The sequence below is a fragment of the Ictalurus furcatus genome, chromosome 6 (assembly GCF_023375685.1).
Source record: "Ictalurus furcatus strain D&B chromosome 6, Billie_1.0, whole genome shotgun sequence".
NCBI lineage: Eukaryota > Metazoa > Chordata > Actinopteri > Siluriformes > Ictaluridae > Ictalurus > Ictalurus furcatus.
Genome location: NC_071260.1, coordinates 15,326,288 through 15,434,438, shown reverse-complemented (window position 1 = coordinate 15,434,438; position 108,151 = coordinate 15,326,288). Strand labels below are relative to the sequence as shown.

The 108,151-nt window shown below is 40.9% G+C and overlaps 5 protein-coding genes across 7 annotated transcripts in view; 2 read left to right on the top strand and 3 right to left on the bottom strand.

The window, feature by feature from the left end:
* The first annotated feature begins 16,048 nt into the window (after positions 1-16,048).
* creb1b (cAMP responsive element binding protein 1b) lies at positions 16,049-28,133 on the top strand. The gene is made up of 8 exons (XM_053626696.1): positions 16,049-16,366; positions 22,907-23,023; positions 23,162-23,308; positions 23,792-23,892; positions 23,987-24,126; positions 25,416-25,598; positions 25,699-25,852; positions 26,436-28,133. The coding sequence occupies exons 2-8, from the start codon at positions 22,919-22,921 to the stop codon at positions 26,578-26,580; spliced, it is 975 nt and encodes a 324-aa protein (XP_053482671.1). The 5' UTR covers positions 16,049-16,366; positions 22,907-22,918; the 3' UTR covers positions 26,581-28,133.
* Positions 28,134-31,785: 3,652 nt separating this feature from the next.
* ccnyl1 (cyclin Y-like 1) lies at positions 31,786-46,789 on the top strand. Its single transcript, XM_053626693.1, has 10 exons — positions 31,786-32,891; positions 37,596-37,670; positions 38,769-38,803; positions 40,429-40,529; positions 41,610-41,645; positions 41,761-41,812; positions 42,248-42,367; positions 43,650-43,816; positions 46,080-46,242; positions 46,396-46,789. Exons 1-10 carry the CDS (start codon positions 32,738-32,740, stop codon positions 46,510-46,512), a joined length of 1,020 nt encoding a protein of 339 aa, XP_053482668.1. The 5' UTR covers positions 31,786-32,737; the 3' UTR covers positions 46,513-46,789.
* Positions 46,790-47,250: 461 nt separating this feature from the next.
* fzd5 (frizzled class receptor 5) lies at positions 47,251-52,768 on the bottom strand. Its single transcript, XM_053626690.1, has 2 exons — positions 50,899-52,768; positions 47,251-50,759 (listed from the first exon to the last, which is right to left on the bottom strand). The coding sequence occupies exon 2, from the start codon at positions 50,482-50,484 to the stop codon at positions 48,739-48,741; it is 1,746 nt and encodes a 581-aa protein (XP_053482665.1). The 5' UTR covers positions 50,485-50,759; positions 50,899-52,768; the 3' UTR covers positions 47,251-48,738.
* Positions 52,769-62,678: 9,910 nt separating this feature from the next.
* On the bottom strand, positions 62,679-103,502 carry plekhm3 (pleckstrin homology domain containing, family M, member 3). Of its 2 annotated transcripts, none has more exons than XM_053626689.1 (9): positions 102,607-103,502; positions 98,606-98,853; positions 97,540-98,379; positions 93,642-94,592; positions 85,860-86,005; positions 83,284-83,477; positions 74,704-74,767; positions 66,343-66,497; positions 62,679-64,861 (listed from the first exon to the last, which is right to left on the bottom strand). In XM_053626689.1, exons 3-9 carry the CDS (start codon positions 97,988-97,990, stop codon positions 64,696-64,698), a joined length of 2,127 nt encoding a protein of 708 aa, XP_053482664.1. In that variant the 5' UTR covers positions 97,991-98,379; positions 98,606-98,853; positions 102,607-103,502; the 3' UTR covers positions 62,679-64,695. The 2 variants fall into 2 exon arrangements, with proteins under 2 accessions (XP_053482664.1, XP_053482662.1); XM_053626687.1 differs by having other exon boundaries at positions 102,768-102,815.
* A 4,497-nt stretch (positions 103,503-107,999) lies between these two features.
* Positions 108,000-108,151, bottom strand: part of idh1 (isocitrate dehydrogenase (NADP(+)) 1) — a 14,545-nt gene continuing 14,393 nt past the window's right edge. For both annotated transcript variants that reach the window (XM_053626692.1, XM_053626691.1), the window contains exon 9: positions 108,000-108,151. This exon is cut by the window's right edge and continues 515 nt beyond it. The gene's annotated coding sequence lies outside the window, so the exon portion shown is untranslated.

Genomic DNA, 108,151 nt, shown 5'->3' with positions numbered 1-108,151 from the left:
CACATACCATGATAATGGTTGTTTACCTGCATCCATTTCATCCAGCGGTGACACAGGAGGAACTGCCTGCATCCATCCTGTCAATTCAACCAGGAGAACACTTCATTGGTTATCATACAGGAGATAAGTTCTTGACTGCAGAATTAGTGTGTGAACTAAATTGACACACTACCAAATATTAGAGAAGATTACCTTACCATAACCCAAGCAAATCAAATGTAAACACAACAGTTTCAAAGCAGCATGGCAGGAAATTGGAAGCACTGAGGCACTCTGGAGTCTGTAGAGATAGTGCTTTATTATTGTTTAGATGAAGTATCTCAGGCCAGGAACGAAAAGAGAGGGAGGTCAGTAGGCAGGGTGTAGTAATTCAGCTCAACCACCTCTCAGGCAGCTCCTATCTATTGGCTTTTACGTAAGAGAAAAATCAGTACGCGCTGTCAGATCTGTGGCAGGCTGTCGGGGGCAGATTAAGGACAACACTGCCACTGGAAACAGATTACTACCACCTTCCTGCCAATGACTCCCCAAGCTAAGAGTCACAGCCACTGGTGGAGGATGATTTGTGAACAGATAGTTTTTGGGGGTTTTTTTTGTTGTTGTTGTTGCTTGTTTTGTTTTGTTTTTAAATACTGTTCCTAGTCAAAAGCAAGTCTACATACAAAAAACAAACCATCTTAATAAGCAAAAACCTTGAAATTTTACTTACGCTATGTGTATCTCAACATTCGCCTTGACTAGAGACAGTTTGAGTAGAGACAGATCACTGTTTAAAATATGAATGAAGCAATGTGGTATAGCTCAACATGGTGGCTGTATTAAGAAAGTACTGTCCCACAGAAAAAAAGATAATCATCATCTTGATAAAAAAAAAAAAAATTTAAAACATGCACAGAAGCTGGAGCAACCTGAAAAATGTTTTGGTTTTTATTGTATTGGAACCGAAGAGCACACATTATCTTGATATTTTTGTCCAACTGTATCAGCTATTTCAACTCCATGTTTGAAACGTCATTTTACCAATATGTTTCTGGTATATGAGTTTCTCCCCATTCAGGTACATAGGAGCCTGGTCCTGTATGACTGAAAATAGCTGCCCAGGAGCGCTACCAAGATGGCCGCTGAGTGGACAGACTTTACTTTAAGGACTTTGGCAGCACTCACCCGATTCACAGTTCTCATGATTTTCATTCATGTATGACTTGCTCATGCAATGTTCAGTAGTAAAAACTTTGAGTTCTATATACATATCGCTGAGTTTCAGATCCAATTCCCAAAACTCAAAAAGTAATTTTGTGAATGGTTCATCAAGACTAAAAGACGTATTCAACGCAATGACTAAATTCACCACGCACAATACCAAAGTAAGCTGCCAGATTTATTTTTAATTACAGTAAAGTCTAGTGATTATATCTATATAATCACTATTATTGCCAGAAACCAAACAAAATAATACAAAATATCAATTAAATAGCTAAACTCTTGCTCTTAGAAGCTAATGAGACTCCAAACGAGTGCTTTATTGAAAGCAGGCACACTTGGAGGGTAATCTCATTAAGAATATAGATAAAAGAGACAGCACTAGTCTTAGCACTAGGCCTTTTCAGATTAGATCTGAATGTACCAATACAAAAGAGTCATTTGTAACATTTCTCAGTTAATTAAACATCCATTCATTTATCCGTCTTCAGTAAGTGTTTGATCCGCCAATCCCAGTAACACTGGCAAGGAGGTAACAAGGATGCCAGTCCACACTTAATAATACATTTCTCAATTCACTTATACAGTACATATTCTTGGTTAAATATTCAAATTTAAGAGTATTTAAATTGAGTTCATTAAAAAAAGCTAATACAGTTGCAATCAAAATTATTCAACCCCCATTGCAAATCAGGTTTATTGTCTAAATGTACAGACTGTCAGCTGTTTGCAATGAACAAATCAAACAAAAGCAATTGAGATAGTTCAACACAACGAATGCTTCAAGTGGTTTCCCCAAATTCAACTGAAACTGCAACTTATAATGACTTCTCCAGTTTCAAAATTATTCAACCCCCTGAATAGAATCCCTCACAACAGCACAAATATGCAAAACAGGTGTTGTCTCAAGCACACCTAATGCAACTAATCAAGGGCTTCATTAGTTGCACCAGGTGTGATTGAGCTGGAACACATGAAATACCTGAACTGGCTAGGGGCAGAAAAAGGAAGCTTTCAATGGCTGAAATCAGATTTCTGAGAAGGCAGGTTGTGAAAAACCCTCGAGTGACTGCAAAAGACCTGCAGCAAGACTTGGTGGCGACAGGCACTGAGGTTTCAGTGAGCACAGTAAGGCGTGTACTAAACGCAGAAGGTTTCCATGCCAGAACTCCAAGACGTACACCCCTACTGATCCAAAAGCACAAGAAAAGTCAGCTCAAAATCATATAAATAAGGCAAAGAAGTTTTGGGATTCTGTTCTGTGGACCGATGGAACTTTTCAGCACAATGGATCAGCGGTATGTCTGGAGGAAGAAGAATGAAGAAAGAACACTCTGTCTACAGTCAAGCATGGTGGTGGCTCAGTGATCCTCTGGGGCTGCTTTGTATCCTCTGGCACTGGAAACCTGCAGTGTGTGGAAGGAAAGATGGATTCATTGAAGTATTAGGAAATCCTAGGAGAAAACGTCATGTCGTCTGTAAGGAAGATGAAGCTTGGGCATCATTGGACCTTCCAACAGGACAGTGATCCCAAGCATACCTCAAATTCCATCAAGGATTCATTGCAGAAGAAGTCCTGGAAGATTCTACAGGGCCATCACAGTAACCTTACTTGAACCCCATAGAAAATCTCTGGTGGGATTTGAAGAAGGCGGTTGCAGCACGCAAACCCAATAATATTATTGAACTGGAGGCCATTGCTCATGAGGAATGGGCTAAGATTCCTCAGGAACACTGCCAGAAGCTATGCATCTCGTTCTCAGCAGGTCATAACGGCAAAAGGGTGCTCTACTGAGTATTAAAGATGCTTGCCATGAAAGGGTTGAATAATTTTGAAACTGGAGAAATCATTATAAGTTGCATTTTCAGTTGAATTTGGGGAACCCATTTGAAGCATTCGTTGTGTTGCTTTTGGTTGATTTGTTCAAATCAAACAGACCTTCAAACAGCTGAAGGTCTGTATATTTTTACAATAAACCTGATTTGCAATGGGAGGTTGAATAATTTTGATTGCAACTGTAAATATGGACCACCACCAGCACTCCTTTAGCATTTGTGTGTTGCATGCAACACCTGGATATCCAGTGACTACCAGTGTGTGTGCCCACACCAACAAGTGGTCCCATAATGGCTGTGGAACACTGATTTTCCCCTCTGCACACACATGACTGTCATATCTCCCAATCAAACCATATAATGGGAGGCTGAATTTAGGATTCTGGCAGGGTTGCGCCAGTCTCTCGTTCAAATGTTTTTATTTTAATATGGATGTACAAAAGAGTGTTTTGCTTTTCTGTTTTTGACCCCGGGCAATAGTGAAATTAAATCATTAAAAGAACAATGCCCATGTGTCTTGTCGTGGGTTACATCTCTTAGCGGCCTGACTGTGCTTGATCGGTAAGGCCGATCGGCAGGGCTCCCTCTCGCCCGTGCCTTCATTCCTCCAATCGCAATCTTATCAGCATAATTTCTTGAATTTTCCCATATCATAATTCCTCTCTGCAGGAGACAGATGGGAAATAAGCACCAGGAGACCTTAATGATTTACAGTATTAAGAGGTTCTGGTATGTTAGTATGAAATGACTGAAAATGGAATAAAGTCCAGGCTGGTTTGTTGTTAACAGATCCTGGAGTGGTGGTGCCTCCAGAATATCACACAGTAAGTAATGTTTTAAATATATGAATATTTTAAACATTTGTCTTCAAATCACTTGATTCTCCAAAAATGTAATGAAATTTAATAAAAAACTGGACAAAGATTTTTCATTTAATGTCTAACAGAGTTGGAGACACCTGTAGAGGTGAAATCTTGGTCCACACCTCTGTGCACAACATTTTAGGATACTTTATATTTTTAGGTTTGGGCATGTGGACACTCTTCAATTCAGCCGATATGTTTGCGATAGGGCTCAAATTCAGACACTGAGGTCCAAAAAAACAATGTTCTTTTTTTTTATGCAACCATTTCTGCGTTGATTTCTATGTATATTTGAGTTTATGATCTTACTGAATCATCCTTCTGTTTTTTTAAATCAAGCTTTATTGAATAATTTCACAAATTCATTATATAAACATTATTTACATATACAAAAGACATTGTGATCCATTGTTTACATTTATGCATTTAACCAATACATTATAAATCATTGTCTACTTTTGCAAGATATAAATATACATATCTCAGCAGTTCGATGCAATTAAATCACATATACATTCACATCAATTTACAACATATTTACACATCACATCTCGTCACAAACTCAATAAAGCCCACGGGTGTTTATTTTTTGTTCTTCTATCGATTCGTCTTTAGTCTTTGTAATTCACTCACTATCTGTTTAAAAACCATCTCAGCAGGGATATGGCACTGATTAATAATCATTTTACACCTTGTTTTCAAGATTTTGTAGTTAACGATCCATATAACAAACTAGTAAAATTCTTTGAATTTTTTTTGCAAGTTTTTGTTCAAAAATTCCGTACATTATCGTTTTCTCACATATATTTATATCCAGTCCTATGTTTTTCATTTGTTTGCCATATCTCCACTGAGCGCGAGCAGTGCATTAAAAGGTGGTCAATGGTTTCATACTCTTTACCGTTATAGACAGGACATTCTTTCGTGAAACAGCTCCATTTAACCATGTACCAAACAGCTAGTCTACCTACACTAATTAACCATGCCACATCACGAATATTTTCTGAAATGTCTTTTGTATTAATATTTTTAATACACTGTTCACTTGCTGTTGGTGTGAGGTGTTTGTATTTAACAATACCTCCTTATTGATCCATCCATCTTCAACCGCTTACTCCTTTTCAGGGTCGTGGGGGAACCTGGAGCCTATCCCAGGAAGCATCGGGCACAAGGCAGGGTACACCCTGGACAGGGTACCAGTCTATCACAGGGCACAATCACATACACACTCATTCATACACTACGGACACTTTAAAAACACCAATCAGCCTACCATGCATGTCTTTGGACTGGGGGAGGAAACCGGAGCACCCGGAGGAAACCCCCGCAGCACGGGGAGAACATGCAAACTCCGCACACACCCCGGCGGGAATCAAACCCCAGACCCTGGAGGTGTGAGGCGAACGTGCTAACCACTAAGCCACCGTGCGCCCCCCTCCTTATTGATATTCAGGGTTTTTTTTGTAAATACTTTTGTTGGATAAGAGAAGAGTCCTGCATCAGGCTCTGCTGGGATTTGAACCCAGGATCTCCTGTTTATGAGATAGGTGCTTTAGCATCATACTTCCACAGCCACATCTTAGTCTTTTGCCAGAAACAACCAGGTTTTGGGCAAAAATAGTAGAATTTACACCAGTGTGGCACAACAACTGCCCAGCGATGGATTGGCACCCTGTCCAGGGTGTACCCCGCCTTGTGCTCGATGCTCCCTGGGATAGGCTCCAGGTTTCCCCGTGACCCTGAGGGAAGGATAAGCGGTATAGAAGATGGATGGATGGATGGATGGATGGCACAACAACAAAAATAGAACATTACTGTAAGAAGATTGTGAGATTGCATCCTGACGAGGCCACAGCTATGCATGGCTAGGAGTCCAAGACACCATAATCAGCCATGCCCTCTGGGTGGGATAGTTTTCTCCACTGTCGAATAGAGTAACACAAACCATTTGCGGGCTTTTTTTTTTTTAACTCTTAGGTATATACTTTATCAAATATCTGACAGCAGGCTGCATCTTTTGTAGTGAAAGCTCTATGATTTCCCTATGTTGATGGATCACAAATGGATTTTACATGTGCAACCTCATCTTTATGCTCAAGGGAAAACAGAAATGGTCAAAAGACTGCTGTTGCCCTTCACTGAGAACTGGCTCTGTGGGTATATGGAGTGTGTTATAAGCAATCACACTAGATTACAAGTTTTTAGGCAGAAAAACAAATTAAATGTAGATCATAGTCAGCATATAGAAAAGTCTAGCCTACAGAAAATTGTTTCTTCCACTCTGACTGGTTAATCACATAAATCAAAGCTTGTTATTGCTACATATAGTGTATGTATACTTTACATACATAACCAGATTGCTGGTTGCTTATTTATAGAACACTAAGGATTTCTAGATATTTTGCTGTCTGCTGAAGATAAAATAGGTCTTTGAGCATAGCTGAATATTTGAGCTGAGTGTAATTATCTTTTACAATTATGTGCATGCACATGCAAGCAATTATGTTTGCATGATTCTACAAAACTGACAAGGCCTGCACTAGCAAGGGACTTCTGAAAGCACTTTATACATAAAAACATAACTGGCTGTTCCAGTTGCAGCAACTTGCTCCCAGGGAGGCATCGGATAACATTTGCTGATGAGATTTGATTAGTCTGCTGCAGGGAGGTGGTGTAACTCATGGGCCAAACTACATCTGGGAATTTAGGAATAAAGATGTCTGCACTGGGCATTAGAAAAAATGGGCCATCTACCTTTGTCATAAATATAAATGGCCAACCTAAAGAAAATGTGATTGAATACATTTGGGAATACTTAACAGCAAATTAAAAAGGGAACGATTTGGAGCATATTGAAAATGTTTTTCATTATCTGCTGGTTTGGAAATGACTCACTAATACTGGTTGAAGAAGACAGTTAAAATGTCAAGGAAAACTCTGAGGATGTGTAGGAAAACAGGACAAGTCCGCACCTGGAGGAGGACCAGTCTGTAAGATCATAAAGGTGGAGGAATTTGGTGCATAGTATTATTGTTCACTCACTCACTTGTATAGATGCATTGCAGTGGTTGAGATGAAGGAAGTTCAGTCATTTCAGGAATCCCTTCAACAAAAAGCAACTACACAAGAACAAACCAACAAATATGAACGATGCTTCACGCCAAAATAAGCTATTTAGAGTATATCCTCAGTATCTCAGTATCTTATGAAATAATTAGGTAATCGGCCATATTCAATCAACTATTCAGTGACAAAATATACTTTAATGAACGTCTGAATATGTTTCTCTCCATGTGGATTTGTAGAAACTTGGACACTTTCATCATATATGTGGTCCTAGCTAGATAAATACAGGCTTCACCAAAGGACCCATTAAAAATAGTTCTTTTTTTTTTGGAGCCCAAAATTGGACCAGGTTATAAAATTCAGGGCTTAAATAATGCAACAAAAAAATAATAAATTGTCTGCCAAGTCTCACCAGATTCTCACCAGATAGTCAAAGCTTCTGCTCTGCTCTGCTCTACTGATCTGCCCCTCTAGAGTTGCACTGATTTATTCATTTGAAATGTTGTGTATTTACAACTCATTGTCCTTAGCCTAAGCCATGTCTGTATTTTTACGTTTGAACCTTTTCATGGTGCAACCCAGTGCTTCACACAAAGGTCTTAGAATATACCACAGACATGTGCTGTGTAGTGGCCTTAAAAAACTAGGAAATCTTAAAAGACTCTATTTGTTTACGTTCTACATAAAGCAGTCTGCCATAGTCCAAATTAATAAATATTCTCCCTTAGCATATAAAACTCAGTTGACTGAACTGTATCCTTATCCTGACATATTGACTTCACTGTCCACTGAAATCATTTCTGTTCGATGGGTAGCAGTTTTTGTTATAAACCGTGAGCTGAACACAGCTCTGGGATAGTGTTAAAGCAGTTTTGATTGAATTTTCTGCAGAGCTAAGTGTGCATTAGTAGAGGCAGAGAAAGGAGAAGGTAATGAATTGGATTAAGGCTTCCATCACTGGGAGGTTTTAGAAGACTGTTATTTGATGTAGCATATCATGTATCAAATCAGCAAAAGGAATACCAACGGGTACACAGTGCTTTAAGCCTGTACCAAAATCAAAGCCTTAAGATGTGAGAAAGGATTCTGCACTGTTTGCTTCCAATTAAAGATGAACAATGATTAACTGGATGTTGCGGGAATATTACCGTGGATATATGCGGCCCATATGGCATTCTGTTTTTGTAATATATTCATAACCCAATACCCATCGCAGTAGTAATAACAGACAAACTGCGCAGTAATGTGCCATATGCTGAACCATTAGTGTCATTCAGAAGATCCCTTCCGTACAAAGCCTTGTGGGTAGCAGTTTGAGGTGCCACAGAAAGAGTGGTGCTTTCTGACCGTGAATAGAAAAATACACAAAGCTATTTGCTGCTTGAAATTTTTCAGAAATGATCTGGCCAGTTTTGAATCTCACCCATGTGGAGCAGATCTCCAAAATTATTATAACAATCCAAGACTCTTAATATATAATCAGCATGCCCAGCTTAGAAATTCAGTCCGTCTCCTCTTTGAAGGTCACTTTCCTCTCCTTTTCATTGTTGATTCTAATGTATTCCTTCATGGGCCCCAAAGCAAGAGAAGGTGCTGAATATTTCCAATTATTGGCAAAGTGTCAGGCAAGGCTGCTGTAATTAAAACCCAATCAGCATGGAGGAGCACTGGCTCACTAATAGGTCACCAGTCCACCTGCTTTAGGCACCATTTTACTTATGCAGTCCTATATCCAATGCAATTACAGCATGTAGTTTGTAATGTGAGTGATACCTGACAGTTTTGTGTGTTCCATTTGCTCTCTGCTGTCACTGAGCATTGTGAAGCTAGTCTTTAATTCACACAGGTTTTTGTATATGTGGAAAATAACTTAGGGTTTTAGCAAGCTCTGTGTGTGGCATGAATGGAGAAATATTTGACAGCTTTTTCAGCAGCATGGAGAAATGATATCAGCTTTTTCCAAGAGAAAGGCTCAATTTTACTATTCATATCCCTCCAGGTTGAAGTGTTCGTGAGGTGAATTAAACATCTGTAACAAGGTCAAAGGCACCAGTGCGTGTGTGTGTGTGTGTGTATATATATATATATATATATATATATATATATATATATATATATATATATATATATATATATATATATATATATATGCTCAGCGTCCAATTTGCCTAATATCAGACCAGATTAATGGCCAACTTTTGGGCACAATGCAGCGATTATCCATTGTGTACATGTGCTCAGGTCTCGGGTTCTGCTGAGCCATAGACCACAGCCTCCCTCCCTCTCTATCCTGTCTGCTGTGGTTTAAAAATAACCATTGACTGCCGATTCCGAGATACTCACTAACACTGCTTTCTGGGTCAATTCTATCACAGACATAGAGCACAATTAAATTGTGCTGCTGGCATCGATACAGATTAACTGCCATGATCCAAATATCTTCGGATAGAGCCAGATGAAGGCAGCAGAGCATAACCTGCTGCATCTCATCACAGAATACTAATGGGCTTGCATTTTCCATTGGCATATGAATGTTTTATTCTGGATCATTCCCATAACTCACTGCTAAACACAGAGCGCACAACCTGTCTCCCTGTGAGCTTACTTTATTTATTCTTCATACTTGTCTCTGTATTTATGCAAAATTTTAAGCTCTTTATTCAAAAGCTCAAAACTCTTGCGGTATTTATTTTTCACAGGAGAAAACAGGTGTCGTGCTCCCTGTCGGATGCATCCACTTAGCTGACCCTGAGTTTTTGTAACCGCCTTACAACCCTTAATTCAGTGCTTCGCCTCCAGTCTGCGCTGGCTGTAGATTCGGTCTTGGCCCCTGCAGTAGCAGTATGTGATGTGATGCGGCTGGTCTTGAGAGAGCACCTGGTTGTGTAACGTCCCGCTGCTGCTCTGCAGGGGCCATGCATTATGCAGTGATCACATTTCCATGCCACTTCCTCCTGTGCTGCGGCAAAAATAGAAACTTTCAGCATTCACTCCGCTGTTTGTGGTTGAGCCACCCCCCTTAGCGAGTTATTGCTCTTGTTATAGCTATCCTTTCCCCAAAAGCATGTATACTGTAGCCTATATAACACACACACACACACACACACACACACATACACACACACACACACACACTGCTAGCACTGCTAAAACCACTGTAGCTGGAGATATTAGGATGCGCAGGGGAGAGCCATACAAGGAGATGGATATGTCAAAGATCCCCAGCTATCAAGCTTTTTATTGCTGGTTTATTAAAACGCCTACCTCTATGTCCTTTTTTTTCCTCCGATACAGACGAGCTAAGAGATTAAATTTGAAAGGGCCTGGGAAACACTGCACAAGTCCGGGATATATTTTAAAATAAGACACATTCTCAATTCTACCTATGTTATCCAACACTTTATCTGTTATTTCCATCATTTCCATTTTCAAAGTGATGGCGGAAAACGAGATTTAGTGTAACTCAGGTGGTTTATCTGCTTTATCCGAAACAAAACAAAACAAAATAAATGAAGAACGAATATAATTCCCTGAGTGAGCACTAAGTCTCAGACTACAGTATCCTCTTCTATTGTTGTTCTACTTGTGATGTCTATTATAAGGAACAACACTGTATGAAAGCTGAGAAGAGCTCGACGGTGCAGTCAGTAAGGCAGCCTTTGAGCCCACGCATCAATAAAGCTGTGGCTTTCACCCTGTCTGCGAGACTAGAGCTATCAGCAGTGCTGAAATGAAAGAGGGGAGAGTGAGACAGAGAGAGACATAGTGTCAGACAAACACACTTTTTTGTTTTGTTTTTTGACACGAGCTACCTGTAGTCATTTTTTTCATTGAGTGATATGAAAACACTTTTTGCCCTTGTCCTTACTCCTTGTCAGAAAGGCAAAGACACTTGAGTCATGCTGTGACCCTGATATGTGATGATCTAACATACAGGGGCTTTTAGCTTCAGGACTATATAATTAAGTCTTTCATGAGCAGCATTAGAAGTAATGCGAAGAGGAAAACAATATGCAGGACAGTTCCTTCCAAAAACTGCTTTTTTTATTATTATCATTATTCAGGTGAATGATATAGCTATCACAGCCCATGTAGAAAAGATATGATTTGATGTTGGTGCCCAAACAATTTTTGGTAGTAATCCATATTTAATTGGGACTGTCACCACTTGTCACACTTTCCTCATCAGGTACTATAATAGTAAAACAGCCTGAGGTTAAAAAAAAAGAAAAAGAAAAAAAAGCTCCTGTGTATGCTTAACTGTCGTCTGTACCTGATGTGATTGTTAATTCTGTGTCGTCTGGAATGTGACTCCAATGGGAAAACTCCCAGACTTCACTATCATTTGGATGCACGATTAGCCAAATAGAAATCAAGAGAGAAATGCTTCTTTTGCACTCTGGAGATTTACTACCATAATGTCCGAGGCATCGTAAAGAAAAATTAATGAGATGCAAATAGGATTTAAGGCTGATCACAGAGGCTACTTGTAAATGCAAAACGCAGACATTAATGATTTATTATAAGCCATCTATTTCCCATTCGCTCTATATCCACTCCTAAACCAAAAAGCAGATTAAAATGGTGTGCTTTAGTTTTAAATTGAAATCAGGAGTACAAATTTGGTCAATTTCAGTCAATAATAAAGTAATAATAATAAATACATTTGGACTGTTTACTTATTTTCCTATCCTTTTCCCCCCACATATATTGAAAGTCAAAAACTTGACTAATGGAAGCAGGAAAAAAGAGCAAATTATCTATTTAATCTGGACCATCAGGTTCAATGGCTATTTAGCCAGCATGCCAATGATTCAGCATAGTGTTACAGACTAGTTTTTAATAGTAACAAATGAATGACCTTACTAAGCCATCCAGTATAATGATGTATAAATCAGATGATGAGGCTGTGTTTTGAAATAATCCATATTCATTACTTATTAATTTTGGACATCGTTTTTATTTTGCAGCTACAACAAACAAACACATCTCTGGCTCCAAGGTTACTCCTATCTCCAGGGTTTCTGGTTTGATCCTGAACTCAGGTTACTGTCTGTGTGGAGTTTCTCACCCTGTTCTCTGGGTTCTCTAGTTTTCTCCCACCTTTCACATAAAATTATCTGTAGGTGGACTGGCTAGATTATTGCCATTTGGTGTGAATGTGTGTGTGTGCATGGTGCCTTGTGATGGACTGACACATCCAAGGTGTGTCCCTGCCTTGTGCCCAGTATTCCCGGATCTAGCATGACACGGACCAGGATAAATCGGTAACTCAAAGTGAATGAGTGAGGGAGAGAGGGAGTGAAAAGCTAAAATTGTTTAATTTAGTAATAATTTAGTAGCAATCTACTGTAAAAAAAAAAAATAATAATAATAATAAATTAATTAATTAATTAAAAAATTAAAAAATAAATAAAACTGTTGACTTTTCCACAACCCATTTTGTAAAAGATGGAATAAGTGAGGTCTATCTTGGGTGAAAGAATGTTCAGAAATCAAGGTAGTACAATGCATCAAGGTTTCTTTTAGAAGAGAGTGAGCAAGCGAGTGTGCGAGGGGGGTGGGGTGGGGGTTAAATGACCAACTATAAATTGTGGTTCTCCTTCTCAAGGTCAAACTCAGAACTGGGCACACAGACAGTCACACATGAAGCATTTGTACAGGAAACATAGCACTATATATATATATATATATATATATATATATATATATATATATATATATATATATATATATATATATATAATGTATACACACCTACACACTGTCTTGGCGCACAGGAGAGACACTCAGTCAGTGTACGGAGAAGATATAGCTGACATCTGTCCCTTCCTTCTAACATCTTTATATTTTCAATAGCTTCATCACTTCTGCCCTCACTACATCAATGTGCACCAGAAGGCTTCTAGCAATTGCAGCATAAATGTTATGTTTTTATGATAATAGACCAAAAGCTGGTATTGATTTTATCATATAGAGTTGCACGTTTCCCTCCAGCTTCCCTCTACGCCAAGACACTGTCGTAAAGATAATTTCACATATTGGACAAATCTGTCACTTTCCCCTGAAGACTTCCGCCAGGCACAAATTCCTGGCTGTTCGTTAACGAGGCGGGGGTCAATTCCCCAAACAATGTGGTTGGTGTCACAATAAAAAGCAAGTTTTATGGGTTGTAGCAGTGAAGCACTATTGAACAGATAAAACACGCCAAACTGGCATCTGGAGGATTATAAAAGGAATTGCCATGAAAAAAAAAAAAAAAAAAAAAAAAAAAAAACCTCACACACCCACAGCCACAGCCAAATCCGTGCAGTGAGAGAGGTGAGTGAGTTCAGAGCTGTAATGCACACTGTGTCTACGGCGCCACCCTTAGGACAGAAATGACACAGCAGGGCTTTTAAACCTGGAGGAACTGTCCAACATCAAAACTCTTCCAGGAGAGGGTTAATGCTGCCCCCCACTGTCGGCAGCAGGAGGACTTGTGTTTATATAACCTTTTTTTTTTTTTTTTTTTTTTTTTTTTTTAAAGAAAGAAAGAATGAAAAAAAAATGTTAATCACTATGCAGTTAAAACAGATCTGTGTTATAAGGGATGTATCATATCTAACTGATTAGAATAATCTCCCTTAAAACCCTTGACAGATCATAAGTAAAGCAATGAAGGACTCAATTTTACATTGAAGGAAGAAAATGCGCCTCACTCATCTTATGATTCATGTTTTATACTGAATATTATTGATAGTTGCATAAAGTATTCATCGTACATTTTGGAGTGTTATAATCTGAACCTCAAATGGACTAATTTGTGATTAATTTCATGGATCTACACAAATAACGCATAATATTCAAGTGTGGGATCAATATAGTTTGCATGTATGATTGCATAACTATTCACCCACATCACATAATTATTTAAATAGAGTTTACCTGCGTGCAATTACAGTGTTACATGACCTCAATATAAATATACCTGTTCCCGGAAGGCCTTATAAAGCGCATACTTAAACAAACAACAAGAACTATCAAAACAAGTCCAGGATGAAGTTCTGGAAAAAGTATCAATCAGGGGTTGGTTATAAATAAAAATAATAATACATAATTTAAAACAAAAAAATAAAAACTGTGAACATCCTACAGATCACCAATAAATCCATTATTTTAAAACTGGAAATAATAATATGGCACTACCATGGATGAAGTTAGCCAGAGAAACAACCAATAGGCCAAGATCAACTCTGAAGAAGCTGGAAAGATCCACAGCTCAGATGGGAGATGCTGTACACAAGAACAAAGCTGGCAAGAAAAATGGCAAAAAAGAAAGCCATTAAGGAGAGTGGGGTTGGTTGGTTTTCACTCCCTGTAATATATACCAGGCACATCAAACACCAAGATCTAACAGTCTAACAGCCCATCTAACAGTAAATTTAAAAAAAAAAAAAAAAAAAAAAAAAACACAAAAATGTTCAATATCAAGAAAATAGTTCCAGAAATTCTAGTGTATTCATGACTAAATTCATGTTGCCAATCAGCTTCAACATGGGGTTGGTTGGCACATATTATGAGGATGGTTGGCACAACATTAAAAGACTATAGTTTAAAAGAATGCAAGCAAACTGAAATAATCAATGCTTTTTAATGAATTGAACCGCAGGTTAAACAACAAGTATACAACATTTAATGGCAAACAAATAACAGATATTTGAATCAATTAAATATTAAGAATGTTTAAATTATCATTGGCATTTACTGAACAAGAAGAAGAGTAATAATAAGAACAAAAGTGTACCCATTTCATTTTTCTCTTACCTTAACCAATATTAAAACATCACAATTCATTATAAACAATCTGTTCTGTTTTATTCTACTTACTGAATTAAATATTGTCTTCTTAAAATTTGAACTCTAACAAACTCTGTCCCTAATTTCTCCTTTGTGTGTGTGTGTGTGTGTGTCTGACATGTATCACAAGTCGCAGTTTTGGCATATGCACAATGGTAGACCAGGAGTCCACAAGTCATGTGACTCTACACACACAAGACAGTACTCATCTTCATGTTCATTGGAATCTGATGGATCTTTCCTTTTCTGAGCCTTTTTAAACTCATGGGTTTTGTATGGAGCTTTGGATTGTGACTTCTTATTGTTCTGAAGAGCAATTTCTTATTTGTACAAGTAATGTGATTAAAATAATAATAATTATTGTTTAAGACATGGCCTCAGTCAAACTCTATTGTGTGGCTGAGAATACACATTTGGAAAACTGTGTTATGGTCCAGAATGCTTGTCTGTGTTCACATGGGCTTCTTGTTAGTCACCGTCCGCTTTATTAGGAACACCTGTACACCTGCACATTCATGCAGTTACCTAATCAGCTAATCATGTGGCAACAGCACAATGCATAAAATCATGCAGCTGCAGGTCAGGAACTTCACATAATGTTCACATGATTGGCTGATTGGATGACTGCATGAATGTGTAGGTGTACAGGTGTTCCTAATAAAATGATGAGTATATGGGTTAGTGTAGCCTCGCACCACTGGGGTTGGGGGTTCGAATCCCACCTCTGCCTTGTGTACGCGTGCTTCAGGGATTTCCTTCGGGTACTCCAGTTTCCTCCCCCAGTCCAAAGAGATGCTCTTTGGCATTCCCAAAGTGTCTGTAGTGTGTGAATATGTGCACATTTGTGCCCTGATGGGTTGGTGTTGACCTTGTACCCCAAGTTCCCTGGGATGGGCTCCAGGCTCCCCTGTGACCCTGTATAGGACGCTTATACTACACAGGTTTGTAAAATGGGTGGATATATACATACACTGTATATCTACACTGTGTGTGTGTGTGTGTGAACGCAGTATTGCGCTTGTCCAAATGGCTGGTTTTACTAAACTAATCAGAAAAGGCTCTCTTGAACATTTTCGCAAATCATTATGAGCCGAATTTGTGATGTATGTTAATTAGTTTCATTCTACAGACCAGTCTCTGGGGGCGGAGCTTTGTTTATATGGGTGTGGTGGGGGGGGCTCAATGAATAAAATAATGATTAAAATATTTTTAACCCAACATTTTTTACCTAAACTTGACTAATTTCAACTAATCTTGCCTAAAATCCATCATTCTCGAGAATCCTTTTTACTTTAATCTTCGTTGATCTTTTGATACAATTTCGCTTCCACTCGAGCCGACTTCGGCAATCTTCGTTCACCGTTCGGCAAGTTCCGTGTGCGCTTCGGTCACGCTCGGCTCAGGCGCTCGCTCTGATCGGCTTTCCGTCTCCCCAGTTCCGAGTGTGTCGTTGTTGTTGTCGGTGACGCGGCGGAGGTGTAGCCTGACGCGGTCTCTTACGTGTCGGCCCGAATAAAAGTGGAGCTCCGAGGGCTCGCGAGTGACGGAAGGAGTGTGTATCGGTAAGAGAAGACAAAGTGTCCCGGCGGGGAGGGAGAGCGCGGGCATGTCCTGGATAAGACAGAGCTCGGGTCGGGTTCGGCCCGTAGGAAACAAAGAGATCATGGCGGCGGGGTTGTTGTACAAGCACGGAGGGAGGGGAGACTGTGGACTCCAGGAACGGAGGAGCGGGTTGTGTTACATAGCAGAGGGGGGAAATGTCGAGTCAATAGCACAGTTTAGGGCGCAGCGGAAACGAGCAAACAATGATGTGCGTGTGCGTTTGATCTCGTTGTGTCATCTCCGGGTGTAAGCGTTTCGTCAGGCTAACCTGACTAGCCACCCTCCGTTAGCAAGGTGCTAGAATTTTACCACGCTTTCTAGGTCACTAGGCAGCCAAACTAGTCGCTTTTAATAGGTGAAATATTTGTTTGTTTGTTGAAATATGAAGCAAGACTCTTTATCTTTTGTTATATTCTAGTCAAGTCCACAACTGAGCACCGCATTTGCATTTTATGTGCTGATTGGATTATAAATAGCAGGCTAGGTGGCTAGTGTCTAAAAGCACTTGGAGTTAAAATATTGGCAGGAGTATAAGTGTAGTGTAGCCAGGCCCAGATTAGTGCGACTTTTTTTTTTTTTTTTTTTTTTTTTTTTTTTTAAATAAATTATTTGGGGGGAAAACGGTGTTTTAGTAATAATAAACCTTAAATGCTTTTTCAAAAGGTAATAAATGAACACTGTACGTAGCAGTGCTGTAGAAAATGGTGCTTTTCCCACAGAAATGAACACTTGAGATGTCGTTTAATTAAAGTACAAGAATCAGTGGACTGTTAGTGTTTGGGGGTTTTTTTTTATATGATGGTCATTAAAGTATTTCATCTTCTGTGGAAATCATTTCTGAGATCGTTCATCGTGTGCAGAAATCTTAGTGGCAGTGATTGGTGAAAATGAAGGAGGTGTGTGAGAGAGAGAACAGATCCATCAGCAGAACCTCAAGCTCTCAGAAATCGCAGTCGTCAAGTCTGAGCATTGGCCATCAACTGTACACCATTTGTATTTTTACTATGTATCTGTTACAAAAGAAAGATGTATGTAGAGTAGCTTTTAAAGCTTTACTCCAAAAAACAAAACTAAACTATTAGGTCCATTTATGAAGTTCTAAAGGTGTACATGGACATTTCCAGGTGAAAGACCGATGTTAAAGATGTCCATGCCGGCAATAAGGAATAGCACCGTTTTTGTCTAAGAGTGCAGATCCGTCCTGCACCCGTTCATGAGCTCGTTTAAAGGATTCGTGCTGAAAGAGTTTGCCCGTAGATTGATGTGCTGTCCGGTCTCAACAAACTCCTGCATGATGTAGCCGTGTCGTATCTACAGATGATCGATAGATAGATAGATGGCTTATAAGTTCCAGTTTCTGTTCTTCCTTTCTGTCACCAAGCATGTAATGACAATATGACACACCTGTTAGATGATGAGATGATTCAGAACAGTACATCTAGTAGCTGTTGAGCCTCAAACTATGTAACCTAACCCTTAACTACAATCTTATCACATTTAATTAAATTACATTTAATAATAAAAAAAGAAGTTATTCTTATAGTCATTTTAAGATACCGTTCCTGTCCGTAGATATCTCCGTGAACCCGTGGCTCATTTAAGGCCATGAAGTTGGCAGAAGCACATAATATTGATCACTTGAATTTATGGCTGCGTTCACAGCGTACCGGGATTACCGTAATTACTAGATGACACCCTGGACGTCCTACTCAGTGCTGTTCACGTCCTCGGACTCGGAATATGATCTGTTTCTCTATGCCAAAGTGAATCCGTGTGAGATGAGGATGTTCACAACTGCAAAATACATCATTACGACATAAAAAAAACAAACATTTTTAAGCACTTGCTAAATGTTGAAAAACACAGAAAGCACATCAGGTAACAATAACATGATTATTAATTGGTATTGGTATACAGGTTGTTTATTAACCTCGGTAATGTGTTGTTGCAAACCTAAACAAACAGCAACGCTAATAAAATAATAACTAACAGCAGTATGAACAATGATATTTTTGTATAAAATTGTTATAATCGTGTCTCTTTTTCCTTTAGTCAATTATATGAATTATTACCCAGAAATATCACGAGTTAACCGCTTAGCTACATTTTACTGCTGAAACCGCGACCATTTCGAGTTTTGTGGCTTTGCAGCAGTCAGGTGGTACACGTCAGGGCTCTCAGAAAATTCTAAAACGAGTTTGCACATTGCAATTATGAGTTCTACGAGGACGTGAACGCTTTTAACGAGTCGGAATCCGGTAAGTACAGCAATTAAGACATGACGTGAACACAGCTTATTGCATTGCTACACAGATAGCTGGTTTGTACTCTGCATTCTGTACTAGATTAAGGATTTCTTTAACTCCTGTTGCATATCTGTTGCCTGCTTGGCTTGCTGACGTTAATCTACAAAGCAATCAGATTAGCCGTTCCGAGACTCTCAATGTCTCAAAATGTGATCTCCCATATAGCACACAGGATCATACCAGATGATTGTAGTCATAAGAACTGTTCTGTTGGGATAAGATTTCTGGGCATATGGCTGTTATGTAGCGTTGCTGGAGGACGGCTGTAGTAATCCTAATCAATTTGTACAGGATTCTGTGCGGTCTCTGTGTAAATCGCTGAGAATGTTTTTTGCAAGGGGAATGATCACAATGTGCAGATTTTATGGTCGTCACATTAAAAATTCCACACGTGCCTCATTTTAATACAAACAGATAGTTTGGACTTTTATTATAAGCGCTTGTTGTAGGGTGCTTGATCATTAGTAGGTCACATGACCGTAACATTTGTGTAGGTGTTTCCTGTATAATAGGAACTTGGTAACAAACCCCGAAACGTTATGTCTCTGACACATCCTTTCAAATGCAGTTTAAATTGTATTCTTTTTTACATTTAAAACGGTTTCGGTAGGAGAAGATAGAGAAGAGTGTGTCCTTTATACAAAGGAAAACATGCAGAAAACCATTTTCCATACATACAGTACAGTCCAGTCGGGTCTAAAAGTCTGAGGCCATCTGTGAAAATCCTTCTATTTTACATTCTTTTCTAATTTAATTCAAACTTTTTCAATACACGTGAGTGAGAAGTAAATTCTCAGAAATATTTTCATGCATTTCAATAATTCTTAGTAATTGGTATGCCCCCCCCCCCCCCCCCCCCCCCATTTAATGACCGCATTCACTCAAGTTGGCACGGATTTCACAAATTTGTGTATATTTTTGACTGTCCGTGTTAGATCAAATCTATCGTGGTGACTTCTGAACATGCGCGTCACTAAAAGGGATAAGACTCAGACTTAACATCTATCACAAATTTGTTTAACTTCAAATAGTGAACTAGAAATCTGTCTGTACAGGAGGGTTTTTTTTTTGTGGTTGTTGCCACCAAAAACACTTGACTTTGCTGCAGATTTTTTTTTTTCCCCAAACTTTGCGATGCAATTTGCGATTTGAGTTTTTTTGTGCCTTTTTTTTTTCTTTTTTTTGCAGAAAACTGCTAGAATTGGCGAAATTGCAATTACCTGAAATTGTCTTTCGTAGTGATGTTTGTTGGTAAATGAGAACTTTTAGCTGTACTCATGTTCAACACACGTGAACCGAAGAGGGTTTTGGCTGAATGCGCGTTGTGACGATGTCACCTGATGTCACTTCTTGGCCCAAATCTGCGGTAATTTTGAAAAATTGCACACTCCTCCAAATTTTGTGGAGTTTGCTTAATTTTGCGTTCATTTCTGCGATCGCGAAATCCTGGAGGTGCTGAGAAAGAGTATCAAGGTTTCTTCCTCATATCATCTTAGGGAGTTTTTCCTCGCCACCATCATCACCGTCTTGCTCAATAGGGATAAATTCACACTTACAATCTGTATCCTGTGTTTATATATTTCTGTAAAGCTGCTTTGAGACAATGTCCATTGTTAAAAGCGCTATACAAATAAAATTTAATTGAATAATGCAGAATCTTGTATATTGAACATTTTCCTTTCTTTGAGTAAAAATCTTTTACATTCTAAAGCTTTATTTTTCAGTAAAATAAATAAATACAAATCCCATATTTTCAATGTGGTCTCAGACTTTTTGACTGATGTGTGTCAGCCCTAAAGGACTGCAGTTAATGGTACTTTCTAACCTTGGCATTTTTTATTTGACAGGCCTATAGGCTTCACCCAGGTCATGGACTACACTAAACTGCTAGCAGCAGTCTTTTAGTCTAAGACCAGATGCAGTGAAGTGTCAGGGAATCCCGGTTCAGGTTATTTTACACCACGTCTCTCTCTCTCACTGATCAGAATGAAACTACACCCTTATTTGGGTTTGAATACTAACCCAGGCCTGCTTTTCCTGTTTTTTTTTTTGTTTTTTTATCACAGAGACAAAAGGTTATGCAAAATCTGCTATGCAGTTTGTTTAACTAAACGTACGCACCACTAACAGGAGCCTGTGACAGCAGCGCAGTCTTCCTGTCTCAGCACACAGGAGCTGCTTTAAAGTTCACCAAGGTTGAAAGCATCGATTCGCTGCTGTGCTTCTTCCCAGTGGAAGGAAGAGGCCGTCAGCAGGCTTGTGCTGGATGTAGGACGAACAGATTGCAGTTCTAAATAAAGACGACGCTTTAGGAAGGTGGACATTTCGGAAATTAGCAAAGATTTATAACCGTTGTCTTGTCTGCTTTTGAGAACACGATCACAAGTGGCTGTAATATTCAGTATGTATTAATGTACCTGACGGTATTTAAACATGCACGAACATACAGTCCCTGATGCACGAACAAAGCAGGAAAACTCCAGAGAACAGTTATGTAGACTAATTTCCTGGATGACTTCCCAGATGGGAATACTTTGCATAACTATCGTGTGATTGAAGGTGTTCATTAAAAAAAAAAAACTTCAGCCTCTGTGAAGGAAAATAGGCTGAATGAGTTGAAATCTAAAACTGTACTTAATCCTTAATCAGTTTCTCACAGAATGCAGAATATATAACCTGAATTTTATCAAATGCATACATAAATAAATAATTAAATGGCCATTGAAAACGATGGCCAGTCTCAGCAGAGGTACCTTTTATAATACATAGAAGCATTAGGGGGGAAATCTGTTCAGTGTACCAGCAGGATGTAACAGTTTAGTCAGGGGTCAGGAAAACTTCATGTCGTCAGAGGAAAGAGATAAGACTCAAGGAAGGGAAATGAAAGCATACCGTTAAATAGAGTACCCGTGCTTGTAAGTGTGCGTTTGTTTTGTTTCTACCAGCTAAAATGTGTTTTGTTGTTTGTTTTTATTCCCGTAAAAAAGAATTCAGAAACATAACCTGGTGAACGTCCTAGTGTAAAGTACACGGTGTGGCCAAAAGTTTGTGGACACCTGACCATCACATGTATTTGTTGAACATCCCATTCCAAATTTAGTCCCCTCTTTGCTGTTATAATAACCTCCACTATTCTGGTAAGGCTTTCTACTAGATTCTGGGGCGTGGCTGTGGGGATTTGTGCTCATTCAGCCACAAGAGCATTAGTGAGATCAGGTAATGATGTCAGGGTGCAGTCGGCGTTCCAGTTCATAACAAAATGTGTTCAGTGAGGTTGAGGTCAGGGCTCTGTGCAGGACACTCGAGTTCTTCCACATCAACCTTAGCAAACCATTTCTTCATGGAGCTCGCTTTGTGCACCGAGGAATTGTCATGGTGGAGCAGGTTTGGACCTCTTAGTTCCAGTGAAGGGATATTGTAATGCTACAGCACACGAAGACATTCTAGACAATTGTGTGCCTCCAAGGTTTGGGGAAGAACCACATATGGGTGTGATGATCAGGTGTCCACAAACTTTTGGCCATACAGTGTATTTCATCAGGAACAATTCGCCCATTGCTGTCAAATTCAAATAACTCCACGTTACTGTTGATTGGTAGTGGAGTCTCCATTGTTGTTTAAAAAGAAGCTCTTTGGTGGAATGTGCGTTTTGGATAAATGTTTTTTGGAAAATAAAGCCTGTTATTATAAAAAAAAATGGTATTTAGTATCATGTTACGTAAAATGAGTGGCATGCAGCACTAATGTTAAAAAACTATTATGAATGTTTAATGAATATGAATAATATTGGGATGGAATATTACTAAATAAATTGTAAAAATGAATGTACTCAATAAAGTGTCAAGGAGTTACTTTTTTTCTAATTCTGTAGTTATTCAGTTTAAGCTTTTCGCTGTACTCCTACAGCATAACCAAAAGCTTACTAATGAGCCTCAAGGCCATGATTCAATCTTGCACCAAAGCACAAACAAGCATACAATGGGCAGACGGAACAATGGAGACACCGTATGAAAGAGGCAGGACTGAACCGTACTGTAGGAATATTGAGAATAGAAATGCATAAGAGACATTACACACGGCAGAGGTGATAGAGTAGTGGTGATTTGCGGCAGTATGTTAAAATCAGTGTTAGCATGATCCTGCAACTGTGTAACGACAAGCTCTGCTACATAATGTGATGTGTCGTGTCTGCAGATAACTAACTCGATGACCATGGAGGCGGGAGCGGAGGCCCAGCAGGGTGCAGACACGGCTGTGGCTGAGACTGAGGCCCAGCAGATCACCCAGGCCCAGATCGCCACGCTCACTCAGGTAACCACGAGCACCGCAAGCCTGCTCATCAATCAGTGTCATCATGTTCACTTGGTGTGTGTGTGTGTGTGTTTGTTTGTGTGTGTGGGTGGGTTTGTGTGTGTGTGTCCTGAATGAGATTTTTATTTCTGTTTGTAGGTGACCGTGGGTGCAGGACATGCCACCGCCACCGCCCCCACCGTCACCCTGGTGCAGTTGCCTAACGGGCAGACAGTGCAAGTGCACGGAGTGATCCAGGCAGCACAGCCCTCCGTCATCCAGTCCCCACAAGTGCAGGCAGTCCAGGTCAGTCTCTGATTTTAATGACCGAAGCACATTGTAAAGAAAGAAGAGCTTTTTGGCACAGAGTGAGACAGTCACATTATCATTTTTGGATGAAGTATTCTTTAAGCTTAATGCTGGAATGACTCATGTGGGATGCTACACAACCTGCTAATATTTTCCAGGTGATAAATACTTGCAAGCTTGTTGAAAAAAAACGTCAATTGGCTTTAATTAAAATATTTTATTGACTAGGTATAATTGATAAAGGCAACATCATTTAGTTTTCTTTGTGTAGACAACGTGTGTATGTAAACCGTCTTTTTTTTTTTTTTAATGTAATTGTGTTTGGTAGAACTTTCTTGAAATATGAAAAACAGCTTTGAACTGATATAGATTTAAATGACCACTTAAATAAAGTTGTAACTACCAAAATCAGCTAATGATTGCATTATGAGTGTATTTGAACGCACATTTTTTGTGACGAACTCTTTACACTGTGGTCAGATTTCTACAGTGGCGGAGAGCGAGGACTCGCAGGAGTCCGTGGACAGCGTGACTGACTCTCAGAAACGCAGAGAGATCCTCTCCAGACGCCCTTCTTACAGGTATGTAGGCACGCAGCAGTATTGCTGTTATCTGCACATGGCGGTGTTGTGCGTTTGAAGGCTAATGTTGCGTTTGCTCCCTTTTGGCCCACAGGAAGATTCTGAACGATTTGTCGTCAGATGCCCCAGGAGTACCAAGAATTGAAGAGGAGAAATCCGAGGAAGACGCTGCACCTGCCATCACTACAGTTACCGTGCCAACCCCAATTTATCAGACCAGCAGTGGCCAGTACAGTATGTTTCAGTCTCATTAGTGACCTGTATTCTACAACCCCAATTCCAAAAAAGTTGTGACAGTATGGAAAATGCAAAAAAACAAAAAAACCAAAGTCATTTGAAAATGACGGTTCAGGACTGCAGGCAGGCCATGCTAGCACCCGCACTCTCTGCTTATGCAATCATGCGCTTGTAATCTGGGCAGAATGTGGTTTGGCGTTGTCCTGCTCTGGATGGCAGCGTATGTTGCTCCAAAATGTGTACATATCTTTCTGCATTAATGGTGCCCTCACAGATGTGCTGGTTACCCATGCCATGGGCACTGACACACCCCATACCATGACACACGCTGGCTTTTGGACCTGATGCTGATAACAGCTTGAATGGTCCTTTTCCTCTTTGGCCCATAGAACACGATGGCTGTTTTGTCCGAAAACTATTTGAAATGGACCACAAAACACAATTCCACTGTGCTACTGTCCATCTCAGATGAGACCGAGCCCAGAGAAGTCGGCGGCGCTTCTGGACAGTGTTGATGTATGCCTTCTGCTTTGCATAGTAAAGCCTTAACTTGCACCTGTGGATGCAGCGGTGAATGGTGTTGACTGACAAAGGTTTACCAAAGTATTCCCGATGTCAGGATAACCATTACAGATTCATGACAGTTTTTAAGACAGTGATGTCTGAGGGATCGGAGATTACGCACATTCAGAAGTGGTTTTCGGCCTTGCCCTTTACTCACTGAGATTTGACCGGATTCTTTGAGTCTTTTAATTATATTGTGCATTGTAGAAGGAGAAATGCACAAAATCCTACCGATTTATCTTTGGGGAATGTTGTTCTCAAAGTGTTGGATTATTTGCTGACGCATCTGTTGGCAGATTGGCGAGCCTCGACCCATCCTTGCTCTTGAAGGACTAGGTCTTTTTTGGAGGATTCTTATATATACTATGATTAGACGATTGCTTCACCTGTTTCACATAACCTTCTTATTTCAACTTGTCACATCGCTATTAGTCCTAAATCGCCACGTCCCAACCTTTTTATAATGTGTTTGGAATGTGCATCAATTTCAAAATAAACCTTTATCTTCAAATAAACTATGCAGTTGATTAGGTAAAACATCAAATACATTGTCTTTATACATTTCTTATTGAAATACAAGTCAAAGTACACTTACAAATCACTCCTCTTTGTTTTCATTAGCATTTTCCATACTGTCCCAACTTTTTCGGAATTGGGGTTGTACACTTTCACAATGACGACTCTGAGAAAACTGTTCACACTTGCATCTCTGTATTTCCTAGTTGCTATCACACAGGGTGGAGCCATCCAGCTGGCCAATAACGGCACAGACGGCGTGCAAGGTCTACAAACTCTGACCATGACGAACGCGGCGGCTGCACAGCCGGGCACCACTATCCTGCAGTATGCCCAGACGAGCGACGGGCAGCAGATCCTGGTGCCCAGCAACCAAGTGGTGGTGCAAGGTGAGCTGCTGTAATAGGAATACACACTTACAAGGTAGCTGAAACACTAGCCTTGTCTGCTAAAATCACTGAATACGCCTTTGCGCCTGTCATTCTACAGCTGCTTCAGGAGACGTTCAGGCGTATCAGATCCGCACAGCAGCAGCGAGTACCATTGGCCCTGGAGTGGTCATGGCCTCGTCGCCTGCTCTGCCCAGCCAAGGAGGTGCTGAGGAGGCCACGCGCAAACGAGAAGTGCGCCTCATGAAGAACCGGTACAGGCATTTATTAATGAAATTCAGGGCCCATTTATAATGAGTCTTTATTGATCACATATACATTACAGCACAGTGAAATTCTTTTTTTTCACATACCCCAGCATGTTAGGAAGTTGGGGTCAGAGCACAGGGTCATACTTCATTCATACTAGCACCTAACATGAGCAAGTCCTCTAGGAGGCGCTGTCCCATGAATAACGCCAGAATTTTCTGAATTACACAGCAAAGAAGGGCCAAAAAACGGTATGAATTTCATATTTCACTGTATGAATAATAAATAGAAGATCGCACAAGCATCATTTTGTTTTGAACCAATCGCGTGATTTAATTATAAACACTCACTTAAAAAAGGATATAAATCAGCCTTGAGTATATAGTATTTTTCTTTTGCATCCAGTATCAGCAGATTACACTTCTCACGTGTGTGTGTGTGTTTTTTTTTAAATGATCATAATGTCTATGTGTGGTGTACTTTGGCTTCAAATCACACTTACAGTAAGGGATATCATTTCCACTAAACTGCATCAGATGGAGAGTTGTCATTAATACACACTGATTAGAGCTCCGTCTGTCTCAACAGGGAGGCAGCCCGAGAGTGCCGCCGGAAGAAGAAGGAATACGTGAAGTGTCTGGAGAACCGCGTGGCTGTTTTGGAGAACCAGAACAAAACTCTCATTGAAGAACTGAAAGCTCTCAAAGACCTGTACTGCCATAAATCCGAGTAACGTCCTCGTCCACGTTTGTCCTTGGTGGACTTCAGTGTACATTTACAGAGACTGTGTGTGAGCTCTCCTTGGAAGGAACGCATGTTTTCTAAATATACTTTCAAAAAAACAAAAAAACAAAAAACTAAACGTTTCAAACTGCCTGGAAATTCCCATGAACACAAGGGGCGTGAACGTGAACCCCCTGGCCAAAATCTCTGCACCAATGGATCATGTCTTTACAAATATATCGGGTAAAGGTGTTCTAGGACTTTAATAATTCCCTGACTCTTTTCTCCTGTTAAGCTCCCCAGGTTTGTTGGAAAAATGTAACAAATCGGAATATAATGCAAGAGGCACAAGCAACTCAGTTATGCTATTTAAGTTTACTTTAAAAATCTCTGGCTGTTGAGGGTCAGTTAGGAATGTAGAAGTTGGAATGAGAAACATTTTCCCTCAAGCATCAGATTTTGAGCTATATTTGTCTGACTGTTACTAATATTTGGTGTCAAATGTTTGAGTTAGTGGTTTTGGAGGGGGGTTGGGGGGGCGGGGGGTTGCCTACCTACACACATTTCTACTGTAAAATATTGTTGAATTTACTTTTGATGCCTTATAAAATAACTGTATGAAAACAGATCAAGAGAATTTAAGGCATTTATAAATGAAAATATTTGTATTGTGTATAGGAAACTATTCTAGTCATGTAAATTCTGAGTTTAGTTGGTAACTGCATTTTGTTAAGAGAGAAGCCTTGCTTCAAACCAATAGTGATCCGCTGCACTGGATCTGGCGTTTCCCCTTCTTTTGGATATTAAACTTGTTCTAAATCAAGTTATTTTGCGTTCCCTTCAGAATAAGCGAACACATTCCTCATTGCTTAAATTCTTTGTAGAATTTAAGCAGCTATTGCGCCTCTGAGTCAAACCATATTTGCTAATATTTCTGCAAGCGCTGGTGCGTCTGAGGGCGGACTGTGACGAGGCGACACAAAAGGGAGAATGTGGATGTGTCTAGTATGTGCAGTTTGGCAATAGCTAGGTTTCTGTGTGTGTGTGAGAGAGAGAGGATCCAAGTGTGTTTGCTGAACTTGGTTGAAATCAAGGCTAACAGGATGTTGATGTACTGATCTGGGCTGCTTCTTTTCCACTCAAGCACAAAGTGTTACAGTGGGCTTAATTCGGGCATTCGGTTTGCGTAAACAGTGAATAGATACGATGAAATATTATAAAGATTTTTAAATGTCACGGACTTGCAATCTTCTGCCATTTTTTTATATACACAGATATGTTAACTTTTGCTTTGTCTTAAGCGGTTGAATACTAATGAATAGCATACTGTATAACGAGTATTATTATCTGTCACTACAGCATGTTTAAACTTGTTTTGTATATCATTTTTTAACTTTGATATCGCTATGGTTATTTTTGCATCGCATCACAATGGATATGGATTTAATGTCTTTGTATTTGATGCATCAACACATAAATAGAGGGTACAAATATATGTTGTTAGTCTACCATGACTGTTGCATTTTTGGCAGCTATTTCATATAAAACAAGTGTGTGGAAACCGATTCTCTCTCATTTGTTTGTTTGTTTGTTTCCTGAAAAGTTCGAAATATTAAGTAGAGGAATAAAACATGACGGGGCATCCTTTTTTATAGAAAAGAATCAGTCATGTGATACTGTCCGTTCCGAAGTGTTACCGTCACAAAGTGTTTTATTCCTCTTAGACCACATCCATTTACCAACTATAACAATTTTTCATTTATTAAAGAACAACAGTACATACTTTTCATCTGATTATAGTCACGTTTACTGTACATCCTCCCAAGAAGTTAGGTCCGTTATCACTTACGTTATGCCATGGTCTGTCTGAATACTCGATTCGTTCCAGTTAGTTTAATCACCGTTCTAAATTAATATGCTGCCTATAAACAGCTGTAACCATAGTAACATACAGTAGTTAAACTCGCAGCTTCATTATTAGTAGAGACGTGGCACAGACGCAGGTAATTCTCGCACGCACAATCTCTCTAATAACTATTTATTATAATTCATTCCAATGAATGTAATCATATCTCAGTACTTTATATCTGCGTATTATTTCGAGCGGGCAGAATTGTAGATCTAACGACCCGTATATCAAATAACTAACGAAAATTAACCGTTATTTTTATCCTTTCAGTGAAATTTTGCTCGTCGATGCTGGAAAGTGACCATGATGTAAACGGGATAATCCAGCTTCACGTCAGGTGGTTCTTTGCCTCCACTTCGTGTATTAAAATCGTGTAATGCACACCTAGCCGTGGATTATCCCTTACTTATAACAGCTATAAACCGTCGTTCCATCACCAGCCTCTCCTTTTTTTCTCTCTTTCTTGTACTTACTAAAGACAAAAAAAACATGCAGCTTGTCATGTTACTGACAAATGTCCTTCATTCTGAAGGCTTTCCAATGTCTGAAAGCTTACAGTGTTTCCTCTAACCGACTCTAAATAAGCATCTCCTCAAAGAAAACTTCAACGCATCAACAGTACACACGTTTTTTTTTTTTTTTTATCCTTTTATGTGGAGCATCTGCCGTGTAAGTCCCCATAATAGTTACTACAAAACAGAGATAAAGTGCATTAATATAAACCTTTGATTTGCCTCCTGTCAGTGCTGCTCTTATATATAATAAATCAACACCTCCGGAATTCAACAATACTGTGGTGTAATATAATAAATCAAAGCTGGTTTCATCTGGCACTTCTCGCTGGTTTGCACCCAGTAATGCCATTTACCACAACATCAATTTGATTTGAAGTAGAAATTCATCACAGAATACAACGACAATGAGAGCACAATGATCCAGTAAGTAAAAAAAAAAAAAAAAAACAAAAAATAAACAAAAACAGAAGACAACCAGAACATTCATATTGTACTTAACCCTTACTGTTTTACCCAAGAAGCATAACTCTGATACTATACCAAAGTTTGTGTTTGATCAAGGAGCTACAAACCCATTAATACGCTGCCCCAGTTGACTTTCTGCCCACAGTGTCATTTGTGTCACCGTATTCAAGTAATCTCTCACCAGCAAGCTTTCTCCATACAGATTTGAACGCTCGCCCAAAAAAAAAAAAAAAAAAAAAAAAAAAAAGCATATGCAATTTGACACAGGACACCTTGAACCTGATCTCCTCCACAAAACCAATTATTTTCTGACAGGTGAACACTCTGAAGCTCCCTGAAGCCTGCAGCTACAGCTTCACCACTCTGCCCGAGAAACTGTTCAGTCCCTGCAGATAAAGATTAAATAACTGAACTTATTCTAGGATGAAGATGTCGCTTCTTATACATTTCACCGAAGGCATTTCTTCACTTCTCTGCGCTGATAATATAACGGGAAGTAGATTATTAATATTGGATTATAACCAGAACTTGTTTTAGGTCTTGATAGTGCGTGTGGGTTTTTTCTTCTTTTTTTCATCCAAATATGCTCCCTTTGCAATTTTTCTACACTTTGTAAAATGTAAACCCTTTGAAAAACCTTCTTATCTTTTAGCTTTAGTGGAAGAGCTGTTAAACCCCTTTTTATTGCCTTTATCGCTATTATAAGTAGGTCTTATTTAAATACGGTAATATCAAGAAGAGTTGAAAACAAATTAGATTACATTAGAATTGTGATCATCATGTGATTTTTTTTTTTTGGGGGGGGGGGTTGGTGTTATTTTAGGGGTTACTCAAACGTTGGTTTTAGTCACTGCTAATGTCATGCGCGTCATGACTTCACTGACTTTAGTGTCCCATTAAAAAAAAAAAACACTGGACACATCACAGATATTAATGGTCCAGCATATTTCTCAGGAAGTCATGGAACTGGCATTTAATTCCAGTCACATGTCTATCCTAGTTTTATTTATTTATATATTTATATATTTATTTATTTATTTATTATCAGATCTGTAGAATTAGATGTGGTTCAAAGCAGCACTAGTTGTCATTAAGCAGCACAGACAGACCTGATGATGGGGCAGCACAGGGACCAAAACGAGAATCAATGAGGTTGATAAGTTTGTCTGCATGACTATAAGATGTGTATATGAGCAATGCAGCAATGTGTGTGACTCAACATGTATCTACTTAATGAAGCCCAGACACAATAACATGGATGAATGGATGCTCATTATATGCACACTCATTATGCTACTTTAAAATTATTGAAAATGATTTTACGAGATGTAATAAAAAAAATTAAGGGCGCATGGTGGCTTAGTGGTTAGCACGTTCACCTCATACCTCCAGGTTCGAGTCCCGCCGGGGCCATGTGTGTGTGGAGTTTGCATGTTCTCCCCGTGCTGCGGGGGTTTCCTCCGGGTACTCCGGTTTCCTCCCCCAGTCCAAAGACATGCATGGTAGGCTGATTGGCATGTCTAAAGTGTCCGTAGTGTATGAATGAGTGTGTATGTGATTGTGCCCTGCGATGGACTGGCACCCTGTCCAGGGTGTACCCCGCCTTGTGCCCGATGCTCCCTGGGATAGGCTCCAGGTTCCCCGTGACCCTCAAAAGGAGTAAGCGGTAGAAGATGGATGGATGAATAAAAAATTAAGTGTTATCTTGTTAATTAAAGAAAACCATCACAGAAATTCTAACAGTTTCCACTACAAACACCATTATAAACCATCAGCTAGTCAATAAAACCATTTCAATTACCATAATTGATCCTTAATGGTATCCACTAGACATAACATGCCACCAATAGAAGGCAACAAATTACCAGTAGAGACCCCCAGGAAACATTACAGTTTCCATTAAAACCAATACAATTCCCATTATAACAATTAACACCATTACAAATTCTATAAGGGTTTCTACTTGGGGGTTTTTCAGCACGATAAGCAAAGGAGAACAATCTCTAATCAAAATATCAAAAACTTGTGTCTGGTTTAGAAAAAAATAGCAATGAGACGTTTTGGAGCCGAAAGAGTCGACTCTTATTAGTGAGCTGAGCCAAATGATGTGAATCAGTGAACAGAGCCGGGATCCCCATCACTACTACACACAGAAGACGGGTTTAACTGGAAAGATCCCTGTCCTGTATGTAGAGTTTCTGGGTATACGGGTGGGTTTCAAGCCAATGACCAGAACTTTTTGTTTTTGAGTGGCAGAGATTTCAGCCAATAACACACCATTCTGCGTTTGTTATGATTAGGCGGCCAATAGAAATTGATGGAATTTTAAAGGAGGCGGGTCCTGGTGGCTTCGGTGGCGGAACAGATGGCGGCGACGGGCAACGGATTGCGATACTGGCCGGTGGAGTGGAGGAGGGCATAACAAGACGGAACCTAAAGAAAAGACCCGGTGCGAGGATTTGAACTTCGAAAAAAAATAAGAAAAGAAAAGATACTGTTGATTTCTCGCAGCTGGAACAGCGGGAGTTTGTCCATTCATTTGTTCCGGAGCGGAAGAGCAGCCCGTGGACGGTGTTAGAGCCGAGGCCTCGGCACTGAGACTCGGGAGGGGCGGGGGGATCCGGAACTGAGCCCCGACTCTCTATCGGACTGTACCGGTTGAAACTGCCTGGTTTAGGAACGTATCGCTATATATCTGCTCTTCGCTAATTTACCTGTCCAAAGCGCTGCGACGCTCAGAACTTTACTGTCGAGTCAGTTAAAGGGACAGACTAGCCAGCTAGCTTGAAGGCTAACTGACCGCCCATTCAGAAATAATGAATAGTTAGCTAGCGGAATTAGCGTATAGGCTAAATGGATAACAATGGACAGATTAGCTAGTGACAGTTCAGAGAGCTGTGTGTGAAACTGATATGTAGCGCGCAGTTTTTATGGATCCTAGGATTAGACGGAAGCGGTAGGCAGTTAGCTGGATTAAGTTAGCCAGCTTTGTTTATCCCGAGTGCCGCGCGCACGCGCTCCCGTAACGTGTCCGAATGAGAGCGCGCACAGTCGCATTCACACGCCGGAGCCCCGCTGCTCGTGCTGGCCGGTTAGCGCAGTAAACTGTGTGTGTGTGTGTGTGTATATGTGTATATGTGTGTTGAGCGAGCACCGAGCCGAGTTTACCCGAAGCCCCGTCTCGCTGTGTTTTCAGATGAAGCACTGATGTGTGGAGTGAGCGCGGTGTGAATTTCACAGGAACTGGGTTTGGGGCTCGGCACTGAGCGCGGTGCATTATGGGGAATACAGTGTCTTGCTGCGTGTCTCCCAACGCAAGTCCGAAACTCCCGCGGCCCACCGAGCGCCTCGAGGACTACCCAATAAACGCGGACCTGAGTGAAGACACCGGGCCGTACCTGCAGCACATAAGCGACCGGGAACTGCCCGATGGTAGGTACTGATTTACCCCACAGGTCTGGTACTGATTTACCCCACAGGTCTGGTACTGATTTACCCCACGGGTCTGATACTGACTTACCCCACAGGCTCGGTACTGACTTACCCCACAGGGTCTGATACTGCCTTACCCCACAGGCTCGGTACTGCCTTACCCCACAGGCTCGGTACTGACTTACCCCACAGGGTCTGATACTGACTTACCCCACAGGCTCGGTACTGCCTTACCCCACAGGCTCGGTACTGCCTTACCCCACAGGGTCTGATACTGACTTACCCCACAGGGTCTGATACTGATTTACCCCACAGGCTCGGTACTGATTTACCCCACAGGCTCCGATACTGATTTACCCCACAGGTGCGGTGTTGATTTACCCCACAGGCCTGGTATTTACCCCAAAGGTCCCTTACTGATTTACCCCACAGGTCTGATACTGATTTACCCCACAGGCGCGGTGCTGATTTACCCCACAGGCTCCGATGCTGATTTACCCCACAGGCTCCGATGCTGACTTACCCCACAGGCTCCGATGCTGATTTACCCCACAGGCTCCGATGCTGATTTACCCCACAGGCTCCGATGCTGATTTACCCCACAGGCTCCGATGCTGATTTACCCCACAGTCTCCGATACTGATTTACCCCATAGGCGCGGTGCTGCTCGGTGCTGATTTACCCCCACAGGCGCGGTGCTGATTTACCCCACAGGCTCGGTGCTGATTTACCCCACAGGCTCCGATACTGACTTACCCGACAGGCTCTGTGCTGACTTACCCAACAGGCTCTGTGCTGACCTACCCGACAGGCTCTGTGCTGATTTACCCGACAGGCTTGGTGCTGCTCGGTGCTGATTTACCCCACAGGCTCCGATACTGATTTACCCCACAGGCTCCGATACTGATTTACCCCACAGGCTCCGATACTGATTTACCCCACAGGCGCAGTGCTGATTTACCCCACCGGTCCCTTCATTTTGGTTCAAATAATCCTGGCCAACATTTAACCTGTGTCGTAATATAAGTAACACATTCATACCATACAGCCTTAGTGTATATATTCTGGAGTCTTGTCAACTGTTCAGTTCTCGTGCTTGGTTCCTCTGACCGTCTCAGGTCATGTTTCGGATTACGGTTGAGGAACACACCGATATATTTTTTCTTCACCTGTGACTCGAAGCTCAAGTGGGTTCTGTTACTTAACAAAACTAACACCCAGCTCCCTGGAAACATCAGAATGTATGCTGTTAAAAATCACCTATAAGAGTGAGTTTTTATATGAAGACACATCTTTAGTTTCCTACCGGAGCTGTTTGCGGAATTTACGGCTGGGCTGTTTATTTGTCCCTACGAGGACATCCTGGACACCCCTGTAGAGGGGGATGCACATTCCTGACTCTGGGTTTCAGCATTGCATCTAAACACACGTTGCCGTGTGTGGGGCATTCACTAGTACAGTTGCTCTAGGTCTGTGTGATAAGGACATTCCAGCATGTTCCCCTGAGATAGCAAGAGAAGAATGGGAACGTACAGTGAGCCAGCCGAGACTCCCAAATATCTGTGCTATTCCCGACATTCCAGTGAAGTGGTGATGGCTACACCCTCATCCTCCATCCCTCCCTCTATTCTGTAGATTTGGCTGGAGTGGATATGTTAGATGGTACTGGACGTGGAAGGCAAACCCAGAGGTGAGCACTCGGCTACTAAGATCGGATACGAATCACAGAGTTTATTTATACGGTCGTCCAGCGTTGCCTTGGTGCAATTGAGAATGCCTGTTAATCAGAGTAGCATGCCCATACCCAGCATACCTTGCATGTTGAACTTGGGCATCTCTTCTTCTGCAAGAGTGCCCTGCTCCACCCCCCTGGGTTTATTTTTGACATGGAAGCATGGCACTCCCAGTTTAGCACGCTCAGCTGTTGGGGGATTGACCCTCTTTGAATGAAGTCAGCTGTGCCGGATACGGCTTAAGCATAAGGTTGTAGTCAGGCATTTGAACCAAAAATGTGAGTCCCATATGTGTTCATTAACAACACTGATAGGCCGTGAACCTTGCAGTATCAGTCATAAGAAACTAGCTTTCCAGATGCTGTGCTTTTGAGTCTTTGCTCTGTTCACATTGGAACAGTGGACACCACTAAATACAGGTGTGGATGGGGGAAGATGCGTCCTGGACTGGTGTGTGTCTTCATTACGTTTGTAACGTGAACTGTAAAGCATCCCAGACAACATCAAAAGACTGCAGAGTCACCAGTGTTTCCAGGTTTGCGGTTACTCCATTAAAATATGTCACTTTTTTTAGATTTGGGGTAACAGCCCTTTGGTCGGGTTTGTTTAAAGGACTGACTTTTTGAATCCCCAAACACTAACAGCATGTGGAAACATTCCTGCTACACATCGACTAAATGCAAACCAGCTTAGATTTTGTTTAGTACTTTTTACTTTCTTTTTGTTTCATCTCTCTTTTTGCTTGTGTGATTGGATAAGCAGAAGCTGCACACTATGCTGCACAATCAGACGACTGTATAAGTATAGCTTTTATTTAGCGATCTAAGCACCTGTCATTATGATTAGAAAATGTCATCCATGGGCTACTTGGGTAGGTTTTGAAGTGGAATCATGTGGCTTTTGACAGATTTGGCAACCCCGCAACTGACCATTTGATCAAAAGTCGTCACCGAAAAAACACCTGAGACAGCCTATTAAGTCTGAACAGTGCTTTAAATCAAACTGGGCTCTCCTTATTCAAGAAATCCAGGCTAAATATTTGAAAATGTCCCAAACCCTTTGCCTTGTTTGCCTTTGCAGAGATCAGAAAGTTAGCAAACAAACACCAAACAAGCACGCTAAGCTTGGATGCAAACTTTTCCAGCTGTGCGTCCCAGAGGAGCAGAGGTCAGCATTCTCCAGCGTTCTTTGACTGACGTGAAAGCCATCAGTGAGTGAATGTCATGCTAATAGACAGAGGAGATCGACCAAATATGCCAATATGCAGACTTTAATCTTCTTTAGGCTTCTTATTGGGTTATACTCTTGCTACTTAATCAGCAAGAGTTTGTATGTAGAAAAGTATTGAGAGGAATAATAATGCACGGATGGAGAAAGTAGTAAGAGTTCTAAAACCAGGGTTATGAGCTGTAATTGAAGCAGCTTCAGGGTCCTCCCTGTCCCTCCTTGTGGGGCAGTGGAGTCTTGCATAAATGATTTCCAAAGTGGTCAAATGACTCAAACTTGGCAAAACCAGCTGCATTGAGATGCTGCTATTTTACAGGTGCAAGGTGAGCTGTGATCATCTCTCTTCACACCACCACACTTGTGCCATGTAGTAGCCGTAACCTTTATAAACCAGGGGCCAGACATTCATTCAAGCACTTTATCCTGGTCAGGATTGGGGTGGATCCAGAGCCTATCCCGGGAATGCTGGATGGGACACCAGTTCATCACAGAATACCATGAACACACATTCACACACTCATTCATGCCTAGAATAGCCCGTCCACCCTCTGGAACAAAGAGAAACCCACATGGACACTGGGAGAGCGTGCAAGGAAACCTTCAACTGCTCAGTTGAATAAATGGACAAGGGCCTCTGCCAAATGCCGTAAATGTAATGTAAATGTCTCAGGTGGATTTGATGTACACTTGTATTTCTTGCTCATTTCCTGGTATGCGTGGTGTAGGAGGGCTGTAGAGAGTGATGGTACTGTGTTCTCCTCTGGTTCCACAATGCACCCGTTGTGTCGCCTTCCTCCCGTTAGTACCACGGCTCCGCTCCGTCCGTGTCTGCTCGGCCTGTATGACACGACATGACTTGGGCTCTGTCTCAAATCGCACTAAATACTTATAAGGCTCCAATTTAATTCTGCAATACATATCCAACTACGTTTTAATAGTCAGTCCATACAGGAGTCCGTGGAGTTTTTTTGTGATTGTTGCGGCCAAAAATGCTTTATTGCTGCGTGGTTTTGTTTTTTTGTTTTTTTAAATTTGTGAAGCAGGTTTTTTTTGTGCTTTTCTTATGGAAAGCTACTTGAATTGGTGAAATTGCAATTGCACAGAATAGTTTTGCATGGTCTCTCGCTGTGATGTTTGTTGGTAAATGAGACCTTTTTTTAGCTGTATCCGTGTGCGATGCTCATGAATCGAAGAGCAATTTTGAACAGTTACGAGCTCCCCAGAATATTGCTGCGTTTGCTTGATTTTTGCATTCATTTCTGCAGTTCGCAAAATCCTGGAGGACCTGTTCTAGTCTATATAGTCTTGGTATGATGGTCATTTCGAAAAATTACAAACCACCACAGCCTCTGAAGGCTTTGTATCTTTTTCTGTGTTGAAAAGTGTTTTAAGTGTCTGCTGTTCCTTATGTTATCTTGTTGCTCTAAAACAATATTCACATAGTAATATTCCAGTCTTGTCTCATTTCCCACATGGTCACACTACCTGCATTGAATGTACACTAGAAACGTATGTGATTTGTGCCATGAAGTGTTTTCTAGTGTATTACATTATGTTTCACAGAGTGTGTAACTTGGTCACCTTGGCATTTAAGTACTTTTGAAACTTTTAGAGAATGATTTATGTTGAATTTGAATGTTAACACTCTTGACTGAGAAATGCTTTCATCACGTTTTATTATGAAAGAATTTTTTACGTCTGTTATTTAACTTTGTCTTCTCCTTTTTTGTTTTTGTCTGTTTAGATCTAGCTTTAGAGTCCAATCCTTCAGACCATGCTCGTGCTAGCACCATCTTCCTCAGCAAGTCACAAACAGATGGTGAGTATCAGCAGTGATTTTGTGGGGTTTTTTTCCCCATTTACTCTCACTCTGATTATTATTTTCCTCTGTCTGTACACTGTATTGGCATATTTTATTGGCAGAAACAACATTTGGCTTGCAGAATTGGATGTTATCGAGTGTACAGGTCACTGAGGCACTTGACATTTATATTTCTTTCTTTCTCACCCAGATCTGGTCATCAAGATAAAAGACCATTTTAAGATATTGTTGCAAAAACATGAATGATATGTACCTTGGTTTACCTTTATATGATTTTGAGATTGCGACAGAGTTTCGCTTTGAAGTAACAGGGGCTTGTTGCTTAGGAAAATCTCACCTCCATTTTAAGCTGTAAATGTTGGTAATGTAATAGCGATATACAGAACATCTGCACGAGCTCACAGAGACCAGTCTGAACTCCATAGCTCAGCAATTTTGTCAGTAAAAAAAAAAAAATAATAAATAGTTTTAAAAAATTCTCCTTACATGCAATTGAATTAACAGACTGGGGTTAAAGTGTGTGTGTGTGCGTGTGTGTGTGTGTGTGTGTGTGTGTGTATATATATATATATATATATATATATATATATATATATATATATATATATATATATATATATATATATATATATATATATATATACAGAATCTCACAAAAGTGAGTACACCCCTCACATTTTTGTAAATATTTGATTATATCTTTTCATGTGACAACACTGAAGAAATGACACTTTGCTACAATGTAAAGTAGTGAGTGTACAGCTTGTGTAACAGTGTATTTGCTGTCCCCTCAAAATAACTCAACACACAGCCATTAATGTCTAAACCGCTGGCAAAAAAAGTTAAACAAGTGCACACAGTTTAGAAATAGAAAGCTCTGTGGCTGGGAGGGAGAATTTATTTAATCACAATTTAAATAATGTTAATGAAATAAATCCATACTGAGGGGATCTGTGTAATTTGTTTTATGGTTAAAGGGGTCCCTTGCTACAAAAAGTTTGTGATCCGCTGCTCTATACTATGTCTGTTTTTATACAAAATATAGTGACATTGGACTAAACACTAGTGACTCTTAACTTTTTTTCTTTCTTTCAGTCCGGGACAAGAGGAAAAGCAATCATATAAACCATGTAAGTCAGCTCAACGTACTGCACTCCCAGTGTACTCACTAGAGTTCGACCGTTTGATCAGTTAATCGACACCAATAACTGATTTGCTGGAATTATCGGTTATCTGCAAAAATCCACACCCATAGTTTTTCCCGGTTGCGTCCATTGCGGGAGCGGCTGACAAGAGTCCGTTGGCACTATACAGTACGACCGTGGCTTCTAGAGGCGAAATAAAAACGATCATTCTCTTGTGTTATTTGAAGTGTTTTTGATGAATTTTGGATGTCTCTATTTGGATTGTTACTTTTTGGTTCAGTTTGGATGCATATGTTTTATTTACTATATATATAATATGAGCAAAGAAGGCTGTGAAAAATTGTCTTTATTGTTTAGCCTTTTGATCTTTTTAAAAAGTTCACAAAAATACTCTGCTCTCATGGATATCAAACAATTGCAAACACAGCACAGGTTTATCCCAAAAAAATCTTTTTTAAATATAGGTTTGCAACAATCATTGGCACCGTTTTAGTCAATACTTTGTGCTAGCTCCCTTTGCCAAGATAACAGCTCTGAGTCTTCTCCTATAATGCCTGATGAGGTTGGAGAATACATGGCAAGGGATCTGAGACTGTTCCTCCATACAGAATCTCTCCAGATCCTTCAAATTTCACGGTCCATGCTGGTGGACTCTCCTCTTCAGTTCACCCCACAGATTTTCTATGGGTTTCAAGTCAGGAGACTGGGATGGCCATGGCAGGACCTTGATTTTGTGGTCAGTAAACCATTTTCGTTGTGATCCTTGGATATTTTTTGGCCACTCGAACCATCCTCTTCAGTGCGCTGAGACAATATAGACACACATCCTCTTCCAGGTTGATTCATAGCATTTCCAGTTGACTGGAACTTCTTAATTATTGCCCTGATGGTGGAAATGGACATTTTCAATGCTTGTGCTATTTTCTTATAGCCACTTCCCATTATGTGAAGCTCAACAACCTTTTGCCGCACATCACACCTATTCCTTGGTCTTACCCAATGTGATGAATGACTAAAGGAATTTGGCCTATGTCTTACCTCATATTTATACCCATGTGAAACAGGAAGTCATGGTTGAACAATTGCTTGTTTCTAGTCACCCAGGTGTACTCAAAAATGTAAAATATCAATGGGAATATACTTCAAATATATTTTTCTCATATGAATTCATAGGGGTACTGATAATTTTGTTGCACACCTATAATTAACAGTTTGGATAAACCTATGTTGTTTGCAATTGTTATCCATGAGAGCAGAGTATTTTTGTGAAATTTATTTATCAAAAGATTAAACAATAAAGACAATTTTTCACAGACCTCTTTTCTCATATTTGCCAAAGGTGCCAATATTAATGAAGGGCTGTGTGTGCATTTCATTTAAAAAAAAAAAAAAAAAAAAAGTACAGCAGATTTTCATGGTACAGTCATTGCTGTTTATTTTTGTAATAAAGTTCAGCGATGTTTTACTTTGAGTGTTGTATTTTCATTCAGTATCAGTTTTAGAAACTATCAGTTGGTTACTCGGTTATCAGTAAAACCCACTATCAGTCAACTTTTAGTACGCTAGTGAAACATCCTATATGTGTACTTAAGGATTGATTTTTGTCTTAGGTCTCTCCTGGTCCCCTCTCCAAAAAATACAGCTCCTGCTCGACAATATTCATCGACGATAGTACAGTCAGCCAGCCCAACCTGAAAAGCACAATAAAATGGTGAGTGTAATACCTGCAGTGTGTAGGCTTCCTTACTGCTAGCTGTCTTTATTGTTGATGTGGTATTTACTAGAGATAGTTTAAAAACATCCGATGATCAGGGCCGATTATATTCTGTCAATCAAAAGAGGGCAGAAAAAAACATGGATTTCGTGCTGTGTGTAAAGATGATGTCTCTTGTGTGGAATGATTTTTGTTTGTAATCTCTACACTGCTAAAATTTAACACCGGACACTGCAACAGTGAAGCGGGAGTTTCGGCGTCAGTCTAATTTAAAATAATAATTTGTCACGCTGAATTAAAGCACCAGTACACCGTTGAAAGATTTAAATGAAGATGAGGTGACAAAAAAAGTATGTATTGCACAGAAGAATATATTTGTAGAGTAGTATATTTCATATCCAGTTAATGTTAATATATAAAAAAGTTGATATTATCAACATATGATATTACGTTCATATTGTGTTTGTGGTGAGTGAACGTGAGACTAACAGGAGGTTTTTTAGAATTCAGTCAGTGTTAATATGAATTAATAACATTCAATAAGTTAATAAATTTTACTTTAATCTTCAGAATTTAGTTCATGTGTTAATGTTAGAGTAATGTGTTTTCTGTTTATGAGACCAGTTACTGTGAAACAACTTGTTGGAACAGAGAGAATAAAGTTTTAATTTGCATTTATTTCAGAATTGTGGAATTAATTATTATTTATTTAAAAGAAGGTTCAAAAGGCGGAACTATCAGTATCGGCTGAGAAATTTAGCATTGGTGTATCTCTAGTATTTATATATCGTGTGTGTGTGTGTGTGTGTGTGTGTGTGTGTGTGTGTGAGAGAGAGATAAAACAATTATGCTAAATTGCTGCTTTTTGTTACATGGTCCAGTCCACACAGTCACAATTCCCACAGATATAAAGCTAAACGCTGACTCTTTATAAACGTCCACGAACGAAAGAATACGATACAACAAGCCACAGTACAATTACTTATAAACCGTGCTGTATGAAAGAGAGTCGAATAATCACCTGCCTTGATGTATTGTGTAATATTTCTCTCTCTCTCTCTCTCTCTCTCTCTCCAGTGTTACTTTAGCAATATATTACCATATTAAAAACAGGTATGTCACTATTTATGCAGGGTTTTTTTTTTAATGAAATTGTGCTGTATTGTAGAAGTCTTGTGTACGGGATATTACAGTATTAATATGCGAATCTTCCCTTGCACATCTACAGGGATTCTGACAGATCACTGGACATATTTGATGAGAAGAAGCATCCTCTGTCTGTAAGTGCGTCCTCCCGTGAGCCGCTCCAGCGGGCTGGAGACTGACACGTGGTTTAGTTAGTTTGCTTGCACTCACTGAAAGTCAGCCTGAGATTACACTTTATCTCAATATGTGATATTTAAAGTAATATATCAGTACACGCGGCCAGGCAAGAAATAATCCGTCACTCAGCTCTTACAGCTCTTTTCACGGCTCATTTTCTCCAAGAGAAATTTTTTTTTTGGGGGGGGGGGGGGGGGGTGTGAGTATATTGGTTTAGTAGCAATGGTCCGTTAAGGTTGCTACACTTGGTTTTGCAGTTTAAAATGCAGCTTCATGATGCCTAGTGGTGTTTTATATAATGCGTCGCACATTTCTATTCCCTCAAACCATTACAAGGTGTTCATGAAATTCTTTATACATTAACATCTCTGTTTAAAATTCGACAACTGCAGAGGGAGCAAGTTCCTGATGACTACTCGCGCACAGACCCTGAACACAAACTGATCTACCGATTCGTCAGGACGCTGTTCAGCGCTGCTCAGCTCACCGCCGAGTGTGCCATCGTCACCCTGGTAAGAGTGGTAACAACATACAGCACACAGTCCAGGTACCAAATCACCAAGTACTAAATCGGCAGCGCAGCGAGTGTAAACAAGGAAGCGACGATAAGCACATAGTTACTGAGTAAACATACTGCGACAGAGTATAAGAGAAACGCAGTGGGTGTGATATGAAGCAGAGAATCGGCTTATCACACGAGTGTGTCATATTAAACCTTTCAAACCCGGTTTAGTCCACTAGTCGGGTTAGTTCCGTCATTATGGAAACGCAGTTGAAATTGTGCTGGACTGCTTGCACAGGCTTGGTATCAGTGCAGTTGTACGGTCATGTGATCTTTCATGGAGAACACAGCCAGTATTCGAGAGAAACTTTCACGCACACATTATCATACAAAGATACCCTGAGGTGTTTTTAGCACCTTGGCATCAAACGTTGTTCTGGAGGCGATATAAATAAACGCAGAATGTATGATTTCAGTACACATTACTGGAGGGAGAATCTGTCTACTGAGTGTAATAGGTTTGTAGTGTTATAGACAGCAGAAATCACACAGCTTGATGATTTCATATGAATTTCAAGTAGACCGAGAACAAACCTGGTTAATTATACACCACTGAAGGGTTTGTTGTTTTTGTTTTTTTAACCTGTGGATGCAACTTTTCATTTCCAGAGAAAGGTAAATATTTACACCTAAAGAAGCTGTCCACAAATCAACTTTCTTTACGAACAAGCAGTTATGGTTTTGTGTTCTGTATTTTAATAGGTGTTCTAGCTATTTCTTTTTAAACGGTTGCTTCTGATGTCCACTAGAGGGCAGCAGATTGTCATTATCAGAGCAGGTCAGCTTGTCTCAAAACAAGAAACTAGACACACAATAATGTTCTTGTCTACACGGTGTCTCCACAGTCGGCAACTAATGGGAATATGCTGAGCATACACGTGGATCTGAATATGTTGACAAAATCCGCATAAAATATGATGCAGCAGCAGAGAAAATGCATAGAGCGTAAGGGATCTTGCTCAAGAACTGCATATGGCAGTGATTAGATAGTCAGATGGGCACGCTTATGGTTAGAGCTCTCCAGGAACAGGGTTGGTGACCCCTGATGTAGAGCATAATTTGTAAAAAAAAAAAAAAAAATACATTACGTACATCGTTTTATTTTACGCTCATTGGTTACCGATTTTTCCGCACGTCCTGTAGTTGTTCGAGTCACACTAATAGCAAGTTAGTAGAGTTAGTCTAGGGGGGGACGAGAGATGCTGTGACGCTGTGTTCACTACGTGCTGCAGGTGTATTTGGAACGGCTGCTGACGTACGCTGAGATGGACATCTGCCCGTGCAACTGGAAGAGAATCGTCCTGGGCGCCATCTTACTAGCCTCCAAAGTCTGGGATGATCAGGCCGTGTGGAATGTAGACTACTGCCAGATCCTCAAAGACATCACTGTTGAAGACATGTGAGTGTGTGTGTGAGAGAGAGAGAGAGAGAGAGCGAAGGAAGAGGAGAGGAAGAGGTGGTACACTGTGAAGTGTGTTATTACATGCACTGTGTAACCCTGCTTAGATTTTCAGATAAAACAATAAAAAAACCATTGATGTGTGTTACCATGACTGTAAGCATAATTACAGTATGATCGAGAGTGGTGCGTGCGTGTGTGTGTGCATGTGTGCGTGGAGCTGAGGGCTTGTACTAAGTCACACAGGCACACCCACCAGCCTCTCATCATTTTGTGCCATGCGGTATAAAGCAGATGTACCAGACATTCCTTATTACTGACTATTATGAATTCTTGGCAGCATTTTACTAAAATGGGCAAAAATTCCATTATTTAAAATTTCCTTTAGCGATGTATTGCACAATATTTCCTTGAAGAAATTATCATAAGCACTTCTGTTTCTAAATGGAGAAATATTTGAAATAAATGATTGGCACCTGTAATATCTTTTTCTTACAATTCTTGCAAACGCTTTTGTCCACTTCCTCTTTTTATAAATATGGGATCAAAATGAATTACAGTTAGTATTTGCTTGCATACCTTGTTCTCGGTTTTGTGTGTATGTGTGCACGCGCGCGAGGCCATGTCCCCGTTCTCCTCTGCACCATAGCCCTGTGCTTTGTCGGCTCTATTTTCATCCTGTCTATTGAAGTTGGCTTTGTGAGTCTCTGTGCCGGTTGGACTCGAGTGCTCTCAGCATCCCTACATAATGGCCCAGGCTCTCGCCCACTCCATTTGTTGCCCCTGGCGACCGGTAGCCCCCTCGCCCTCGCTTTCTTTCCGTACTGCCCCGCGTACCTTTTTCCCTGAAGCATCCGGGCCACTGTCTCCACGGCGACAGGCTCACCACTGTCTCTCAGAAGTGCGGAGATGATGAGAGAGGAAAGAGCACACGTGATGAGGAGTGGGGTGGGGGGGACGCTGCAAAATTTGCTTTATCATCTGTAGAGTTTGTAACGGACAGTGAAGTGAGTGTGAAGGATTTGTTTTCCAGCTCATGGCAACTGGACAAAACATCGCATAGCATAATCTCTCGAGTTCTGACTGGTGCTTTTTAAGTGTCAGAATGAACTCTTCGAGCCACCACCCTTCAGAGAAGTGCTTTTTCCCCACTAACATTTATGCACAAAGGCATATTTAGCTGAGGAGTTGAATCAGGAGTGGTAAATAAAATGTAGTGTGAAACTCCATACAGGACTGGCTCTGACACACTGGAGATTTTGTGTAATCCTACATGCATAATCATGACAGGAGCGGAAAACTGAAGTGGTATAAATGTTACAGAACTAACATTTAAAGGAATCATTTGGTGAGAAAAATCAACTCGACAGTATTTGATCCCTTTAGTCCAGTCGACATGTTTAGTGTATAGTGTCACGTTGCTTCGTTTAGATTTTCACTGGAGCTATATGGATAACGTAGTACTGAAAGTCTCTCTCACCTCAAAACATCTCTGTAAATTTCTGCCTCAAATTCTGCCTTCATTGGTCCAAGTCAGTGTTTCTCAACCGGAGTGCCGCAGCGACCCTGGGGTGCCGTCTGATGAGAGCAGGGGTGCCGTGTAAAAATCCTTCAAACATTTATAAAATGTGTATAAAACGTTTATATATATATATATATATATATATATATATATATATATATATATATATAATATAGAGAAATATCTGATGTCTGAAATAATAACACAGACACAGAAATAATAAGACAGACACACACATAATAATAATAATAATAATAATAATAATAATAATAATTTAAATATAAAAATAATTCCCTCGACCCCCCCTCACTGTCCTGTCAGCATCAGTATGCGTAACGTATGCGTGTGTTTTGTCCTAATAATTAGCATGTGACGATGTGTGTGTAGTGCAAAAGAATATGGACAGATGTCTTAAAAGAAAAGATCCAGATGCTTCTGGACCATCAACTTCATCCTCATGTAGCTAACGCTGTCTAGCATTAGTGTTTGTGTAGGGTGCCACAAAATGTAAAAAAAAAAAAAAAAAATTTAACACTTTAAATTCCAAACACTTACATGTTGGTTACAGTAACCTTGTAGCTCCAGTGCAAAGTTAAAGATTCCGACATGTTCTGGTTGATTGACCGTGCTGTGTGTAAGTGGGAAATTGTGCAAATTGTATATAGTTTTTTTTTTTTTTTTTTTTTTTTTTTTTTACTTTTTTTCTAACTCTCACATCTTCTCTTCAACCCTTTCATCCAGGAATGAGATGGAGAGGCACTTCCTGGAGCTCCTGCAGTTCAATATCAACGTTCCGGCTAGCGTCTATGCCAAGTATTACTTTGATCTGCGCTCGCTGGCAGACGACAACAACCTGAATTTCCCGCTGGAGCCTCTGAGCAACGAGCGCGCTCAGAAACTCGAGGTAAGGAGCAGTCAGTCAATTCAAGCCACCTGTTACACACTCGGCTTGCTGATGAGGGGCGACTAAACTAGTACTAGCTAAGCGGAACGTGTGTGTGTGTGTGTGTGTGTGTGTGTGTGTGTGTCTGTGTGCTTTTGGTCGTTTCTGGTGCAGGCGATCTCCAGACTGTGTGAGGATAAGTACAAAGATCTGAGCAGAGCCGCCATGAGGAGATCCTTCAGCGCTGACAACCTGGTGGGGATCCGCAGATCCAACGCCGTGCTCTCCTAGACCACGTCCGCTCGTGTTCCCTCGGTCACGATCATAACCCACTCGACCAGTCTCCTTCCTGTCCTCCGGTACAGATCTCTCACCGGCGTCGTCCCCTGCGACAACCCCACGACATGTCTACATCGAAACAGAAACTGACTCGAGAGTTTTGTTTTTCTTTCTCTTTTTTTTGTTGCTTTTTGCTTACTATGTAGGCTACTAGCTGTGAAATTTGTCAGTTTTTAATTGAAATCAATTGCAGATGGAGTATTTTAAATAAACACTAATCATGTAAAAATGTTTTCCTGTTTAAACGTGCAGGTTACTGAAGCTGCACGATCGAATGTTACTTCATATATCAGAATATAACGTGACCGGACTGATGGTTTACGTAGTTATAGGGCTGTGTGAATTTCCGATAAAAAGGAAGTTTTTGCGTCTGACCCGTGGTTAACCAGAACGCTCATAAAACGTTCCTACAATACTGGCACGCTGCCGTCGAGCCCTGTGGCAGCAGAGGGACGCGTACGGAAAACCACTTCATGCACGTACGCGTGTTTCTCTGTGAATGAGAGAAATGCACTAAACCTTTTGCAACATCTCTGTGATCTATTAAACACACTGTGGCTCTTGTACCGCAAATCAAGTGGCTGAAGCAGTTCACAGCTCTTACGTCCTTAGAAACGTCAGTACAAGTGACTGGAAGCCAACAAAATATTTAAAAATGGACATTAAAACAGGAAACACAAGGAGTTTGGTTGAAGACGACAATCTGGAAACCACTGCTCACAGATTGCTCCACAGTTTTATTCTCTACAGATAAGAGAAACCAATGAAACACAAAAAAACCACTCCAATTTTTCATAAATATCTAAATCTTCTTTAAAAATCTCAGCAATGAATTGACATTTTGTTTAAGAAAAAGTATTTACACACAGCCAGAGTGTAGGCTGTGAAAAAGAGAGGGAAAAAAAAATGCCCATTACATGATTTACACACAGAGGGCAAAACAAATATGTACACTCTCAGAAACATGAAACGACAGTGCTGTCGGATCAGACTCGTATTATCTGGACAGTCAGAACAAAGTTAAGCAGCAGAATGCAAAAGACTTGAGAAAAGTCTATGGCGTCTGGACCGTTAAATTAACAATTTTGTAGTAAGAGAACCCTAAAATTCTAAGGTTACCACTTTTGAGTGATTTATAAGTACAAATGTTTACTCAGATCTACAACCGCTTCATGAGACATCGCGCGCGCACACACACACAGGGGATAGGCTCTGACAGGAGAAGCGACCAAATCTATCAGAAGTATGTAAACTGTAAAGTGATCTACGTCTGATTTATGATCTTAAAGTCCAGCTTAACTAAATGTATTTTAATGACATGACAGAATATAAAATGACCACTAGGTGGGTGTCAAGTTTAGTGCTGTCAAGTCCATCAGCGAACCGTCTCGAGTTTTCTGCTCAACTTCTGTTTCAGGATTGATATGGTTTGTCTAATCGCACATTTTCTGGGACAAAACTTCTACAGGATGTTTTAGATTTATCTTCGGCGTATACTGAGTTCATCTTGTAGAGCCGACTGATGGCAAACCCTGCACGAAAACACATTATGCTGTGGAATCAGTAAACTTAACTGCTCGTCCTGCCAACGTGTGTGAGCTCGAGATACCCGTAGACACTGTATTACATGACAGACTTAACATTTTCCGCTGTTGTCGTCGTGTCCCCCATTCCCCCACACAATTATATACAGAAGGTTTGGGTGTATTTCCGAACAAACTCACCACAGCACTTATCGTTTACCAGCAAAGCACATTTCATGATTGGGCGTGGAATTTCAAATTCAACAAGGTCTCAATAGAGTGAAAATATTCCACCTCTGGTTTCCATTATAAAAGCACAAACACACACAGCTGGGGCATTCTCTGTGGAACACAATGTGAAAGGAACAAATATCTACATACACAAATAAATAACATGCCCACAACAAGTGTTAGGTAGGACAGAGTGTCTTGTAGTTCCTGTGGGGGATTTTTTCTTCTTCTTCCAGCATTGCTTGAGCCAGGAGTTCATTCTCCAGTTAATTCCTTAATTGTTTTTCTTCCTCTCTTCCATCCAGAATCTAAAATCCGTTTTCGATTTTATCCGCACACGTAGAACCGAAGGTCTTGGCAATTTAAGGGACAAGACAGCAGCTTGTTATGATCCTTCATGTTAAATCCAGGTGGACCCGTTTGCTCAGACATGAGACGGTGGAGCAGATTTGTGGTAGGATCCGGGCGGTGCTGATCCGGCTCGAGCAGTCAGTGCCGTGCTAGCTTCACTGTACATAGAGGAAGCTGATGCAGGTGGCTTTCTGGCCCTGCAGGGGAAGCAGCGTGCAGCAAACCTCCGCCAGGACTCTACTGTCTTTCCTGACCAGATCCACACGCCAGAGGTGATTCCCACCACCAAGCACATGAAGTACTTCAGCATGAAGACTGCGTATTCAGGTCCAAGACCGAGCTGCTGGCGTTCGGAGGGGCAGGTACAGGCCAGTGCCTGCTCCCAGCCGGGCCGGTGGTGCTGCTCATAGACCAAGCACGCCACCACGATAGTGGCTGGCACAGTGTAGAGCACGGTGAACAGGCCAATACGAATCATCAACTTCTCCAATTTGTCCGTCTTGGTGCCACCCTGCTTGATGACACTGCGGATGCGAAAGAGCGACACGAAACCGGCCAGCAGGAAGAGTGACCCAGAGAAGAGGTAGACTACTAGAGGTGCTAGCACAAAGCCTCGCAAGCTCTCCAGACTCTGGTTGCCCACGTAGCAGATTCCAGCAACAGGGTCTCCATCTACGGAGCTGAGCGCCAGAACTGCAATAGACTTGACACTGGGCACCAGCCACGCTGCCAGATGAAAGTACTGCGAGTAGCCAGCGATGGCTTCATTCCCCCACTTCATTCCTGCGGCCAAGAACCAGGTGAACGACAGCACCACCCACCAGATGGAGCTGGCCATGCTGAAGAAGTAGATGAGCAGGAAGACCAGCGTACACAGAGCTGGGCCCGTGGTGTCGTACAGGATGTGCTGCTGGTCGCCAGAGCCACCGCACGCCACGCGTTCATGGCCCGCCAGCAAGCGCACAATGTAGCCCAGTGACACAAAGAGGTAGCAGGCGGCCAGGAAAATGATGGGCCGCTCAGGGTACTTAAAGCGCTCCATGTCTATAAGGAACGTGGCCACGGTAGTGAGGGTGGAGATGAAGCACAGTACGGACCACAAACCGATCCAGAAGGTTGTAAAAGCACGTTCATCCTGTGAGAAATAGGGCTGGTGGCAAGGAAGAGCACAGTTGGGCAGTGAGCCGGTTTGCACGTGGTTATACAACGGATGGGACTCTTTCTTGATCGGTACCAAAGGCTCGCGACAGCGGCACTCGCGATCGCACTTCTGAGGCGTGCTAGATTTGGCCGTGGATCTGTATCGGTTCGGGCCCTTGGGAGTAGGTTTGGGGAACGAGGGCGACAGAGTGGTGGTCTCACTATTGTTCTGATCCATGCACAGCCTGTCCGGGTCACCCAGCATGGGGAGCTGCTCACAGCTCATACGCTCAGGCCAGTCGAAACCATACTGGATCATGAGAGGTGAGCAGCCCTTCTTGGCCCTCTCACAGACGGAACGGCATGGTGGCAGAGGCTTTTTGTAGTCTGGGAGACAGATGGGGGTGTACATGCTGCAAAGGAAAAACAGCAAATCCGGAGAGCAACGTATCCGAACCAGAGGCCAAAACTGATGCACCTCTAACCCCACCTCATCCTGCGTGTCATGATTGAACTGGTTGGGCATGTAGGTGAGGTTGTAGCCAATGCCTTTGCACATGGGCACCGTGATGGGCTCACACACTATGTCCTTGGAGGCAGTGAGTGCCAGACGTGGCAGCTGTGAGACAAGCAAAGCAAGCAGCCGAAACACCACAGCAGAGGCAGGAGGCTTCCCCATGGTCAAATGTCCCTGGACTTTAGTCACAAATATTAGAGGAGACCAAAAATAATCAGGAAAGTTGGAATTTACTCTTTGAGTGTTTTCTCAGCTCGGGACCCTGTTTCTAATTTACGGCAAGCCTTCGGAAAGAAGAAATCCCTGAAGGAAACCGTAATTGTTCCAGCAGCATATCCACAGTCCACAGCGTCGTAAATCAGAGCTCAGTTTCATTCCAGACCCACAGTGCACTTTGCTCCAAGTGCGCGAGGACGTTTCACACACACACCATTCTCCTAAAAAAAAAAAAAAAACCCAATTACATCATTTCATCATTAAATACTCAAAACTTTAAGATTTTAGATTTCTTTGTTTTAAAAAAAAAAAAAAAATCCTTTCTTTTTTAATAATTGTTTGTGGAAGTTATTAACGTACCGGAAAGCAGCACATCCACACACTCCCTCCGCGGAGTAAATCATTCACCGCGCGCGCTGTAAAAAGTTCATTTTTCCCTTAACAGGTTTCAGCTAAGTGCAGTTTTAGGAGACAATTTCCTTTAGGCTTTCTTCCGGGTTCCCAGTAACAAGTGAAATAATCCAATATGGGCACAAACACTGGAGTTAAACCCACTGACCCTCTCCACAGCGCGGTTTATTCCTCACTGACGCCCCGCTTCACGGCAACAGGTTTCAGGTGCTTCTGCGTCTCTCTCTCTCTCTCTCTCTCTCTCTCTCTCTCTCTCTCTCTGTTTCTCTGTCTGTCTCTCTCTCTCTCTCTCTCTCTCTCTACTGGTGTCTAAATCTTTCTTGTTTAGCTCTACAAACCCGCATGACTCCACACGCATCACAAACCACTTTAGTTTCTTAATTTATTTTTAACTCAAAACTCGGTTTGAAACTGAACTCCCTCTCCTGTGCGTTGCCCCCGCGCGCTGCTCTGCGTGCTGCTGAGTCTGTGATTAGACTACTCAACAAAACCACGCCCACCACAAATGTAAACCACGCCCCTTGGCTACATGCCTTATCAGTTGGTTGTATGAGTAGAGCGAGATTGTCCGTTTTCTTTCTTGGCCCCGCCTTCTGACTAAATGCAACCAATCAGAATGAGGGAATCGTACAGGTGCCGTTGCGTTGTGCAGTTACCTTGGGCTTAATAATAATAATAATAATAATAATAATAATAACAACCACAACAACAAGGATACTACTACTACTACTACTAATAATAATAATAATAAAAAGAAGAAGAATATTAATATAATAATAATAATATTAATAATAATAATAATAAACAATAACAACCACAACAACAAGGATACTACTAGGTACTACTACTACTACTACTACTAATAATAATAATGACAATAATATAATAATAATAAGAAGAAAAAGAATATTATTAATAATAATGAGAAGAATCCCAATAACAACCATGACAACAATAAGAAAACTACTACTACTACTAGTAATAATAATAATAATAATTGATGCATTAAAATACATCTCAAATTTGTTACTTACAGAAAAAAAATCACGTGAAAGAATGCCTTAATAATGTGATTAAATAATGTTTGCTATTTATTCACATATTCTTATTTATGGCAATGTATTACATGTGAAATTCTTTAAAAAAAATAAAAATAAAAATAAATCTTTTGGGGCAGGAATTATACAAAGAAAGTAAACCAAGGATTTGATAGTTATTATAATACTAATACAGACAGGATGATGAAAACCAAAACTGTAAATAAAAAATATATTTGCATGTGTAATTCATCATAAACCAAAGAAGGACCACAGTATGTTTTAAACACACAAATATAACATATCATATTTACTGTATGTATCTTCTGATATGCTGAATTCAGAAGCTCCATCTCAGCTGCAGCTGCTGTGTCGAGATAAAGGAGTTTTGAAGCCAGTGCATACACGGCTGTGTGGGTTTGTTGGTCCAGGTCGAGATGTGTGATAAAAAGCTGAAGAGGGCTTCTGCTGCTTGCAGCGTGTCACACTGGTTCTTCTGTATTTACCTTCAAGGCCTGTTTAAGATGGACATGTGCAAACACTCACATAATGATGTCTAATGTAAGCTTAATTACACACACCTTGGAGAAAAAGAGAGACGGAGGAGCAGCCCTCTACACTGTTGCCCTGGAGATAGCGTCACCCTGGTGACCAGTGAGCATCCACTTTGATGCTCCGTTGGTCAAAGCTCTGAAGTTCAGAGGTCGCTTATATACAAACATAAGAGAGAGAAGGAACTGTTTTCAATTACTACCACTGATGTTGTATTCAAAACCTTTTCTCTCAGGTGCAGTCGATGGTCTGTCTGTGTGTGTGTGTGTGTGTGTGTGTGTGTGTGCGTGTGTGTGTATATATATATATATATATATATATATATATATATATATATATATATATATATGTCAAAAGTTTGGAGACACTTCACTGAAATGTTTCTTATGATCTTAAAAATCTTTTGATCTGAAGGTGTATGATTAAATGTTTGAAATTCATGTTGTAGACAGAAATATAATTGTGCCAACATATATTTATTTCATTAGAAAAATAACATTTTATTTACAAAAAAAAAATGTTTAAACTGATGACTCGGAGAGAAATATTCCGAAAAGCAGCCAATAAGTGTCCAGTGTAGGTGTGAACTCCTTTAATACTGTTTAAAAAGCACCTCAGGGAAATTCCTCAAGAAATCGGTTGAGAACATGCCACGAATACATTTCTGAAAATTCTAGGCAAAAAGGGGGTCTACATTTGAAGATGCTAAAATATTCAATTATTTTGATTTTTTTTTTTTTATCACAAAATAATTCCCATAATTCCACTTGTGTTACTCCAGAGGTTTGATGACTTTATTATTATTATTATAAAATGTTTAAAAGAAATAATAAAAATAAAGAATGAGTGTGTCTAAACTTTTGACTGGTAGTGTGTGTGTGTGTGTGTGTGTGTGTGTGTGTGTGTTACACAATGTAAGTTATGTATTTCTTGATTTAATGAGTCACATCATACTGAACTAAGATAGAAAAAAAACCTGGATGCTTTTCTAGATTCTGTGAAGTGTACCCAAGTGACTGAGCACCTTTCATAGTATGGAGTATGCTTAGGTAGGTGATAAATAACAGTGTTATCTGTTTGGTGTTGACCATACACTTTTTACACTACCCCACACACACACACACACACACATTTGATTTCAATGTCGTATCAAATTTCAGGTAGATTTTCAACGACGATTGAATGATTTCCGTTTTTCCTCATTCAGGGTTGTGGAGTTGTTTCTTATGGAGTATATGGAGACAGCTCAGTCACTGGGTAATCATTTACGTTACTGCAGCTAGAAACAGTCTACCTCTCAGCAGCCTCTTGTGTTTCTCTCTCTCTCTTGGAGTTAATAAGAAAGCTTGCTACAGAGAAACTGACCAATGAAAGTTGTGTTCTCCTTGGTTCTAAACTTAAAGGAACAGCTTTACCTCTGCCTATTACAAAGTCCTGACACTGGAGACTCCTTCCAGAATGAGCAAATGAATATAAAGCTGTTCTTTGTCTCCAGGCTGTCATTACTGTCAGAGCTGCTGTTCTAACTAATCAGATTCGAGGATCCAATCGTGCTGTGGTATAAATGTAATTACCAGAAGAGAAGGACAACTGTTATGAATGTCGCTTCAGTGTAGTTAAGCTTCGCAAGATATCTTCAGTGAGCACTTTATCCTGATTAGGGGGGCAGTGGATCCGGAGTCTATCCAGGTAACACTGGGCACATGGTGCGAGAATGTACCCTGAATGGGACAGCAGTCTATTGTAGAGCACTATGCATGCACACACACACACACACACACACACACACACACACACACACACACACACACACTCATTCATACATCAGAGCAATTTAGCTTAGTCATACAACCTACCTACATGTTTTTGGGAGGAGGGAGGAAACCAGAGAACCCAGAGGAAACCCACATAATGATAATGAGTCTTTATTTATCACATATACATTACAGCAGAGTGAAATGCTTTTCTTCGCCTACCCCAGCATGTCAGGAAGCTGGGGTCAGAGCGCAGGGTCAGCCATAATAAAGCGCCAATGGAGCAGAGAGGGTTAAGGGCCTTGCTCAAGGGCCCAACAGTGGCAGCTTTTAAGTGCTGGGGCTTGAACCCCCAACCTTCCGATCAGTGACCCTTGGGGAGAACATGTGAAACTCCACACAGACAGTAAGCCGAGCTCAGGATCAGCCCCCCATCTCTTCCTGTGCCACCATAGTGTTCATTATTGCTATATTTAACTACCACTATAGGGGATGAAATTATACAACATTATTAAACAAAAAAATATCATTAAAATGAAAAATTTCCCTCTTACACTACTACATTTTATTAAAAAGAAATCATTTAGACCTTCAAAGTACTCTGTACAAACTGTATATTTTACATGACCCCCCCATCACCATTTCAACCAATCATGTTTCAGCTTTACTGTTTACATCATATTATTCAAGGTTTTCATCATCTTTGTGTCATTTTTTAAAAAAAAATATCAGTTTAAGTCTGTTTGAGTCGATTTAAAATGAATAAAGCTATAATAAAAGGTGCAAAGTAGCCTATAGTGCTGCTACTAACTCTAATCTTAATCTCTGTTAGGTTTTATTCGTGTGAATATTTATGAACTGTTATGAAGTGTGAGTTCATGCTGAAAAAACAAACAAACAAAACCCTTGACTTTTTACTTTTAAATATTCAGGGATGTTTGAGAGTGGACACTCTGTGTCGTTCGTTCAGGTGTAATTCTGACCCGCTGTTCCACTGTTTAATAGAGTACAGTATGACTCTGTTTAAAAATATTTTTTTCTTTACTTTTTTTCCACTCATGTGTAACAGTTACATTTCTCTGAAGCATATCTTTAGTGTCAGCTACATTTGTTTTTACAGAGTAACTTGCAGCTTAGCTAAATACACACACATCTTACATTGGGTACGAGCACAGTGTGTTGTTTCTGACTCCTGAAATAGTGCTTTATATGACAGTAATGTATTTAACCACAATGAGCAGCTCTGTGTTACATAAAGTCATTGCTTGTACAGTCACTCAGAGAATGAGAGATGTTTTGGAATCATTCTCTCTCTCTCTCTCTCACTCACTCTCTCTCTTTCTCTCTCGTGCTCTCTCTCTCGCTCTCTCTTTCACTCTCTTTCTCTCACTCTCTCTCTCTCTCTGTTGATTCACTATGCTAACAGCTCTCCTCAGGTCCAAAGGTCTCTCAGGGTGTGCGTCATTGTGTGTGTGTGTGTGTGTGTGTGTGTTGTGTTGTGCTGTGTGACCTAACCGCTCAGTCTGGTGTCTCTATTGCCTGTTAACACTCAGATTACTCTGATTAAACAACAACTCCATACTGACAGAGGAGAGCAAATAGAGACAACCACATTCCATAGGCCTGATAGAGCTCACTCGTCTGCGTGTATCCTCCCACCCATACAAAACTAATGGTTCCCAGGAAATTTCTGTTTCAGATGTCAGGTCGAGCCTATGGTAACCTGATCTGTCTGACCTGGCAGTTCTGTCACAATCATAAATCACACTGTTTCAAAAAGAAATTAATAATAATAATAATAATAATAATAATAATAATAATAATAATAATTGAACTTGGAATGAGTAAGTGGCAGGACAGCTCACTGCTGTAGCTCCCACAGGACAGATTGAACATGTTTAGGCTTTTAGTTGGAGGAGTATTCACACCATTCAGCACCAGTAGAGCGTTCTACTTGTGCGCGTGTGTTTAATGGCATGGTGCTGTGAGTCAGATGCTTGCTAAGGTGTGGTGCACATGATTTGTGTTGTGTGATGGGTATGCAGTCGTGCTGACCCGTTTCCAGCTCTGTCTTTCTCTCTCTGGATGCTCTGCATGTCTGTACAGGTGTCCGCACAATAGGCTTTATCTGTTCCCACCCTCTGGTCCTGTGTGTAGAGAAAACACACACACACACACAAACACACAGATGCATGCACACAAAGAGAAATGATGTAACTAAGTTCAGCAGATTTAACCATTTCCTATTTTTCATATATCACCCTGATGTGATCTGATGACTAAGGTCTGTTGACTTTAATTTCAGAATCAGCGTAATAAACACAAATACTCATCTGTTTGATGACGTTCACATCCTGCACTCATTCATTATCTATATTTGCCCAATTAATGCTTATTAATGTTACAACTGTGGAAGATGCAAACGGTCTAATTGCACAGCATTACTGGACTGGAATTTGATCATTTTAAAACAAGACTAGGTAATATTGTATTCCTAATATATTGTCACTGGTCACGTGGGTTTTTGTGCTAATAGATGTGTATAGCAGCACCAAGCACTCTACAAAAGAAGAGTATATAATAGCTTCATGAAAGAATACCTGTGGGAAATTATCCCAGGGTGTGGAACAAAACCCCAACAAAATAATTCTATTGAAATGAAATGATCAGTACTGTGTCAAAATCTCTCGCAATTAAAAAACGCAAGGAGCAGTTTAAATTTAAATGTCAGCGAAATTTTACAAAGGCTGAGGTAAATATATTCAAGTATTTAAAAGAAGAGGAAGAAAAAGAGAAAAACATTCATTTTGTTCTTTTAGATAAGGAGGTTAAAATACAGGGTGGGATTTGCGTTTGTAACTTTTCTTACCAGCTCACTGAATGACATTCAAACCATGTTTGTTGGAATTTGTAAAAACAAGATGATCATTTTAGATTTGATTAGAAGGTTTATATATATATATATATATATATATATATATATATATATATATATATATATATATATATATATATATAAAGAAATATAAATATGATAAAGTTGTTTTAAAAAAAAAAAAAAGTAATTGATATCAGGGCAAAAGAGAAAATATATTTAAGCAATGAATTGTTTTGAATAGTTGGAAGATCTGAATAAAGTTCTGCCATTTTTGAATGGCAGTGTAATTATGTAACGAGTATCAATGATTAAATATACTTAAGTAAAGTATTTCAAGTATAGTTATGAAGTGCAATTACTTAAGAGCGTTCCTCGTCTGTTTTATTTTTGTTGTTGTTTTTTTACTTTACATTCTTAATGTTTGAGCTGGCCTGTGTGAAGGTTACAAGGCAGGCTATTACGCCCTAGTGTTGTTTAAAGACAGACAGCCATCAACATAACATCTGCTGAAATAGATTAGACAGCTAATGTTAATGTGCAGACTAATCACCATGAGCTATCATGTTTCAGTTTGGCTATTAAGAAGATAATTACAATGTGTCTTTTCTTTTCTTTATATACAAATATGTACACTATATTTTACATTGGCACAGTACTGTAATTCTGTTGTCCAAGACTATGACAAGAAACTCTTGAACATTTTCATGGATGAAAGTAGAAATGAAATCAAAATGTGAAATATGACCAAATCATAAACAAGCAGAAAGCACAAACTGGAGGGAATTGACAGTGTATGAGATCTACTCTGACACGGGTGGCTGCTGCTGCGTTACTCAGTGATGATGTAGGTCAACGGTGGTAGCGGTTGGATGTCAGAGGGGACACTCTCCGTGTCTGTGTGTACGAGGTGGGGGTTTTAGCCGACGTTCAGCTGCTTGTTTCCCCAGAGCTCGACCTTCGCATTCTGTCCCACGTCCTCATTGTTTTCCCCTCCACCCCTCAGTCATCTTTTCCTCCTCGAACCGCTCTTTTGTTGCATCTCTCACCCCGCTCTGGCATTTCAGGGCCCCATGTTGTCAGGGCCCTAAATGAGACTTGACTGGCCTGTGGGCCACTGGAGAAGCACAAAGCACAATATTTCCCTCGCTACACTGGAGCCATTGTGGCCGCCGACAATGCACTAATTGGTGATGACAATTAAGCGAGGCCAACACTCAGGTTCAATTTAGCCTCTCGTCAATACAGATCACAGACAAATGAGTCAGACCCAACACACACACACACACACGCACTTATCCTTCACACTATAATAATGAACACTCTCATACGAATACTGCAACTTGGATACACTTCTTTCACCTCCTTGGTGTATTTTTGGAGGTGAAAAGAGACATTGTGGAAGCTTTACTGGAAACAACAGAAAGTATCTAATCTCACTTTATAGTTATTATGTCCAGTTGATGTCACTGGATTACCAAAAACCACTTCAGCAAATTTTTTGAATGTAAATCTGGAGCAAAAACAAATCCATGTAAGAAGGAGCCTATTGTACTTAGACAAAAGGCAACTGTGTCAACCTCTTGGCATGAAGACATCTCACCACAACAGCCAAAAACACACAACAGGTACAGATATGTGTGAAGGGACGCATTTAAGAAGAGATGAGCTGGTGTATCTTCAACCTCAGTCTGTCAAACATTAAGAACTTAATGAAGTCTGGGATCAGCAGAGTGCGTCCTTTCTAAGGAGATGCCGAAAACAGCCGACAGCTTTGCCTTATAGAGACACACACACACACACACACACACACACACACACACACACACACACAGGTGGAGGGCTAGGCATGTTCCGGCCCATCGGCGGAGGCTAGATCCTGGTGGATTACTGTGTCAGAGACAGGGCTTTAGAGCTCAGTAAGTCTGTGACAAATTGCTGCTAGAGGGGAGGAAAAAGGGAGAAGGTGGTGGGGGCAAAGTTAAAATAAATCTGAGAGGAGAAGCATCTGGGTGGTCAGCCATTGGTTTTCTGTCAACAAACAAGGGACGGAGTTTGGAGTTGAGTTTGTGTTGTACCTTGAGGTTACTGAAAATTCAGACATAATAGATTCCACAATTGTTAAATTCTTCAATCTGATTGGCCCAAAAATAATTGGATTCGTTTTCCATAACAACAGTCTTCAAATGACCGGTTTATATTAATGTACTTGTTCTAATACGTTATATAATATATAATATAATATATAATATAGTTTCTATAGTAACAACTCATTTGTACAGGAACTTGTATGTCTGAGCTCCTAAACTTAGAACTAATAATAAGCAGGGTTTTCTTTTAATTGTGGTTTTGTTTTGTTTTTTTAAACAAAAAAAAAAAGGAAAGAAAAACATGTCATATTTGATAGTGAAGCTTTCTGTAAGGAGATGTTTATTTAACATTTATGGAAGCTGTCTCAGGTGTCAGCGCTTTGTAATGGTCAAGAGGTTTTCCACCACAGGAAAGTCTTCAAGGCAGAGGCCTTTGGTTTGTGGCTTTTCTTTAACATGAACAAACTGTTTGTTCTTTTTTTTTGTTTTATTAACTTCAAAAGGAAAGAAACAGAAGCTGGTGAAGAAATGACTGTTTATAGCTGCTATATACACTCATGGACCACTATTGTCCTATTTATTAGGAACACTATACTAATACTGGGTTGGGTTTCCCTTTGCTCTCAAAACAGCCTCAATTTTTAGTGGCATGGATTCCACAAGAAACATTCCTTTGAGATTCTGGTCCATGTTGACACGATTGAACCACACAATTCCTACAGATTTTCCAGGTGCACTTTCATGCTCCAGTTCTACCACATCCCAAAGGTGATCTAATGGATTCAGATCTGGTGACTGTAAAGGCCACTGAAGAACATTGAACTCTGTCATGTTCATAAAACCAGTTTGAGACGACTTGTTTTGTGACATGGTGCATTATCATGCTGGAAGTAGCCATTAGAAGATAGTAAATTGTGGCCATGAAGGGATGCACATGTCAGCAACAATACTCAAATAGGTTGTGGCATTCAAGCGATGATTGATTAGTATTAACAGACCATTACACCACCTCCACCAACCTGGACTGTTGACACAAGGCAGGTTGGATCCATGGATTCATGCTGTTGGTGCTAAATTCTGACCCTACCATCTGTGTGCCTCAGCAGAAATCGAGATTCATCAGACCGGCTACATTACTCCAGTCTTCAACTGTTCAGTTTTGGTGACCCTGTTCCTACTGCAGCCTCAGCTTTCTGTTCTTGACTGACAGAAGTGGAACCCGACATGGTGTTCTGTTGTTGTAGCCCATCCGCCTCAAGGTTCAATATGTTGTGCATTCTGAGATGCTTTTCTGCTCACCACAATTGTACAGAGTGCTTATCTGAGTTACTGTAGCCTTTCTATTCACTTGAACCAGAATGGCCATACTCCATTGACCTCTCTCATGAACAAAGCATATTGCTTTGGTATAAGAGAAAAAAAGAAATCGCTTCAGGATTTGTTGTTATAGGAAAATAATCCACTTCAGGATGTAACAGTAATTCCTTGGCATCCGGCTGTATCACACCACCCCATCATGGGTTGTGGATTATTTTCCAATAACAGCACACCTTGTCATCTATTAATCCTTACAGAGAAAATCCCTCAAATCTAAAAGAACATTCTCAATTGCAAGGAAATATGTGAATTGAAATAGGACTTGGAAGCTGTGCTTATTTCTCAGGATGAATACATCCATGAATTAAAAAATAAATAAATAAATAAATAAATACATGGTGGAACTTACAAAAAAAAAAAAAATTACAAACCTCATGCTGCGGTCTCTGACAAGTCAGAAACCCAATACAAGCTTGTGGTTTTTAATTTGGGATTAGTGAATGAGTCAGTATTTGGACCCTTTTCTTGCCAGGGCAGTTTATAAGCCCCGGACATAGCCAATGATGCATTTGTTCCATCCAGATACCAAACTCACCTTGGACCCAGATCAGGAAAGAAGCTAAAATCAGACCCAGTTGTAGTTATTCCACTGAAGCTGGATTTGAGCCAGGTTCCACTTAAACTCTTCACATTAAAAACAATCTAGACTTGCTAGGTGACTTACTTTATTGGTATCAGTGACAAAAAGCAAACAAAAGGAGCCAATATGGTAACACTAAGATTTTTCCTTTTTTTTTTTTTTTTTTAAGATTTGCATAAAATGTTATCTGTGCTGTAGAGTTTTTGGATGACAGAACAGGAAAAAAAAGCAGGATCAGGCCCAGACACAGTTGAAAATAAATAGAACATAAATACAATAAATACTGTTTAAATCAACTGCTGATATGAATCACTGAATTATATACAACAGAGCACAGCAGAGTGGATTAAACTGTTATAGATGAGACCGTGTTTCACCTGCAATAATGGTGTACAAAAAGAAATGAAAGTACATCCACTAATCTCAGTTCCCTTGTTTTGTTTGTTATTCTCTCTCGGTATAACCATTTTCAGTGTGTTTAAAATCCCTGAAGATAACTTTACAACAGTGTGAATAAGTTCCATTCCAGACTAACCAATAATACTACACGTGGTACGTGTATAGTTAAACACGACATCTCGGGTCAGTCTAGGAAACTTTTTGTGGATCTTCACGTCACTCTAAAATCAAGCATTTATGGTTAGAAATGAAACAAAAACAAAACACTTCTAATGGAATTCAGAAGCTGACATACAGATGGGTGACAAATTAAAGGAAAAACCAGTGGCAAAGTTCTCCTGGCTGATCATCTTTATCCTATCATGAACATTTGTATTCTGATGGTCGGGGTCTCTTCCAGGATGACTCCGCCCACTTTTACAGGTCATGAGGACTCGCTGAACGGTTTGGTGAGGATGTAAATCATATGCTACGGCCCCCCTCTCATCAGATCTCAACTTTATCGAACACCTACGAGAGATTTTGGAGTGATCTGTTAGACGCATCATCATCCTCATCAAAACATTAACTGATGGAATATCTTTAGGACGAATGGTGCTAATCACTCTAGTACAGTTCTAGAGAATCTAAGCCAAGGTGCACTTAAGCTGATCTGGTGGCTCAACAGCTTACCGAGTCACTTCCTGCTGGTTTTTCCTGCAATTTGTTACCTGTCTAGATAATTAAAGAAGCTTTCCTTTGACTATCTAGTGCAACTCTGCTAATCAATATACTCACAATGAACCATCTTTCAATCTAAACACATTAATTGGGATGTAGTAAAAGTGCCAGGACAGGCTTCGTGGTACAGAAGATATTCAAAATGCCAGTGTTTTGTGCAAACTTGCTGAGAAAGTCACCTATTTCAGCAAAAATAGACATGGGGTCTAACATCGAAAGCACTGTACAATAAACAGTTCAGGAAGTTTTTGTCTGAACTAACGATTGGACGATGAGAACCCATTAGTCTCAAACAAACTGCATCAGTGTATTACTAATGTACAATAACAGACGATTATCAACAGGCAGATGTACTGGCTTTTAGTTTAAGGCAGGCAAAGTGTGTACAAGAAAGAGGTTCAATTAATACAGTCAAATTTAGAGCAATTATTAACACGTGGCACGATAATTCTTCAGTCTTTCCGTGTACATTTAGTAACCACACACACACACACACACACACACACACACACACACACACACACACACACGTTCCTTCAACTCTATCAAAATTAAACACAAATGTACTCTTGGTGCAAATGTCAAAGGAAAAAAAAGAAGCTGCTCTCTATGAAACATATGATGTAAACATTTTTACAAAGCAGTAAACAAATAAACATAATTTAATACAATTTTAAAAAATTATAAAAAAACAAACAAACGTGTACATCCAGGTTGACCTAGCCGCTTTTCCATAACAGCGGGGAAAACTAACTCCTGAATCCCTCTAGACTTCATCTATCCCTCATCACTGCACACAAGTCAGAACAATAAATAATTTTATCCTATGACGTTTACAGAATGGGGAAAAAAAAAAAAAAAAAAAAAGAATTATACTGCGAGCTCCTATGTTGCTGGTACGATGTCTGATCCTGACCTCGCCTCCATGTTTGCAAAAGGGAAAAAAAAGTGGTAAATGGTGAGAATAAGAAGTTTGGGGATTTATTATTTTTTTTAGCACAAGAAAAAGGTCACTTAGCCTATCTAATTTGCATAAGCGGGAAAACATTTTAATTCAGGCAAAAGCATGTGTCGTTATGCATTGTCAAAGCATTGTCCCTTTGGAAAACGACGATGAAAACCAAGAGGTCAAATAAGGCAGCAAAAAAGCAAAATAAGTGATCTTATTGCCAGTGCTTAGTTCAAGTAGCCGGAAAATGGAGTGTGAACGCACACCCAGTGAGACGAGCGACTCATATGGATCCAATCCTGCGGTATGGGTGGACGACGTGAGTAACGAGCCCGTCAGCGGGCGGGTTTTCTCTGCGATCCTTGCTGAACTAGGTCTACCAATGCTAAACAAAGCCCCAGCGCTCTGGACTATAATTTGGGACCTTGTGGCCGAGGGTAGTTTGTAATCAAAAAGCCAGCAGTTGGCAAAGGGACCGTGGCTCAGCTGCATATAGGCAGTGGCACTGAGCAGCGATAAACTTCAGTTCCAGCTGTACAGGACGAGATGCCAACCTCTCTGTACATTGCCTTTGACTAGAGTCACTTCACAGGAGTCCAAACCATTGTGCATGAGATTATGTTCCTAAAATTCCTCTTTAAAAAAAAAAAAAACCCAGGTGCTTCCCCAAGGCTTAGTCCTCTGTCCAGTGGTAATTACAGCACTAAGCTTTCTGCACTGTAGTCGACTAAAAAAACCCATGTTAATTTCTTTTCCTTTATTAAATAGATTAATCACAGAGGGTGTGCAGGAATGCAGCGAGGGAGACAGTCAAGTGCAATGTGGATCTTCATGTTGAGTCTATATGTTGAATAATAACTTCTAAGACTTTTCTCATGTGTGTGTGTGTGTGAGATTTTCTACATCTGATTCGAGCGTGACCATTAATGGATTAGATGCTCTGTTGTGCAGAGGAAATGATTTGGCCTTGGATTTCCAGAGACTGCATTATTTTGCGTCAGACTGCTAGAGTGTGTTTACACGCTAGTATGAGAGCGTACTCCACTCAGTTCCGCGTTTGCCGGTTGGCCCGGCTGTCATTTGGTAGATGAAAGGAGAGGGCAAATTGGTATCATTATGAAACCTCTCCTCTTCAGGGACTGAAGTATTGTCTGCATGTACCCTATCCCTCAGGTGAGAGGAGAAGGAAAAAGAGAGAGAGAGTGAAGGAAAGAGAGAGAGAGAGAGAAAAACAATAAGACCCTTTTGTTCCTTATCAACAAACACAGAGCTCTTCTACATGGCCCACAGAGTGTGGACACTCGTGGATACGCACATGCAGAGACTCATGCAGCAGTTAGCTGTTGGTCAGAAAACAGGCCTGCAGGAGCGGCCTAAATGGGAGCGAGGCTCCCTCGCTCTCAACGCTTTGGCTCAGGTGTCGAGCTCGAAGCAGCAGTCGTCGTCGGGGCTCTCACTGTGGTTGTGCTTCTTCCAGAATGAAGAGGGTTTCTTGTGCAGCTCACGACGAACGCAGCGCGGACAAGGCTGCGCACGCATCCGACACTCGGTGTGGAACACCGCTCCACATCCCTCGCACCTGACGAAACAAACATACACACAAGGCAGAGATGAACACCCGACTGCCCACAATACTACTGTACAGCAATTAAAACACTGCTGTCACAGCATGCATAAGGCATGTTAATATATAATATAACAAACTCTTCATTTCAACAATCACAAAGCTCATCCCAGTGCTCCAAAGACACATTCACGTGTGTTTTCCAGTATGAGTGAATTTGAAAAATGCTCCTTGGGGTTGTTTTACAGCCCTATTGGGTCAAAGTCTATTACAAATCTGAACATTGTGATAGTTTACTGTAAAGCCCCTTGACCAGAGACAATAAAGTATTCAAATAGCAGGTGGATGTGTGAGTTCATCAACACGGTGTTTATGGGTTTACGACAGGGTGTGCGGACACCTTCTTCTGCAATCGCATTTAGTGCCTCAACACCATCTCCGCATTATGACAGCCTGTTATCGAGCATATCGAGTTATAAACGCAGCCATAAAGCCAAACTTATTGCACACAACAAACAGAAGCAAACGGGTCTGTAAACAGACACAGTGCATACACTTGGAGACAGTAGTGGTGCTAACGGTTACAGTTGGTCATGAGGTGTAAGTGACATTTAAAAGCTTTACTACAGTAAATGATGTAGATTTGTTCATGGTGTAGAACTAGGACCATGAGCTCAGTCATTGTTGATAATGATGCTGACCTAAATAAAGCATAATGCCATGATAGAAACATATACATACAGAGAATATACTAAATTTTCACCGCTCAAATAAGAGTCCATAATGGTCCCTTTCCTTTGATGGATGGATGAGTGAGTGTGCATTGCATTAGATGTCTACAAATCAGTAATTGTGTATAACTATAAGTGTACCTATATACTATAGTAGATATACTTGGGCGGGGGGTGGGGGTGGACAATAAGTGTAGATACAATGTCGGTGTACCAAATAAACTAACAATTTCTATAACTATTTTTATAGCATTGCACCAAATTCACAGGACATTTACATTCACAAGACATGATACTATACAGCTGTGCCAAATGAGTGAAGAATGTCACACCAATGGTGTGAAGTGCAGCACGTATCTTATCAGCAGTTAGCCATAAAGTGGGCTGAGGGTAAAGGCGCTGTGGGGATTAACTGTGTTTTAGCATTGGGTGTCCCTTCATTGATCTGGAGACTGAGCACACCTTCATACCCATGTCCCCTGGGTGTGACTAACACATGACAGAAGCAACTCAAGAAGAGCTCACTGAAGAGTTCCACTGTGGTGCTGTGGTAGACGTTACAAGTTTACTGCCACAAATAAACTGCTAATAAGAAGATCGTATGAAATGAACTCCTGAGCAGGAATTCTGCATTTGACATTTAGCAAAATGTTACCATGATACAGTAACTATGATATTCCTGTATTATCTAGATGTCATACACAAACCCATTTATTGCTGTTTATGTTGTTGAAACATTTATCGTGAGAGAAGAGATGAGCTGACCTCTTGGCATTCTCCTGGAAAGGGTAGAGGATCTGACCATTGTGGCAGAGCTCACAGATGAAGCCCTTCTCACGACACAGACTGCAACTGTACACATGGGAACTGGCAAACTTAATCACTTTGGAGAGGAAAGGAGCCAGCTTCCCATCTATTACCTGTATGAAGGACGGAGAAAAAAAGGGGGGAGGGTGAGTGCATGGAATAGACAAAGGGAACATGCGACAGAAAAAAACACCAGAAATGGGACCGGAATTCTGTCACAATATGTATATTAAAAAAAAACCAAATAAACAAAAAAACCTACAAGTAGAATTCAACGATGGCGATACATCCACCAGAAACAGAAGACCAATTTTTTGGAAATACCAGTCGTGTGAGATTATATGGATTTTTAAGTGGAAAGACAAACACTTCTTAAAAACAGAGCCCAATGAGAACCAAGACAAAGTAGCCAGAGTTCACATCAGGAATCCAGATCAAAACTAATGAATGCTTGTGAGGTTGGGAGGTGGACGAGGGGGTTAACCAGGGCTCGAGGGTGGGTGGGAGAGTGGGGTAATTCCTTTTGGGAGACCGTTTGCAAAAAATAATATGTGAATGCCATTTACCGGCCAGAGTAGTTAAAAATCTGCAGTGGGCTTTGAAAGCATAGGTCTGAAGAAGGTGTATTGTAGGCTGTTGAATGGGCCAGGGGAAGGGGCCTGGACCTCCAGTGCATATTCACCAAGGGGGAAGAGACAAGTGGCTACACCTGGCAGCGCTGTGGCACACCAATTAAAGGGCCCGCCAGCATTCTTCGGCCCTTACACAAGAAGCTGGCCAAAGAATGGCGGGACAGAGATGAGAACGGAGGAAGGGGGGAGGGGGATGGTTAGAAAGTTGGGGAGGTGGAGAGAGAGGAAGGAAAGAGAATAAAAGGAGGGACCACCGCAGTCTCCCACGAAGCATAAGCATGCGCGCGCACATGCACGCACACTCGTACACACACACCCTGAGTGAAGTGAGCGATGTTAAAAAGGGGTTTGTGTGGGCGAGGGGGAGGTTGGGCATTGCAGTTGTGGGTATGAGACAGGAACCAAAGGAAAGCACAGCAAGTGCTTGGGCAGTTCTTTACTGAACAAAGTGATTCACTGTGTTAGTGCCTTGTTCCTATCCAGGGGGACTAATTAAATGCTGTACATGTCATTTGACTCTTCTGGCCACCAATGGTGTAAAAGAAAGAAAGAAAGAAAGAAAGAAACCAGACAGCTGTACTGTTATTTGAAAAATGCAAAACAGAGATAATCAGAAATGTCTTTCAATCAAAGTAAAAAGCACCACAAATGTAACCACCAACTATCTATAATCGTATCTTCGTATCTGTTTTCAGATCTGCTGCATCTTGGTAGCGGAAAGGCATTACCTGGAATTATTAATATGTCAAAAGTCAAAAAAGTATAGAGGGGTGAAACCACTAGCAACCTGCATCCATACGAGCAACAGGAGTGCACCTAACCAGCCATTTATCAAGCAGCTTTCATCTCAAACCCAGCTCTCACCACTGCCCAGAGGTAGCAAAATCACCACACCCCCCCAAACAGCCTTTCTCCACTGGACATGTGCAGAGAATTACACTGCCGTGTGTCAGGAGACTGCTGCGGCCCAGTAATCAAAGAGGCGAGGGCTAGCACACTCACAGTCACCCAAGTAACAATGATATATGTGGCCCCTAATCAGTGCTGACAGAAGAAGTAATTAAACATCTCAATAATTTAGCAAGGGCTGAGGAGTGGGGTGAGCCCTCTTGGGGAGCTCTGCACCTGGGCCAGCACTAGTGTAGAGAAACAAGAGAGCTGTTAATATGCTCAATATTTAACTTACTGATAGAGTCCTAAGGCCAAGAAAATGTCTCTGAAGCGTTCCTGAATATCAATAGACTGCAAAAAAAGCATGTAACTCAATGACTTATACTTCCAAACACGGCCAAATATTTTAGGCTTGTGACATCCATGCAATGAAAATGAACTGCCACGGGTGCTGGCTGCTGTTCCAGTCTTGCGACCTCCCCTCCACCCTCCACCCCCCACCCTTCAGCTCTGTCCCGCGTGTGCTTTGTTGTCCAGTGCCTAATCCCCTAAAAACTGCTGTTTAACGCGCTCTACTTTATCCCCTCCTCATCCCGGGCCCTAATGTCCTCGCCTGCTCCATTAACTGGCGGAGAAAGGGCCAGGATTAGACAGATAAAGAGAGGGTGAGTTCTGTTTGGATAACACCCTCCCTGCCAGGTCCTGGCAAAACAGGATTATCACCAGCGAACCAGCATGTTAGTGAGTGTGGGCAAGGGAAGGAAGAAGAGAAAAAGAAATGTGGGGGAAAGGAGGAAGTGTACATGTGGATACATAAGACAAGTTCGAGAGTTAATGTATCTGGGGAAAAAAATGAATGAAAGCATGGATGGATGGCTGGATGGCTGCACATATACGTGAAACATTTGTCAACATCACAGTCAACCACGTGAGGCATGTGTCATAATATATCACAATAGAAGACATCCAAGGTCCTACTGCTAACGAGCCTTGTCAAAACTACACAATTTGGCCTTTATGCTAGAGCTGCCAGGGGACCACCAGTTTCTTGATACAATACAGCAGTTTAAGTATATCTACCTTGTACCTAACCCCATTGGCCATAGTGTCGAATACACTCACAATAACTGAGTGATAGCTTAGTTGTTAAGTTGTTGGACTACTGATCAGAAAGTCGTGACCTTCAAATAAGCAAGGCCCATTAACCCTCACCCGCTCAGACGTATAAATGAGACAAACCTAAATTGCTCTGGATAAGGGGCGTCTGCCAACTGCCATAAACGTAAACGTAAAAATAGATCACTTTGTAGGTATACAAATATATTTCAGCTTATAATGTCCTCCATGCAGGTGCAACTCAAAAAAATTGAATATCGTGGAAAAGTTCATTTTTTCCGTAATATAATTTAAAAAGTGGAAATTTTCATATAGTCTACATTCATTGCACATAAAGTGAAATATTTCAGGCCTTTTTTTGGTTTTAATCTTGATGATTATGGATTACAGTTTTATGGAAATCAAAAATCTAATAACTCAAAATATTAGAATAAAGAATTTATAATACAGAACTATCAACCTTCTAAAAAGTATGTTAATTTATGAACTCAATACTTGGTCGTGGCTTTAATCCTTCTGCACGAATTACTGCATGAATGCGGCGTGGCATGGAGGCAATCAGCCTGTGGTACTGCTGAGGTGTTATGGCAGCCCAGGTTGCTGAGGGGTTATGGAAGTCCAGGTTGCTGAGGTGTTATGGGAGTCCAGGTTGCTGAGGTGTTATGGAAATGGAAGCCCAGGTTACTGAGGTGTTATGGAAGTCCAGGTTGTTGAGGTGTTATGGAAGTCCAGGTTGTTGAGGGGTTATGGAAGTCCAGGTTGTTGAGGGGTTATGGAAGTCCAGGTTGCTGAGGTGTTATGGAAGTCCAGGTTGCTGAGGTGTTATGGAAATGGAAGTCCAGGTTGTTGAGGTGTTATGGAAGTCCAGGTTGTTGAGGTGTTATGGAAGTCCAGGTTGCTGAGGTGTTATGGAAGTCCAGGTTGCTGAGGTGTTATGGAAATGGAAGTCCAGGTTGTTGAGGTGTTATGGAAATGGAAGTCCAGGTTGTTGAGGTGTTATGGAAATGGAAGTCCAGGTTACTGAGGTGTTATGGAAGTCCAGGTTGTTGAGGTGTTATGGAAGTCCAGGTTGCTGAGGTGTTATGGAAGCCCAGGTTACTGAGGTGTTATGGAAGTCCAGGTTGTTGAGGTGTTATGGAAATGGAAGTCCAGGTTGCTGAGGTGTTATGTAAGCCCAGGTTGCTTTGATAGCGGCCTTCAGCTGGTCTGTATTGTTGGTCTGGTGTCTATCATAGAGTCTCTATGGGGTTCAGGTCAGGCGAGTTGGCTGGCCAGTCAAGCACAGTAATACCAAGCAAACCAGTTACTAGTAGTTTTGGCACTGTGGGGCAGGTGCCAAGTCCCGCTGGAAAAGGAAATCAGCATCTCCATAAAGCTTGCCAGCACATGGAAGCATGAAGTGCTCTAAAATCTCCTGGTAGACGCTGCATTGACTCTTGACTTGAGAAAACACAGTGGACCAACACCAGCAGATGACATGGCACCAAATCATCACTGACTGTGGAGACTTCACACTGGACTTCAAGGAACTTGGATTTTGTGCTTCTCCACTCTTCCTCCAGAGTCTGGGATATTGATTTCCAAATGAAATACAAAATTTACTTTGATCTGAAAAGAGAACCTTGGACCACTGAGCAAGGCTGAGGAAACCTTTGCAGGTGTTTTGAGTTAATTATCTGATTAGAGCTCTTCTCAGGTCGACATTTCTGTATTATAAATTCTTTATTCTAATATTTTGAGATACTGGATTTTTGATTTCCATGAGCTGTAAGCCGTAATCATCAAGATTAAAACAAAAAAAGGCTTGAAATATTTCACTTCATGTGTAATCAATCTAGAACACATGAAAGTTCCACTTTTTGAATTAAATTGGGAAAAATGAACTTTTCCACGATATTCAATTTTTTTGAGACGCACCTGTATAATAATAGAAAAGGAATACCACTGACCATAATTTTTTTAGTGGTTGCCCATTTGGATGCACAGCAGTGTTAGAAGGGCTGTCTTGTTGTGCATAGCGACAAACAGGCTACTTCAGTAACTGCATTTATGCAGTAAATGAATGAATAATGTAGGTGCAGGATATAAAGTGTCATCTCAATGGATAGTCCCAAGTAAATCCAACTCAAAGAAAAGTAAAATCTTGTAGGATCCGAAGTGCTGAGAGAATGAAAAGTATGCCAGGAGGCACACCCAGAAGTCCACGAGAGACTCAGCAACTTTGTGTGTATGCCAATGATGCCGCAAAGCCACCGAATGCCCCTTTGTGCTTCTCCAGTTGTTTATAGGTCATTGGCAAGGCTAACACTGTTACATCTAGTATAATGCATACAAAACAATTAGCATTTATATGGCACTCTTCATGTGGGCCATCTTTGGCCACTCTTTAATCTCTTTTAGTTGTAAAGCTCAACAAAAGCCAGTGCCTAAACTAGACCTGTATCTGGGCAAGCCTTAGGCAAACAATTATGGCCAATGGACTTGATTTTTTAAAAATAAAGACAGCATTAAACTGGTATTTGTTTGCTGGAACTGAATAGGCAAGTGCATGTGCTTTGGGTCTATAGAGTTTCTGGTGTCTACTTATTCAGCATTCAGTGACCTCGACACGCAGGGAGAACATTCCCGGGCCACGAAGGACCTGGCATGAGGCAGCCATGCTAAAAGAAAATGGCCCCTTAATAAGGTAAGCCAATTAGCATGCTGAAAGAGAGAGCGATGTGACAAGAATGAGAAATGTCCTCAAAGTCTGAAGAAGTCAGTGAGGACAGAAAATAACAGCTTCCAATAAACTCCAAGAATAATAATTAAAAAAAAAATCCCACTGTGAAATAATGTTGGGAAACTTGAACAACGTGCTGTAAGGTGGTAAAACATGACTATACTATACTCCCCATTATACTATCAACAATCATTAAGAAAAACAATACACGCTTTACACCTACTACTTACTCTTATGTGCTTCACTGTAAGAATGTTATAAATCTGATATTAGACCATTTATAAGTGTACTATTTGTTAAAATTCTCTCTTCTTCACATGTTCAAGAGGAACGGGAATGAAAGAAATTCAACAAGGGGGAGAAATAGAGGGTGAAAGAGCTGCAGAGGAGAAAAAAAAAATACTGAGTGTGGTAGTGTCAGGGAGTGGGATGTTTGGGAAGAATGAAGGCTTGTCACACTTTGTTTTTCTGCCTGTTGCTTCTGAATGCCACTAATTAGTTAGCTGGGTGGGAGGGAACATGGGGTGAAGAAGGAGCAGGCAAAGGGACTCGACCCTCCTGCTAGGAGAGAGAGTGAAAAGAAATAGAGGGAATGAACACAGTCAAAGTAACAGTTAAGAGGAGGGGCAGGAGGAGGTTCTAAGAAAGGACGACAAAAATTCATACACGATTCCAGTATCTATACTACTACTCAACGATTTACTATAACCTGTCAAATTTTATAAACGGTCACTAAACTCTTATACAATGTGGTAGGTCTAATAGTATAGTAAAATGGTATTTGAAGTGTTTTGAGGGGGAAAAAGTTATTTGAAATATACTGAAAAATGAATTAAATGAGAAATAATTCAAATTCCTCCATTAAGATTTGATCATTGCTTTAAGAAATATTTTCAAATTAAAATATGAACATAGTCATAATTCTGGACCTAAGCCCATAACATTACAATCATATTACAATCTATTTAAAAAAAAAAATAAAATAAAAAAAATAAAAAAAAGATATATCTTCAACAAAATGGAGTTGATATTACTGAATCTGATTCCAAACTTTTGAAAGACAGCGTATAGAGAGTGACACAGAAAGAGAAGCAGCGCATCTATTCATTTCTTTTAGACAGACAATGCGTGATATAACATGCAAATTGTTACACAACAGATTTCCTTCTTAGAGAATTTCAAGCAGTTATTTTAAATGAATTTAAAGCACAGCAAAACACACTGGTTAACAGAATATCTACCTGCAAAATCTGAAATTTTCTCAGGAGAAGATCGAGAAAAACACAGACACTGGTAATCTATATAGAAATAAAATCACCAAGTCTTAACAGTAACAACTCCCCATGTAAAACCAGGCTTTCGACTATTTTTAACCTTGCTTATAACTTGTGCTACTAACATAACATAAGGTAGAGGATAGTGCTCCTAGAAGGAGTAAAGATGAAGGCCATCAAACCAGTCCACAACACAAGCAGAAACAACCCCCAAGCAACCAGCCTCTCCCACACCCAGTCTGCTAGTTGAACACCCCATTCCTAATATAGTCCCCCTTTTAATACCTTCCACTCTTCTGGGAAGGCTTTCTACTCGATTTTGGAGCATGGCTGTGGGGATTTGTGTTCGTTCAGCCACAAGAGCATTAGTGAGGTCAGACACTGATGTTGGGTGCAATCAGCGTTCCAGTTCATCCCAAAAGGTGTTCAATGGGTTTCGGTCAGGGCTCTGTGCACGACATTCAGGTTCTTCCACACCATTCTTGATAAAGCATGTCTTCATAGAGCTCCTTTGTGCATATGGGAACAGGTTTGAGCAACTTCGTTCCACTGAAGAGAAACTGTAATGCTACAGCATATGAAGCCATTCTAGTTGGAAGAATTGTGTGCTTCTAACTGTGTGGCAACAGTTTGGGGAAGGCACACATATGGGTGTGATGGTCAGGTGTCCACATACTTTTGGCCATATAAGAGCATATTAATCATATAACACAAATTCTGTGCAAGTGCAAGGTATGATGAAGAGTTCTTCTCACAGTCATGTTTATATTTGACAGCAGAGAGTTCTGTGGTTATAATGCTGAATGGTGCACTGGGGAGAATTTGGCCTCTAGCAGATACAAGGTGAACCACAAGAACACAGGAATGATTTGATTCTTCTTCACCCCACCTCCCGTCCACTTCCATTTACAAGAATCACCATTGCCCAGCGGAGTTTATCCCCATTGTTCATCCCCGCTAGCTATCTAACTAACTTCCCGTCTTATGGTTCTACTCGGCCAGCTTAAAATGTAGAAAAAGTATGTCCACCTTCGATTTCCGCTAGTCAGGGTCACAGAGAGCGATCACATCCCTAAACAGCAAAGGGTTTAACCACGATGCCATATTTATCATCTAAACTAATCTGATCAAACAAAAAGAAGTGTGCAAATGCTTATTTAAATAGAGCACAAATATTATACTAGATGGCGAACACTAAATCTAGCTAACAAAACCAGACAATATTCATTGGCAACGTAAACGGCCGCTTTATAAAGTTTCAGATGTGTTTTTACACTAGGAGCTCAAAGCCGTTGCTGTATTTGTAGCTCAGAGCTGGGGAATGCAGCTGCTTCCATCTATGGGGGCATCGACAGTTGAAAGGCCGCCACCTACTGAGGGGCAAAATCCCCCTTCTTTTGTCACAAACTGAGGCAGAGTGGCAATTCAGACTGATCTAATCGTTTGCGTGAATGTGTTTACGGGTCAAAAAAATTATTTGGGGTTGACGTACCTTTTAAACCACTGAAATACTGACACGGTGGTTAACTACTGAAGTGCAGCATTGGAGGCCTGGGTGCACCTTTAGAACAATTCTGCACTATAAGCACTAGAAGGACAGGTGAGCTGACCATATAAACAGAAAAGCTTATGGCAATTAACAGATACCATATGTGTGTGTGAGTGTAATGTAAAACATTCTCACCTGCTGGAGATCGGCCAGAGAGTACAGGTGAATGTTCTGTAGCAGGTATTCCCTTGGAAAAATCCTGCAGAAACAGCACCCGAAATGAATCAGACAAATCTCCACACAATAGATCACTCACTCCAATGTGAATTATACTGTACTATCACTGCACAGCACGATTAAAAAAAGATGGATGGACACATACATACTTCCTGTGTTCCTGTATCCATGACAACACATGAGTCCAAATTACTGGGGAAATAGGGGTTAATTTAATTGAATTGAAAAAAGCCTGTGGCATAGCCATTTAAAAGCACTCTCCTTTATTACAGGTGAAGTGGGGCAGCTCACTCCTCTCTCTCTCTCACTCTCACTCTCTCTCACGATATATCCCTCCATCTCTTTCTCCATCTAGCTGGCTATTATGGCCCTCTTCACCCCTCTCGTCCCTTGAGCGTACTCCGCTCTCCTCGTTCGCTCTCTCTCCCCATCACTTGCCTACGCCTGCTCACATTACAAATCAAGAGCCCACTGTGGCATCTGAAAAAAGAGGGGATGGTAGAGAGCGAGAGATGAATAAAGGCAATCGATAGAGATGACGGGTGAACGAGAGGGAGAAATGAAATGAGACTGACATGGATGGATAGAGAGTAGAGAGTGAGTGACAGGGCCAAGTAAACTGAGTGAGCAGGTTCAACTGAGTGGAAAGAGAGAAAGCAGATGGACACTGTGTGAGAGGGAAGAAAGAAAAAAAAAAACGCTCAATGGCAGCCAACCAATTAGAGCAGCATTTACTACAGAGACGGTGAGTCAGAAACATGTCACATCTCACATCCCTGATAATGCATTTTGAACAAACTGGCATGCATAGTTTTTTTTTTTGTCATGTATTAGACCACATGTGTCAAACTCAAGGCCTGCGGGCCAAATGTGGCCCGCCACGTCATTTTATCTGGCCTGCGAGAACGTGAGAGGTGCATGATTGTCTTAACATACGTTTTTGCTGTTCTCATTCCCAACTCATAAAATACCAACGATTTGTCACGCCCTTAGGTGTCTGATACTGACGCAAAAGGGACAGCTGGAGCGTCTGCTCTTAGTGTCTCTTACTGCCGCGGACGGGTTTACATTGGAGTCAATTGAGAACCCAGAGCGTTTCATACAGATGTGGAAGGGTCCCTTTTCCGTCAGTATCAGACGCCTAGGGGCGTGACAAATCGTTGGTTTAAATAATGAATTCAAACAAGACCAAGCACAGGTCATGCATTACTGATGACAACCTCCACGCTGTTTTGCGGATTGCCTCAGTACAAGACCTAAAACCAGACATTGACACTCTGGCCAGGGAAAAACGGTGTCAGACATCCGGCCAGGAAATATAGGTAAGCATTTTTAAAAACCTGAATTAAAATAGAATGCATTTAAACCAAGACTAAGAACAGTAGAAATGTGTACAATTTAATGATTGTGCTTGCATATTGTTTTGTGTTTGTTATTTCCAGAACATGATCTACGAATGAGGATGTGTGTGAGATGGTGTCTCAGGGTGAGGACGGATCTACTTGATGCGTTCAAGGACAGGCAGCATCACCTCATTGTTGTTGTTCTTTTTGTAAAATGCTACTTCTGTAATACATGTTGGTTGTGCCATAGTTCTGTCCCCCTTGACTGTGTTGAAAAAAGTTCTGAATGAAGTTAAGGGTTAATATCATAACTTGTTTATAATATTTTTCTTAATTTGCTTAAATAGTTTGAATTCAAGTAATGTGGGTTTCAAACTGAACATTTATTTTTACATCTGTGCAAATGCAAATGTAATATTTGTAAGTTGAATACATAATAAATACAGTAACAGTTATTTAACAATATAATAAGGTGTAGTTTAATTTATTTTAAATTACATTGCATTTTGTTACATTCACACTGTTATTGTGGCCCATCGAGGGCAACCATTATGCTGATGTGGCCCTCGGTGAAAATGAGTTTGACACCCCTGTATTAGACTGTATTAATATCAGGAAAACAGATATTAATGCATGAGCATAACAACGTGGAACCTTGTCAATGGGAACCAGTCAGCTGGAAAAAGAAAAAAACATTTGTAATATTTGCAATAAAACAATTTGCAACATTTGAAATTAACTTATGAATGCAAAGACTACTGTAGAGCATGTTTTATGTGAAGCACAAAATACAGTATTGTTGTAAATAGGTCTTCTTGATCTTGTTAAAATACCCTCCCTGTGCTTGAACAGATCACTTCCGATACTTAATTTTTAAAATGATGGTGAGATATATATTTTATATATAATTTCACTGCAGGCCTTTCTTTTTTTTTATCCTGTAGGCTACTAAATAAATAAGGTTATGGAAATCCATACTAACCAATAACTATTACTTTTGATCCCGCTAAGATGACCATTTATTCTACTGGCACGCCAAGTGGAGAAAAAGAAGAAAAAAAAAAGACCTTTATCCGTCCAGGACAATCCCCTCACACCTGTATGATTCTGCACTGGCCACCTTGAAGATTCCTGCTATAGAGCTGTCTACATGAACAGAGTATACTGGTCTGTTCTGCTTCAAGAGGCTGGGTAACTGGACTGATTAAGCATGGGTCCTCTGGGATATGGTAAGGCCTGTCGGTGCATCTTGAGCTTCTCTCAGTTAATAACTCTCTGCTTACACTCTGCGGCTGAGCTCAGTCATTAGCAAGGCTGCTGTACAGATTGGTGGGGGGGGGGGACTCGTGGCACAAACTGTATGTATGTATGTATGTGTGTGTGTGTGTTTGTGTGTGTGGGTGGGCATTGGCTGGCAGCGCGTGAAAGGGCTCCTAATGACACGGATGGGATGAGAGAGGGGACCGGCTGACAAAATGTGAGCAGCAAGGGAGTAATTTAGTGAAAATGGTGGGGAGAGGAAGTTGGAATAGCTGAGGATGCATATACGGAAACAAGAGTGAGCGCATACATGTGGTGAAACGTAGAGAGTGTGCTGAGAAGGGAGATTTACTGGGTTTCTATACACTTTTTTTTCATTTTTTGTTTTTAAACAATTAACCTAAATCTGTTTCTGCTTACTAATTAGGTTAATGTTGAACTTTTAGGTACAATATGTAAATAAATAGTTGATGATTTTCCAATGTTCACACACACTCCACCAGAAAGTTGGTAGTCCAGCAACAGTTGGGTGGTAGGGGCAGTGGTAGCTTGGTGGTTAAGGCTCTGGGTTACTGATCAGTGGGTTGGGGGTTCAAGCCCCAGCACTGCCAAGCTGCCACTGTTGGGCCCTTGAGCAGGGCCCTTAACCCTCTCTGCTCCAGATGCTCTGACCCCAGCTTCCTGACATGCTGGGGTATGCGAAGAAAAGAATTTCACTGTGCTGTAATGTATATGTGATTAATTATCATTATACACTGCCCTCCACTAATATTGGCACCCTTGGTAAATATGAGAGGGCTGTGAAAAATTGTCTTTATTGTTTAACCGTTTGATCTTTTGTCAAAAAAATCACAAGAACACTCTGCTCTCATGGATATAAGACAATTGCAAACAAAACAGGTTTACCCCCCCCCAAAAATCTTTTTAATTAAAAAAAATCTTTTTAATTAATCACAGCTAAATATAGCTGTGCAACAATTATTGGCACCCCTATGAATTCATATGAGAAAAATATATTTGAAGTATATTCCCACTGATATTTTATTTTATTTTTTTTAGTACACCTGGGTGACTAAGAACAGGAAATTGTTCAATCATGACTTCCTGTTTCACAGGGGTATAAATATGAGGTAACACATAGGCCAAATTCCCTTAGTCATTCATCACAATAGGTAAGACCAAGGAATATAGCTGTGATGTGCAGCAAAAGGTCTTTGAGCTTCACAAAATGGAAAGTGGCTATAAGAAAATAGCACAAGCATTGAAAATGTCCATTTCCACCATCAGGGCAATAATTAAGAAGTTCCAGTCAACTGGAAATGTTATGAATCAACCTGGAATTGGACGTGTGTCTATACTATCTCAGTACATTGTGAACAAGATGGTTCAAGTGGCCAAAAAATATCCAAAGATCACAGCTGGAGAATTGCAGAAGTTAGTTGCATCTTGGGGTCAGAAAGTCTCCAAAACTACAATCTGAAGTCACCTACATCACCACAAGTTGTTTGGAAGGGTTTTATGATAAAAGCCTCTACTCTCATCCAAAAACAAACTCAAGCGTCTTCAGTTTGTCAGACACTACTGGAACTTCAAATGGAATCGGGTTCTATGGTCAGATGAAACCAAAATAGAGCTTTTTGGCAATAAACACCAGAGGTGGTTTTGGTGCACACAGAGAGGTAGCCATGTGGAAAAGTACCTCATGTCCACGGTTAAATATGGCGGTGGCTCTTTAATGCTTTGGAGCTGTTTTTCTGCCAGAGGACCTGGACATTTTGTTAGGATACATGGCATCATGGACGCTATCAAATATCAACAGATATTAAATGAAAACCTGACTGCCTCTGCCAGAAAGATTAAAATGTGCTGTGGTTGGATCTTCCAGCAGGACAATGATCCAAATCATACATTAAAATCAACACAAAAATGGTTTACTGACCACAAAATCAAGGTCCTGCCATGGCCATCCCAGTCCCCTGACTTGAAACCCATAGAACGCCTGTGGGGTGAACTGAAGAGGAGAGTCCACCAGCGTGGACCTCAAAATTTGAAGAATCTAGAGAGATTCTGTATGGAGGAATGGTCTCAGATCTCTTGCCATGTATTCTCCAACCTCATCAGGCATTATAGGAGAGGACTCAGAGCTGTTATCTTGGCAAAGGGAGGAAGCACAAAGTATTGACTAAAAGCAAATAATTGTTGCACACTTATATTTAACAAATATTTTTTTGATAAACCTGTGTTCTGTTTGCAATTGTTTGATATCCATGAGAGCAGAGTATTTTTGTGAATTTTTTAAACAAAAGATCAAAAGGTTCAACAATAAAGACAATTTTTCCCAGCATTATTTGCTCATATTTACCAAGGGTAATTAGTGGACCACACTGTTAGTGGATATTAGTGGACCACAATATTAGTGGACCACACTGTACTGTAACAATGCTGATTTCACAAGTTTGTGATATTTTGGTGGTTCTACTTGAGTAGCAGAGCAATAAAGCTCTGGTACTTATTCGATTATTATGATAACATCTGGGAATTTCTCTGAACAGTCTGATCAGACAGTTCAGCTGGCGTTTGAGGGGCATCATATTGTATCATATGTTTTGCTGGGTTTTTGCAACATAACCAGTATCATTGAACCAACCATAAACCATTAGGTAATTACACACATTTCTTACAGTGGGATGCCATCACTGCTCTCCGAGTATACCATTCATCAAAAGAGAGAACTTGTGTTATAATGCTAACATTTACTGTTTAGAACTTTTGAAAATGTATATCATTTAAGTTCTGGTTTTTAGCAGTAAACGAATGGCTAATGGGAATGGAGTAGAGTAGCAGTCCATTTGCTTTCATTCAGAGCTCTGGGCCGTTTCTCATTAGACTCAGCTGCTATTACTGAACTAATCTCAGCCTAAACTGAGGGATGGAGGAAAGGAGTGTTTGTTTAGATGAGGATGAATTTCCTCTTTTATGTTTTGGGGAGGTGCAATGGTCAGAAGAGGGAAAGGCAGCAGTGCGAGCAATCCCACTAAGATAAATGGAGAGGCTGAAAGGTTTGTTACTGTGTGTTAATATGCATTGGAGACATAACTGACACTTGATATGAAGTTCATGAAATTAATCTGGAGTCACAAAAAAAACACACACCGGTGGGGGGGAATGAATGTGCAAGTATGGGATATTTGCACTTTACTTTGCTGAGAAATAAATGATTGTATACATACTCCTAATTCAGTAGCATAACGAGAAAGCGATGAGGATGAGAAGACAAACAACTCAAGATATGTTATTTAAAATAAATAAATAAATGAGACAGAGAATGATATTAGCATTCTGCTTCTAGCTAGGCTAAATAAAATGTACTACACTGAAATATACTACACTGACAGAATGCACGAGCTGCCCCTTTATCCAATGTGAGACAACTTAATCCCCAGACAAGTGCTGTTTTGGCTGAACCAGTTTATTTAAAGGAAGTATGAGGCGTGAAAAAAAACCTGGAGCGTTATAGTGTATTCTTGTTCTCCGCCATCATTCCAGTCCGTCATAGCACCAACTGGTCTCTCATTCTCTCTATCTCTATTTGGGTGTTAATATATATTCTCATGGCTCCAGTCAGTCTCTCTCTCTCTCTCTCTCTCTCTCACCCACAGAGTAAATATATTCTCTGGTCTACAGTGTTTGTTGGTGGTTGGTATCCAGGCGATTCAGGGCTTGTCGACAATCAGAAGGAGTCCAAATGCAGGAGCTGCTATCGGTAGTCAGCAAGCACTAAGCCTGAGGGATTCTGGGTAAGGTATTTGCTCCGTGCTCAGTGTTTGACGAAACATAATGACTCTATATTGAAAAAGCATTTTGATTCAATCTCACCAAGAACACACTGACAACACATCAGTGGTGGAAACATCACTAGCTCGTGCGTGTATCAGTTTTTCATTCAGTTGCTTGTAGTAAGTAGATAGTAACCAACGCTGTTTTTACTTCACTCATCTAACAACCCGGAGAAAGAAAAACTCTACTTCCTACTGATTTCGTCCAAAGAATACATGTCATTTTATACATTTGTTTCGATGTAACATGCGACAAATAAGCCAATGCTGTGTACATGGTACTGTTTTCCAAATATTATAACCTGCAGCACTACACATGCAACATAAAGACGTAGTTCGGCAGTTAGTAGAAACAATCTTTACTAGGCATATTACATAAATAAAGCTAGACAATGCTACCAGAATAAGGAATACGAAATCTAAATTGAGCAAAATGCAGTACGGTAGAGTGCAGCACAAAACCTGCATCTCCAATACGAGTACACGAAGCACGCGCGTATTATTGAAATGCTTCATCGAGAGAAAATTACGACTAATCAAACGCATTTTTCATATTTGATGAGGAACACCAACAGACATGCTTCCTTTTTTTGTTGAGGGCATAAACAGGATACGATTCATCACCGGAGACACGGTCAGAAGAGGATAAAGACTATGGTTTCATAAAAGTTACTCCTCCCAGAGATTATCCCACAGCTTTGACTTGCTCAGTGGGCTAGCTAAAGAATTTAGGATTTGTCCACCCCTGTATATGGAGGAGAGGATAAATAAATAAATAAAGTTTGTGTGCATTTACATTCATTGTATAAAGTAGTAGAGTTAATATGCGAGTTGAAATTGGTGTTCTTATAGTACAGTGTATGCTGCATGCCTGTGCGCTTATGGAGGTGCATTATATATCAGGTTCTCTGGTGGGCGCTCTGACGGCTCTCTCCGCTCTCTCTACTACTCAGTGTAAACACTCTCCATCCTCTTCAGAGCCATGGATGGGTGTCTGGGCTAGGAGATGGATGGCGAGGGTAATATTTTAGTGCCACTGCCCTCATCAATCCTGCACTGTTTAGAAATTCAGAGCATTAGCCGTTAGCGGCACACAGCCTGGCCGTAAACACTGGACCTCGACGCTGCCTCTAGCCGTGGTCATCAACAGCGTGGCCTGTAAACACCCCAGCCAGATAAAGTCATGTCCCGCTGGTACAGCTGGGATAGCTCCAGAACTGAGGGATGATGCAGAGCTGGACCTCCAACAGATGCTTAGCATGACCAAACCGAGCTTCCCCCCCACCTTTGTTGAGCGCCTCGTCTGTACTTCAAACAGGCGCCCACAGCCTAGGTCACCATGGAGTTCAAAAGAGCGAATGGGGAAAAACAGACTGGCTCGTTCAATAATTCAATGATTCAAGCCGATATATTTGCGCAACAAGAAGAAGGGAGAAGCTGTGACTCTCGAGTCGGTTTGGAAGTCCCGACTCTAAAACGGACAATTTTCTTTGAAAAGTGGTAAACATTCCCTCGTTATCGAGTCAACACTTATGCTTCTTTTCCACAACCTTGCTTTAAATGCTTCAAGCACCATTGTTTGTATTCATTCTTCTAGAAGTAAGAGCATTCATTATTCAAACGCGAAGCAGCGGCGCTGCATTGTGAAACATTTTATCAGAGAGCTGTTCCTATGAATACGTAGCATGAATATGTGTATGGATAAGTACAACCATATGCACTCTATACATGAGGATGACCTTGAAGAGGGCAAAGAGTATTTGTCAGAGAGACAAGCCTTTTAGTGAGGAGCCCTTCACATAAACATAGTCCCTTTATATTTCCACTCAACCTAGGCCATAGGAATCCACTTAGGCACAATAATTCCAGCTCTCTTTACCTCACATGTGCCTTCTGTGTTTCACGCCGTGCTGACGTTAATGATCCGGACTTGTATGTGTGTGCATGCTGATTTGAATGGTGTCTCATATAGTTCTGTGTCTGTAGAAACGGATGTAGGTGGTATCCCGCTGGCACTACATTCTATCCTTTCATTCATGACTGGATTCTACCCCATTCCCCTGCCCTTCTGAAATACACACTTTGTACTGTGCACTCACCTGCGGCGCAGGTCCTCCGCTATTGTGGCTCGGCAGCTGAATAAGTAAGCCCTGAGAGACTTGAGTTGCTGCCGCAGCTTGAGCACAGCAGCTAGAGGTTCCGAGTGTTCGTAGAGGCCTGGGTTCAACTGCTGCACGTCCAGCAAGGGCTCCTCGTATATAAACTCCAGGAACTCCTTAGCTTGCTTGGACACCTGATCGAAAAGAGGAAATATTTGACCTACTTTTATTAGACCGGCTGCAAAAAGACATACGGTATAGAGTACTGGTTTGCGTTTACACTAGGGATGCATCGATACCTGATACGGTGCTTATTAGAGAGAGATGCACCGATACTAAATTTCTCAGCCAATACCGATAACCGATTATTCTGACTGATATCGGCCGATACCGATAACCGATAGTTTGCTGGTTCTGTCTTTTATACCATCTTTTAAATGAATAATAATTAATTCCACAATTCTGAAAGAAATGCAAATAAAAACTTTATTCTCTCCGTTTCAACAAGTTGTTTAACAGTAACTGGTCTCATAAACAGAAAACACATTACTCTAATTAACATTAACACATGAACTAAATTCCGAAGATTAAAGTAAGATTATTAACTTATTGAATGTCATTAATTCATATTAACATTGACTGCATTCTAAAAAACCTCCTGTTAGTCTCACATTCACACACCACAAACAAAAGCATTTCTACTTCATCATTGACATCAAACTGGTAATATATAATATCAACTTTTTTTGATGATATTAACTCATATTAACATTAACTGAATATGAAACCTGTGCAATGTATACCTTTTTTGTCAACTCATCTTCATTTAAATCTTTCAATGGTGTACTGGCACTTTAATTCAGCGTGAGCAGCTCGACAAAAAAAAAAAAATAATAATTGATGCCGAAACTCCTGCTTCACTGCTGCAGCGTCCAGTGTGAAAGCACTCGTTCGTTAACATAGACGCCAAAATAAATACGCTCTGCTTCTGCTCTGCTGCAGCGTGTGGTGTCAAATTTTATCAGTGCCGAGCTTACAAACTGCAGTTTTATCGTCATTTCACACAAGACACATCATCTTTACACACAACACGAAATCATGTTTTCCCACCCTCTTTTGATTGACTGGATATAATCGGCCCTGATCATCGGATGTTTTTAAACCGTCAAAAATTGCCTTTAATCTGCCGATATCGATTACTGGCCAACATCAGTGCATCTCCAGTCCTTATTTACTTGTACTTGGTCGTAAAATGCTCAATGTGTGACATAAGCCAAGTGTTCACTGTCATGCTAATGAACAGGTGACACGAAATGACAGCAAACTGGGCGCATGCCACGATTAATGAAACATCACACATTTAAAATCAAACAGAGCTGTCAAACAGGAAGAACTGCAGGGAAAGCATGCAATCTCAATGCGCATGCGCAGTAGTCTATACTGCTACGCTACATCACGCAGTGAATTCATGGACATTCAAGATGTTTGATTTATTTTTGGATTGGTTTTTGCAAAGCGGCCGACATACTTGATGATGTCGGCTCACACATTGTTAAAACAACAATTAAGATATTCTTCTGGACGATACATATCGCACACCCCTATTACCCAGTGTATCGTTCTTGACGATCGGTCTGTATTTGTCATCAACAACGAGGGCTTCGGATGCAATGAAAACAAGCACGAGTGCTTTTCCGTAAAAAGCGAAAGACCGCACATACTACCATGAGTGCATGAACATGCATGTACGCTTCTCATGACCACCAGGGAAACAAACAGAACTAAATAAAATGTGACGTCTCTGACTGATTAATACTAAGCAGATTACTCAATTTGGCATAATTTACATTGACATTTATTCATTTAGCAAACTCTTTTATCCAAAGCGACTTACAAATGTGGAAATACAAGCAAAGCGATATATCAAGTGGAGAACAATGCAAGTAGTGCTACCATACAAGATTTATAATTGAGTTCTAGAGAAGCAAATTGCGCAGACTAGTGATGTAAGAGCCAGAGTATGTTTTTTTTTGTGTTTTTTTAGGATAATGTGGGATTGGCATTTCAGGGGTTAGTCAGGTGCTCAAGGAAGAGGTGGGTCTTTAGCTGTTTTTCGAAGATAGTGGTCTGGATTGAGGTTGGAAGTTCATTCCACCACTGACGGACAGTTAGTGTGAAGGTTCTGGAACGGCATCAGTTTCTGTAGCAGAGTACTCAAGGTCATACGTGTACTCCGTCTGAAAATAATGGTATAGATGCATTCCCAGTGTACACCTACTGCTTTCTGTTTTAATTAATTTTATTTCACTCCCCCCAACCAATTCAGTTGTCTCCAAACCTTGTAACCATACAACAGCTCTGACAACAGTCTAGGATGGTGACGTCTGTATATGCTTCTTCAAAAGGTATGCGGACCTCATCGAGTTCATCTCTCTGAACCTTCCTCTCAGCAGCGCTTGGTGAAAATAGGGATTCTACCTGTATTATTCTGCAAAGAGTCGACTGCAATCATCTCAGCAAACAAAGTATCACAACTGCATTATAGTTCACCCTCGTGTGTAATTTCAGAACTGCACCTTATGTTTGCTTGTGTCCCAGTTATGCAGCAGTCGAGCAGGAATAAGGAAGAGGTTGTCCTGGTGGCAGCTCTGACAATAGTACCATCCACTGTAGCAGCAAACCTTGGCCTTGCCTCGTGACAAACCCACTGGTCTTTGACATCCTGTAGGGAGGGGGAAAAAAAAAACTGAGGGTAAGCCACAACACAAAAGACATAGAGCTATACAAATACAAGAGATAAACTCGCTTATTGCTATTGCAACATTGCGTAGAGGCCAAAGTCATCGAAGGAGATAAAGACCATGAGAATGTCTCCTTCTGATAATCATTAATAAAGGGTGACCATGGTTCATGTTAGACAGATTAAGTGTTTTCCTGTTAATATGTCCAAGTTTATGGTGTGTACCTTGGTCAGACAAAAGGTGAGCAATTGTATTGCATTTCCGAAAATCCAAAGATAAAACAACCTTGGAGACTTTCAAAATCACTTCATCACTGATTTAAAAAGAAAAAAAAAAAAAGAAAAACGCACAACAAAAGCTAACTGAACGCCACACAGCATCAAATACAACCACCATGGAGACTGAAGTCCTATTCAATAAAACTGATATCAGCTAAAGCATGCAATGCTTTGTCTTTCACACTTCTTTCTTGTCCAGGTTTTCTTCAAAACATTTCGGGACCTACAAAGTAAGAGATTCATCCTAAGGAACCAAAACAGGTGATTGTAAGCTTGGGCAGGTGTCTCTTATCCAAGCCATCTGGGAGATACAACTTTGGGACAGCGTGGAAGAAGAAAGGACATGAGAATGAAAAGAATGGAGAGTTAGGTATGCAGACAAACATGGACGAGCACGATTCTCAGCGAAGCATGGTGTCGGGCAGCCTACTTCACAGGCTGAGAAAGATAGAGAGATGGTAGATAAGATATGGAGGAACAAAAACAAGGTGGAAAACACACAGTCTCCAAAGAGGGGAGGTCTACTGAAGCTTTCCAAAGAGGAGCCAGTGAACACAGAGAAAACAATTCACTGATTAGTGTGTTATTGTTATGATTGTCGGATGTAGGTTGGTGTGTAAGGGGAAAAAAGGGTTATGGAGCAGCAGTAAGACACACTTTACTGCAAGAATGGAAAGCTTATTCATTTAACATATCTCAAAAGATTTTTGCATCATACCAGGGCACTGTTCAATTGTGAATGGTCAGAAGGTGTGTGTGCATATATATATATATATATATATATATATATATATATATATATATATATATATATATATATATATATATTTAATTTAATAACAGCCAGGTTCAGACATTAATTCTATCTTCAAGGCAAATTACAGGTTTAGATGTACATAAACTGATTTTAAAACATTTTTATTGTTGATATGGTGCAGCTTTATTTATTGAATGTAGGGAGACATTCAATTATCATTTTTGCAAAGAGTCTTTGCAGCATTCCGAGGTAGTTTTGAGGATGGAGAGTTTTGCTGTTTCTCAGTAAGAGGACAAGCTTCATTTTTGTCTTATTACCTTCAAGGGAGTTTAAAAAAAATAAAAACCCCTGACCGCTGAGGGAACGACTGTTTCTAAGTGTTATAAATGATGACAGGAATGAACTTGTTTTACAGAAGTTCCACAAACGTAACTATAAAGAGATAAAAAAAAAAGAGTACATCATGTTCTATAATTAACAAGAAAATATCTTGTTATAATCTCTAGCAAATTGTTGTGGTATAAACAAATAAAAACCCTTGCCTACTGGAAAATATTCAACTTCAGGACGGTAACGGCATCACACCACCCTGTTGTTAATTATTTAATTATTTTCCAATAAAACCGCATCCTGTCATCCATCCATTTTCTGTACCACTTATCCTACGCATGTCCACGGGGAGCCTGGAGTCTATTCCAGGGGACTTGGGGCACAAGGCAGGGGACACCCTGGATGGGGTGCCAACCATCACAGGACACAATCGCAAACACACATTCACACACTACGGACAATGTAGAAATGCCAATTAGCCTGCAATGCAAGTCTTTGGACTGGGGGAGGAAACCGGAGCACCCGGAGGAAACCCCAAAGCATGGGGCGAACATGCCAACTCCGTGTAAATGCTGACATTCCACTACACTCTACAGTTATGTTCTATATATATACACACACATATTGGACCTTTGGACATTCAATGTGATGGTACTAAAGTATTAACATAGACTGGACAACGGCAATTCTTCATGTTGTCACACTTCAGGGTAAGTTCAGCCCACACAATTTGCTTCTTCATTAAACAATTGTCGAATTAAACACACACCCATGCAAACTCTCTCTCTCACACACACACACACACACACACACACACACACACACACACACCACTCTATAACTACAAACCATTTCCAGTAAGTAGACTGTTATTTGTACATAAACATACACATTTCATCCAAAATAGCCTGAGCTCAAACGGCGCACTTGAAAACGTACTTTCCTCTTCAGTTCTCTGCTGAAAGATCTTCCATTCTTATGTGTCCCTAAACCAATATGTAATGGGTTGTTCTAGCTGAGCTTGAAGTCAGGCATCATGTACGGTCCTTCACTGCCAATGTAAACCTGAGGTTTTCAGGGGCAGGGACCCCAGACTATAAAAAGGCAGAGTTGGTGTCCCCCTCCTTTTGCTCCACCGCTGATGGGAGCCTGATCGTAGCGCTGAGCCACAGACCACGCAGCGGGGTGTCGTGTGTCATGGCTGCCCTGTAATCAGTGTACATGTGCAGCATGAACCCACAAATACCACCCTACTCTGAAAATAGTGCATCACTGTACCACTCACTTCACGTTCACTTGTTGGGAAAACTATTATTAAGAACACTTTTGCTTAAGGCATATGCTTCAAGAATGTTCAGTTTTTCAGCTTTTATGCAACAGGCAAAAACAAATCCAAAACTGACAGTGTGTCACAGAGGAGAGTAAAACAGTAATGACAGGACTGCTCGTCCAAACTCAAATGGACGGCCATAAAAGCAAATCATGGGGCTTCAGGAAGCTTCACAGGCTACAAATCACATGAGTTTGGCTTCTTTGATTAAACATCCTCAATCCAAAACCGTCAGCGAGTATAGTTTATTAAGCCAATATTTTCACCCATATTCCAGAACATACACAGTGCTGTAGATTGTGTTCTCAAATGGTTTTTTCAGCTTTCACAATGTCCATTGTGGACATGAGTCCAAGAAGGGAGATTTGGTGCCCAGAATCTGTGTCACTTCTGGGAAGAAACTGGCCACGGAGGTACCACAACCTCAGCGTCTAGTGTACAGCGCAACGTATACCAAGTACGGTCCTTCATGAGCTTGCATATAAATCACTGAAATGCATAACCACCAATACAGCTTTGTACGTCAAAGCACATCGGTTTCTTTTTAAGGGGGATAATGAGCAAAAATATTCAAACCGCCCAGATGCCACCTTCAAAAAGGTTCCTCAGACAAACAGAGAAAAGACACATGCAAAATGGCCAGGGCAAATCTAGGAGTGTGGGAAAGCGGTGTGTTTGATGTGCTACACAGCACAATCCTGAAAATGGCAGCTGTTTGGGCAAAAAAATATATAATCAAGGGCACTTCTAGGTGCCTCATTCATAATGGTTTCTGGTGGAATGGGCGTGTCTTGTTCTACAGGAGGCGCACGGTCCTTGGTGGAGAGAGGGTCACTCTGTTCCCCTTTTCCACCGAGGTTCCCGCTTTTGACGCTTTCAAGCTAGCTCTATGGGAGCACGCCGAAGAAGCAGTCAGGTGGGGGGTGGTGCTTCTCTGCAACACAAGAGTAAAGACACCCAAGCTGCTGCTTTGATGTCCTTTATTCAAGCTGACACCCACTCCAAAAAAAAAAAAGAAAAAAAAAGATGTGTACGATGGGGTGAGCATGAGGTTGTGTGTGTGTGGTGTGTTTGTGTCTCTGTGAGTGTGTGCGCCTAAGAAAGATGCGCTGACCATCTTTTTGATGTAAACAGTAGTAGCTAAGCCCCCACCTGACCCTGTTCCTCACTCCAGCTCCCAGTCTCCATGCTATTGTCCCATCAACAGCTGTAACCTTCCCATTTGATCTGCCGTCCTTGTATCCCTCTACAGGGTCCTTCTTCAGGGTTGTGTGAAAAGCTCGAACAGAAAGATAGGGTTCAAGCAAAACTGGAGGAAGGGAAATGTGTTGAGGTGAGCGTGTGCTTCAAAGTTCTTTTCTTGCATAATGATTTGAATATAGATTGTCCAACTCCAATTTTATGATTTCTCTTCCCCAACACAGGTACATACACAGCTGGTATTTAGGTGCGGTATTGAATTGGGCTGTTTGGCGACCCGAGATATGCATCACGGCTCCAATCCCACCAACACGCTGGAGACATCTCCAACAGTTATCATAAATAAAGACTCAGGACATCACATAATGGTCACAATGTTTGAGTCAGAATTCATGCCAGCATAACATATTTAAAAACGTCTTGGAGTATCAAGCCTAATGTGTTAGAACCACATGACCACAGTGTTATCCTAATGTGTTAAAGTGAACTTGAAAGGTGTAGTCTTGTTTTTTTTTAAGTTCCTAATGCACCAAACCCACACACATGCCTTGATTACACTACACTAAAGAGACTTCCAGAATTCAAGCCATTTTGGCTGATGGCTGGATGTACAGACTACATTTTACGATGGTCAAAGAAAACGGTTGAGTATAGTGATCATGTGGACAACGACATGGATCTTAAAGCTGCGGGAAAGGTCAGCCTCTCTGGTAGAAACAGCAAGAACAGCATCTGATTCCTGTAAGAGGCAAGGAATACATATTCAATAAGAATTTTGGTCTGCACTCCAGACCACACTCTTTTCACTAAATATGATGCCTAACAATGACACCACTGGTATACTGAGGGTAGCATATGGTTTGGGATGCAGCCCAAACCTGAGGGTGTAATTATCTGCCGATGTTATCATAATCTCTTCAGCATTACGAGAATAAAAACCATTGGGCATGTCAACATATCTGCGATTATCGAGTGTGTGAAAGAGCAAAACAAGAGCTTGTACTGAGCTAGTGGGCGAACACTGGACATCCAACTAAAACAAAATGCGTTGTTGAAAGGGAAAATCTTCTCGGTGTTATGATCAATCAATGTGCTGATTGTGCAGGCATGCTGTCGCTGGTCTCCACGTGTCTCTGAGGCCAATGGCAGAGCTTGATGGCTAAAGTTTGAAGACAGGACCTTTTTGAAGTGGAGAGGTTTGGGTTAGAGTTTGGAGTGTTTGGCTGTGCTTCTTTCAGGCAGGATGATGTAGAATGTAGAAGGTGGGCATTTTAAAAAATTCCACCAATTCGAGCTTGGCAGCTGTCTGTGAATTACTGTGATTTACCAATACAGATTTTCGTATAGTTTTAAATATATTTTCCACTTCCTAGAAATAACAGGCAGGAATAAAAAGCATTAACTTGCTTCTAAAATTATTTTCGATCAACAGAACCAGCTAGCACTTAAGAAGAGGAGGTTTTGTTTTGTTGCATTGTCAATATAATGGAAAAAGACAGCGGCAACAGAGACAGTGAGAGCAACCTTTGGTGGGTGCTAACAAATTGGGAAAAGAAAAAAGAGGAAAAGAGTGGCCAAAGGGGGGGATGGTGCTCAATCAAAGCCCAAGACAGCACATAGAATGCAACAGTAATAAGACGAAACTCAAGACTCTCCTTCTGTTAGAGAAACACCATCACTACTTTTTAGTCCTTCCCCCAACCCCTCACTGGGTCCATTGTCCTGCATGTCCAAGCTGAAACAGCAGCATCCCCTTGCTCTCCCAGCAGCCTCTGTCCTCTCAGCCCTCCAAAGGCAACTCCCCAACTAATCCTTCTGACAGGTCCTGGAAGGTCAAGGATATTTGTTTAGAGAAAAGCGATTAACGTGTAAAACAACTACAGGTCCTTTGACTGCCCTTCCAAAGTGACTGAAAGGGGGGGTCCAAGGAAACTGGCTCCCATTTGAGAGAGAGAGAGAGAGAGAGAGAGAGAGAGAGAGAGAGAGGAGGAGGCAAGATGGAGACAGACAAAGAAAGACAATGGGTGGAGGTGGAAAAAGACAAATGAAAACTACTCAGTTGTGGAAAATGGGCAGTGAAGGTTTGGTTAGATTTTGTAAGAAACCTTGGCACCTTCATCTGCAAAACCTTTTTCAGAGTAGAAGAATGAAAATAGTTATCCTACATTCCACTACAGAGAGCCAACTACGCAATACATCATATATACAAAGCATTTAACATCATCAAAAGAGAAGGGAGAAATCACATGATTTAAAATGACTCCGTATCCATGTGGGTTTCCTCTGATTTCCTCCCAAAATCATGTCAGAAGATGGGTTGGCTACTCTAAATCGCCCCTAGATGTGAATGAGTGTGTGAATGTGTGTATGCATCATGACAAGCGATGGACTGGTGTGCAGCTCTGGGTTTGTTCCCACCTTTGCACCCAGCGTTCCCGGGATAAGCTCCAGACCTTGACTAGGATAAAGAAGTTACTGATGATGAATGAATGATGATGAAACAAAGAAAGATACAAGGAAGTTGAGAAGCAAGAAGAGAGTAAAGTAACTCTGAACAGAAAAAAATAACAATAAGAGAAAATCTCAGTGAAAGAACAGACTTTTATCCAGAACCTCTTATACATCATGAACAGTAAAAATCTATTTGCTTGGCCTGAATGAAACAACTCAACTGTTAACTGATTGGAGCATCCAGAGTGCTTGAAATTCTAAAAGGAGATTTTTTCCTCTTCTTTATCCAGTTATTTCAGGTGTCTGCTACCTGTTTGTTGTAATAATAATAATAATAATAATAATAATGATAATAATAATAATAATAATAATAATACTTTCAATGCTAACGTTTGCACCAATCAAGGAAGAAGGCAACTCATTCACAGCCTTTACTGGACGTGGAATTTTAGCTCAAGACACTAATTTACACAAACTATATGCTGAAAATGTCACCCAATACCAAAACTCTACATTTCAGTCTCAAAATCTAGATATTCCTACTTTGAAACAAAAATCCCAAGTTCAAAAAAACCTGCCTGTAAACCATGTTGTCTACCTAAACTTCTGAAGCTACCACAACAAAGCAAACCACCACCACTACCACCACAAACAGACGGCATATGACTATGAATAATACCACGTTGTCATGAAGCAAAACATAAACAAAAACAAAGAGCACATGGAGTCGGGGGATAGTGCCCATTTCCAAATTACAGACCAGTGCTGAGGATTCACCACTGGCTTTTTGTGAGACGGATGCCTGTTTGTTTGAGTAACAGAAAATGATTTCGTGTGGTCTTGGTTAACCAAAGTTCAGGAACGGGATGCTTGGTGATCTCACTGGATGAAACAATGGAAAATCTCTGGAGCACATTACCGGTTTGAAGTAAAATCATAACAAATCACTTCGGCACTTAAATGGTGCAAATGAACAGATGAGGCCAACCTGAATTTTTATTGCAATTACAAAAATGACAAATGTCCAGGTCATGGTCATTGACATGACACGTAGACACCAATCTATAGTATCTAGGCGACATTTCTATAGTGTAAAATCTCAGGTCAAAATAAAGACTCAAAGAGACAATGATATGCAATAATGACTTACAATATTCACTGACAGCTGGTTGGCAACCAAGACAAACATATTCATTCAAGGATATTTGGGATTTTATTAAATATATAAGAGCAGAGAGAAATTATTAACAGTGGGAAAATATGGTACTTGCCTGCACATCTGAAGCTTTGAGCAGTCAGGCCTTTCTCTACAGCCAAACAAGTCAGAATGCTCAGGAAGCTTGTTGTAACAGACTGGCGCTTGGTTCTCTGGGCCTCCCTTTGGCGACGTTCTCGGGCTGGTCTGCTCCTCATTAGCACTCCAGATGGCGCTATACGGCTGCTCTCCCCTTGAGGTCTCTGGGCAGCCACGGCTGTGCGCAGGGCCTCCACCCAGTCCTGGGCCTGGGGCTCATTCTCAGCCCGCAGACGCAGCACCTCATCCGGGAAGATGGCCTGGAAGTGGGCACAGACTCCTCCATCAGCCTCATCCCGCTGCACAGCCAAGCAGGAGGCAAGAGAATACCGCAGCACGGGCTCGCACACTGGCCCTCGGCCCTCGGTTTGGAAGGCCTGCAGTTGGGTGCGGCTGAGCACGAAGGTGAAGGCGCTCCAGTTGTTGAGGTCGCTGAGTTGGTACAGGAGGCCTACTTTGAGCACATCAGCGCAGTGCTGGGTGAATAGTGGCAGGGCCTTGGGACGGACTAGTGGACAGGAGGTTGGCAAAGAGACTGCATTGGGATCCAGTTCATGGGGATTTGGAGAAGCAGAAGACGACAGTTCGCCCTTACGATTAGTTGGACGGGCAACCAGGACACGTTCCCAAAGGAGCCGGCGCCACTCCAGAGCCTCCCACTGGCAGGGAGTACGGAGCTGCAACCGAGTGCTGTTGAAGAAAAGAGCCTGTAGCACGCGCCCGTCCTGAGGCTGAGGCGCACCCACACTCTGGCAATGAGACAGTGACAGGGCTGTACACAGCTGCCTGTTCCCACTGCTGTCCAGGCTGTAGACCCGCAGCTCGCAGGGCGTGAGCTCCACATGGCAGGTATTCCAGCGGCCCCAAGGTCCCTCCCTGTGCTCCAAAATCCCCTGTTTTACCAGACTAGTGGTGCTCTCCTTATTGCCTGAGAAACCAAAAAAGAGTGTGATAGAACAATTTTTTAAAAACCTATTAAATGCACAAACATAATGCTCAAAGTTGCTTTATTATTCACTACCTAGTGCAGCATTTTCTTGGAAGCATACTGAAACCTCTTGGAACCAATAACTGTTGGAAGTAACTAAGTAACGCACTGCATTATTGTCTCCTATTTCCTTCCCAACAACCACATCTTCCTGGCTGGTCATTTCCATCAATAATACTGGCGTCACATCAACTGTACGATGCTTAAAAGGTTCAGAGCAGCTGATGGCAAACAACAGTCATTTGTACAACTACGCATGGGGCATAATTGTGGAACAAAGACTCTACTCTTGCCCACAGTCAGCTGGTTCAATCAGTTCGTCACTGAAAAGTCTCTGTTAAGAGGGTAGGATGCTCATGTTGGTGAATAACGGATGATATTTCGCTACACGCTATCAGTCCGTCAAGTCGTTGGGCAAGTACTTTCGCAAGCATTCCTTGTGACCTCATCAGGAAGAAATATTGTTTGCAAGGCTACTGTGCAAACAAAACGGCCAGAAAGCGACCCCTAATCTGTGGCACTCCTTTTCAGTCCTTCCTCTCTCAGCCCACCCCCCCCCTCGCTCCCTTTTTTATCTCTATTCACAGCAACCTTCTTCCACACACTTCCTTGGCTGAGGCAGTACCAGGTTTCCTCTCAAGTCTATGAATCTCGTGTAGATGGGGGATTTGGAACCAGTGTGATATGTTTCAGTATGCTGGAACTTAACAGAGGTCAAATGGAAGGTTTAAAAGCAATTTCCCCAAATGTTGTTCTTAGGTCTTATCTTTGGTTTAACATTCTCTAACCCCAATGCACATAATGAACCATCCCTTCCCTCTCTCTGTAGGATACTGTAGGCTGAGCTCAGTTGGGTCAGTTATGGGGCATCATCAGGTGCCGAGGGGCGTGTGGTATGCTCTAGCCTTGTGGAACCTCTTTCTGGAGGCTGAAGTGCTTCCTTCATTTTAAGAGCTTCAAAAAGAGCATTGGAGATCATATTCAGGGAAAGGGTCATTATTAATTTAATGCTGGTGAAAAAGTGGCGCATGCTGACGTGACTCAATTAGGAAGTCAGTGCTGTGTCATGGAGCGATGCAAGAGTGTAAAAGAACTTTATATAAAACCCAGTGCACCCTCTAAATGATCTTATGAATGTACCTGGCTGATACCAGAAGCAATCATTTTAAATAATTTATTATTTCAAGGATGTGGAAATTGACTGGGTGATGACAAGGTTGTTGTGCTGATGTAAATAACTTACGTCATCGTCTGACCAATTAACATGCAAATGTGCAGACATGCTTCACTGTGTTTCTGTTACTTTGTCCTGCCTAAAGGCTGCTAGATCAAAATTAATAGCCTATTCCCCCCCACCCCACTTATTACTAACGCCACAGTGCACCAAACAAGCACGGGGCACAACCAACAATCAAAGCTGACTTTCTGTTAAAACCAGCAACACAGCCGCAGCAGTGCCTAAAGCATTAGAACGTCAATCTCCAAAGGCTGTAATCAGACTAAGACAGCAGGGCTCACGTAATGCAATGGAAAACAGTAGTTTAAAATACGGATTATAATCTTTGCGTTTGGGGAAACAGGAATACCGGCCTGTAGGCGGTACGTTGTACAGCCACAGCAGCTCTCAAGTTACACCAAACCAATCATGATGGGGTTTGGCATGTTTAAACTCTCTAGTAGTGACCACTTGAAGGATGAGACTGAACCGGCTTTGAGAGAGATTTTAACGTTAACATTGACCCAGGTTTGATTCCAGTCCTGAATCGTTTAAAAATGATAAAACAAGCTACAGTTAACTGAACCTGATATAAAACTGAAAGAAAACAGCGTGGAGATGGGAGTTGTCCCGTTATTGCAGTCAACACATCCATCAGGATTAGAATCTGAAGAACACTATGCAAATGTCCTTGAGGCATTAGCTCCGAGATACTAATAAATAAGCGGTCATTCTACCATGCTATTCACTACTATATCCCTCTTTTCTCCTTGGCACACTCGAACAACAACTGCGTAATTCACATTAGTCTAGACTGTGTCACATTTAGGATAAGAAGTGACAAGCACGACTAGGCAGGTGTAACGAAGCACTCCGAGTCACACAACTGTGGGTTTAGTCTGAGGGCTGCAATTAATCAATTTTAACTGAATGACTGAGCACAGGATTAAGCCTATGCGATACCTTGAAGAAAAGGTGACATTGATTATATCAATGTTGAGCTGCCCCCAAACTGTGCAATTACCTTAATGAAGACTGGCTAGAACAGTTAGCAGGACTGAAAACAGGAGTCCGTGCATTCCCTATGGTCCGGGTCTGGCGTTTCTGCTATTCCTCATGCTGACTAATGCCTTTTCACTCGTATGCTAATCCTCTTAATATCAGGGGTAATTGGGACCCACTCTTTCACAGCATTGTGCTCATTTTGTCACAGAATTACATTATCCTACTATTACCATCTTTGTCGAGGATCTCTTTCATATTCAGATTCGCGCTTTGCCCAAACAAATGAACACAGCAACAAACAAACAAACACGCGCTGACCAAATCCAGGCACTTGTGGCCGTAATACTGCTAATGAAATCTAATCAACTTGGCCCTAACGTCTACTCGATCTAATTTCTTTCCCTTTGATAAAAAGGAGACGTAGCTGAATGATTGTTCAAGCAACAGGTGAGAGACTGTAAACAGAAGTATAGACATGGCCAAATGCAGGTGTGTAGTGGGAGACGATAAATATATGGGAGGATGACAATAAGGGATAATAGAGATAAATAAAGGAATGAGACCCACTGAAGCGCATGAATGGTCACTGTGTATTACCTGAGCAGGTACAAACCATTACAGTGATGGGTCATGAAACTATTATATGGATTATATAACAATTCTTACCTTCCATTTGATTATTTAATGCCATGTTCTTAAGCGTGTTCTTGTCAATAGCTGGCACGCCGCTATCAGTGTACGACCGGTAGTTGACATCTGACCGAGATCTGTTGTGCCCTCGTTTGAAGCCCCCACTGGATGAACTGGTTGAGTTGGTCTCTTTGGCATGGGCTGCCAAATCATTGGTAGAACGTGCTCGGTTCCTCTTCCCGTTCTTTAGGCCTAGCACACTGAAGGACGTTTGTTCAGCCCAGGCTAGGTTGTGAGACGATATCTCCGGCTGTTCCCCAGTGAGCAACCCCCATACCCCACTGGAGTTCAACTTGTCCAGAGTCAACACCTCTTTTAGTTTGGGAGGGTAAACTTGTCCAGTTTCTTGAGCACTGTTCAAGCAGTGCAGGTAATCCTCTGTCGCCTCAAGGGCTGGACTGATGTCCTCAACCTCTGATCCCTCCATCACCTCCGAAGTCTAAGCCCCAAAGAAGAGGTAGAGGAACAGAGAAGGCAGATGGATTCTTTGTAATTGTGAACTTCAGAAGGAGAGGATCCACATGCCTCAAGGCCACAAAGATGCACCATCTGCCGTCTAGGCCCAAAAAGAAGCCTGGCTAAACTGGCTTTCCTCAAAGGCTGGAATCCCTTCCAGACACCATTAATAAGGCACGGCTTGATGTTGCTGTCTCTGTTGATTTAAGAAAAGTGGTGGCTAAGAATGGTGGTTTGATCCCATCATGGCGTTGTTTAGCCTAGGTGTTGCATGCGTTCATGTCAGGAGGCAGCAATATCTCAATGAAAGGGACTGAAATGTGGTGTACGGAGCAATGGTCCACCCAAGGCTTCAACATCCTGCATGAAAGTAAATTGGACAAAAGCACATTAGATTCTCCCGCTGGTCATTATAGACTTCTCCTGTTCGAACATCAAGGTCTAACATAAGAAGGGTTCACATTAGTATCATATGACTGCAGCTACTGCAACAAACATGTTTCAATATTTCCTGACTCAGCGATTAGAAAGCCAGCATCCTGGCCTGGTTTAGTCATTTCACTTGCCTGGAGAATAAGCACTTTACCTGGTTTTGGAGGTGGTCAGATCATCTCGTTGTTCTGAGGTGGGGTTCTCCACTGTCTGTTGCTATTTCTTTCTATGTGATGCTGTCCTCTGCCCAGACTCTTGCAGGTTTCCCGCTCTCTCACACTGACATCGATTTCCTCTGCCTGTGCTTTCTGCCTCATGGTCTTTCACTTTCTTAAGGCCATGCATTATTTAGAGGGTATTACATCACCTCTGGCCAATGCCGGAACAGCACATTCAGCATCCCTGGGGGTGTTTGTGAGAAAGAGGGATGGATTAATGGATAAGGGATGAGCTCAGGAGTTTGCTGCAGCACACGAGTTTCTGCATTTTATACTGAGCTCAGATCTAACAGAGAACGGTAACTTAATCCTCCGTCCAAGAAACCATTTGAAACACGCTAAACCTTAACAAGGTGACACAAGGTGACACACAAAGCAGGGGCAGTCGTATCAGCTACAAAATACGCCTCAGCCAAATGACATCTTGGCCACAGTCGATAGGTGGTGACAGCGCATTAACAGCATTTGACAAATCTGAGACACATTTGCTGCCACAAAACTGGCAGGATGCATCATCGAGGTGCTGGAATTGAAGCCTCCTGTAGAGATGCAGAGGCACGTTCTATTTTTAGCTTTCTCCCAGCACGTATTCCCACTCATCACAGTTACACTGGCAGAGCAGGATTCTACGCTATGTGTCTACATATGTACAGTCTGGTGTTTGGACAATAATTATGCGAAGGACGCCTTCTTCAAAAATAGAGCATAAACTATGTGGGCAAAAGTTTGTGGTCACCTGACCATCATACCTACATGTGTTTACTGGACATCCCATTCCAGATTTAGTCCCCTCTTTGCTGTTATAATAACCTCCACAATTCTGGGAAGGCTTTCTACTCGATTTTGAGGCGTGGCTGTGGGGATTTGTGTTCATTCAACTACAAGAGCATTAGTGAGGTCAGATATTAATGTCGGGTGAGGAGGTCTGGGGTGCAGTCGGTGTTCCAGTTCAACCGAAATTGTGTTCAGTGGAGCTGAGGAGTTCTTCCACTCCAACCTTGGCACACCATGTATTCATGGAGCTCGCTTTGTACACAAGGGCATTCTCATCCTGGAGCAGGTTTGGGCCTTTTAGTTCCAGTGAAGGGAAATTGTTATGCTACAAAAGACATTCCAGACAATTGTGTGCTTCTAACTTTGTGGAAACAGTTTGGGGAAGAACCACATATGGGTGTGGAGGTCAGGTGTCCACATACCTTATAGGCCATATCGTGTATTTTATAGATTATATCCAAGCCCAAGGGTTTAAATTGGACATTTTTTAACAATGGTCTTGTCTTTGTCCTTTCTGTCAGTTGTACTCTCCATATTTATGAGTCTGATGGTCTGCACATATATTCCTAAACTCACACTAAAGGTTAATCACACCAAAGGGACAGGCATGAGGACATACTGTAAAATGAACAGAAATTATTTTTCATCTGTGAGCTTTCCCAACAGAGTGTTTTGATCAAATGGAGGGGTGATATCCAGGTGCTATCCACCATACTGCAACGGGAACTTGCTTAGGGTTGATTGCACGATCACCTGATCAATAATATTTGCATTGACAGTTACAATTTTGCATCAGTTAATTCCCTTGCAGCAAATGAAATGCAAAACACTAAATGTTCTCTCAGTCTGGGTAAAGAAAACTAATAAGATTCCAGCATCCCCCCCCAAAAAAAAAAGACATGGTAAGTAAAATCTCTTAGGTGAGTTCGAGACCGAATTTATTGTTTATACATCAACAAACATCAAAATCACCCAGTACACAGCAGATGTTAGCGCTGACTAATGTGAAACCTCAATCATAGATCAGAAAAAAAACAACAACAACAAAAAAAAAATCCAGAACACTGACATGGCAAAGAGAAATTGCTAAAATCTAATCTAATCTAAACCCCAAAACATCTCAAACTCAAACACATTCAACACAGCTGAGAGATATACAGCCATGTAGATGTAGCATAATCAACAGCCACAGCAACTACACCGTCTTCAGTCAAGTAACTGTAACACACATCATATAACATAAATATAAATATGAGTAGTCTTAAATAAAGTTTAGTTATCCTACGCAGTATTTTTCTTATCTTTTCTTTTCAAAACATGCAAACAATATGTTCACAAAATGAAAAAAAAAAAATATTCAAACATAAAATTTTTAATAGTATAGAGTGAGGGTTTGTCCAATTTTGTTCAACTTATAACGTAATCTAAACATCAAATACACATTAGAGATTGTACTCATTAAGTTTGGGAAATATTCATATAAATAAATAAATACATTTTATTAAGTTACACAGATTTAACAGAATATGAGAAACACTATGTCCATTGAGCTCCAATCGACCCAGCGTCCGTTTCTAATAAACTAAGTGGGGATTCAGCCATTTTCCCAGAAAAGATTAGAGATCTTTCGAGGACTGGACATTTGATATACAAGTTACTATTCATATGTTGATGATATTTTATTTTTTCAATAAACATCATTCATTTATTTATTCGACTTCAGTAACCACTTTATCCTGCCAAGGGGCGCAGTGGGATCCAGAGCCTGCATATGAGCCTAAACCAATGCACACCTGAGGAAAATACATGAGAATGTACAAACTGGAGCTGTGAGGTGGGAACACAACCCGCACTACCGTGACACCCACAATAAATATCGCTTTTTCCTAAAAGTGCCATTTTATTTTACTGTCACATTAACTCCAGGTTTTCATTTTTGAACAGTGGCCTAAATATAAAAGTCAAAAAAGTCATGCCGGTGAAAGATTTATATACACAGGTCAGCTGTGTACCCGTCACTTTAACCGCAGCAGAGATGTAGACAAGAGAGATGTTTTTCTCCTCCATATACTAGTGGGTCCTCTGCTTCGTATGGCTCATATGTAGTCATAAGCTTCATTTATCTGCACTCATCTACACAAGTAACACTATTTAAACAAAAATGTAGGCCATGCCCAAACTGACCACACACACACACACACACACACACACACACACACACACACACAATTGTATAGACTGCATTTGGATGCTGTAGCATTATAATTTCCTTTCACTGGAACTAAGACACCCGAACCTGTTCCAGCATGACAATACTCTTTTTGTACACAAAGTGAGTTTGGAGTGGAAGAACTCGAGTGAACCCTGACCTCAACCTCACTGAACACCTTTTGGGATGAACTGCACCCCAGACCTCCTCATTCGACATCAGGGCCTGATCTCACTCATGCCCTTGAACACAATTCCCCACAGCCACGCTCCAACATCTAGTGGAAAGCCTTCCCAGAAGGGTGGAGGTTATTCTAACAGCAAAGGAACGAGATGTTCAACAATCACTTATGGGTGTGAAGATCAGGTGACCACAGACTTGTGGCTGTAGAGTGTGTATATTATATATGTAATATATACAGTATGTGAAAAGATTGTTCTTAATCCTATCTTTCTTAAAGAACATTCATTAAGGGATTTGGGCTATTTCGCTTTTTGGTTTTTGCTATATTTGTAAGAATGTTAAAAAAAAAAAAAAACATTTTTTCTCCATTTAAATTAAAACCGTGAAACCAAGATATATTTGAGACTAGATTATCATAGATTAAAAGATTTCTAGATGAAAAGAGGAGTATAAACTGGGAGCTTGAATGTTGTCTTTTTACAACACCACATCAGCACACAGTCAAATGAATAACTTGATGCCAGCTAACAACACAGCAGCTGTTTACAATAAACACAAGAGCATAGAAAGAAAAGAAAAAAACCAAACATGAGCTACGACATGGAGAAACAGTAAGATACAATTTACTACACATGCAAGTTTTTGTTCCTAATCTCATTTTGTGTTCTAGCTAACGGATCATCACCGGCATCTCTACACAGTCCAGATAGAGAGCTAGCTATTCGCACTGTTAGCATAACAGTACCGAGCTAACAGCTAACTGTCACGTACATCCTTGAACAATGACATTTCCTTCCCATGATCATGTATTACACAGAGCACCCGAACACATTTCCATCCAGTCAAACATGCTGAAATTACATCCTATAGGAAGTCAAAAAGGCGAATATTCCGTGTCCATATTTATGCGGTAATATATTCTAATGACTCACCTGAATGTGTTTACAAACTGTCATACTCCGCTGTGCAGCACAAACGCGCCCCGGCGGAAACTTGAGCTGGCGGATAAATGGTTCCGCTCGCCTTATCGTTGCGTCCTGTAACTAATCTTCAGTGAATACTACTCTGCTAAAAGTTTGTGGACACCTGACATCACACCCATATGTGCTTGTTCCATCCATCCGTCCATTTTCTGTACCGTTTATCCTACAGGGTTGAACCTGGAGCCTATCCCAGGGAGCGTCGGGCACAAGGCAGGGTACACCCTGGACAGGGTGCCAATCCATCGCAGGGCACACTTACACACATTCATATACTATGGACAATTTTGACATGCCAATCATCCAACAATGCATGTCTTTGGACTGGGGGAGGAAACCGGAGTACCCGGAGGAACCCCCGCAGCACAGGGAGAACCAGCACACTCCACACACACAGGGCAGCATACTGCTGTGGGAATCGAACCCACAACCCTGGAGGTGTGAGGCAGATATGCTAACCACTAAGCCACTGTGACCCTACCACAGAATACAGTACGCTATAAATAATTCCCTTCACATGTACATAGGTAGTTTGGAGGTCACCATCACTTCACTGTCACACAGAATGGCTATTGGTCTAGAAGTGTAGTTAGTTAATGCCCCAAATGCAGGACTGCAAAAATTCAAATATCTTTTTTGATTAGATTATGCTACACTATATGGCCAAAAATATGTGAACACATGACTGTCACACCCATATGTGAGTCTTTCCCAAACTCTTGCCACAAAGTGGCACAGAATTGTCAAGAGTGTCTTTTGTAGCATTACAATTTCCCTTGGTTAACACATGTACAGCCATAAAGATTTTTATGGCTAAATCCATGTTTTCTTTGAGAATTAGTGTTGGAAAATGATTTTAACAAATGATGTTTCATTTTGCAGAAATTATAAGGGCTAAATGGTACACCAATAGTGGAATCACCCACACAGCAATGCTTTATGTCACTCAGAAATACAAACTTCTGGGATTAACTAAAAATATGGGCTCATCTTCCATAGTTCACTCAAATTTTAAAGTTTTACATCTCCAGGTGTCTAATCAACACCTCATGTCATATATTTAAACTATCAACAAGTTGATACCATTAACTCTGTATGTACAGTGTTCCTTAGTGCCACCAGAAACTATATCACTATTTCTTTTATTTTGTTTTACCTCTCTCTCTCTCTCTCTCTCTCTCTCTCTTGCTCTCTCACTCTCTCCTTCTCTCTCTCTCTCTCTCTCTCTCTCTTTCTCTCTCTCTCTCTCGCTCTCATGCTCTGTGTCTCTCATCCTTAAAGGGAACAGTTGTTTCCATGGGGATGGCAGAGGCGCTCTACTCTTCAAAAGTGAGCAGAGCAGAGGTAGCTGGCCCTTTTGTGTTGGAGAAGAGAGCACGCAGCTACACTGGCCAGATGAAAGCCCTGCCATCCTTAAACCCAATCATAATTTAGTCGTCAGTGCAGGAGGATGTAATCAAAAATACAGAGAGAGCGCACAAACACAGTGAAGGGGAAATAAAGAGAGGAGCCACGTCTGGGTCAAGAAATATCAGAGAGGAAAAGAGAGTGAGAAAGAAAGAGAGAGAGAGAGAGAGAGAGAGAGAGAGAGAGAAAGAGAGTGGGAGAGAAAGAGAGAGAGAGTGAGAGAGAAATAGAAAAAGAGAGAGAGTGAGAGAGAAATAGAGAAAGAGAGAGTGAGTGAGAAAGAGAGAGAGTGAGAGAATGAAAGAAAGAGAGAGAGAGAGAGAGAGAGAGAGAGAGAGAGATGGGGTGAATAAATATCAATAAGATAAAGAAGCAGTGTTCTAGGCGAAGGCTTCTTCTGCTTCAACCTTTTTCCTGAGGCTTGGTGTTATGAAAGTAGGATATGTGTTTTGAGAATCCAGCATTAAAGCAACAGGATGCCCTTACAATTCCCATGCAAAGAACTTTTCTCTTTCTCTAAACAAGTCTTTTTATTATTATTATTATTATTATTATTATTATTATTATTATTATTTCTGCAATCATAATTGAAATTGTACCTATTAATTATATGATCAAATTATCTATATTTTCGGGGGCGGGGGGGGGGGGGGCGTTTCCTTTGTCCCCCAAAAACAACAGCAGGTGCTCTTAATCCCGGAAAATATACACCAGTTAAAAACATTTTTAGCAGAACATTAGTAAAAGGCAAATATGTAAACATGATTTTCAGGTAAACTGTCACATGTTGGATATCATCACCTAATGGCTTAAACCATTCAGAAATAATCTTTTAACTTGAACTTGGGTCAAATGTTATGTAAATGTTGAATTTCTGCAAACAGCCATCTGAAGGATTACCATTTCATATTTGTCGTTAATTTCACCATTTCAGCATTGAGCGCTTTGACCCTTTATAATGGTGCAGCCGTTTGAAAAGGTCCTCTCTCCTGCACTCCTCCCTCTCTTTCCAAATGTCACTTACAGGGGCAGGCTGACTCCCCTAATAGACTCTCAAAAAAGAGGAAGGGGGGAGCAGGAAGACAAAAAATAAGAGATTCTACTGGGGTGTTTTTTTTTGGAGCACATTAGCATTTAGCGTGATTTCACATGCAACTCGATGTGTGTCAGGCGCAATATGGAGTCCGTGAGTTTACAGCTGGGGCTCACATCACCATTATCCCTCCACAATGGCGCAGAGAGGAACTTATTTGAAGCCATTAGCCGAGGCCTTCATGTCCTTCATTAGAGGGGCTTTTTTGAAATAAGCCAAGACAATGAGCACACAGAAAGAGGAATGAGGGGGAGAGGTAGGGAGGGGAGTTCACAGATTTAAACAAGTCCCCATGATAATTACTGTATTTCTCCTCTGTGGCCTGAAAGAGACTTGAATAATGTTTCTTTTCCTGCAAGGGACCTGGACAATGGACGTTCGGCTAGCTTCAAGCACTGCCGGCTTCGGCCTATTAGCCTGCAATCTTCTAGCTACTCTTCTAACCCTCCCCCCCGTCTCCATCCTCCCCCTTCTCCTCTGCAACCTCTCCACTGACAGAAAGCCTCTTAATGACATCCAGGCAAATTTGCAGTTCAGCCACCAAGAGTAATTCAAGGGCTCAGAACCACAGAGCATAAGTGATATCTATCGGACTTTAAAAGAAAAGCCAAACATAAATTTGACTTGATCTGCACAGTTTAGGTCTTGGCTGAAAAATTGTACGTTTTTGGTAATAGATACATCTCAGAAATGTTGTACAATATATGGCCAAAAGTATGTTGATGCCTGACCATCACAACCATACGTGCTTGTTGAACATCCCATTCCAGATTTAGTCCACCCCCTTTTGCTGTTCTAATAACCTCCACTCTTCTGAGAAGGCTTTCCACTAGATTTTGGGGCATGACTGTGGGGATTTTTGTTCATTCAGCCACAAGAGCATTAGTGAGATCAGGCACTGATGTCAGGTGAGGAGGTCTGGGGTGCAGTCAGTGTTCAAGTTTATCCCAAAGGTTTTCAGTGAGGTTCAGTTCAGGGCTCTGTGCAGGACACTCAAGTTCTTTCACTCCAAACTTGACCAACCAGGTCTTCATGGAGCTCGCTTTGTGCTTCCCTGGAATGGGATGTTCAACAAGCACATATGGATGTGATAGTCAGGTGTCCACATACTTTTGGCCACATAGTGCATTTTATCTGAAATATGCACAGGTTGTTCTGAAGGCCACTTTACTTATATTCCTGTCCTTTACCTTTATATTACATACAAACTTTGCAAATGTAATATCATTAGGAAACAAATGTGAAATCATAAAAGCCTTGCCACATGTTGCCAGAACTTTCTTTTCTATCGTACAGAAAAGAAAGAGAGATAGCATTTATATCCAGCGACATCACTCTAAGCTTCTTCTGGAGGAAAATGTACCCCTATAACCAACCCCTCACTAATACACACGTATCACACTCACACCAGGTGTCACAGACTTTCCATTTCATCTTAATAACACTCTGCTCACAGCAGCACAACAGCAATCTTTATTGCCACCCCGACTTGAGAACGAGTCTCCATTCTTATGAATCAAACTCAATTTTCCCAGCACAATAGTGTCCGCCTGACTTTTCATATCTTTCTTTGGCTCCTGGCATTCGCAGCACTGGCTCTGCTTGCATGTCACCGCAGGATTACCCAGCTTGGCAATATCTAATCACGTCAAGGATCCTTAAAGCACTATAGCATCCACACATTTGGGCACAGCAATCAGCAGCAGGCTGTCTCATATCGTACATACATGAAACAAATATGGGATGCGATTCTTTTCTTGAAGGTAGTCAATGTGAGAGATACTGATGTCTTACACGCTCAGACTGAGCTAGTATGTTTTATATAGTAAATACGCAAAGAGACAATATGTTTATATAAAGCTTTTCATGCTGTAGTGTTGATGCTTATCTTGAAGCCAGAAGCAGAAATGAACAATAATTCCAGTGCTGCCCTCAGTTGGACAAAACAAGTCAACACCACAGATTGTTTAAAGCGCACCTATTATGGTTGTGAAACATGCCTAATTTTATTTTAAAGGTCTCATACAATAGATTTACATGCATACAAGGTAAAAAAAATAAATAAATAAAAAACAACACTTTAACGTGCTCATAATTTAAACTGCCGCATTACCTTTTTTTCTCCCCAGTGTCACAAATGACTTGTTAAATGATTCGTTCTAAAGGATTCGTTCTAAACTCCTCCTTTCAGAGAGCACACTCTGCTCTGATTGGTCAGATGTCCCAGTCTGTTGTGATTGGTCTACCGCTGTCAGCATGTTTCAAAAAGGAAACGCCCACTACCATAACGTGTTTCAGGTCTGTCTTTTCGCGAGCAGCCGATAAAGACGAGAGGCAGGGCTTTTTGTTACAAACCTACGTAGGTTAGTACAGGAAGTAAGTCTAGAATTACTAACGACTCGTTTCAGCTGTTCAGAATCGCTTCCTTCTTTTAGGAGCCAATAACTCCGTTTGTTGTGCGCTTAGATTTTTGAAACTTTTCAGACTTTTTTACATTCATAAACAGCTCTAACACACACCACATGAAAGGTAATATCTGAAAAACCATAATAGGTGCATTTTAAGAGCTGAACATTGAAACTGGAAAAAAAAATCCTTAAGAATAAGTCGACAATTTGTGGTCCCATTTTTTTTATTAGCCTAAGACTAATAATAATAATAATAATAATAAATTCTAGAAAACATGATGGAAACGCATTTTCAATGAATTTATTCCACTGTTGATGGGTTTTATACGTTGACATGATCTATGAAAAGACACCACACACATACACACGTATATAAGGCAACAAGTGTTCGAAAACCATGACACAGCCTCACAGCCTGGCCAGAACAT

Coding starts and splice junctions, on each gene's coding strand:
- plekhm3 (XM_053626689.1), bottom strand. CDS start 97,990: ATGGAGGGATCAGAGGTTGAGGACATCAGTCCAGCCCTTGAGGCGACA. Junction 74,768..83,283: donor GCGGAGGACCTGCGCCGCAG/GTGAGTGCACAG, acceptor CTGTTTCTGCAG/GATTTTTCCAAGGGAATACC. Junction 64,862..66,342: donor TTCCAGGAGAATGCCAAGAG/GTCAGCTCATCT, acceptor TTGTTTCGTCAG/GTGCGAGGGATGTGGAGCGG.
- creb1b (XM_053626696.1), top strand. CDS start 22,919: ATGACCATGGAGGCGGGAGCGGAGGCCCAGCAGGGTGCAGACACGGCT. Junction 24,127..25,415: donor GACCAGCAGTGGCCAGTACA/GTATGTTTCAGT, acceptor TGTATTTCCTAG/TTGCTATCACACAGGGTGGA. Junction 25,853..26,435: donor GTGCGCCTCATGAAGAACCG/GTACAGGCATTT, acceptor CTGTCTCAACAG/GGAGGCAGCCCGAGAGTGCC.
- ccnyl1 (XM_053626693.1), top strand. CDS start 32,738: ATGGGGAATACAGTGTCTTGCTGCGTGTCTCCCAACGCAAGTCCGAAA. Junction 43,817..46,079: donor GACATCACTGTTGAAGACAT/GTGAGTGTGTGT, acceptor CCTTTCATCCAG/GAATGAGATGGAGAGGCACT. Junction 46,243..46,395: donor AGCGCGCTCAGAAACTCGAG/GTAAGGAGCAGT, acceptor TTTCTGGTGCAG/GCGATCTCCAGACTGTGTGA.
- fzd5 (XM_053626690.1), bottom strand. CDS start 50,484: ATGGGGAAGCCTCCTGCCTCTGCTGTGGTGTTTCGGCTGCTTGCTTTG.